Here is a 126,974-nt window from a genome sequence, read left to right as displayed (position 1 = left end):
CAAGAGAAGAACACAGCTTCTGCAGCCTTCTTTCTTTTCCCCGCGTTGGAAGAAAGGATTGGAGGAAGAGGAGGCGGACAAGGCTCTCTTCTTTTTCCTTCTGTTGGCGGCTGAACCAGGGAGTTGGGAGAGGGTGGCGGCAGCAAGGAGAAGGGGATTCAATTGCTTAGGGCGCCGGCCCCTAGTCCTCCTTATAAAGGGATTGGAGCTCCTAACTTTTAGGAGTTCCAATGACAACTTGCCTAAGAAGGGGGGGCGCCGGCCCTAGCTTCTTCATGTCGCCCTAGCCAAGTGAGAGGGGCTGATGTCCCTCTTACTTGGTTAACCTAATCCTCTTCCAAAGAGGATTAGGTGCCTCTCTCATGGTTTAATCCCAATCCAATTAGGATTAGCCAAATTTGGTTCAATCTACGCTAGTCCTAATCCAATTAGGACTTGAATGAATCATGACTCAATTGAACTCTTCAATCCTAATCCTATTAGGAGTCATGTTGATTCATTAGATTAATAATTAATTTAGACTTAAAGAATCCTAATCTAATTAGGATGTATTTAATTTTAGTCCTAATCCAATTAGGACTCTTATTTGAATCCGAAGTCCTAATCCAATTAGGATTTCTAGGAATCCTACTCCAAATAGGAATCCAATTTTAATTCAAAATTCCTAATCTCATTAGGATTGTAGGAATCCTATTCTAAGTAGGAATTCCAGTCCTACTCCAACTAGGATTCCCAGCCCTAATCCATTAGGACTCTAGGAATCCTACCCGAAGTAGGATTTGTGTTTAAGTCTAATTAATTAATTCCCTTTGTTCACTTCTTCAACTTCTATCAATCAAATTGATTTCTTTGTGATTCCTAATCACGATTTCAACCATCGGATCGGTCAATACTTCTAGTGTGTGTGACCCCATAGGTTCTATTCTGACTGGTAGTGAGATATATTGTGATCTCTATCACTATATCATTGAAAACTCCTTTCAATGGGTTGGAACGATTCCAACTCAACTCATTAGGGTTTATCGATCATCAAGATAATCCCTATGAGTCCCACCATCCACCAGTGACACCTAGCAGCATGTAGTGGCTACCCAGCAGAATGGAATGATGAACCTCTAGGTGCAGTTAACATGTGATACAGTCCTACTATCGTGGATCCCTTCAGGACGGAGGTCATGGACAACTCGTCAAACCCCATCGTCTGTCATATGTCAAGATTTATTCGACTTGAGTTCGATAGTGGAAAACTCTTTCTCCACTTTACTGCCCTGGCCAAGGTCTTAGAACTCAGTCTAACAAATCACATAGGATCACTCCTCTTCTATCAAGGTCGATAGATTCCTTATAGGTGCATACCCTACTCCTACAGTGAACCTACTGCAGCCAATCTACACTGCATGGACCCATATGGCTAGAGACCATGTATGTGTGCAGTCAAACTACAATAACCTCACTGTGAGTAGCCGAAGCACCGCAGGTCAAAGGACCAGTCACACTACTGCAACATCAAGTAAGTCACTGACGAGTGGATAGACATCCAAGTGACTTCTTGTCTTGGTCACGCTCAGTACCCTTGTTCTCTAACAAGCACCTGCACTATCACTTCAGTGTCCCTACACTGTGGACTCAAGTCTCGTCTATCCAGAAGGAAAGTGATCTGTGCACTGATCGGATCGATCACCGTCCTCGTGATGATCCATTGATCAGGAGCATTTAGAAATTAATCACCAATGATACATGGCTCAAATTCTCAACTCTTGAGAATATGTATCATCATCTTATTAATTTCTTGGACGATTCATAGACACATAAACAATATGAATGAAAAGATGCCTTTTATTTATTCAATAATAAATAGTCAAGTACAAAATTATGTCCCTAGAATCAACAATGTGTCAGCCAAATTGGCTTCTAGGGCATAATCTAACAGCTCCGTCCCCAGACAAAGGCACCCTGCTCAGGGCTAATGAGCCTCAGTAAGATACACTTCAATTTGGCTATTAATATCTCAGTCTTGGCCTTATACAGGGTGGTGCAAAGACTGATAAGTTGGTAGTGGCACGGCTCCACAAAGGGATCCATCCATAATCCATCACCACATGCATCCATGTATTAATCAATATGCAGATCTGAATATTTAATTAATTACGGCCATCATCTAATCTACTGATTATGCAACACATATCTAATAGCTCGTAATCTCATCAATCGCAGCAATAGAATCATCAAATGCAAAAATCAGCAAGTTCAAAAATCAGTATGCAGAAAAATCAGCAAGCTAAAAAATCGCATTCAGAAAAAATCAGCAAGCATAATCTTTAAATATTCAGGTCTAATATGGTTTTAATCTTTAATCTTAATCTTAATCTACATAACCAAGCTCTGATATACTGGGAAAACAAGTGCATGCCGCAGAAAATAAAACCACAGTGGAAGACGCATCACGGTTCGTTCATCTCATAACGTATTTACAAATTGTTCGTAGATAGATAAGATAAAAACTTTAGAGGAAAAAATCAATCTTTACTTTGTGCGGGTAGATGTTCACCGCAAATATGACATGGTTATCTTGAAAGGCTCGCTTAAGCCGTACACTGTCTAACCTTTACGGGTATCCACACGAGAAGAGAACCGATCCAAGTATCTAGATCTCATTGGGGTGCTACTCTCTTGTAAGAGATTGCTTTTGATGGCTAATCCTCTCTCTTCAATCAACTCTTTGATTGCTTTGAGATCAAGAAGGTTGAAGACGGAAGAAGAAAGCTACCCCTAGAGGAGGGAAGGAGGCTGCATGCCCAAAAGGATGGGAGAAGGAGGTTCGGCCGTGAGCAACCAAAAAAAAAAGAGCAAGGCCGCCCCCTCTTCCCTTTTTCTCTTTGTCCTATGGTCCAACTCTCCCCAATAGCCCTAGCCCCTTTGATCTCTATCTCACGCACACCCTAAAAATCAAAATAAGTAGGGGCCATGCTACCCTCTTCTTTTGGGCGTGAATCCTCCGCCAGGAGGATTTGGATTAATTGAACAAAAGAGTCCTTATCCAATAAGAACTCTTAATTCTTATATATTAGATCAAGAATCAATTAGGACTCTTTATAATTTTCAGTCCTAATCTAATTAGAACTCTAGGAGTCCTACTCCAAGTATCAATTAGGACTCTTATAATTTTGTACTTGATCTTTACTTTATTTTTAGGGTCTTTTAAAACAAATACACCTCCCACTATTTTCTCGAATCTTCACACTCCTCGGGTAGAGAAAAGGAAACCCTTCATGACTAGGATTTCAAGTGGGTATTGCGAATCCATCGATTTACATGCCACGTCACCTAACAGTTATTAGCGACACATAAAATGATGAGTGTACAACTATTTTACAATGCTTCTCAGCAAGTTGCAGCGATATCCAGTCTCTAAGTCATGAAGGCCTCACCTAACAGTTATTGGCCCCATTCCTTAGTTAAGTCGACCCACCGTATAATCGTAGAAGTAAAGCCGTCATTGGGTCTCTCACCTAACAGTTATTGGGTCCAACCCCATCTTACCCCGCAACATCTCATGCTAATAAGGTGGTCCTGCCCCCGATGCAACTGACCACTATGACCAGTCGAGACAAGTCAACATCGGAAAGACGTTAGCAGCTCTCTTTTATCATTTTAATTATTTACATCTCAATACAAATAATGATTTATCCGCTAAAATAAACATAAACAGTAACTGGTGATGATCATGGATCTAGGACGAGGGTTATAGTACAAGCATATGCACATCAATTGGTTAGATCGTCTTCAACTCTTGATTCGATCTGAGCATCATTGATCCAATCACGATCAACTCCTTGATCTATCGCCAATCAACTGCTCATCCTTATCCGTGCAAATTATGCTTGTGGAAGTATGCATCGATCAACCATTGACGTGCAAACACATCACAGATTACAACCCATAAAACTATGCTAATTAAAACAATAGTTACGTTCCCTTTTTAATGAGACTCGCAGGTCTCTAAATACATCAATATAAGATGCACGTAGACATCTGAATACTGAATTACATGTCATCACATAACATCATAGAATATCGCAGAACATTTCAACACAAAGGGATCCATCCATGATCATCACCACATGCATCTCATGCATTAATCAATATGAAGACCTGAATATTTAATTAATTATGCATCATCTGGTCTGCTGATTATGCAAGACATGATTCTAATAACTCATAGTCTCATCAACGCAGCAATAGAATCATCAAGATGCAAAAATCAGCAAGTTAAAAAATCAGCATGCAGAAAATCAGCAAGCTAAAAATCTGCATGCAGAAAAAATCAGCAAACATAATCTTTAAATATTCAGATCTAACATGGTTTTAATCTTTAATCTTCATCTAAATCTTAATCTATATAACCATGGCTCTGATACCACTGTTGGAAAACTATGCATGCCGCAGAAAATTAAAACCATAGCAGAAGATGCATGTACGATTCGTTCATCTCATGAACGTATTTACAAACCGTTCGTAGATAGATTAAGATTAAAACTTTAGAGGGGAAAGATCATATCTTCACTTTGTGCGGATAGATATTCACCGCAATTTGAGGATCGTGGTTATCTTGAAGGCTCACTTGAAGCTGTACACGTGTCTGGCCTCTATGGGTATGCACACGAGGAAGAGAACCGATCCAAGCATCTAGATCTCACCAAAGTGCTAGCTCCTTGCAGAGATTGCTTTTGATTGCTGAAATACTCTCTCTTTCAATCAACTGTTTGATTACTTTGAGAGGAAGAAGAAGGTTGAAGAGCGAAGAAAGGCCACACGCTAGAGGAGGAAGGGAGGCCGCACGCCCAAAGATTGGGAGAAGGAGGTTCAACCGTGAGCAACCAAAAAAAAAGAGTGCAAGGCCGCCGGCCCCCTCTTCCTTTTCTCTTTGTTTCTACGGTCCAGATCTCTCCCCAATAGCCCTAGCCCCTTGATCTCTATCTCATGCATGCCCCAAGAAAATCAAATTAAGTAGGGGCGTGCGTACCTCTTCTTTTGGGTGTGAATCCTCCTCCAAGAGGATTTGGATTATTTGAACACAAAGAGTCCTTATCCAATAAGGACTCTTAATTCTTATCCATTAGATCAAGAATCAATTAGGACTCTAAAAGTCGTACTCCAAGTAGGACTCCTAAAATTCAGTCCTAGTCTAATTAGAACTCTAGGAGTCTTACTCCAAGTAGGACTCTTATAATTTTCAGTCCTAATCTAATTAGGATACTAGAAGTTCTACTCCAAGTAGGACTCTTGAACCTTATCTAATAAGATCAAGCCCAACTTAATTAAGTCCAACTGATTCAATCAAATTGCAATCCAATTGCAATTATTCCTTCTTCAACTTACTAACTCTTAGTGGGTTAAACCAATTATCAATCAAATTGATAATCATAATCTATTGTGATTCCAAATCACAAATCCAACCATCGGATCAGTCAATACCTCTAATGTGTGTGACACCCATAGGTTTTATTCTGTCTGGTAGTGAGAATTGTAACAACCCAGGACCTCACCCAAAATGGCTAGCTGGAAGGTATTGTTTGGGTTCCTTGATCCTGTATAAGTACCCAATCTACCCAGCGAATAACCGATGCGGGACTAAACACACGCCCGCACGGGTCCTCACATGCTCCCCCCGTCAAGCCTTGACGTCCTCGTCAGGCTAAGGGTTCAAATCCATTCAAATTTATCACAAACACACGATCTGTCCGTAGTCAACCCTAATGATCCGTGCTGCAGTGTTCCCTAGTCCACATAAGTTATGGGCCGGGTCCGCTTGATACCATTTATAACAACCCAGGACCTCACCCAACAATGGCTAGCCAGAAGTTATTATTTGAGTTTCTTGATCCTGTATAAGTATCCAAGATCTACCCAGCGAATAACCGATGTGGGACTAAACACACGCTGTACGGGTCCTCACATATGTGAGGACCCGGCCCATAACTTATGTGACTAGGGAACACTGCAGCACGGATCCATTAGGGTTGACCACGGACAGATCGTGGTGTTTGTGATTAAATTTGAATGGATTTGAACCCTTAGCCTGACGAGGACGTCAAGCTTGAACGGGGGGACATGTGAGGACCCGTGCGGGCGTGTGTTTAGTCCCACATCGGTTATTCGCTGGGTATGATCTTGGGTACTTATACAGGATCAAGGAACCCAAACAATACCTTCCAGCTAGCCATTTTGGGTGAGGTCCTGGGTTGTTACAATGGTTCAGAGCGGACTCGGCCCATAAGCTATGTGACTAGGGGACACTGCAGCACAGATCCATTAGGCTGACCACGGGCCAATCGTGGTGTTTGTGATTAGATTTGAATAGATATTGAACCCTTAGCCTGACGATAACGTCAGGGCTTGAACAGGGAGAGTATGTGAGGAATCCGTACGGACGTGTGTTTAGTCCCACATCGGTTATTCGCTGGGTAGATCTTGGATACTTATACAGAATCAAGGAACTCAAATAATAACTTCCGGCTAGCCATTTTGGGTGAGATCCTGGGTTGTTTACAGATATATTGTAATCCCTATTACAATATCATTGAAAACTCCTTTCAATGGATTGGAACAATTCCAACTCATCTCATCAGGGATCATTGACTATCAAAATAATCTATGGAGTCTCACCATCCACCAGTGACACCTAGCAGCATATAGTGGCAACCCAGCAGAAAAAATAGATGAACCTTTAGGTGCAGTTATCCGTATGATACAATCCTTCTATCGTGGATCCCTACAAGATGGGGTCATAGAAAACTCGTCAAATCCCATCAAAACTGTCATATGTTAAAATTTATTCGATTTTAGTTCAAGAGTGAAAAACTCCTTTTTCACTGTACATGCTGCCCTGACTGAAGTTTTTCGAACTCAGTCTCATAAATCACATAAGACCACTTCCTTACTTGACTAAGATCGATAGATTCCATGTAGATGCACATTCTACTCCTACAGTGAACCTACTGCAGCCAATCTGCATCACAAAATCCATATGGCTAGAGACCCATAATATAGTGCAGTCAAACTACAGTAACGTCACTGGTGAATAGCCGAAGCAACCACAGATCAAAGGATCAGTCATACTCTACAACATCAGTAAGTCATAGACGAGTAGATAGACATCCAAGTGACTTCTTGCTTTAGTCACGCTCAGTATCCTTGTTCTCTAACAAAAACCTGCACATCACTCCAGTGTCGCTACAACAGTGGACTCGAGACTCATTCATCCAAAAAGAAAAGCGATCTGTACCCTCATCTCATCGGATTAATCACCATCCTCGTGATGATCCATCAATAAGGAGCATTTAGGAATTAACACCAATGACACATGACCAAATTCTCAACTCTTGAAAATATGTATCATTATCTTATTAATTCCTTAGACGATTTATTGATACATACACAACATGAATAAAAAAATGTCGAATATTATTAAATAATAACAAAGTCAAGTACAAAACTATACCCCAGAATAAATAATGTGTCAGTCAGATTGGCTTTTTAGGGCATACATCTAACATCAAATTCTATTTCCTGCTTCTGGTAATTGTTGCCTGATGGAAGAACTTGGTATTTCTGTCCTCCTCTCTGATCCATTGTATCCTGAACTTCTGCTTTCATAGGACATCATGTTGCGTGAGAAGAGAATCATGTAGGGATAACTGCCTCCTAAGCTCCCCTAACTCCGCCCCAAACAAACCCCCCTCTACTCCTCATGGGCTTGTAGTTCTGCTATGGCCGCCTTCGCCTCCTTCACCCTGTCAAATATATCCCCACCTCCTCCCTATTCAACCGTTGTAGCCACCGCTTGGTTAATTCCAACTTTGGGACACCTTGTACATCGCGTCCCCCAGCACTGGCACCGTCCATGCCTCCTGAACCACCTCCCATGATCTGGGATATGATAACCAGAACTTTTCGAAATAAAAAGAACAATGAAAAGGGATCTAGATTGAGGTGCACACCAGTATCGGGCAGTGGCCTGAAGCAATCTGGGGGAGGTGGATCACCTGGTAATTCGAGAAACTCTGGATCCAACCTGTTGTAGCAAACACTCTGTCAAGTCTCTCCCATACTCTGGCCTGGCCCTATCAGTTGTTGCACTATGCCTACAAAACCAAGGTAAATCAGCCCGTTCCCAGCAATAAAGTTTTGGAACTCCTTCAGCTCCCTCTTATTGGTGAAAGGCTTTCCTCCCATCTCCTGCGGCCCATCTATAACATTAAAGTCATCGGCCACCATCAGCAGTTGCCCATGCTGAGCCAGCTTCATTACTTCATTCCACATCACCCTCCTTTTCTTGAACTCCGTGCTAGCATATATCGCCGCGAACACCCATGGCACCCCAGTGCCCTCTTAGATCACCATAACTACCTGCTAATTGCAAACATTGAGCACATCTAGATTGTAAGCTTCTCTCCTCTACGCCACCAAAATACCACCAGACAACCCTTTGATTCCACTGCATAAGAAACCCACCTCCTCGGGGGACATCTCCTGGCCTGAATCAAACTCCATTCGAACAACCGAGTCTCAAATAAAATGCAGACCTCCAGATCATGAAGCTCTACCAATCTCCGAAAAGCCGAGGCGATAGGTGGTTTGCCGGCCCCACGGCGATTCCACATAAGTATCTTCATACTACCGTATCGGCCCTCCTCCCGATCTGCTTTAGGATCTGCTTGTGCTGGGAGCATGGCAGCAATAACTTCTCCCCTTCCACTGTAGCGTCCACCACAGGCCCTCCCGTGCCAGCCGACCCTTGAACCGTGCCAAACGCCCCCCCATCCTTCTTAAGCGGGTGCCATACTCCCGGTTTTCCTCCACGGCTCTCAACAGTGTCGGCCTTCCCCGTTCCCGTGCCATCCGCCTTCCTTCATTTGAGCCCCATCTCCTCCGCCGCCGGCAATAGCCGCAGGCCCACCATTGACGACGAACGCGTCGCCTTGGCCGTGCTCACGCCGGCCACCCGTGGGGGCTTTTTCAATGTCATCATACAGGTGGACCAAAATAGATTTCCCAAGATTTATCGTAAGGCTTGACACCAATTTAAACCCAATTACATTAAACTTAAGAGCCCTCAGATTAGTCTTTCCATCCTCACAAAAAAAACAAGGCCACGGTGCAAATTTAGAGATTCTTGATAATCTCTTAGATTGCCCGCTCCTCAGAAAATTAGATTCCATAGCTCTTCTGAAGTATTTGCTTAGAACATCAATCACCAGAAAGAAGAGACAAGGGGAGTGGGTCCCCCTACCTCAGCTCCTCTTGCACTAAATCCAGCCTCCATTTGGTTTCGAACAGCAAGCAATCTTGCCAGAAGATAGGTAGGATCAAACCCTCTCCCTCCATTTTGCACGAAAGCCTCTCCATTCAGGCAACTCCAAAAAGAACTCACAGCTGTCTAATCCAAAGCCCCGCACCCTGTTACCTTAAAGCCCTTATACCTCTTTCTATCACACGCATACATAGAAACTCGTGTCTCTCTCTTTATAGGAAACTATGTTAATCTCTCTCTCACACGCACACAAATACATAGAAACAAACTGTAATCTCTCTCTCATTACCCCATAAGTTCTGAATTTGAAAATTTTTAAGTTTGATAACGTTCTAAACCTATTAATATACAAATTCTCATTTGTTTTTCTCCTATTTGAATGGTTGTTGAGTTCATATATGTAACACCCAGCCTAACTAATAAAAAGCAGCGCCTAATCCACTTGAATGGTTCATGTGTAAGAGTTGCAGTATGAGATGAATGAAAAAAAGATAGAGCTTGTTCGACTTAGAGTAGGAGACAAATTCCTTCATTTCGATTTCCTACGAAAGCTAGAAAACCTAGCTTTTATTGACTTTTTTAAGACTCCTATATCTCCTTTTACCTCATTGCTAATAGGTTTTACTGATCACCGCTGCTAGACAACTGTCGGCTCCTTGCCCCTTCTCCTCTTGATTTCTAACGATCTTTGCTTAACTAGAAATTTTAGTTAAACACTCGCTAGAGTCTTAGGTTCTAAGAGAGATTGTCAAAATTATTTAAATCTATAGTTTAGTTTCGCTAACTAGGTAAGTAATGATATACTTTTCTAGATTTTTTATTTATCAAATAAATTGTTAATCAATTCATATGTAATTTAGAAATTTAATGAGATGATGTTTCAAATGAAAAATAGATATGTAATTCATAGTAATTTTTTTCGGACTATTGTTATATTATTATTAATCTTATATCGTATATGGATATTTTGATTGGATTATGATATATATTATTTTGTAAAAAAGCCTTGATATGGATCAGATTTGAACTTTTAACCTAATTATGTACTGGACACTTCCAATTGAGGATTATGCATTGACCATTTGACTATTATTAAGGTCATTGATGTTGCTTTTGGCCCTACCACAGGATATAAATATTGTATTACGACCCACTCCACAAGGTATAAGTGCGATTCTATTTTTGCCTAGCCATGAGAATAAGTTATGGCTATAGTTAAAAGCTACTGAGTTAAATGTTATTTATTTCGAATTGGATTTACGATACATAGATGAATATTTAAAAGATATGGATTTTAATGTATTTGTATATTGAAAAAAAATTGGTTATATCTTTACATTGATTCGTGGTAATTTGTATTTTATTATTGTATCTTGTGCTATTAAATAAATTATCTAGTTAGGATATTCAGTACTTACTGGGCTGTCAAGCTCATTATCCTTTCTTTTTTTTCAGATTTTGAGAACTAAGATGACACGGGGTTATGATCGGAGAGTGGCTAGAGGCCAACTTTGACATCTTTAGTTTAGCTCAAGATTTGACTAAAGTTTAATGTAAGACTTTTTAAATATTATTGGTTTTCTAAAATATTAAAATTTAATTTTATTTATTTATTCCACTATTTGTTTATGATATTACAATAAGATACCTTAAATGCTTACGAGGAAGATTCTCTATGAGTATGCAGCAATGCCGCGATGCCTAGCTCGGATCTTGGGTTGGGGCCATAACAATATATGTGGACATTGCGAAAAATAAAAAATGGTGGGGAAACAAATACCATATTTTTCAATACTCAAACCCTAACTTGACCTACTTCTTCAATAGGTAGGGTTGAATAAATGTAGACCACGGTGATCTAGGGGAACCAATCCTACAGCATCCCCTTTACATGTTTTAAGATGTCTATTAGATGACTAGGTATTATTGTGTATCTATATTTTAGATTATTTTTTCTCAAAAATAATCATTAACTTTTTGGGGATATTTTTCTGATAGATGTAAGTACAGTTCAATTTTAGACGTGACTGGAATGAGTGCACTACAATGAACCTCAAGCAACTTTCAATTCAATACTATTTGAGCTATTATAATTCTTAGGTCTCTCATTCATCAATCTCTTTATTCACTTTCCCTCGTGTAAGACCTATATGTAAATTCTGATCTACGCATAAATTTAGTTTCCTTTATTCGCATTACCTGTTGCGTATCTTTGTGTAGTGTCCCCTCTAAGCACCAAGTTGCAACAGACTGCGCTTTCATGAATCTTTGAATCTATCCTACGATTCATTAATCTGATTTATAATTGATTTTCAGTTAGTAATATATACAATCTGCCCTTGTAACTTCTTGTTTATCTTTGCTTCCCCTCAGGAATGGAGGCCAAAACTGATGGGTGGGAAGAAAACTTGGGACCTTCACAACCTTGGAAATATATGATACATCCTTTTATAATAACCTCACGGTAGAAAGTAACACTGAAGATACTCCTCATCTATCAGTTGGTCTGCCATTAGAAAGAAGAACCTTAAACATCCGGTAAACAGAGTCCAAACAAGAATTTCCTCATAAAAGTCCGAACAAGAAAGATACTAAACAATCAATCTCTTAACCAGCAACTCCATTCATATCCAGATAAAGAAATCCCACAATTGTCCATCTAGCACTCTAAAACCTAAACTTTGAGAACTAAGAAAAAAAGGGGAAAACGCATCATCTTACGTTAACATCTCCCTAGTCTCTCTGCTTAAAAGAAATAGTAATGCCAAATAATCTTTAATCACAAAAAAGGGTTCTACATTTCGCATGCATTGCATAAGATCTAGTGTGAAAATATTCCCAAACCTCTTACTTTCCCTTGCATCGTGTGGGTTTGCAAGGCAGTGCATATCAAATAGGGATCATCATACCTCAAAACTGGCAAACTTTTGCAGAACATTAAAATGGTTGAGGTATAGCGTCACCTATGGACTGACACTTTTTTGTTTTTTTCTTTTTAACTAATAAGACCAGACTTCTTTACAGGCAGAGGGACAAGGCAACATAAATCTGGGAGGTTTATACGGTCTATCATGACATCTGTTGGAAAGATTTTCTCCGAGTGCAATTCTGCACTAAAAAAGGGAAGATGAATCCATTTACATTGACAAGAAATACGCTCAGAGAATTGTGGTTACCTAGATTTCAGTGCAGACTCATTTGATGAGTAATCAATCTCCTGAATTATATATATGGATAAGATGAACAATTACCAAAATATCACATTTTACCATTATATTTGCTCATAATTGCACCTCAACTTCTATAACATCAAAATCATATGAAAGAAAAAAAAAAATGTTAAAAATGTGTATCAACTCTGTTTCAGTTGTGTAGCCCATGCATACATCACTTCTTCAACCTGGCATTCAGACCTCTAGGTAGTACTCTTTCTACTTGGTTGAGTTAAGAAGGGTTTGAAGGTCAGTAAGAGCCCCACAAATCCAACAATATTCAAGACGAAAAAAACCATATGATCACCTACAAAGAATGGACCAATTAGATATCTAGAAAAATGAGTTCAATTCACAGAAATCAGCATAATGAACTTTAAAGATTTTACTCCAAATAGTTCAAGTTATTGAACCTTTGGTTCAAGAAGTCAAATTCAGATGATGAGATCCCATTTATCTTTTATCTCTTCTAAAGCAATCCCCCAGATTTGTATATGGACCTCCTTGATGGGCAAGTTGCTGACCATATATTGTATAAAATTAACATGTTTAATATTAGACTTATGTATTTGCATGTGTTAAATGATAAACAAGCTGATAAAGTGAAGATCTGAATCCAGAACATAACTCAGATGTAGCCGAAATGAGTCCATTAGAAGTAGATAATTTTATCACGTTCTGATACAAAGTGATGAGAGCACAAAAGTGCAATCGTCATACCATCTTAATTAGTATTATAGTTAATCATTAATGATAAAATTAACTAATTAACGTTGTATTTGTGTTTGAGTGCAAGTAATCCGAGAGACCCAATAACATTAGGTTTGAGCTCAGCTCATCGCAGTGTGCCAGCCAGCAACAGCCCAAACCGCGCGGGCCCAATCCTACCATGACCTAGTCAAGCACATTTGCCCCGAGCGATTTCCCACATTGTGCTAACCATCCCACGGTTCATCATCAGCATCACATCTTCAACACGTAGCGATGTCCCAGCATCCGCGCCGTCCATCGGATCACCATCATCTTCAGCCTTCAACCCCAACGCCTCAAGCCACGTCATAGTGCCAGCCCATCCGCATCCCAGCAGCTGGATTACCGGCTCCCTCTGTTGGCAAGCCATCGTCCGGATCCGCCTTCCAAATCACCGGAAGAAGGAAATAGGAAGCACCCAGCAGCTCTTCCGTGATCTCCTTACGCGATCAAAATCCCAGCGGCCAGCCCCTCTTCCGTGATCCCAGCAACGCCCGACTCACAGTCGTCCGCACGTCCTCATCTTCCGTGATCAACGCCACAGCATCCCGTGGCATCTTCCATTTCAGCGCGTCCCCACCGCTCTTGATTCTCCTCCCGGAATCCCGCGTCCGTCCGTGATCCCAGCGCCTCGCAGTTGCTGCTAGCGCGTCCTCACCGCGCCTCACAGCCATCCGCGCCTTCCGCATCAGGCGTCCGGCGATCCCGCATCCGTGGTCCAAAGAAGAAAGTCCTCCAGATGAGCGATCTGCCCAGCAACCGCGTTCTACACGCGGTGAAAATGCCCAGATCGCCTTCCATATTCACCGCTCTCCAAGGGCTATAAGAAGGGGGGGGAGAAACAGAGAGGGAGGAGGGGAGCGCTCGGTTGTGGGCCAAAGAAACAGAGGAAGGGAAGCTCTGTTCCAAAGAAAAAAAAGAGAGAGTTTTGAGTTTGTGCTCTGTTTTCAAACAAAGCACGTTGTTGTTCTTCTTTTTCTTTTTATTTTTTTTGTTTTATTTAATTAAGAGCAGTGTTATTTTAATGTCATGTCCAATCTGGTGACTGAAATGAACAACTTAAGTAAAAAGTTTGATGCTTTCACTGTTTTCACTAGCTCGATTCATATAAAGAGTTAAATCCCATCATGAAAGTGGAATACGAATCACATGACTTTATATCTTGTGTAACAGTTCTGAGCATTTAGTGGAATGTTGTCTTAGTTTACTCAACATTAAGGCTGAGCAGGCAAATGCTCTAAACTTATATAGTGCCTTCAAGAAGCCCACTCCCAATTCATTCAGCCCAGTCTACCATCCTGATAATAGGTTCCACCCAAATTTCTCATACAAGCAAAATGAACCTATTCAGCATCAAGGTGGTCCACCAGGTTTTCATAGAAACTTTCCCGATAGGTCCATCACAAATGAACCAACCTTTAGTTCCATCTGTACCTCCTTACAATACCCCTATCCCACAAAATCTTCACATTAGAAACCATGATGGCTAACATGATGAAACAACAACAAGACTTTTATCCAACAGCAACAACAGACCAACATGGCTCAAACCCAGACTAACCAATTCCATGCGCAAGCATTGCAAAACTTGAGGTTAGTCTAAGCCAAATAGCAAACTCTCTAGGGATAGGAAGAAAGGTGAACTACCTAGTCAGCCAGTGCCTAACCCTAGTAGGCAACAGAATCAAGAGCCAAGAGGCCAGTTTCAGATTGATTCTAATGGAAACCTTACCCATGAAGTCAGGCAATTACCACTTTACGGTCTGGCAAGAAAGTGGACAACAAAGTCAACTTCCTGTACAAGAAAAAGAAGAAAAGCATGAACCGAACCCCACTCAGAAAAAGGCACAAGAACAGGGAACACAAGGAATAGAGGAGAAACCAATAGAGACATACACACCCAAGGCTCCCTTTCCTAGTAGACTACAAGACTCAAAGAAAAAATCTCAGTACGATAAATCATGGAAGTCTTTAAAAATGTCCAAATAAATTTACCCTTCCTAGATGCCATTAGACAGATCCCCTCCTATACAAATTCTTAAAAGACCTAACCACGGTGAAAAAGAAAACCAGTATTCCTAGGCAAGCTGTGATCGGTGAAAAAAAACCAGTATTCCTAGACAAGCTGTGATGGCGGCACAAGCCTCATCTCTTATTCAACAACAGATTGCCCCAAAATACAAGGACCCTGGTTGCCCCACTGTTGAAATTAAAATAGGAGAAACCATCATTCGGAGAGCTCTCCTAGATTTAGGAGCTAGCGTTGAACCTGTTATCCTATTCTGTTTACACAGAGTTGGGTTTGGGGAAATTAAACCCACAAACATCACTCTTTCAATTAACATATAGGACTGTGAAGTATCCTAAGGGAATTGTAGAGGATGTAATTGTAAAGGTAAATGAGTTTTACTATCCTGTGGATTTTGTAGTTCTCGAAACTGAACCAGTGAAAAATCTAGGTAGTCACATCTCGGTAATCCTTGGCAGACCATTTTTGGCCACTTCAAATGCTGTGATCAGTTGCCGAAATGGGATAATGACCTTAGCATTTGGAATCTTGACCGTCCAACTCAATGTCTTTCACAGTAGTAATCAACCATCTGAGATGGATGATTTAGAAGAAATTCACATGATTGAGAATATAAACAGCAAATCCTTCGAGGAATCAAGTTATTCTAATCCACTAGAAAGATGTTTGGCCCAATTCAGTCAAGATTGTGAGGAGGAAAAGTCGAATCAGGAGGTTAATGCATTGTTAGATTCCATTCCTGTAATGGATACTAGCAGATGGGCTTACTAAATTTGAATCATTACCTATACCTGAATCCCAGCTAGTACCTTCAAGTGTCAAACCTCCCCAGCTTGAACTTAAAGAATCTGCCTGAAAACTTAAAATATGCATTTTCTCGGGGACACAACATCTTACCTGTGATTATTGCATCAAATTTAACTAAAGAACAGGAGAGAAGTTGTTTAAATATCCTTCAGAAAAATCAAGAAGCAATCAGCTGGTCTATAGCTGATATTAAGGGAATTAGTCCTTCTGTGGTCCAACCTAAAATTCATCTATAAGAGGATGCAAAAACCTCTAAAGAACCACAAAGACGACTTAACCCAGTCATGAAGGATGTGGTTCGAGCTGAAATCATTAAACTCTTAGATGCAGGGATTATATATCCTATTTCTGACAGCCAATGGGTTGAGCCCAATTCAAGTCGTACCAAAGAAATCTGGAATCACTGTGATTAAGAATGACCACAATGAATTAGTCCCAACTCGAATCCAAACTGGATGACGAGTATGCATCGACTACAGAAAACTGAACGTCATGACTAGAAAAGACCACTTCCCACTACCCTTCATTGACCAAATGTTAGAACGTCTAGCTGGCCACTCTCATTACTGTTTTCTTGATGGTTATTCTGGATATAACCAAGTTCCAATTGCACGTGAGGATCAAGAGAAAACCACATTCACCTGTCCTTATGGCACTTTTGCCTATCGTCGCATGCCTTTTGGGTTATGCAATGCACCGGCTACATTCCAGCGGTGTATGATGAGCATTTTCTCCGACATGGTGGAGAAATTTTTAGAAGTTTTTATGGATGACTTTTTTGTATTCGGATCTAATTTTAATGAATGTCTCCATCACTTGACCCTTGTTGTAGAACGATGTAAAGAGAAAAATTTAGTTCTTAACTAGAAAAAATATCATTTTATGGTCCAATCAGGTATTATTTTGGGACACATTGTGTCACAAAGGGGAATCCGAGGTGGATAAAGCCAAAGCAGAATTAATTGCCAAGTTACCACCTCCCAAAACTGTTAGGAAAGTCGAATCCTTTTTAAGGCATGTGGGTTTTTACCGCCGCTTTATCAAGGATTTCAGTAAATTGTTGAAACCCTTATGCGATCTGTTGGCGAAAGATGCTACTTTTAATTTTTTCGCCAATTTGTATAACTGCTTTCGAAGACTAAAATCTGAACTAACCTCAGCACCCATCATAAGGTCCCCAGATTGGAATCTGCCATTTGAAATCATATGTGATGCATCTGATTATGCAATAGGTGCCGTCCTAGGTCAGCCAATGGGGAAGCTTCCCCATGTGATTCATTATGCGAGCAAAACTCTGAATGACGCCCAACTCAACTATTCTACCACTGAAAAAGAGTTGTTGGCTGTTGTCTTTGCTCTTGACAAATTTCGTCCCTATCTAATAGGATCCAAGGTCCTTATTTATTCTGATCATGCCGCCCTTAAGTACCTTCTCACAAAGAAGGATGCCAAGGCAAGACTCATTCGTTGGATCCTATTGCTTCAAGAATTTGATCTTGAAATACGAGATAAAAAGGGATCTGAAAATATTGTAGCTGACCACTTGTCCAGATTAATTGTTGAATCATCTAGAGAATCCATGCCTGTGTCCGAGACCTTCCCTAATGAACAATTAATGATGATTTCCCATATCAATGTTCCATGGTATGCTGATGTAGTCAACTATCTAGTTACTGAACGAATACCCAGTTCATGGACCAAACAAGAGAAATTCTGCTTCCTAGCTCGTGTAAAATAGTATTTTGGGATGAACCATACTTGTTCAAATACTGTCCTGATCAAATCATCAGACGATGCATCCCTAAACACGATCAAAGGAATGTCCTTTGCTTTGTCATGACTATGCTTGTGGTGGTCATTTTAGTGGGAAGAAAACTGCTGCAAAAAGTTTTGCAGTGCGGATTTTATTGGCCCACACTTTTTCGAGATGCGCATGACTATTGTAAATCTTACGATCGATGTCAATGATTAGAAAAACTTTCGAGAAAGAATGAGATGCCCCTGAACCCTATCTTAATTATAGAAATCTTCGATGTTTGGGGTATTGATTTTATTGGGTCCTTTTCCTATGTCGTTTGGGCATCAGTACATTCTTGTGGGCAGTTGACTATGTATCAAAATGGATTGAGGCAATCGCGTGTAAGACCAATGATCACAAAGTGGTGATCAAGTTTCTTAAAGAATCTATCTTTGCTCGTTTTGGCACCCCTCGTGCTATCATTAGTGATGGGGGGAAAACATTTTTGTAATAAAATCTTTAAAGCCCTTATGAGAAAGTACAACATTAATCACAAGGTCAGTACACCATATCATTCACAAACAAGTGGACAAGTCGAAATTTCCAATCGGGAGATCAAGACCATCTTTGAAAAAACTGTTCATACATCTCGGAAGGATTGGTCTCTTAGGCTAACAGATGCACTGTGGGCATATCGGACGGCTTACAAAACACCAATTGGAATGTCTCCATATAGAACTGTCTATGGCAAGGCCTGCCATTTACCTGTCGAGTTAGAACGCAAGGCCTATTGGGCGATTAAAAATTTAAATTTCAATCTTGACAAAACGGGAGAACATAGGAAGCTTCAACTCGATGAGCTTGAAGAAATTAGAAACGATGCTTACGAGTGTACCAAGAAGTACAAAGATCGCATGAAAATCATGCATGATAAAATGATCATTCGTAAGGAATTTCACCAAGGACAAAAAGTCCTTCTATATGATTCTCGATTACATCTATTCCCTGAAAACTTAAATCTCGCTGGACTGGCCCATACATAGTAGAGAAAGTGCATCTGCATGATGCAGTAGTAATATGCAATACCAAGGATGGTAGGTCCTTTCAAGTCAATGGACATCGTTTAAAACCATACCTTGAGTATCTGAGTCCAGAAGTTGAAAAAACACTTCTGACCGACCCTGTCTATATGAATGAATTAGAATTGTCTGGCTGAAGACATAAAACTTAGCGCTCTTGGAAGGCAAACCCAACATGTAAATATTATAAATAAATTAATTAATTAATTTAAAAAAACAATAAATTACTAACATGCAGGTTTGGGGGATTTTGCCCCAATTTTCAATTTACCCACCCATATCAGGTAACTTCTTCTCTGTCCTTTTACTGCTTTAAATTGTCTTTAACATTGAGGACAATGTTAGATTTAGGTTTGGAGGTATTTTTAAGCATTTGGAATTTTTTTTAAAAAAAAGTTTTTAGTTAAAATTTTTGAAATTAGAAAAAAAAATTACAACACACAAGGTATATAAAATCTAAGAGCCCAATGACTAGTCGAAAGTAGTGCAAAGTGAGTTCTTTTTATTAAGTTCCTTTTAGTGAGTTGTAAGCTAATTAGTGCTTTGAATTTCACAATACATCTGGCCTGCATTTTCTAAGGTATAGGTTCGACATTGTGTTGAAAATATGGGAGCAACCTCGAATCCTGATGAACCATCTTTTTCTGATCCAAAAAAAAAAATGGTGGATTTAGTCAGGTACATCGAAAAGGGCTACCTATTATCAAAAGTCAGCGGGCTTGTGATGAGGAACCCGAGTATAGGTCCGTAGGAGACTCTTGATGCCCGACACCTCCAACCAACTGGTGTGAGAATTGTCGACTAATTGCTCGCTACATGGAGGAATCATCACAGGAGTAAAAGTGCACAATATATACATTATCATGTTTTTTAAAAAAAATAAATAAATAAATTCTGTATATTGACCTTAAGAAAGACAATAGTGTGAAAGCCATCGTTGCAAAAATTCGAATAAACTGGAATATTACAGATAAAGCCCATGAGGTATTAAAGTAAACATCCACAACTCTCGAAATTCTGCAGATAAGATGATTTTGGAATCAGCAATTAGGTCTTGTCCGACCAATTCTTGGAAACTACTAGCATTAGCGATATTTTGGAGATCCAAAACCTTAGCTTGTGCATGGTCCAGACTTCACTGAGCACTCAAGTATAAATAAGTCTGACAACTTCCTAACAGAAAACTTAATGACTTTAACTTAAATTGCATACTAACCTAGAATTTGGGCTACTTAGTAATTAAAACCTTGTGTGCTTTTGAAATTCTTATCAGTTATATACTTGAAATTAGACTTTCATTTCAAAAAAAAAAAAGGGATTGAAGTTTGTGGGTAACTTCACTGCAAACCCTCACGAGATAACACTCGTCTACTAGGGTAACCTAGGGGTTTAACGGCTTGTCGCACGTGCTAAGTGCAATCGTGGTGCTCTACGAAAGTGAGTATTTATTTTAGTTCATATATATAATAATAATTAATACTAAATAATATAATAATAATAATAAAACTTTTGCAATCTTATTTTCTCATTTTCGCACTAAATTGCTAGAGACTAGCAATAAGCTGGTTGGGGGGTGTGATGAGAGCACAAAAGTGCAATCGTCATACCATCTTAATTAGTATTATAGTTAATCATTAATGATAAATTAACTAATTAACGTTGTATTTGTATTTGAGTGCAAGTAATCCAAGAGACCCAATAACATTGGGTTTGAGCTCAGCTCATTCCCAGTGTGCCAGCCAGCAACAGCCCAAACCGCACGGGCCCAATCCTACTATGACCTGGTCAAGCACATTTGCCCCCGAGCGATTTCCCACATTGTGCTAGCCATCCCACGGTTCATCAGCATCACATCTTCAACACGTAGCGATGTCCCAGCATCCGCGCCGTCCATCAGATCACCATCATCTTCAGCCTTCAATCCCAACGCCTCAAGCCACGTCATAGTGCCAGCCCATCCGCATCCCAGCAGCTGGATTACCGGCTCCCTCCGTTGGCAAGCCATCGTCCGGATCCGCCTCCCAAATCACCGGAAGAAGGAAATAGGAAGCACTCAGCAGCTCTTCTGTGATCTCCTTACGCGATCAAAATCCTAGAGGCCAGCCCCTCTTCCGTGATCCCAGCAACGCCCGACTCACAGCCGTCCGCACGTCCTCATCTTCTGTGATCAACGCCACAGCATCCCGTGGCATCTTCCATTTCAGCGCGTCCCCGCCGCTCTTGATTCTCCTCCCGGAATCCCGCGTTCGTCCGTGATCCCAGCGCCTCACAGTAGCTGCCAACGCGTCCTCACCGCGCCTCACAGCCATCCGCGCCTTCCGCATCAGGCGTCCGGCGATCCCGCATCCATGGTCCAAAGAAGAAAGTCCTCCAGATGAGCGATCCGCCCAGCAACCACATTCTACACGCGGTGAAAATGCCCAGATCGCCTTCCATATTCACCGCTCTCCAAGGGCTATAAGAAGGGGGGAAGAAACAGAGAGGGAGGAGGGGAGCGCTCGGTTGTGGGCCAAAGAAACAGGGGAAGGGAAGCTCTATTCCAAAGAAAAAAAAAAAGAGAGTTTTGAGTTTGTGCTCTGTTTTCAAACAGAGCACCTTGTTGTTCTTTTTTTTCTTTTTATTTTTTTTGTTTTATTTTAATTAAAAGCAGTGTTGTTTTTAATTTTAATTAAGAGTTTTATTTGTAACTCTTTCTGTTACAATTTTACTGGAGAGTTTTATTTTAAGAGCTTTAGATTTGCAATTTTAATTTATGTTTTTCACATTCTATAATTTTTCTTTTCATGCAATATATGAAATTCTCTCTCATGCAATCTAGGTTCCAGGCTTTAATCTTCTTAATCACTATTTTCATCCATGCCAAAGTTTTCCTTTGAATAGTTAAGTATTTCATGAAATTTATAAATGCTCTTTCGATTTCTAAGTACTTGTCTTTTCTTTATTTTAAAAATAATGAAGATTTTCTGGTAGACCAGAAAATCAGTCAACATCCCCGACGAAATGTTTTTCTTCTATCATTCAAAAATCGATTTCAAATCCGAGTGAACGTTTTAATTTTTATGCAACTCCAATCGCCTTCCTGTGGATCGACCTCTTACGATCACTATTCTTCGAGTAGAACAGGTAAGAGTAAAATTAATTTAAACTTTGTTTGTCGGTTCTAACAACGATCTGTCTAGCATATTTTTAGGTAGACAGGAATTGGACAACACAAAGTCAGAAGTTAAAATTACTTTCTGATTTACATTTAGCTTCAATAACGCAATTGCTATGGTACCAAAGTTCTGGTAAAATAGGATCAGTTTTTGATGTTAGCATACATCCTAATATAAAAATACAGGGGACTCAAATCAAATTTGAGATGATTATGTATCGCATAGATAAATTGGTACTTCTATGTATCTACTTGCATAGATCCTTAACATTGTGAACTGGGTGTTCGGCACAGGTGCCTTGCATCTTAAGGTGTCCCTAAGTGCCTGACGTGGAAACCTCCAACAACGTTAGCACTGGAACATGATATATTATATATGACCTCACTCACTCTTTCTTTTTGTATTTAATCTTTATGCATAAATATGTCTCTTTATACATACGAATCCACTCCCTCCATTTTGAACTAAAGCCTCCCCATTCAAGCAGCTCCCACCTGATCCCTAATGCAATATTGTTTCGAAACCAACTAATGATCTTCTTTTGTTGTTAGCAGATATGAGCTCCACTCTCATTGACGAAAATTCATCTTTTTCTCTCTGTGAATGTTGACTAATTCTCCCCACCCCACTGTGGCATGCCCCCACCCCCTTTGGCTTCTTTCTGTATACCGTTCTCTCACACACATACATAGAAACTGCTCGTGTGCATGTGCATGTTTGCATGTGTGCATGTGTGCATGTGTGCTTGTCTATGTGCACATACATGAATTTATGTATGTCTGTATGTATGAATATAGATAATGGAAATACCTAAACAATATCCTTTTGACGAAATGCTACCTAATCATTGTAAGAACAGCCTAACAAAAGATAAGACACCCCAAACATGAGGGAATGGGCTTTGAAAGATCGGATCTAGTTCACAAATAGCTGTGGTAACTTTATATTAAGAACACTGACAATTGAAGTGTCCCTAACCATGTCATGCCACATTGCACCATCTCCAACTGTCCAAAATTGCCGACAGTTGGTGATCCTTGCTAAAGTTCGGAGCAAGCATAAGAAATTGGCACCCATATTCTATTGTAGCATGACCCTGCAAGTGCTGCAAGGATCACGTGAGCTTTACCAATGATGTCTTCTTATTGTAGAAAACTAATCTTCTGCAGTTTCTTGTGTTGGCTTTTGTTTTATTTTTCAATTAATAACATTTTTCATGTTGCCACTGAATTTTAAAAGATGGCAAAGTGAAGATATTAAGGATGGAGTGGTAGGACTTTCATAGAAATAGGGTGTTGCACCCACAATAACCTTGCTTCTACATCTGCACCTGCTTTCTGAACCTTCCACCAAAACACTATCTTTAAGTGAAATCAGTAATAATTTAGCAATAAATGCACCATTCATTGGTTAGCTTTTCCTTGGAATTATTTATTCATTTCTTAATTATGATGACAAAATAAGTAATTCTTCATTACTTAATAGTACTAAGAAATGAAATGTTTTCTCTTTTTTGTTTTTTCTTGAGATTTATTCTCCCTTGTGCTTGCACTTAAGCTACCTTAGAAATATATTTTGGAATATATTTTGGTGTCATCACATCGGAACTTCATATGATTTGTTTTAGTGGATTAGGAACATTTCCAATTAAGATGTGCAAATATTTGAATTGAATTTGACTGAATTTAGGCTAATTTGATAATTTTCTCTGATTTAATATATGCAAAATAAAACTAAGTATGAACTAGAAGGTAGTTGACATGATTAAAAAGGCTCTTTACAAGCAATAATTTGCTGCTTAGATGCCAGGAGGTTTATTTGTGATGTTTGGCATGTTTGCTGTACTTGATTTCTTTGGGACTTTATATGACAACATCAAAGCTAATTAATAAAGCCTTACTATTAGTATATCATAATATAAGCTCTGCAACATACTTAGAACCATCAACGAACCAACAGGACACCATAGGCATCTAGAGGAACTCCACCGTGCAAATCTAGAACCCATCAATATCCGCTTTAACAGTTAAACTTCTATGTATAATTTCTTGAAATAGAGCAGGTTTATGCATTGTCGTGCACATTCAAGGCAAGAGTAAGTAATACCTGGTAAGAAGGAAGCTTTTTGACGGCTTTGTGCCCAGGAAAATCTGCAGATACACGCAACACGATTTTTTTTAAAAAAAAAGAAAAAGATAATTGGTGTTCAAGCACAACATTAGTACGGACAACTAAGAAAATTTAGGAACATTAACTGAAATTAAAAGATAAATCTTCAGATTATGTGGTTGACAAGCCGTTTAAATATGGGATCATCCAGATGTCCTGATCAATGGAGTTTCTAATGACTTCCAGGAGACTATTTGAAGCCTACCGGTTTTTCTCTATCATCTAATGTAAACTGATTAAACAAATGATAGTTGAAGTCACTTCTAACTTGTCAAGCTGAGGTGCAGCTTATGATGCTGTCTATAATTTGCACATTTTAAAAAACCTAGTAAGAGCAATCAAATGTTGCCACGAACAAGTTTCTTTTGTCACTTGCTGAAACATTCTGATTTTCAAGTAAAGTCTTTCAAATTATAATCATATGAGTCAGCAATTATCTATCACCATAGTCATGCAAGCGTTTGATATTGTTGAGTAAAGCAATTTACTGCATCTAGCTAAACAACCATACAACTTCATAACATGGATTGGATTTGTTCAGTACATAAAAACAAAACATAAAACAATTATTACATCATCTGGATTTATCTTGAAGAAAACAAAAATGTCCTGACAATTTAAAGATCCATTTTCAGCTCATCATTTATTAATTATATTTGAATTTTTTATGTTTAAAATTATGGTTCAAGTCAAGAATTATTAGTTGCAGACTATTTAAATAAAATAGAAATGCTTCAACTCATGATGCTGTATTTGTAAAGTAACATTGCATATACCTTTTCTTTTAAAAGAAAAAGTGAACAGTCACTCTGTTTTCATTTATGAAATGCAAACAAGAAAACATGAATGGTTCCCATTCAAGGGGAAAAGCTAACCAGAATAAGAAAATTCATAAGACCAAAGGTCACTCCCTTGTGATCTCCATTTTTTACTTGTCATCAACATCTAAATCCTCCTCAATTCACCACAAATCACCAAAAGCAGTTGAATCCTGTCTTATCCCCACATGCACCTGCTCAAGATTGCATTCACTTGCCCACCAAAATGTATACTTCCTGGTAACAGAATTCAGCTATTAGATATATCCTCGGTGAGAGAATACAACCAGATGCAGTCAGTGTTAGAGAGCTAGAACCCATTACATTAGGACTCAATAATTGCTGTTACTCAATTATAGTTTTATTTCTGGGTGTGCACCTTCTGAGCACCCTTAGTCCAATGTGTTTATGTGAATCCTTTCTTTGACTTTGGTATTCATTAAAAGAGACAGAAAACTAGGCCATGGCCTTCATGGCAATTTTTGAGCTCCCACCACCATAGTATGGCCCTTGATGCCGTGTTGTGGTGCTTACTCCCTCTTGGTCCCTAGCATGCTTTGCAGGCCTAAACCTACTACAGACTCAATGTGACTAAGCAGTAGCATGTGACCAAAAGGGGATAGGCCTTTTTGGTTAACTGGGTTTGTGAAGGTTATGGTAGTTGAGTCGGATTCAAAGAGTTCAGCATTTACATATAGAATGAGAATAAATTTAGAACTTTCTTGCCCTAGCCATGCTGGAAAAGGTAAAGAGATGAAGAGAAGGATAAAGAGAGTATGGAGGAAAAAAAAGGATAGGTTGATTAGGAAAAATTCATGGATGCTTAATAGGTTGTTTTGGCCTAAAAAAGGTAGGGAATATGTGTAAGAAGCTAGGGTTCATGTTGGTATACAGATGGGAAGTGATTTGGGTGCAAAATAGGGTCAAAAAGATCAAGTTTTGAGGGTTTTACGTGAGCTGGAAAAATAAAAACGGGAATAAAAATTTTGTTTGTTTTGTGAATTTGAAGGATAATTGGCGAATGGGTGGCTACAGGTTTGTTGCTTTTGGTTGCTAGGGTCTAGCGGGCATGCAATCAGATGCGAATTTGAGCTTTTAGGGTTCTGTAATTAAAGAAAAAGAAGCAGAAAATAGATAGATTTTCTAGGAATCACACCTAGAATCTCGTAGGCCACCAAGGATTAGAATTGCATCACATAACTCAAGAAGAAAGCATAATTGCTTAAAAATAAATTTTTGATTACCTTCATAATAAGAGATTACGCCCTTATTTATATAGTTCTAATACTCCTACTAGGACTTGGACTCCAAATAATAAATATGCAACTTAGACTAATAAGACCCCATTAAAGACTATAAAATTGCCTCAAAACATAAATAGACCTAAAATACAACCCATGAGCCCTACGACAAGCCCATGTCCAGAAAATCTGAAATATTACAAAACTACACCTCACTCTAAAAACTTACGAAAATGTTTATAAAACTGAACTAGCATTATAGTACTGCTGAAAACATAAAATTAAGATTCTATAATGACTAATTTATCCTAAGCAAGGTCCTAACAGGGTCCCGAATCATATAACACATTCCAAATCAAGGATTAGGCATTAGAACCAGCCTTAGGACACTTTTATAGGTCTTTAGTGGTTGCTGCCAACGTCCTCCATCAAAGAGAAGAGAGAAACAGGCAGCACTGAACCGCTAGTGCTGCAACATCTTTTTTCCTTACTTTTACTCCTCCCTTTTGATTTTTTGGTGATTAGTCTCTAATCTCTACCTTTCTCTCTTCCTCTCTTATGGGCACTGGATTCATCCATTTTGAACTACTAGTTTCCCACCATTGGCCTGCTTTCACCACCAGCATACTTTCATTGGCCAAAGGAAAAAAAGCAAAGAGAAAAGTAGAAAGCAAGAAGGGAGAAGGGAGGAGGAAGAAGAAAGTAAGCACAAGCTTCGCAACTCCACACCTAGGGCTGCCAAAAGAACAAGCTATCATGATGAGAAGCTCACTCATATTTGGCTTGCTCGAGTGGCAAGCAACCTGAATGGGAGCCAAGGACTAAGCTAGAAATATAAGCAACCCAAACACAAGCTATGAAGAGCTCATTTGTGTTCACTCAATATGTTTTGAAACATAAATTTGCTAATTGTCAACAAATTTTAGTATTTATTTGTTCAGTAAATAATTCTCGCAAGAGGAACAAAATGGCCTATATGCCTTGGTAGAGCATGTACCTTAGCAATAAGATTGTGATTTAACAGCTTGGATCAGTTAGCCTTATAAAATCTTCCCAAGGTAATCCTTTCTCTCCAAACTCCAAAAGAAGTGTCTCAATGGCGCAACCCACTACCTGTATCCCTCCATTGCCCTGAAGCCCCCAATCTTCTAAGGTTCCCAAGTCCCAACTTCATCTCCTTCCCTTTCCTCTTCTCCAAAGGTGAAAAACAATGTTGGAAAAGAGTGGCACTCCCAATCTCCTCTCCTCTCCTTGTATGTTCTTCCTCTACAGCATGCAGTAAAAAGGGTAATGAAACTGGTCATTCATTTTATCTTCATTTTCCACAACGGAGTATCAGGGTGTCAGTGACAATGACAATAGGTTCAAGATATAAAACAAAAATGATTGAAATCCACCCTCAATCTCAAGATTTTTTATGAACTTAATCTAAACCAAGGTACATCGTCTCGATACCGAGCCCTATATTGGTGCCACCCTATCATTGTACCGATACAGTATGGTATAGTGTCGGTATGCCCCCCGTATTGTGTATTGGTACCGAACCGGTATAGTACGGTATACCCTGTACAATATGGCGTATCATGATTTGAATTGTCAATATATGATCTAGGTCTCTTCACCCATGCCATTTTCTATACATCATGCCCTGCTCTCTCATTGTTGAGTGCTTACGCCCTTCCCTTAACAATTAATACCTCCTCTCTCATTGTTGAGTGCCTTAACCATTAATGAACCCAACCAAACCATGCTCAAGTGAGCTTGAATGGAGATGAACCATGCTTAAGCTTAGCCATTCTTAACTCTTGATAAGCTTGAGCTAGCCCTGTATAATTTCAACTAGGACTTTGCAACAAGTCCAACAGTCAAGTATGTCTGTATCCAAGAGTGCCAACTGCCAATAAATATCCTTTTACATACCTTTTGTGGTACAGTAAATATGTTTAGCTCACTGAATCAGTTACTATCAAATTAAAAAACTATAGAAAGAAGAAAGGGAAATTCTATAGACATAAAAAGGTGAAGAATACTGGATGTAAATTGACAGGATTTTTGAAAAAGAAACTGCATGCTATGCTGGAAAACATTGATTTTCATATTCAGAAGTTGCACTATGACTAGCAAAAAGCACAAGCTGTACTAGTAGTCAGAATCATATTATCAATGTTGGGAACCCGCCCATGCCGCTGATATTTCAAAAATTTTCAGATGGCAGCGGAATCGGCATGCACGGGTTCGACGTTCATCGCATGAACGCTTGTTTCGAGACCTTTCGTAATTAGGTAAGAATTAAAACTTTTAGAACTAATAGGAAGATCAAATCTTCACCTTGCGCGGGTAGATGATCACCGCGAATCTGAATTCGTGGTTTTGGAAGAGGGTTCGTTTGAAGCCGTTCAAACGTCCGGCCTCTACGGGTATCCACACGAAGTAGAGAACCGATCAAAGCTTTCTTGTCTTCCCGGGGTGCTAGCTCCCTTGCAAAGACTCCTTTGATGGCTGATCTCTTCTCTTTCTTTCAACTCTTGAAAGTGCTTGAGAGGAGGAAGAAGAAGAAGGAACTCAAGGAAGAAGAACACAGCTTCTGCAGCCTTCTTTCTTTTCCCTGCGTTGGAAGAAGGATTGGAGGAAGAGGAAGACGCCAACGCTTGGACCTTGCTCTTCCTTTGCTTGCGGCTGAACCAAGAGAGGAGAGGGGAGGGTGGCGGCAGCAAGAGGAGGATGAAAAGCTCTCTTAGGGCGCCGGCCTCTAGTCCTCTTTAAAAAGGGATTGGAGCTCCTAACTTTTAGGAGTTCCAATGACAACCTACCAAATAAGAAGGGGGCGCCGGCCCTAGCTCCTCTCTTCTTGTCGCCCCAAGCATTTGGAGAGGGGCTGATGCCCCTCTTAGTTGGTTAACCTAATCCTCTTCCAAAGAGGATTAGGTGCCTCTCTCATGGTTTCATCCTAATCTAATTAGGATTGGCCAAATTGGGTTCAATCTATGCTAGTCCTAATCCAATTAGGACTTGAATGAACCATGACTCAATTGAACTCTTCAATCCTAATCCAATTAGGAGTCATGTTGATTCATTAGATTAATAATTAATTTAGACTTAAGGAATCCTAATCCAATTAGGATTTGTTTAATTTTAGTCCTAATCTAATTAGGACTCTATTTGAATCCGAAGTCCTAATCCTATTAGGATTTCTAGGAATCCTACTCCAAGTAGGAATCCAATTTTAATTCAAAACTCCTAATCTCATTAGGATTGAGGAATCCTATTCCAAGTAGGAATCCCAGTCCTAATCCAATTAGAACTCTAGGTATCCTATCCGAAGTAGGATTCTTGTTTCAAGTCCAATTAATTAATTCCCTTTGTTCTTCTTCAACTTCTTATCAATCAAATTGATTTCTTGTGATTCCTAATCACGATTTCAACCATCGGATCGGTCAATACTTCTAGTGTGTGTGACCCCATAGGTTCTATTCTGACTGGTAGTGAGATATATTGTGATCTCTATCACTATATCATTGAAAACTCCTTTCAATGGGTTGGAACGATTCCAACTCAACTCATTGGGGTTTATCGATCATCAAGATAATCCCTATGAGTCCCACCATCCACCAGTGACACCTAGCAGCATGTAGTGGCTACCCAGCAGAATGGAATGATGAACCTCTAGGTGCAGTTAACATGTGATATAGTCCTACTATCGTGGATCCCTACAGGACGGAGGTCATGGACAACTCGTCAAACCCCATCGTCTGTCATATGTCAAGATTTATTCGACTCGAGTTCGATAGTGAAAAACTCTTTCTCCACTGTGCATACTGCCCCGGCCGAGATCTTACGAACTCAGTCTTATAAATCACATAGGATCTCTCCTTATCTATCAAGGTCGATAGATTCCATATAGGTGCATACCCTACTCCTACAGTGAACTTACTGCAGCCAATCTACACTGCATGGACCCATATGGCTAGAGACCATGTATGTGTGCAGTCAAACTACAATAACCTCACTGTGAGTAGCCGAAGCACCGCAGGTCAAAGGACCAGTCACACTACTGCAACATCAAGCAAGTCACTGACGAGTGGATAGACATCCAAGTGACTTCTTGTATTGGTCACGCTCAGTACCCTTGTTCTCTAACAAGCACCTGCACTATCACTTCAGTGTCCCTACACTGTGGACTCAAGTCTCGTCCATCCAGAAGGAGAGTGATCTGTGCACTGATCGGATCGATCACCGTCCTTGTGATGATCCTTTGATCAGTAGCATTTAGAAATTAATCACCAATGATACATGGCTCAAATTCTCAACTCTTGAGAATATGTATCATCATCTTATTAATTTCTTGGACGATTCATAGACACATAAACAATATGAATGAAAAAGATGCCTTTTATTTATTCAATAATAAATAGTCAAGTACAAAATTATGTCCCTAGAATCAACAATGTGTCAGCCAAATTGGCTTCTAGGGCATACATCTAACAATCTCCCACTTGCACTAAAGCCAATTGGTCATATATCTTAGGCCCATCTTCTCAAGGTGGGCTTCAGTCTTTTGCTGACTCAGCTGCTTAGTGAAAGGGTCTGCCACGTTATCCGCGGAGTCTACTCTCTGTACCTCTATATATTTCTTCTCCACATAGTCGCGTATGAGGTGAAAGCGCTGCTCTATATGCTTAGACTTCTGATGAGACCTTGGCTCCTTAGCAAGGGCTATGGCGCCATTGTTATCGCAGTAGAGTGTTATGGCATCTGATGTCATCACATCCAGCTCTGCAATGAATTTCTTGAACCAGAAGCCTTCCTTAGCAGCTTCAGAGGCGGCGATGTATTCGGCTTCCATAGTCGAATCAGCAATGATCGGTTGTTTAGAACTCTTCCAATTCACCGTACCACCATTGCACAAGAACACGTATCCAGATGTTGACTTCCTGTCATCGACATCAGTCATGAAGTCTGAATCTGTGTACCCTTCTACCTTTAACTCTGATGATCCTCCAAAAACCAAGAATAAATCTTTAGTTCTTCTCAAGTACTTAAGAATATTCTTCACAGCTGTCCAGTGTTCTTCACCTGGATTCGACTGATATCTGCTTGTGACACTCACAGCAAGAGCTATATCAGGTCGTGTACATAGCATGGCATACATGAGGCTTCCTATTGCCGATGCATAAGGAATCTTGCTCATGCGTTGAATTTCCTCAGATGTGTTGGGGCACATCTTCTTGGAGAGATGAATTCCATGCCTTAGGGGTAAGAGACCCCTCTTGGAGTTTTCCATGCTGAACCTCTTCAGCACCTCCTCTATGTACATTTTCTGTGACAGGCCAAGCATCCTTTTAGATCTATCTCTATAGACCTTTATTCCCAAAATATAGGATGCTTCCCCAAGGTCTTTCATGGAGAATTCTTTTGACAACCAGACCTTGACCGAGGTTAGCATGGGAATATCATTCCCAATCAGGAGAATGTCATCTACGTACAGTACGAGAAAAACGACAGCACTCCCACTAACCTTTTTATAAACACATGGTTCCTCCTCGTTTTTGATGAAATCAAACGTTTTGATTGCATCATCGAAACGAGTGTTCCAACTCCGAGAGGCTTGCTTTAGTCCATAGATGGACCTTTGCAGCTTGCAGACCATGTGATCTCCATCACTGGAAGTGAAACCCAAAGGCTGTTTCATATAGATATCTTCATCAAGATATCCATTCAGGAAAGCAGTTTTCACATCCATCTGCCAGATTTCATAATCATGAAATGCTGCAATGGCAAGCAATGTTCGGATGGATTTTAGCATGGCTACAGGTGAAAAGGTCTCCTGATAGTCAATGCCTTCGCGCTGACTATACCCTTTCGCCACAAGCCTTGCCTTATAGGTCTCTACCTCTCCATCCGAACCTATCTTCCTTTTGTAGATCCATTTGCATCCAATAGGTACAATACCTTCTGGTGGATCTACTAAGGTCCAGACTTGGTTGGAATGCATGGAGTCTATCTCTGACTTCATAGCTTCCAGCCATTTCTCGGAATCGATATCAGATATCGCCTCGTTGTAGGTTTTGGGATCCTGTATGTGATCCCTATCCCCCACTAGGAACATTTTCTCTGTATCCTCTTCTAGTATACCTAAGTATCTATCGGGAGGATGGGAGACCCTACTAGATCTACGCGGTGGTTGAGGGACATCGTGTACTGGCTCCTTATGAATAGGTTCTATAGGATCCATGACTCGTTGCTTTTCAGAGACTTTCTCTTCAAGCTCAATTTTCCTCCCACTGCCTCTATCAAGGATAAACTGATTTTCCAAGAAGATGGCATGACGGCTCACAAACACATTGTGATCCTCTGAGACGTAAAAATTGTATCCTAATGACTCTTTAGGATATCCTATAAAACGAGCACTTATGGTCCTAGCCTCTAACTTGTTCGCCTGTAGTCGCTTGACGTGGGCCGGACATCCCCAAATCTTGAGATGACCCAGACTTGGTTTCTTACCATGCCATATCTCATACGGTGTGGTAGGAACGGATTTAGAGGGAACTCTATTCAATAAATAAATCGCTGTGAGTAAGGCATCTCCCCAAAGGAACATAGGTAAATCAGTGAAGCTCATCATGGACCTGACCATATCCAATAGGGTCCGATTTCTCCTCTCTGACACCCCGTTGAGTTGAGGTGTACCCGGAGGTGTCCATTGTGAGACTATGCCGTTTTCTTTGAGATAGTCCCGGAATTCCCCACTAAGGTATTCTCCTCCCCGATCTGATCGAAGAGCCTTAAGAGGTTTTCCAGTTTGTTTTTCTACTTCATTTTTGAACTCTTTGAACTTTTCAAAGGATTCAGACTTGTGTCTCATAAGATACACATACCCATACCGTGAATAATCATCGGTAAAGGTAATGAAGTAAGAATAACGTCCCCTGGCTAGCACATCGAATGGGCCACATACATCTGTATGTACTAGGGTAAGTATTTCAGTGGTCCTCTCCCCATGTCCTACAAAGGGTAGTCTGGCCATCTTTCCTTGAAGACAGGACTCGCAAACTGGATATGACTCGGAAGTCAATGAGCCTAAGAGCCCATCTTTATCCATTTTGTTCATTCTATCTTCTCCAATATGGCCAAGTCTGAGGTGCCACAAATATCTTTGGTTTATCTCATCTCTGGATCTTTTGGATCCTTTGGCACTCACATCTTGCTCGGTAACATTCACAGATACATCCATATGTAAATGATAGAGACTGTCAATCATGAAACCACGTGCGACTATTTTATTTCTTAAATAAATAGAACAGCAGTCTTTGTCAAATGTAAAAACATGACCTTCCTGTGCTAGACATGAAACAGAAATCAAATTTCTGCTAGCAACAGGTACATAATAACAGTCTCTAAGTATTAAACTAAATCCAGACGGTAGTCGCAGATGGTAGGTGCCCACAGCCACAGCAGCAACTTTTGCCCCGTTGCCAACCCGAAGGGTTACCGCACCTTCTGCCAGCCTTCTACTTTCCTTTAGACCCTGCATGGTAGTGCACAAATGAGCACTAGAACCAGAATCTATAACCCAACTGGAAGTAGAAGAAACCGTTAGATTAGTTTCAATTATGAGCAAGTCTATACCTTCTGAAGGTGTGTCACCTTTCTTGTTCTTCGGGCTCTCGAGGTATGAAGGACAGTTTCTCTTCCAGTGGCCTTCGACATTGCAGTGGAAACATTTTCCTTTGTCGTTAGCCTTTTTCTTTTGAACTTCCTTCTTTGGCTTCTTGTCTTTCTTCTGCTTCTTTGTAGGTTTCCTTTTCTTCCAAGTAGACTTTCTCTTGGAACCAGAAGTCAACTCAGCAGCGAGGACATTGCCCCTTGAACCTTTCAAGGCTCCCTCAGCAGTTACCAACATGTTGATTAGTTCAGTCTTAGTGCATTCAATCTTATTCATGTGGTAGTTTACTATAAACTGACCAAATGAATCAGGAAGTGACTGTAGGATCAAATCCACTTGCAATTCCTTGTGCATGTCCATACCGAGCTTCTCAAGCTCCTCTAGGTCCTTGATCATGGTCAGACCGTGATCATGAACAGACTGCCCTTCGCGCATCTTCGCTTTGAAAAGCCTCTTGGACACTTCAAAACGAGCTGTGCGACTCTGCTCACCATACAACTCTTGTAAGTGTGCCAGTATGTCCCTAGCAGTCTTTATATTTTCATGCTGGCATTGGAGTTCATTAGACATAGATGCCATCATATAGCATTTTACTCTAATGTCATCGTCCAACCACTTTTTTATGCATCTCACGCTGAACATCAGTGGGACGTGCTGGTAATGTGGGGATATCTGAATCGAGTATATAACCTATCTTCTCACAGTCCAAAACTATTTTGAGATTTCTAAGCCAGTCCTTGTAATTGGTTCCGGTCAGTCGGTTGGTCTCAAGAATACGGGTCAAAGGGTTTGAACCCGACATTGTATCTGCAGAGAGTAAAGATTCTAGTTAGACTTTTGTACTTGATCCTAATCTGTCCTAAGGTCTTTTAGAACAAATGTGACTCCCACTATTTTCTCGAATTCCTCACACTCCCCTGGTAGGAAAACGGAAATCCCACACGACTAGGGTTTCTAGTGGGTACTGCGGTCCCACCAATTTACATGCCACCTCACCTAACAGTTATTGGTGACACATAGATGGATGAGTGTACAACTCTTGTACAATGCTTCTCAAGCATGTTGCAGTGCAACTTGGTCTCTAAGCCATGAAGACCTCACCTAACAGTTATTGGTCCCATTTCTTAGTTAAGTCAGACCCACTGTATAACCGTAGGAATAAAGTCGTCATTGGGTCCTCACCTAACAGTTATTGGTGCCCAACCCCACCTTTACCCTACAACATCTCATGTCTATAGAGAGGTCCAGCCCCCCAATGCAACTTGACCACTGTATCCAGCCGAAACAAGTCAACATCAGAAAGGCCTTAGCAGCTCTACTACAGTGGAAGACCTATTGACTTAATATTGGTTAATCAGGTCTTAGTGTTTGCAACTTGAGCCTTTCATAAGAGGTAATCGAACAATTGGCCAGGTAAGCAGGTGGGAGGCTCCCCTTACTCAGAGAGTAAGGTCCTAATTAAGTAACCACCTTTCATGCTTTCCTAGACACCAATTAGATCAATTAATCTAATATGACTTGCTCATGTCGGTTCACTCTCGACTTGATTGAGGAGGTTTTGATTTAGGTCTCAATTGGGTTTGCTACATCACATGTAGACCTATCTACCCGACTCTCATTCACATCACATGCAAACGGCGCATTGCAGGCAGTTATAATCGCGGCAATAATTAAAGCTAAACTTTAACTAGGTGATGATCATGGATTCTAATTAGGTCGTATTACAAGCACATGCACATCAATTGATCAAGTGGTCTTCAACTCTTGAATTGGTTCCAAGCCTCCTTGATTCGATCCTTGATCAACCCTTGATCCCATCGCCATCAACCGCTTGGATCACCTTTCATCTCATGCCTTTGCTTCAACTTGATCGTTGATGTACATCACATCACAGAAATACAACCAGATGTAAAATAAAAATAAAAATAATTTACATCTCCTTTTAGGAGGCACGCATGCCTCTCAAAACATCAAATAAGATGCATGCAAGCATCTGAAAAATTACATGACATCGCAGATCACATCGCAGGTCATTACATTTGATACCAAAAGGGGTTGAATCCTATGATCATCACCGTATGCTACAATTATAATTTTCAGATCTGAAACTTAACTGATTATATCATGACATAGGTCGCTGATCATGCTAATCATGATTCTAAACTTTGTAATCCCATTAACAATGCAATTAGAATCATCTTTTTATCACATAAAAATCAGCATGTAAAAATCTGCACCCCTGAAAAAATCTGCATGCAGAATTTTTCAGCATGCATGATCAATCAATTTTCAGATCTAATAAGCCTTTAGTTATTTAATTCTTACCTTAATCTACGAAGCCTAGGCTCTGATACCACTGTTGGGAACCCGCCCATGCCGCTGATATTTCAAAAATTTTCAGATGGCAGCGGAATCGGCATGCACGGGTTCGACGTTCATCGCATGAACGCTTGTTTCGAGACCTTTCGTAATTAGGTAAGAATTAAAACTTTTAGAACTAATAGGAAGATCAAATCTTCACCTTGCGCGGGTAGATGATCACCGCGAATCTGAATTCGTGGTTTTGGAAGAGGGTTCGTTTGAAGCCGTTCAAACGTCCGGCCTCTACGGGTATCCACACGAAGTAGAGAACCGATCAAAGCTTTCTTGTCTTCCCGGGGTGCTAGCTCCCTTGCAAAGACTCCTTTGATGGCTGATCTCTTCTCTTTCTTTCAACTCTTGAAAGTGCTTGAGAGGAGGAAGAAGAAGAAGGAACTCAAGGAAGAAGAACACAGCTTCTGCAGCCTTCTTTCTTTTCCCTGCGTTGGAAGAAGGATTGGAGGAAGAGGAAGACGCCAACGCTTGGACCTTGCTCTTCCTTTGCTTGCGGCTGAACCAAGAGAGGAGAGGGGAGGGTGGCGGCAGCAAGAGGAGGATGAAAAGCTCTCTTAGGGCGCCGGCCTCTAGTCCTCTTTAAAAAGGGATTGGAGCTCCTAACTTTTAGGAGTTCCAATGACAACCTACCAAATAAGAAGGGGGCGCCGGCCCTAGCTCCTCTCTTCTTGTCGCCCCAAGCATTTGGAGAGGGGCTGATGCCCCTCTTAGTTGGTTAACCTAATCCTCTTCCAAAGAGGATTAGGTGCCTCTCTCATGGTTTCATCCTAATCTAATTAGGATTGGCCAAATTGGGTTCAATCTATGCTAGTCCTAATCCAATTAGGACTTGAATGAACCATGACTCAATTGAACTCTTCAATCCTAATCCAATTAGGAGTCATGTTGATTCATTAGATTAATAATTAATTTAGACTTAAGGAATCCTAATCCAATTAGGATTTGTTTAATTTTAGTCCTAATCTAATTAGGACTCTATTTGAATCCGAAGTCCTAATCCTATTAGGATTTCTAGGAATCCTACTCCAAGTAGGAATCCAATTTTAATTCAAAACTCCTAATCTCATTAGGATTGAGGAATCCTATTCCAAGTAGGAATCCCAGTCCTAATCCAATTAGAACTCTAGGTATCCTACCCGAAGTAGGATTCTTGTTTCAAGTCCAATTAATTAATTCCCTTTGTTCTTCTTCAACTTCTTATCAATCAAATTGATTTCTTATGATTCCTAATCACGATTTCAACCATCGGATCGGTCAATACTTCTAGTGTGTGTGACCCCATAGGTTCTATTCTGACTGGTAGTGAGATATATTGTGATCTCTATCACTATATCATTGAAAACTCCTTTCAATGGGTTGGAACGATTCCAACTCAACTCATTGGGGTTTATCGATCATCAAGATAATCCCTATGAGTCCCACCATCCACCAGTGACACCTAGTAGCATGTAGTGGCTACCCAGCAGAATGGAATGATGAACCTCTAGGTGCAGTTAACATGTGATATAGTCCTACTATCGTGGATCCCTACAGGACGGAGGTCATGGACAACTCGTCAAACCCCATCGTCTGTCATATGTCAAGATTTATTCGACTCGAGTTCGATAGTGAAAAACTCTTTCTCCACTGTGCATACTGCCCCGGCCGAGGTCTTACGAACTCAGTCTTATAAATCACATAGGATCTCTCCTTATCTATCAAGGTCGATAGATTCCATATAGGTGCATACCCTACTCCTACAGTGAACTTACTGCAGCCAATCTACACTGCATGGACCCATATGGCTAGAGACCATGTATGTGTGCAGTCAAACTACAATAACCTCACTGTGAGTAGCCGAAGCACCGCAGGTCAAAGGACCAGTCACACTACTGCAACATCAAGCAAGTCACTGACGAGTGGATAGACATCCAAGTGACTTCTTGTATTGGTCACGCTCAGTACCCTTGTTCTCTAACAAGCACCTGCACTATCACTTCAGTGTCCCTACACTGTGGACTCAAGTCTCGTCCATCCAGAAGGAGAGTGATCTGTGCACTGATCGGATCGATCACCGTCCTTGTGATGATCCTTTGATCAGGAGCATTTAGAAATTAATCACCAATGATACATGGCTCAAATTCTCAACTCTTGAGAATATGTATCATCTTATTAATTTCTTGGACGATTCATAGACACATAAACAATATGAATGAAAAAGATGCCTTTTATTTATTCAATAATAAATAGTCAAGTACAAAATTATGTCCCTAGAATCAACAATGTGTCAGCCAAATTGGCTTCTAGGGCATACATCTAACAATCAAGTATTAGCATTAATATAGAACGGAAGACACTGTGAATACTTACAGAGCTCCTCCACCTGCAGGTGCAGCTGCTTTAAAAAGAGACATTGCAGTTACAGACATACCATTTGCAGCACCTCTTTGCTGTTGAGACTGCAACCATGTACGTATAAGGTTAAATAAAAAATGGTTATGTATAACAATTATTCTTAATAAAGCTTATTTTCTTAGAAGTTATAGGAGAATAAGAACAAAAATGCATCATAGTTACATTTAGAGGAATAGGGAACTTACCACAGCATTGTTCTGTAGAATGTTGAACCCAGTGATTATTGTTACCTGATTTCATTTAAATTAATACACATAAGAAGAGCATTTCAAAAAAAATGACATGAAGTAATATTAAAGAAGTAACCTACATGGAAAAGCAAACAGATACAAATTTATTTTGATTATTTGTAAATAACATTAAGAATGCAATGTCAACTGTTAATCCACAAACATTTGATGAGGTTCTTTAACAGCATCATGTTGTTTTAGGCATGTACTGAATTAGGTCAATAATACCAGTAATTGCCCGATTAATTTGATTATATTCCAAGCAATTTTTGCGGAGATCCAATACCAGTGCATCATAAAAACAACAGGATTTTCTGCTTGAGAAACAGCTTAGAAAACAAAATGCATTGACACAAAATTAAGTTGATTATAGAGTTATGCATGCTCATTAGTTTCATTTAGGAAAACTCCCTCTCCCTCCCACTCCTTCTCATGAGAACTTGAGTTAAATCTTTGTTGGTCAGCCAATCATGCTTTAACAGAATTGTAGCATATACAAGCCTTGTAACAATCTAGGAACTCACCCAAAAAGACTAGCCAGAAAATATTTCTTGATTCCTTGGCCCTATTTATGTAGCCAAGATCTGGCTAGTGTATAGCCGATATGAGTTACATGGATCCCACATTCCATCCATTTAAGCAATGGTATCCTTGCTAAACAAATGATCCAAATCCAATCACAAATACCATAATTGAACCATGGTCAGCTCCAAATAGGCCCATGCTGCAATGTTCCCTAGTCCACATAGGCTACATACCAGGTCTGCTTTGATACTATTTATAATGACCTAAGACCTCCCCCGAGAAGCTAGTTGGAAGGTATTATTACCCAAGATCTACCTATTGCATAACTGATGTGAGACTAAACACATGTTTGCATGAGTCCTCACAAGCCCTTGCCTACAACTATAGGTATGGGCCATGCCATCCCAACTATACATTAAACCTTATAACAAGGCAAAGATCAATTGGTATGAGTTCCACTGAGGACTAAGAATGAGAGAAGCTTGATATTGTTGTTTCCTAGTTCTTCATAAAAAGGCAAAGATCAATTGATACACTCATATAAAAGGATTGAGCATATGATAGAAGCCTAGCGTGGCTGTTAAGAAAAAGGAATTTCTCATGTCCAATTCATCGAAAGCATTATTAATGAGGAAAAAAAATAGATCTTGACAAAAGACGGTAGACAAAGTTTAATGGCTCACCATTTACAAGCAATGACTTGAAGTTTTTTTTAAAAAAAATGGCAGGATAATAGACCAAACTGGATTACCATATGACTTGAATTGTTTGATAAACTTAGTTCGTAGTCACAGGCAAATGCTGTAAATAAATGGTGGCAGGTGCAGGGTGGAGCTAACTGCAACTATGGGTGGGGGAGGATTTCCAAAAAAAATACATTAGTTCTTTCTGCAACCTAGGTAAATAAATTCTGACATGGCAGATTTAACAACACCTACTCTTAAAGGATAGAGACAATTCGGCCGATCAGGACGGTTTGATCTTTAAAATCCCCCGAGCACCCTCCCTCCTATTCTCTCCCCCCCCCAACTTCCACCATGATCGGAGCTTCAAAGCCCCATAGGTACCCAATGTCAAAGGCTCCACCAGTACCTGATGTCAAGGCCACCATGATTGATCGACACCAATGCCAATGCTAACAATCTCGAACAATGCCGACTCTGACTCCAATGCACTTGATCACCGTCAATGTCCTATACGCCTCTCTTTCTCCCACCCTCTCCCTCCTCTCCACATCTCTCTTTCTTCCTTTCATCTTGCCTCCCCACCCTCGGTCTCATCCTAGTGTTAGGGTTAGGGTTTTCTCTCCCTTTCCCTCTATCTCTCTTTCTTCCACTCCTCCCTTCCCCCTCTCTATGGGCCCCTCTCTCTCACTTTCTCCCTCCTCTCTTTTTCTCTCTCTCCTCTCTCTCTCTCCCTCTACCAGCTTTGGTATGTCGGATGGTATAGTACATACCAATACCACACCAAGCTAGTTGCTAGCTAGTACAACCCCAAATACCAGTGCAACAAATTTTACCTACTCTCAACTCCAACAACTCTTGTAAATAGACAACACAAGTTAAAATAACATGAGACTATTGCACATCAGCTTTGTTATTCTAGTAGTGAGTGAGAGATGACAAGCAAAACAATAAAGGGAAACTCAATAAGATCTGTAATATCATAATACCACTAGTGAGTTGTTTCTTCCCATAAAAGTAGTGAGTGTTACAAGCCAGTGAGATATTATCTCTATACTTCTTATCAAGGATGGTCGAACTATCCCGAACTAGGCGATTTGGTGTGTATTGAACCAAACCATCCAGGAACTTGAATTGGGTTGAACTATTTGGTTCTACCTAGTTTCAAGCTATTTCAGATTGTAATGGACTAAACTAGGAGATTAGGTTATTTAAAATTTGAGTCACGACTCCTCTCGATCCTTCTTCCTTTCTCCCGATCTTGCTTGTGTATGCCTTCTTTCCCGTTCTCCCGATCCTCCTCTCCCCTCTGCCCTCTTCCTTCTCTCCCTCTCTCGATCCTCCTCTCCCCACTCTATCAATCATCCTCGTCTCTCGTGAATCATGAACCCTTGCTAGAATTAGGATTTCATCACTGTCGCTGCCACTATCGCCAACCAAGGTTGGTAGAACCAGTACCCGGACCCATGCCAGTTGCCCAATAGTATGATATGGTACATTACCATGCCGCGTCCACTTGTGGCATACGACAAAGGGGAGCCTGAGAGGGAAGGGGAGAGGGAGAAGAAAAGAGAGGAAAAGAGAGAGGGAGGAAGGAAAAGGGAAAAGAAGGGAGGGAGAGAGCTTTCAAGCCCTCAATCCTCCATCTATGTCATAATGAAAGAGAGGAAAAGAGAGAGAGGGAGGGAGAGGGAGAGGTTGAGGGAGAGGAAGGGATGGAGAGAGGTCAAGAGACAGAGAGGGAGAGAGCTTTCGAAACCCCTCTCCTCCAGTGCGGCATAACAAGCGTGGAGCCTTTATTTTGGTTTCGAAACAGAGGCTCCACCCCTATTATGCCACCCGGCGGCCTCTCCCTCTCTCCCTCCCTCTCTCCCTCTCCCTCTCCCTCTCCCTCTCCCTCCCTCTCTTTTTCTCTCTTTTATTACGCCATATTCAGAGAAAAGGAGGCTCGAAAGCCCTCTTCCTCTTCCTCCCTCGACCTCCCTCCCTCTTCCTCTCTCTCCCTCCTTTCCTCCCTCTCCCTCTCCCTCTCCCTCTCCCTCTCCCTCCCTCCTTTCCTCCCTCTCCCTCTCCCTCTCCCTCCCTCTTTCTCTCTTTACCTCTCTTTCCTTCTCCCTCTCCTCCTCCCTCGCTCGTGTCTCGAACTATGGGGTGAAACCATACCGGTCCGCTTTTGGTATGACTCATGCCCGGAATCGGACGGTTTGAGGTGGTACAACGAACCATGCCACCAACGATGATGATGACCACGAACCTACCAAAACGACAACAATGTTGGATACACACTATCCCTCCATCCGTCCCTCTCTCCCCACCCCGTTCTCTCTCCTCCCTCTCCACACTCTCCCTCCCCCCCTTTGGATTCCATTGTGCCTTGAGTCAATATGGTACATATTGGAACTATATCAAACTAGTAGCCAGCGGTATGACCTTGTTACTGGTTCGGCGAAGCTTATTTGATATTTTTTTCTGAGACTAGCAATGCATTTCTATTGTTATAAGGTGCACTTTATATTTCTCCAACAAGGCATTTAGGTGCCATTTGGCATCATTTTCATTTTTTCAGAAATAAAAAAATAGAATTTTCATTTTTATTCTTTCCTAAATTTTTAAACATATAAATATTGATGCAGGAGCATGAGCCCAAGCATGGATGCATGCGTGGAGATGTGATCCTCATCCTTGGGCATATCTAGTTATATTGGGTCCTAGTGTTTCGACGCCCAATTACATTGAGTCCTAGTCATGTTGAAGAGTCCTAATTTATTTGGAGTCTTTATAATGGGTCCATGTGCCGTGTGAAAGAGTCCTAGCTGATTTGGATTCTTAGTCATGTCTCAATTAAAGAGTCCAAGTTAATTAAGAGTCTTGAGTTAAGGAGTTTGGGTCTAACATTGGACATGTCCAATGTTACATTGAGTCCTTTTGTTTGAGGCGTGTCAAGTTCCCTTGAGTTAGTGTCCAACGCCTAAATCACATTGAGTCCAAGGCGTTGAAGAGTCCTTGTGTGTATGTGGAGTCTAGTCATTTGTCCTCATGATGTTTCGGAAGAGTCCTAGCCGACTTGGACTCTCATTCCATGCGCCATGAAGAGTCCAAGTCGAGTGGGAGTCTTGTTAGTTAATTTAGTCAATTGTTTAAATTAAAAAAGTCCATGTCAAGTAGGAGTCCTAATTCAAATAGAAGTCCTAGTTAAAGAATGAATCCTTGTTAAAGAAGAAGTCTACCAATTTCAGATTGTTAGAGTCCAACTTATCCCAACCTCTTACTCTATATAAAGAAGAGGTTGAAGAATAAAATGCAGAAATTAGAGTTCTGCAAAAAATTTGAGAGCCTCTCTCGTGAAAAAAGTGAGACGCTTCCCTTTTCTTTTTCTTGGTGAGACACCAAGCCTTGGTAGAAGTTAGTGAAGGTGAGACTCTCTTATCCAAATCCATATTTATCTTTCCTTTATCCATGTTTTCAGTAAATATCCCTTCTTTTCTTCACGCAATGCCCATCCTCATTTGAGAGTCCTTGTGGAAGGACTCCCCCCAATCCTCATGCCATAACCCATTCCTCATGCCATATCCTTCCTTAATTAAAAGTCCTAGTAAGAGGACTCCTCCCTTCATTCTCACGCCCTCCTAGCCCTATCCTTATTCTCACGTCAATAACTCCTCCCCTTCTCACGCCAACAACCCATTCTTATCTCGCCACCAACCTAGTCCCATTGAAAGTCCTCATCCCTATCTCACGCCATCCATATCCCACGCCCCAACCCAATCATTCTTTGGGTCCCAAACCCAATCAAACTTGGGGTCACAACCTAATTCCATCCGCCCCTAATCCAATCAAGCACAATCCCCATTTTCGATCACCATTCATTGAACCCAATTGAACCAATTAGCCATCGATCATCTTCCTTTACCCATCCACAAGAAACCCTAGCCGCCATTGAAAGAGAAAAAAAGAGAGAAATCAGCTGTCATCCCAATCTTCAGCAACCTACCTACCCCCTCTACGTCAATTGGTATCAGAGCGAAGATTCTGCATCATCATGAGTATGAGAAGCAGCCGCCCCTACAACATCGATCGACAACGAGATGAGATAGAGATGATAGCTGAAGTTCTCCATCAAATGGTTGCCTTGAATCAAAAGATGGATGCTTTTTGTGTGGAGGCACAACGACGACGTCGCCCTACCTATACTCAAGTTGGGCGATGCTCTCCAAAACGCAGCAACAAGGGCATTTCTTTTCCTCGAGGTATTCTCTTTTTCTCAATATCTGAAATCTCTGCAAATAGGATACAAATCCGGAGCGAGGAGCAGCAAGGACCAGGAAAAAGAAAGAGTCCTATGCCACAAAGAGGAAGCAAATCCGATTGTTACAAGTGCGGTGGTCGAGGGCACTTTGCTGATGTTTGCCCCACCAAAGACCAGCGCTTTGCATTAGCGTGCAAAGAAGACGAGATCGCGAAGACATCTGAAGTTCCCCCTAAACCCACTGAGATCAAAGAAGAGGAAGGCAACGAGGAAGAAGCACCTGCGGTGGAACCAGAATGTTCAGATCTACCCGTTTGTGTCGATCGCAGGGTCCTTTCGGGTTGCAAGCAAGGCGAAGAAGTTGGATCTGAAATTCCAAAGGTAATCCTATCTGATTTCAAGTCGATTTTGGAGGACTTTTCTGATGCAACACCTGAGGATCTACCCAAGGAACTTCCACTAATGCGCGACATTCAGCATGCCATAGATCTCGTTTCGAGATCTAGTATATCCAACCTCCTAGTTATCCCTTCTTCCCCACCCTTGTCTTCCCCAAGACCTTCTTCTCCATCGCTGCCCCTTCATCTACGCCACCAAAAGTGGTTTCAGATCTCGTCCGCTGCAACAATGTGCTTTCGAAGTCCGCTTGTGCCCCAAAAATTGGTATCAATCATGAAGTTGAGACATGTTCGCATCGATTGCTAAGGAAGATGGTTCTGAAAATTCAGAAGAGATGACATCGGATTTCAAGAAGGATAATCTGATAGCTAATGGAAGCCACGAAGAGCACAAGCAGTGCCAAACCGATCCGCGCGCAGTGCCACACCGAGCACCCGCGTGCAAGGTCACAACCAAGCGCAGCAGCCACGGTAGCCGCATGCAGCACCATCTCCCGGCGTTCACCTGGACGTGCATCCCGTGCGCACCGGACCGCGTCCCGTGCGCACCGGACCACGTCCCGTGCGCACCGGACCCGCGTCCGTGCATGTCCATCCAGTTGGCGGCCTGCCGGCACGCCAGCCTAGAGCACCAATTCCACCAGGGCTCTTCCGGCGCGCATCAGCCTGCATCCGTGTGCGCACTAGATGGCGGATCCCATCCGAGCCAAGATTCCTCAAATCAGCCCCAACTCGACGGAGTCGAGTTCTTCTCAGCAGGAGAAATTGATGCAAGAGCATGAGCCCAAGCATGGAGGCGTGCATGGAGATGGGTCCTCATCCTTGGGCATGTCTAGTTACATTGAGTCCTAGTCGTGTTGAAGAGTTCTAATTTATTTGGAGTCTTTGTAATGGGTCCATGTGTCGTGTGAGAGTTCTAGCCAATTTGGACTCTTAGTCATGTGTCAAATAAAAGGTCCAAGTTGATTAGGAGTCTTGAGTTAAGGAGTTTGGGTCTAACATTGGGCGTGTCCAATGTTACATTAAGTCCTTTTGTTTGGGGCGTGTTAAGTCCCCTTGAGTTAGTGTCCAATGCCTAAATCATATTGAGTCCAAGGTGTTGAAGAGTCCTTGTGTGTGTGTGTGGAGTCTAGTCATTTAGTCCTCATGACGTTTAGGAAGAGTCCTAGCCAACTTGGACTCTTATTCCATGCACCATGAAGAGTCCAAATTGAGTGGGAGTCTTATCTTGTTAGTTGATTTAGTCAATTGTTTAAATTAAAAGAGTCCATGTCAACTAGGAGTCCTAGTTCAAGTAGAAGTCCTAGTTGAAGAATGAGTCCTTGTTAAAGGAGTCCACAAATTCAGATTGTTAGAGTCCAACTTATCCCAACCTCTTACTCTATATAAAGGAAAGGTTGAAGAATAAAATGCAGAGATTAGAGTTTTGCAAAATCATTTGAGAGCCTCTCTCGTGAAGAAAGTGACATGCTTCCCTTTTCTTTTTCTTGGTGAGATGCCAAGCCTTGGTAGGAGTTGGTGAAGGTGAGACTCCTCCTTTACGCCATCCCTTGGATTTGTGTGAGGGTGAGACTCTCTTATCCAAATCCATATTTATTTTCTATTCCTCCACGTTTTCAGCAATATCCCTTCTTTTCCTCACGCAATACCCATCCTTATTTGAAAGTCCTTGTGGAAGGACTCCTCCCAATCCTAATGCCACAACCCATTCCTCCCGCCATATCCTTCCTTAATTAAGAGTTCTAGCAAGAGGACTCCTCCCTTCATTCTCACGCCCTCCTAGCCCTATCCTTGTTCTCAAGTCAACAACTCCTCCCCTTCTTATACCAACAACCCATTCTTATCACGCCACCAACCTAGAGTCCTAATCCCATTGAAAATCCTCATCCCTATCTCATGCCATCCATATCCCACGTCCCAACCCAATCACTCTTTGGGTCCCAAACCAACTAAGCCCAAACCCAAATAAACTTTGGGTCACAACCTAATTCCATCCGCCCCTAATCTAATCAAGCACAATCCCCAATTTCGGCCACCATTCATTGAACCCAATTGAACCAATTAGCCATCCATCATCTTCTTCCTTTTCCCATCCACAAGAAATCCTAGCCGCCATTGAAAGAGAACAAAAAAAGGAGAGAATCAGCCGCCATCCCAAATCTTCAGCAACCTACCCACCCCTGTCTGCGTCAAATATGTTTGGTATAGTCAATTATTTTTAAAAACATAAATATAGTGATAGTGGATGAGGTGATGGTAGCAATGATGGATCCAATGGAGGCATTGATTATAGGAGTGATGGGGGTGGCGACAATATGGTGGAGGTGGCGATGCTCGCGGTGGTCGGTGGAGGTGGCGATGCTGGCGGTGGTGGTAGTAGTGGTGGTAGGAACACCAATAATATGGTGGAGATGATGATGATGACAGCGGTGGTATGGTGAAGGCTATGGTGGTGGCGTTGATGATGGCAAGTGTTGGCTATTCCGTGAGGCGGTAATAATGGTGACAGTGGTATGGTGGCAATGAAAATGGTAATGGCAAGATGTTAGCAATATAATGAAGGTGATGACAGTGTAGTGAAAGTAGCGATGGTGGTGGCGGTGACAACGGCAATAGCGGAATAAGTATGCAGATAATTCTAATGGGTCATATCTTACATGACCAATCACATTTAAATTCCTAATGGGACCAATGGCTACCATTGAAGTTCTAGATAAAAGGGAAAAACCAATGAAGATCATGTAGTGTTGAACAGAAATAATTAAGATAGGAAAGAGACATTCATGCAAATCAATTCAAGAGTTGGACTGAATTTTATCGGATTCCTAAGTGGGAGTAGGATTGGTACATTAAGGTTAGCAGGGCCAACCTGGTTTTCTCAGGAAGATTGAGAAGATAACCATGAAGATTTCCTGCAGTAATAACTATTATAGCATACACATGATGTAACTGTTAGATGTATGCCCTAGAAGCCAATCTGGCGGACACATTATTAATTCTGGAATATAAATTTGTACTTGACTTTATTATTATTGAATAATAAAAGGGCATCTTTTCATTCATATTGTTTATGTGTCTATAAATCGTCCAAGAAATTAATAAGATGATGATACATATTCTCAAGAGTTGAGAATTTGAGCCATGTATCATTGGTGATTAATTTCTAAATGCTCCTGATCAATGGATCATCACGAGGACGGTGATCGATCCGATCAGTGCACAGATCACTTTCCTTATGGATGGACGAGACTCGAGTCCACAGTGTAGGGACACTAAAGTGATAGTGCAGGTGCTTGTTAGAGAACAAAGGTACTGAGCGTGACCAAGACAAGAAGTCACTTGGATGTCTATCCACTCGTCAGTGACTTACTTGATGTTGCAGTAGTGTGACTGGTCCTTTGACCTGCGGTGCTTCGGCTACTCACAGTGAGGTTATTGTAGTTTGACTGCACATATACATGGTCTCTAGTCATATGGGTCCTTCTAGTGTAGATTGGCCGTAGTAGGTTCACTGTAGGAGTAGGATATGCACCTACATGGAATCTATCGACCTTAATAGATGAGGAGTGATCCTATGTGATTTATTAGACTGAGTTCTAAGATCTTGGCAAGGGTAGTATATACAGTGGAGAAAGAATTTTTCACTCTCGAACTCAAGTCGAATAAATCTAGATATATGACAGACGACGGAGTTTGACGAGTTATCCATGACCTCTGGTCTGTAGGGATCCACGATAGAAGGACTGTATCATACGATAACTACACCTAGAGGTTCATCATTCTATTCTGCTGGGTAGCCACTACATACTGCTAGGTGTCACTGGTAGATGGTGACTCACAAGGATCATCTTGATGGTCGATAATCCCTGGTGAGTTGAGTTGGAATTGTTTCAACCCATTGAAAGGAGTTTTCAATAATATTGTGATAGAGATCGCAATATATCTCACTACCAGTTAGAATAGAACCTATGGGGTCACACACATTAGAAGTATTGATCGATCCGATGGTTGAATTATGATTAAGAATCACATATGATCAATTAGATTGATAAATGGATAACCCGTTAAGAGTTAGTAGTTAGAAGAAGAAAAATTGCAATCAGATTGCAATTTAATTTAATTAATTGGATTTCATTAATTGGACTTGATTACGAGTCCTACTTGGAGTAGGATAATTGGAGTCCTAATTGGATTAGAATTTCAAATTAAATTAGAGTCCTACTTGGAGTAGGATTTCTAAAGTCCTAATTGCCTTAGGGCTGAAATTTAATAAGTCCTAATTAGATTAGGATTTTCTTAAGTCCTAATTAATTTTAATTTTTAATCTAATTAATTAAAAGACTCCTAATTGGATTAGGATTGAAGAGTTCAATAGAGTCTTGGTTCAATTAAATTCCAATTAGATTAGGATTTAAATAAAAAGGAAGATTGAGTTCATCTAATCCTTTTTAGAAAAGGATTGGGTCCCTATCTATGTGGCTAAACCCACCCCACTTAATATGATTAAGTGGGGCGTGGGATTAGAGAGGAGAAAAGGAGTACGCCCCTCCCCTTGCTTGCGTGAAAAGAAAAGGAGGGGCGTACGCCCCTCCTCTCTTTGCAAAAGAGTGATAAGGATGAGCTCCTAAAATGTAGGAGCTCATCCTTATCCATTTAGGCTTCAAAAGGAGGAGGGATTTCGGCCCCTCCTCTCATGCTTTCTTTAAGCATTTCGGCAGCACCCCTCCTCCTCTCATTCCTCCTTCCAGCCGCAAGAGAAAAGGGAGAAAAAGAAAGGGTGGCGTGGCCTTCTTCTTCCTCTTCCTTGGATCCAGCGCAGGAGAAAAAGAAAAGGCTGAAAAGAGCCTTGTTTCTTCTTCCTTTGATCCATCATTCTTCTTCCTCCTCACTTAGGCATTCAAGAGTTGAATGATAGGGAGGATATCAGCCATCTAAAGCCTTCTCTGCAAGGGAGCTAGCACCCCGGGGAGATCCAAAGGCTTTGATCGACTCACTACTTCATGTGGATACCCGTAGAGGCCGGACGCGTGTGCGGCTTCCACTGAACCTTCATTAAATACCACGTGAATCAGATTTGCGGAGACCATCTACCCGCACAAGGTGAAGATCTGATCTTCTTAATCATGATTTTAAAATAATTTAATAAGAATTTAATCCTAATCTATCTATAAATGGTTTTAAAATACGTTCATACGATGAACGGGATATGCACATGTCCTTCCGCTGCGCATCTGAAAAATTTTTGAATTTTCAGCGGCATGTGACAGATCCTAACAGTAACATTATGCCAACAGAGAAGTTAAGAAAAATATAAATCTTAGAGAGTTATTTCCTAATTCTCATGTAAATAGTGCAAAGCTCGGTCAGAAGCCTAGGCAATGTTTTCCAATATCTGCTTTCCACAGAGGATGAATTGGCAAATGAAGTGGAAAAATCCCTAAATATGTAAAAGTGACACTGACTATGTCATTATGGACATGGTCAGCCTTTAACATAAGCCTCTAAATAGTTTTATCTGAGCCCATTCTAGGAAATGTTCAAAAATGTCCCCATTTGGGATCGATTTTCTTTTAGCACGAAAAAGAGACAAAAAGATGTCATACTATTTCTATTTCTATTTCTGAAATCTATTTGCACTATTTCTTAAACAAGAAAACTTCTCTTTGCCCTTTTAGGAAAAAGGAACTCAAGTTTTACAAGAAAAACCTCCCCATCTCCTTGATACCCTTTCCACAAGTACTGTCACCACCAAAACCCATAGTCACCACCAAGGTTCGCCGGACCGACCATACCGACGTACCGGTGGGCACCGGTACCGAACCAAAGATGCGCGCGCAGACGTGACCGCACGTGGACGTCAAAAAAAATGAAGCGAAAAAAAGAAAAAACAACGCGTCCGCACGTTAAATGGCCCACGCGGGATGCCAACTTGCGTAGGCGCGCTGCCCCGCGCGGGGAACCGCGCGCAGGCGCGGCTCCCTGCTGGGAAACCAGCCACGGGCGCCATTCCCAGTGTGGTGAATCGCACGTGGGCACGCGATTCTCCACTCGCGCGATTCCCAAAAAAAAAAACTACGCGGGTGCGCGCAGACACGTAAATGCCAGAGTGGCATTAACTCTGTGGCATTAAATGGGCAACCCGCATGGGCGCGCTGCCCCACGCGCAGGTGCCGCGCATGGGGAAAATGCGCTTGGGCCGGTGTGAACCGGCCCAGTTCGCATCGGGACAAGTACGAAACCAATCGGTTCCGTACATGTTCCGATTTTATATGTTGTACCATACCGGTGCCTGTCGGCACCGCTTCAGTTCCTAATACCATGGTCACCACCATCGCCTCCACCACCGTCACTGTCACTGCTGACTCTGCCGACACCACCAGCACCACGGTCACAAACACGACGTGCCACAGCTGGCTATGCCACCAGCACTATCATCACCACCAAAGGTTGGAAGATGGAGCTGTTTTTGTTTTTCGTTTTCTGTTTTACAAAAAAAAAATAGTTTACTATGCCAAAGATGTTTTCATTTTTCAAAATTTAGGAAAAAAAACTTAGAAACAAAAACTTTGCTTTTATTTTTAAAAATAAGAAAAGTAACTGTGATGCCAAGGACAACCTAAATCTTTGTTTGCAGAAATATTAATGACAATACACATTTCTGCCTACTCTTTCTTATCAGCCCCTTAATGACTTCATCCACAGACAAGTCTAAGTTTATGCAGAAACATTTCATCATTCGTACAATGCCTTCACTTTCATACTGATATTTACATATTAGAGGAGAATATAGTCAATGCACGGAATCATGATCATACAAGACAAATATTGTTGAACCATATATATGTAAATGTCTACACTTTATATCAAAGAACATAATCCACTTGGGTCAGCAATAGCTTGCACTCCGTATAGCAAAAACTAGCAAACTTAACCGAGCATATATCGGCATTTAAGTTATGTTGCAAGTGTCATGATTGATCATAATATTCAGCTTTCCTCCTTATGCCAAGAGGAAAAGATATTGCATTGAATTTGTACTTACAGAAAAAACATTTTTCAGCAAGGACGCACAATTCACAATCAAGGAACGTGTAAATCCAGATAGCTTAGCCATAAATGGATAGCTGGCAAGCAATGGTATAGATAAAACCTGCATACCAAAGCATGTAATATTATCAAAAGAATTTAAACATCGCATATGAAATTGAAGTATCAAAATAAATGACAGTAAATGCATACCGCTGCCACACGAGTTGAAGTGATATGTCCTAAACATTTCACAAAACGTGGATAAAGTAGCAGTTGATAAACAAGCAGACTAAAACCTAATGACAAGTAATAGATCAGAAATTGAATGTTCAATATGATCAAATTTGAGAAAATGTGAAAAGACATGAGATAGTATGATATAACTATAGGCAACCTAGAAAGTTTGCAACATGCCCTCTAATTCAATCATAACAAGTGACAGACAGGCATAAGCCCCTGTTACTGATTGGATCAGTAACTTGCTGAAAAACTGCTTTACTTTTTAAATGGTAAAAAAGCATAAGGAAATGTTTGTCAAAAAAGCATTAGGAAACAATTGTAAAGACTAGCTCTGATCTAGGGATTAGCCTCACCAGTTAGTTTTCTCTGCATCAAATATTATGTTGGTTAGCAAGGGAAGGCTCCTCATTTGACCTTGCTAAGAAAGAAGCCAGACAGAGATTTCCACTAGTCCAGCTGCCTATTCGCTATTACTTAGGCCAGCTGACATTGCATGTTTGCTTCTACATCTATTTTTTTTTAGAAGAATATAAATTGACCTAAACCAACTTACTGTACTGCAATTAAGTAACTCCAGAAACTGGTTACTATAAGAGACCCTTAAATGCATATAAAGCAAGTGGCATGCAAACAAATTATACAAGCAACTGCCAACATAAAAATTGCTTTCAATTGCCCATGTTTTATGAGGCTATATATTAATATTCAATTCCTTAGGGAAAACCCTTTGGGCACTGCTAACTCACACAAGAAGATCTCCAGACCCACATGTGAGGTGTGGATGGCAGGAGGAACTTTTCATGTGACTGAACAGGCAACCCTAACACTACTCATTTTTTGATCATTCTGAATCACTTCTTTTATCAGGTACCTGCATATTTACCTGTGATTGCAAGCACCTCACCAACATCTTGAGATGAAAAGCTCAATCCTCCATACCTTTTACTGCTCACAGCCCATAGGGAGAATATCTGAAAACAGAATTGGTGCTAAACAAAACTCTAGAGATAAAAATGAGGAAGTAAATTAAATAAGCAAATTAACCTATTCTAAGAGGAAACAAAGGCAAGCCAGCATCACCAAGCAAATTATTAGCAGATTGAAACCCCGAAGGAAAATTCTAGCGGTTACTCATGAGCAAGTATAACTCTATTATGTATAGTTTTGTAGTATTAACATAAGCATGCCAGGTAAGTTGTGGCATGAAGGCATGTGGCAAGAAGATAAGACGGTGACATCATAGCGAAGATCTAAAATATAAGAAGGCACATAAAAGCTACTACCTCTGAATAGGCCATGTCTTGAAGAGAGAAAACACAATAAACAATGATTGATGATATCAGCGGCCAATTTTTTAGTAAGTTCTTATTAGAAGCCAATTCTATTCCTTCAGTTTCTTCACTGTTTCTTTTCAGATCAGAGCCAATTAAGGAAGCTTCAAGAGATTCAACTGTACCATCTCCCAAACTATTTCCCTTGTGCATATGCAGAGTTTCCTACAAAATCAATTAAGATTTAGAAGATAAATATTGGTTAAAATGAAGCCATCCGCTTTTGCAGTCAATTTTGAACCAGTTATTTATGACCTGCAATTAAAATTACTCAAGGAAGAAAAAGTGTTGGATAATCTTAGAATGTAAATGAGAAAATGACTACTGAAACAAGAGATAATTGAATCTTGAAGATTTGAAATTCCTGGGTACTATTCAAAACAGAATTGCAAAGTGAACCAAACTTATGTATGCAAGAAAATAGCCACATAAATCAAACATGAAGAAAGTTCCCATTACTCTCCAACATATGGTCTGCCGAACCAGACCGAACTACACGGTTCATGCCGTACCGAGCCGAACCGGCCCAAGACCAATCGATTTGGCGATGGAATTTGGAACCAGCCCCGAACCGCTCAAAACCATTCCAAGCAGAACAGACAAAAATATTTAGGAAGGGCACTGACAGCTTTGGTGTCTCAGCAGCTATCATAAGTAAGAAAAGTATGAATACAGTTATGTTATATATCAACGATAACTATTACCTGACGTTAGATGGTTACTAATATGATACTAGTATAAATTCGGGTACGTAGGACATCCTCCCAAAGATATGATCGAGAGTTGCTTAGATGAAGCCACCACGCTATCCAGTCAACTCAGTCAGGAGGGTGACATCCATCCCCCAATATAACCAGGTAGAGAGAGGCACAAAGAAAAAGCAAGCAGCTGCTCAGTGCAGCAAAAAAGAAAAAGAAAAGGCATGCTCCATATGATAGGGACCACGGTGTACGATCTGGTAGATCCTGCGAGGAACAATTGCATATAAAAGTTGGGCTTTTTGAGGTTATTCAGAAGGATACAATTCAGCTCTAGATGACCTCGCACGTGGAGTAAAATTCATAGATGTATCAAATTTCGAGTCGTATACTAAATCATTTTATCTGCAGCCACATGCAGCCTATGATATATATAAATACGGATATGGATATGGTCCAACGCATCGTCTTCCGGTGACTACTATCTTACGCAACTTAGAGCATCTTACGGATCAGATTTTAATGTTGGCATATTTGGATGGACCCCTCCACAGTCATATTATCAATCAGAAGACACTTCGCAAAGCCAGAGCTTCAGCCAGAGACCCTAGACTGGTTATAACCTAGAGCGGGTTCTTCATGGGATAAGCGTACAGGACTACAATGCTACTTGGTTAGGTGGGTTGATGTGCCTCCTGATTATGCTAATGATCCAAATATCTATGAGGGACATTGGCACTCGATAAGATTTTAGATATTGATATGTATGCAGCATTTTAAATATATATAATTGATTGTATTATTTTATTTTTTTATCTCACTAATTGATTTTAGGATATTTTATGTTGCTTCTTTTAGCATGCAATATCTCAATAATCATTTTATACCTTGCATCACTCTAAAATATCTAGAGGCATCATTTAGGATGTATCGGGATCATAGAAAAATCAAAAAATATCAAAAAATATCAAATTATAGTTAAAATCATTGAAAAATCAAAAAAAAAAGATTACCAATAATTCAAACTTAAAAAAATATTGAAAAAAGAATTGGCATGCCGGTTCAGAAATGGCACGCCTCTGCATACTGTGTGTCAGTATGGTCTAGTTTCATGACTAGTATGGGTCCCGGTACCGGTTCGACAAACCTTGCTCCAACATAAAAATTCTATTCAAGTCCAAAATTGTTAAGCGCTCTAGAGGAAAAATGTAGGATTTTGGTAGATCTAAATGAGATAATTTAAGCAATCATAAAGATTTGGCAATAGTTGGAAGGTTATTTCCTAAAAGACAAGAAAAAGCATGCAGAAGTTGAAGTCAATTGCGTAGAGAATGTTCAGATTATCTTTCAATATAATGCTTTGATATGGTTAGCTTTTAGCTATATTTATGTGGATATTTAAGCATTTACAACTCCATAGAGTGCCAAAACTTCCTAGAATCTAGGATAAGGACATGACTAAGAATAGCATTCCGTTGAACATCAAAAATGGTGTGTCCTGCTTACTTCAACATGAATTATTGAAACATTGTATATGGAATTTTAGATTATCTTTTATACTATAGGAGAATCCAGTTGGAGTACTACCACAGAGTGCTGAAAAGAATGATACAAACCATTCGAACACTTTTAACTAAATTCAAATATTTTTATTCTCTCTCTTTGATATAATATCAACGCTTCCATATAACATAGCATTGACTAGTTAATCACAGAGCATATTTTGGGTCACAAAGTAGGGAAGCCAAACAAGCAACTTAAGCAAGGTTAACATGTCTACAAATAGTAAGATTAGGAATGGCCCTATGAGAATTAGTAGGTAGTCCCATGTTTGGTGTAACAACCCAGGACCTCATTCAAAAAAACTAGTTGGAAGGTATTTTTTTAGATTCTTTAGTCCTGTATAAGTACCCAAGATCTTCCCGCCAAATAATCGATGTGGGACTAAACACATGCCCACATGGATCCTTACATACTCCCTTCATTTAAGCCCTAACGTCCTCGTCAGGCTAAGGGTCCAAATCCATTTAAATCTAATCACGAGCACCACGATCGGCCCATGGTCAGCATTAATGAGTCTGTGCTGCAGTGTTCCTTAATCCACATGGGTTATAGGTTGGGTCCGCTTTGATACCATTTGTAACAACCCAGCACTTCATCCAAAAAGGCTAGCCGAAAGGTATTTTTTTAGATTCCTTAGTCCTGTACAAGTACTCAAGATCTCTCCGGTGAATAACCGATGTAGAACTAAACACGCTCGCACGGATCCTCACATAGGGCCCGAAAAAAAAAAATCTGACACATGATGCACATACACCACCAGCATTGCACTTGAGATTATTCATATAAACTAGATTACATACTAAAATCCTTATATGCTAGCCATAAGAAAGAAAACTTACTGGAAGCCAAAAACAGGCTATAAATGCGCCAACTGCAAAGAGTGATATGCAAAGACATGGCAGAAAGTATGGAAATCTGCAATTAATTGCGGCAATGTTTTTTAGCCAAAGAATGAATAATTTGGGTAAGAAAATTGAATTATGGACATAATTTACCTCCCAAATAAAGAATCTTCAGAAAATATATTTGGATATTTCTCTGCAGGCTGGCATAATATGCATCCACAAACACTATATTAAGACGCCGCATCATATTTTTTTAAAAAAAAGTACAGCAGAAAATATGAAAAGAGTTTTTATATTACCAAAATTGATTTTCAGTGTTGATTACATTAGCTTATAATATAAACCCTTTTTTTTATTTAAAAGAAGAACATCTAAAATTGATAGCATGAACTCATAAGATGGCATATCATTTGCATGAAGCTACCAGAGAACATATTAGGATAAACGGAAAGATAAATATAGACAACAATAAGTTGGAGAAAAAGACGACAGAGCAAAAGGCATGTTCAGAAAGTTGTAATTCAAGTATTAGGTACACATCAAGTTTGTTCATGATAATCACAAGACAATACAACTTATACAATCAAAACTATGAGAAGCCTCTAAATCTTCTTGTCTACTATGAAGGCTAGTATCTTCATATTATAAACATACTGGAGCTGTACTGTCAAAAATAGTTTTGTTAACATGTGCTTCTTGCTAATGAAAGTATGACCTATAGACATCTCATTCCTCCAATTTTTTCGTATCATATGGAAATTGTTCCAGTGTAACTGATCCTATTTTATTCAGTCATTTCCTTGAATTATTTTGCATTTTGACCCCTGTTCGCCCTCCAGAGTCTTGTACATTTATAGAGAATAATGTTGAATGTATCTCAAGTCTTCTGTTATGGTTCTAATCAAGGTCCGCCGTACCGGTACCGGTCGGCGTACCGGTGGCCGGCCGGACCGGTACGGTACCGGTCCGGTCCAGTCCGTACCGGCCGGTACCGGTGGTTTCAAAAACCACAGCGCGCGGCGCTGTGGTTCTAAAAAAAAAAAAATCGTACCGGCGCACCGGTACGGGCCCGAACCGGCCGGTACGCACCCGTACCGGCCGGTTCGGATAAAAAACCGGGAAATACTGGTTTTTTATCCGTTCCGGTACCGGTCTAGGACCGGACCGGTACGTACCGGCCGGTACGGGCCGGTACGGCATTCCATGGTTCTAATATTGGTTTTCCGGAGTTTGATTTTACTCCAACAGAGAAAAATCAGTAGCCTGTCATACATATTATCATTAACTCAAGGAAAACTTATATTCTTCTGAGGAAAGATGGATCTTACTTAACACAAGGAGAAGTTAAACCTGACCTCCCAAGCACTCCTGAAATCCTATAAAACAGAAAATGTGTGATATCATGATCCATTTTAAAGAAATATATTCATTTTTTTCCTTATTTTTGTCTGGTATTAATAATTTCATTTGGTACAACATTAGAAGTTTTCAGATTCCTTATGATACAATTACTTAATACATCGGAATGTCTATATGTATCATTCTGCTAGGAGGATAGAGTGCTGCATCATATTGTCAGTCAGGAATTTGCTGGGGCTCATTATATATGAGATTCTTATCAGACATTATCCATTTTGCTGCATGGTTAACTACCTTCTCCTTGATTACTATCCCCTCATCACGATGAAACCATTTCTCCATTCTTGACAATTTCTGGGCATTAGTTATTGTTCTCTTCTGTTGGTCAACATCAGCCATCGAGCTTCACATAAGCACTAACACTGACTGACCTGTGATCCTACAGATTGGTGATCTCTTATTTGCTGAAAATCTCGTCTCCCTAAAAGAAAGAAAAGGAATGTTTGATTTTTCATCAATATTGACATCAAGTATTGCATGAATCCAATACTTCTCAAAATGTTATTAGGCTTTGACCGACATGGGAATAATATTGTTCTGTCCCAAGGTACGCGGTATCGACTGTACCGACGTACCGGTGGGCACCGATACGGTACCGAACCAAACCGAGCCGAACCGATACTGTACCGATGGGGCTAAAAATCAAAAAAAAATTGGAGCCGGTATGGACTGATCAGTTCGGGCCGGTACCGAGTCGGTTTGGGCCGGTACCGGTCGGTATGGGCCGGTACCGGTCGGTACGGGCCGGTACGGTTCGGTACCGAAATATGTAGCTGTACCGTACCGGTAGAGTCCGGTACCGGTATGTACCGGCCGGTACCAACCCGTACCGGCCCGTACCGACCGGTACGGCAAACCATGTTCTGTCCTATTCCCCCCTTTATGTGGTAGCAATATTTAGCCTCCTACTAATTTGTCTTTTCGAAGTGTATAAGCATAATAAAACAGATTGCTATTTTATTTGTTGCTTACGTCCTATTACTTTAGCTGTTCCTCATGTCTAATTCGTTAAGCAACTTATGGATATTTTTGCAAAATGCATTATTCCACATTTAGTATCTAGAATTCTCAACAATTAAATTCATCATCAATATATGGGATAATGACTTTTATGTTCTACATGCTTGTTTTCACATGTACTACGTACTATTATAGCCTCATATATGTAGACACCCTACTTTTGGCACTCTACCAAGAAAAAAGAAGTGTTCATATGTGTGATGGCTATTAATCTGGTGTCACTAACCCTCAAAGGCCAACTGCATCACCCATACGCATCCAACATGCATGCATAGCTCACATGCTTTGAACAAAATAAGTCCCTGATTTTTGGAAATTCTTCACATTTTTCTATGAGCCTAAACGAGATCAAAATTATACTTTTTGGAAAGGGCATTAAATCAAAAAACCAGCATATTCTACAACACTCAATTTGGATTAAATTCAAATTTAGTCAATGTTATACCTGTTGGAAAGGGCATCAACTCAGGAATGAAGCTTCTACTGAAAGTTATAACGATTTACTGAGCATTGCACAGAGCAAAATGCTTGGATGTAGAACCATGCCATCCCAAGGTCTGATTCTCCAGCTGCCAGCACAGCTGTCCCAACATTCTAATGGCAAAATCTTGCCATCCAAATATATTTTGCAAAGAAACATTATTTGCAAAGACACATTGTAACTAAGTTATCTTATCTCATCTCCACTTTGATTGACCTTTTTAAATGGATTTTGAGCTTATCTACCCACTGAGATCCCTACTATCAGTACCAAGGTCCGCCGTATCGGTACCGGTGGCGGCCCGGACCGGTACGAAATCGGGTGGCGTACCGGTGGCGTACCGGTCCGTACCGGTCCCGAACCGGTTCCGTACTGGCCCCGTACCGGTTCTTCAACAATAAACTACCGGTACCAGATTTCACGCTGATCCGGTACCGGTCCCAGTCCGGACCGGTACGTATCAGCCCATACCGGCCGGTACGGACCGGTACGGCAGACCATGATCAGTACCCCTTTAGTCCGCCACTCTAGGCATTACATCCACATCCAAGAAATATCTAAGAGTGAGTAAGCAATGGAAAGGATCTGGTGATGGCTCCGATGCCTACAGAAGCTAAAAGGGAACTCCAGCAAGGTCCTCCCCCAAGTGTAGGCAATGGTGGCAATCATACGTTGAGGGGCTGCTTCATTCTTCTCCATGACTCCACCCTCTCTCTTCTTTTTCTCCTATAATGTTCTCACTTTTGAATTCATGCATGCGCTCTGGTTAATCTCTGCATAACACCTCTGCATAACACGGCAATCATTTTCTACATATTGTTTTTGTTTCGGACGTTTTAATAGGGAAAGAAATAGTGACTTCCATTTCCTTCCCTGCCAATCTTCCTAGTATGTGTCGCTTATGTTAGTATCAGTCTTTTTTATCCATTCACTGAATGATTTACTCCATTATGTAGACTAATCCCTCTCTTTCTTTTGCAGTCATCCCTGCGAAAACACCTAGGATTGGTGTACGTTGTCCCAGAAATTTTGGACCCACGTACTATCACATTTCTCTTGAAGCAAGTCAAGGCATCTCGACAGCCAACTGTCTGATGGTGATCATCGAGCTTTGCTGTAGTAGGATGCAATGGCGGAGCCCATTTTAATATTATACATAGCAGCAACCCCCCACAAAAGTCTAGAGAGTAGTGCAAACTTGGTCCGATAGTATGATCTTAACATCTTATCCATGAGAAGGAAAGATCTCTATATGTGAGATATTTTTCCAAATTATGGATCTGTTTGTGAGATACATACTCTACCTTTGATATCTAAAACTCTTTGTAGTTGATTCACCATCAGTTTATGGGATGATAAAAACATTTTGAGTTCCACATACTTGTCTCCATGTGTATTACCTATAATCATGGCCTTCAGGATCAGCCAAACCATCTCAAACTGCCCAATTCAGGACATACTAACTCGAACTTGGTGGAACCGAGCAAAACCACCCAGTTCCACTTGTTTGAAGCGGTTTGGCCTTCTTCTTTCTTCCCTTTGCCTTCTTTCATTCCTTACTTTGTTCCTTTTTATTCTCTCTTCTTTTCTTTATTTCCTTTTTCTTCTTCTTTCTTTCTTTTTCTTCCTTCCTTCTTTTTTCTTCTTCCTTCCTTCCTTTCTTTCTCTTTTCTTCTTCTTCCCTTCCTTTCTTCTTTCCTTTCCTTATTCTTTCCTTCCTTTCTTTCTTTTCTTTTCCTATTCTTTCCTTTTCTTTCTTTCCTTCTTCTTCTTTGCTACCTGAATTTGGTGTTAAGCAGTATACAAAACAATCAGCATATGAGGAAAACATAAATAAGAAAAGATACTGTATTTCTAAGTACCACTATTTATAGAAGAAGGAAAAAAACTGAAAAGATCATAGAGGGCCTACATGGCATGAATTACTAAAACCTAAAATATATAAAAATACGCCTAGCCCTTAATGTTTTTTCTCTATTTTCTAAAATTCATCAATAGATGCATGAGATGTTTTCCAAAGACGAAACTAGATATTAAATCCATATAAACACCAAATGAATCTCAAAATAAAATACTAAGATCATTATTATTCAAGATTACATAAATTAAATTAAAAAAATAAAGATGACAATATACCAAAAGGCATAATTTAAAATCTTGTAATTCTTCATCCAGGTCTTATCATTTAGATGAAATTAGCCTTACATATTAGGTTCACATCCTGGAACCAAGATCTTTTCTCATAAGATCCTCCTTCCTTCCATTCTTTCTTTTCTTTTTCTCTTCTTCCCCTCCTTTTTTCCTTTTAAACATCTATAAAACTTTAATGATCCTCAAAAACAAAAAAAAGTTTAAAAAACAAAAAATTAGAAAATGTTGTACCAGTACTAAACCGGTGAGTGTCAATATGGTATTATTTGATAGTACCAGTAAGGTACCCAATACCTAGTACAACCTAGTACCGAAATTACAGACCTTAATGACCTTGCTTGGCCTTCAAGCAGTATCCACAAGAAGGAAAGAGCTTTGTATGTATACAACATTTTTTTGACGTACAATTACATGCTGCATTCCATCCAATTTAGCATACCATCAAGTAGTTCATGGGATCCTAGGCAATGGACGTAGCATATCATCCTGGTGACTGATAGGCAACATGATTAGCATGAAGTAACCAAACAAGTCTTCAATCCCACTACTCCATACGACAATACCAGTTTTCAAAGTTCAATATTAGACATTTTAGCATGTCTTGAGGCACAACATTAAACTCAAATAATTAAAAACACTTTCAAAACATATTGTAGTTCATAGATAAAAAATAACATAAGCGACAACAAGTCATTGTTATTTTAACTCAAGTTGTAGAAATTGTCAAGCTACTCAATCATCAATCTTGCTTGAGGGTGGAGCTTAGACCTAGAGTTTTGAATAAAAAACCATTTTTCCTTATGATCACAATTCTGATATATTTGAATCCCTTTTAAACTTCTAAGTGTAGTTCATCAAAAGAACAGAACACTTTAGTCACACACACAACAAAGAAGTATTTTGCTTAAAGGTGTTACAAGAAATAGAAACTGTGAAGGACCAGATGATATTGCTGTAGGGGGAAGAGCTATTTGAGTTGTCAAGAAATTATCAAATTTTTGCTGCTTTTGGGCTACCAGCAGATTCAGTTGCTAATCCCAAACTCAACACTCAAGAGTCAAGAGTATATATTATATTTTTGATCAAAGGCAAAGCATCTAGAAGAGCCATTTGATGTATATACAACTTAAGTACCTTTAACTCTGGGTTTATTATTAAGGCTTTCTTAGGTGAGTTTGCTAGGATTTGAGTACATAAAGTTGAGATATAATTACAAGCACACATACATATGTACATGTCCACAAACACAAATATGCCAACTATATATATGTTTACACTTTACATATACATAGTGTCTATAGTCTATAACGTATGCACATACATATCTATGAATGATAGTGTAGACAAGGATGCCTGGGCTCGTCGACATCTATATATTGTGCAGGCAATAGCCTAAGTGTCCAAGGCAACAAACATTAGCAATAGTGCAAATCAGTTTCTCAAGTTTCAGCTGAAATATTTTTGACGTCCCTCAATCTACCCAAGGATGCCAATTAACTCGCTTTCTAATTGCTAAAACCAGGAAACAGGAGCAACACTTGCTTTCCTGTATTCGTTTGCATGTTTGGCATGAATGTTGTAAAAATTTCACAAAATTATACTGGATTCTCTATATATAATACATGTAAAAACAATTCATAACTTAGTTTCCTCTCAATTCTAATGTTTATATATAATTTCAAATCATGGAACAATAATATCAATTCAAATTATTTCACCGAGTTGTTAAATCCCTTTAGTTTAGGATTACTCTTAACAGTATTTAACCTTCATACCCCTTTCGTCACCAAAGCGACATCAAACATAATGATGCAAACTGCAATTATACATATCCAACAACGTGCTTGTACAAGTTATCCATGGAAAAGATTAAAATGTATCATTACCTGTGCAAGGAAACCTCCAATTGCTGGACCAACAATCAAACCTATGCCCCGTGACGTACTAACCTAAAATTCAATTACATTTCGGAAAGTAAGTGAAACGGAACCCGAATAAAAAAGCCTAAGGAGAAAATGTATAAGAGCATACAAGTGATAATCCCAAAGCTTGATGTTCTTTTCGGCAGACTTCTGAAGCATAAGCCTTCAAGTGCACAAGCTTAGAATGAGATAAACAACTATACAAAACAAAACCAACATCTTCAACAATTTGAATTAACCTACTTGACCATCCATATGCATTTTAAAGAGTACCTTTACTGGGCCAAGTAATCCGCATAAAAATCCAAGAAGTGATCTTGTGGTAATCGCCATCACATAGCTAGTACTGAGCCCAAAAAGTGTATTAAACACAATTCTGACACAGTCAATGTAACAAGGTCAACATCAGGAAATGGAAAAGCCATATACATCAAACAAAGAACAGACCAAACTTCAACAAATTAAAATTGTTTAGCGAACAGGACAAAAAATGCTTACACCGAAACAATACTAATCACTATAACTGGTTTTCTCCCATATCGGTCAGCAACCATTCCCCAAAATACAGATGTCAAAGCTCTCCCAAACATAAATGCAGATCCTTCAAATAAATAAAAAAAAGAAGATCTTTTTTTAGAATAAAATCAAGGGGGACATAGGGACTCTTCTTTGATCATTTAAGAGAAACATATTGCATATGCAACATAAAGTGTAACAAATGCAGCATGTAAAAAACTCACCCACAAAGCCTGCATAAAATCCAATATCTTCTTCTCTTTTGGCAATATGCAAGTCTCTTATCTGCGCCAGTTGTCATTAAACATCCAGCATTTAATGAGTTATGGTATCTAAAAAAGAATTTTCTAGGACTAATTCATCTTCCATTCAATGTACAGGCCACCACTGCCATGATCCCACCAAACTAATACCGGCTTGCTTCCATATATTCCATAGCTATCAGCCAATATACAGTTATTACAATCACCACTCACATCACCAGTCAAGCACCACACAATTGTTCCCATTTATCCCACTACTCCACTATGACAATTAACACCATCTTGCAATCCCACCCATCAGCCCATCTTTCCGTGTCATTATGGTGGTCATTGAAATGTGAATGGGAAAATGGTAGCACCAACAATTGGTTAATTTTTGTGGCACCAAGGTGATGATGGTGAAAGTTACCATGTGGTAAACAAGGAGAGATAGGAACTAAGGATATCATGGTGCCAATCGTAATGGCAATCACCTTTGAGGGTGGAAAGGTTGTGCTGAAGTTGTTGAGGGAGAATATGATGTCTAGTTCTTTTCTTTTGAGGGGATAGCTATACTTGGGAAGAATAATTGGCAAAGTATATGTGTGCTTTCTTGTTTTTCTTGTTAAAGAAACTAGGAGGAAAATTGCCTTGCTTAATATATCATACTTTTTAGATGAAATGAATGGTCCTTCCATGAAGAGGCTATGCAAATTAATTGATTAACTACCATAGTGACAAATAAATATGCCGAGAAAAAGAATCATTATAATAAACCAGGCATTCAGTTAATGCTCTTGCCACAAAGCTTCACCTTCGAGATTTCGTGGTAGGTCCTTAGTTTTCTTAGCCAAGAATGAGAAATGTAATCCCAAACAATTGCAAAATTTGAGAAGAGAAAGATTGCTAAATTTTATAGATTATTATCCGATCCTTGTTGATTAAGGTCAAGGTGCATATCAATTTTTTGCTTTCTTCCCTCTAAAGATCAGGAAATCTTGACTATATCAGTTTAGTATTTTAAGATTATATGAAACACATTAGCATGGCTAATAAAAGAAAAATAAAAAATTTGGATGGTGGTATACATACCATGAAATAAAGGAAGGGAAACAATGATGATATTGGTAGGGCTGAAAGAGGCAATCACAAAATTAAAATACGACGAGTTAAGGGATATGTTGAGAGAAAAATAAATATGAGAAAACTGTTGAAAACAAAATTTAATGTGGATAAACTAATCAAGAAGAGATGCATGCAAGCAAGCAAAAGAAAGTACAAAAAAATTGAATGATCTGCAACAGATATTTCCATTACAAGGTGCACGAATGTACACAGGTTAACAGGCGACCCTTGTACTGCTCATGTTATAAGTAAAATATTTTCCTGTCTTAACTTAAGCATGTATTTATACATATACAGGTACAAGTGTGTGTACGTGTGCACATATATGTGTGCATGTGTGTGCATGTTTCTTAAATTAGTGCTTGCCTGCCAAATGCTAACTGCAGGCATGTCAACCTATCAAAAGTGTACCACCAACTTTCATCACTCTTCTCATTTTTGGACATGCATGCATGATTCATCATTCTTCTTCCATATTTTGAGTTAACTATACACATGTCTGTTTCAGCTATATCTGCCTTTTAACATATAAAAACAACTAACATATTACAGTTGATCTTTTGTAAATTCATGTTTATATTGGTAATATACCTTCACAATCATGCTCAGTTATCTTCCTTCCCATATCAATTGACTTGTCTTCATTAACCTAAACTTTCTTAACTAAGATGGAATCTTCTTATTTAAGTTTTCTTCTTGATCCTTTTTCTCTGCCCCTATCATAGACAATTCAATTTATAATATCAATGGGACTTTCATCTTTGAGATTTTCTTTAGGCAACTAGATGTTGACGTGTCTGTTGAAAGGCCATTCATAGTCCATATTATATTCTCAGTTTAGGTTTGTTTGTTCCAGCTTTCAAGTTCTCTAGAATCTAATTAACATATTTATGATCACCATTTATAAAGAGGTTTACATATTAGTATTTCTTGAATAGCAAACTCCTTAAGGTTGTTAATTTTTCAATTTGTAGTTATCCAATCGCATTAGAAGCCACAGAAATATCACAATTGTACCGGTCTTCCTGAATGGCAAATGGTTACAACTAATTTTACTTCTCACTTGCACACTAAGGCTTGGGATCTTATTCCTTTATTGGTGATCAATATCCTTATCTCATTCATGTGCATCTACAAAAGCAAGGATACCTCAAAGTATCAGTCAAATGTAATGAGACTTGATTGATATCCTTGTCTTTTTCCAAGAGCCTGTAAGAGATATGCTGCTCTAGTTGCAAGGACTACCATCAATCGACCGTGCGGTAGTTATTGCTCTTGTTCACAAACTGCCATTTTATGAGTTTTATGCGAAATCACTTCATTAGATCTTTTGGAAAATTAGGAGGACATCAGTAATCAGGATAATTTTCAATTTTGGTTTATTATTCTTACTTGTTTTGATCACATAAGGTACATCAGGAATCAGGATAATTTTCACTTTTGGTTTTCTACTCTTACTTGGTTTGATCACATACAATACATGCAGTTCAACAAATCAAGAGTAGCTCAAATGGATCAATAGAGTATAAATGCAACTTGATTGAAGCTATTGCCTTCTTCCTAGAGAACCTATGTCAAGGTTTTAAATTTCGTGGGACAAAGCTATCCCAGTTTTTCCATGGAACGGAATGCACCTATTGACTTAAAAGGTTTGATTTTGATGATACAAAATGTTTGAGTAAAAAGTTTACTAATTACCTATTTGGAGTGTCCTAGAATGCTCATAGAAAACCAAAAACATATCAATCCAAAACTCTTAATGTAGAAGAATGAAACTCAAGTTTATGAAGCTCTAAATTAAGAGGAGTCGACCCCAGAAACACTACTAGCTGACTCATCAATGTCGACAAGCAAAAATAGAAAACTTCAATTTCGGGCAGTTTTAAGAGTCGACCTCAGAAAAACACAAGTCAACCCCAGCATATCAACAAAGACTGCCATGCATTCACGAGTCGGCCCTTAGATCAATCAAGTCGACCTCAAAACAGACTCAGAAGAAAGACAAAAATCAGTCAAACTCAGCATGTTAGCGAGTCGACCCTTAAAGATCACGAGCCGACTCCTGTTAAATACAAGTCGACCCCAGAAGCTAACAAGTCGACCCCAAAATGGCCACAGACAGAAGACAGAAAGAAGCCAAAATCAATATATTAGCGAGTTAACCCTAGAGGACAACGAGTCGATCCCTAGTCATAGATGAGTTGACCCCAAAGAGTAGAAGAGTCAAACCCACAATGGCCACAGGTGAAAGATAGAGCACAACAGAAACAAGAGCTATCTCGAGTCGAATCCTGAAAATCACAAGTCGACCTCTGAAGAAGTCGAGTCGACCCGTCTGCATCTGACAACATTAACAGCTAGCTTTTCTATAAAATCAAAATGGTTGTTTCACCTCCCAACAGCTCTTTCGGCCTGTCTAACAGCTATAAACGTCTTCCAACCACTTTTTGAAGTTATAAATGTATAAGAATACCTAAGGAAGACAATGAGTGAAAAAGAAGTGATAAGGAGAAGAAAAGAGTTGATAATAGAAAAGAAAAGAAAGAGAGAGAAAAACAAGAAATATGCAAGTGCTTTAAGTGCGAGCTTAAAGATCATATCTTCCACTATCAAAGAGAGTTGGTGCAGAGCATTCAAGTCCATTCAGGCCAAGCAACTGCTTCCAAGTTCTCCATCAATTCGCTGTCAAATTTCTATTAGGGATCTTTAGTTTATTTTTATTTACAAATTCTTATACTCCGTTGTAACAAATTTTAAGGGTTGAAACTTAGAAAAAAGATCCATCCAAATCTTAAATTGGACTGTATCAAGCCAAGAAAGGCATCTACTTATCTGGTTTCAAAGGGTAATGGCTTCAAATTCCAAAAAGCCCAAATGATAAAAAGTTTCATTGATATCCCACTTTCCGCCTTCTCTGTTCAAACTTCAAATAATGGATCAATTCTAGGTTACCCACCCCTTTGATGAACTTATATCAGCTCATTACTCATTGCACATGAATTCTCAATCGTATAACATGTAAACAAAATGTAGAAATATTATTCAAAAATAAGAAGGAAAACACCTTCATGATCATATCACAAGCTAAATACGCAAAGAGGGTCCTTCAAAGTTTTAGCAAATGTTCTGGCGCCATGCTTGTAAAAGAACAACTAATATACAGGCCATATGACAAATGAAAGAGCTTAAAGATGTTAGAAGAGAAGAAACTAGATTCCAGAAAATTCTTTTACCAGAGCACAGTGTGACGACCCATATATAAAAGAATTCTTTATAAGGTATTCCCAGATGGACCTCATTCCTCCGGTCCTGCTTGCAACCCGGGCAGTTCTCATAGTACACCTTCTTCAACAATGGGTTCGTGTTCGCCGCCATAGCTATCAGGAATCCGAGAAAATAAATAAATAAATAAAGCGTCTCTGGCTCTGCTCAACCAAACAAGCCTCTTTCCAGCCCCAGAGGAATCAGGAGATCAAAAGGTCCGCTGGATTAAAGAAGAATCCACTACTATCAAGAAGTCAAAAAGTATAGCATCAGATTCCGGTTCTTTTATCTTCTCACTCTTCTATTCCAAATTATTGTTTAATGGAAAAGGGAAAAAGAAAGGCTAACTCTCGCCTATTTAGACTTTACATACCGATATGCATCAGCTCATGCGTCACGATGGTTGAGGAAAGTGGTCCAGGCCTCCCGATCGATGAGAATAACAGACGGTCAAAAAGCCACAAATAGCCCTCCTTGTTCCTCTCCATAAACAGCGGCGAAAAAATATGGAGGAGAATCCAAATCGAAGAAGTAGAGAACAGCGAAATCAAAAAGGGGAAGAGGAGCAAACATAACGGGGAGGTGATCGTATCCCAAGCAGGCATGAACGCCCGGGCTTCAAACGTGTCCGCTTTTCTCGACACTGTTCATCTCTATTCATAGAGACATCGAACCAGATCCGACAAAGTAGTGTCCCTGTTTCTGGGCACTTTTCATATCTATTCATAGGTGCATCGAACCAGATCCGACAAAGTATACCGCAGAGCCGGAGACTACGGGAGTTGGATGCCGTGCCGTTGATTTATTTGACTGTCTTCGGTTCGGCTATAACTCCGTTACGAGAAAATCCTGCGGTCTGGTTATGGCCGCTATTTCTGGCTGACCAAGAGAAATTGGTGCATCGTGAAAGGGGCTTGGAGTGAAAAGGTGGGGCGGCGCTAGTGGGGCGAGAGATGGCGCATGGGAGCGGGGTGGAGGCGGTGGCGACGACCGATCATGGCAACAGGATGGAGGAGGACCGGCGGGCGACGGCAGATGGCAGCAAGGCGACGGTGGATGGGCGAGAGAAGGGGACGGAGACAGTGAAGGCAGATGGAGAGGGTGGTCGAACAACAGCAATGGTGAAGCCCCTGTGGTCGGAGTGTTGGGAACTCTAGGGCTCGTTTGGTTCGCGGGAAGCATTTTCCTTCCTAGGAATATGATTTCTGGAAAACAAATTCCTAGGAAAAGAATGCCTAAGAAAGTACTTTTGGCATGTTTGGTTGACCATGGAAAAGTGACAAATTTCCAAGGTGCTTATGTTTGGTTGGCCATCCACTTTCCTAAGAAAGTTATATATAATTCCTATTATGCCCTTAATAAAAATTAGATTTTTAATGCCTCTTTAATGCTTCTTTAATGCTGAAGGGACTTTTTGGGAAAAAGTAAAAATGGAGTGATTCCCGCCTCATGGGAAAGTAACTTTCCCATGTTTCTCATGGGAAAGACTTTCCCATGAAATGTGGGAATCACATTCCCATGGGAATATAACTTTCCCTTCTCTCTCCTTTGAAAACTCCAACCAAACAAGAGGCATCTCATTACTTTCCCGTTTCCCCCCTTCTTTTCCCGCGAACCAAACGAGCCCCTAGTGGTCGCATGCATATATTTTTAAAAATTTTACAACGGAAGCATAAATTAAACTATTTAATTTCTATGTATGCTAGAGATCATATCTCTACAACAAAAATAGATTCAGGACTTTAAACATTTATCCTAAACAAGTATGCATGATTTTATGTCTATCATGTAGTCATGTAGAATTTCAGCAACCTAGTTGATTTCTAATCCTAATTTCTAATGAGAACAGATCTCATACCTTTTTGCTTTGAGAACTTTGATGATGCCTTGATCACCTTGTATAGCCGCACATGCATCCGGCCTCTATGGATAGTCCATGCGAAGCTCTAGGAAGATCTATAACTGCAGGAGTGCTAGCACGTGTAGAGGTGCTACAGTGTAGAGATGCTACAGTGGCTGAACTTTTCTCTCTTGAAATACTCAACTTTTGATTCTTCTTTGAGAGGATGAAGGATGGAGATGAAGGAGAAGAAGGAGGAGAGAGGGCGGCTGGCTCTCAGAATTTTTTCAGAATTTAGAGCCCTTTCTAAAGACCATCTCATGCAAACCCTAGGTGTGGAGGTCTTTTTATAGCCAAAAGACCCCCCACGCCTCACACCTCTTTTGGCCAACGAATTTGGCTAATAAAATTTTCAAAAAATTCTGGTGAATCGACAGCTAAGAGGTGAACAAATTCTCTTTTAATCTTGTGCCATGAATCCCTAAAAATCATGGGGTTATTGCACCCCAAACTTTAGCCGTATGCCACCCTGCTTGATGCGCCATGCAGTCCCTACAAATTAGGAATTTAATTCCTATCTTTTTAAGAAGATTTGAGGCGCCATATTTTTCTGAAAAATAACCCCACTCCTCCTCTTTTCTCATGCCAAAAATTGGCCAAAAATAAAGAGGATAGGCATCACTACTTTTAGGGATAAGAATGAGGTGTATTTCTTCTCCAAGAAAGAAAGCTAGGGTCCTAAAATTTAGGGATTCTTCTTCTTATCAATTTCTGAATTTTTGAACTTAGAATCCTTATCAAATAAGGACTTTTAATAGGCTTGGGTCAAGCTCAATCCAATTGGGTCAAGTTCGATTAATTGGGTCGAGCCTAATTAGCTCGGATCGAATCTAATCCAATTAGGTCAAACCCTGATATAGCCCAAATTGAATTTTATTCAATTTGGCTTAACCTAAGCTCAATCATTCAATCAACTGAGTTCATTAGCAATGTAATTGCTAATTAATCCTTCAATAATTCAATACTTATTTTACTGCAACTTTTGCTTAGGGTAATTTATCAATCGAATTAACCGATGTACCCTTGAACGATTCTTAATCGTCGATCAGCCATTTGATCAACCTAGAAACTTCTATGCATGTGACCCCATAGGTTCGAACCTAAGCCGGTAGCACAAGAACGACTTCCTATACTAATTGAAGTGACCATCTAGCAATAGTACCCGACGTCCGGATAGGCCGAATAATTGCAAAGCAATATTCTGGAACCCTTGAACTATGGTTACCGTATAATTCATCCCTATGACTCCTAATGCCTGGATGACATCAGAGTTCTGTCAACTCTGTAATAGTACATCCACTCTTAAGATTCAACCTTAGAAATTCTGTGACTCCTCACAAGGATTACCTTGGCCAAGGTTTTGCTAAATTGAACACAAGGGAATTATCTCCTATCATCAGGAGGGGTCAATTCCATCTTGACTCGCACACCGACTTCGCAAATACTTGACTGCACTCAGTAATCTTCCGTCCCTAAATTAGAAACTCAGATAGTCTCGTACTAAAGTACAGTGAGTTGCTTGCTAGTCACCGTGGTGATCTCAGGTCAGAGGGATACATATATCCATATCCACTCGGAACATCTCTTGACAGCAAAGTATTCCGGAATTAGTCACGTTTAGTGAAGTATACTCCTATACTTCACCTATGTGGCATATCAGTATCTATACACTCCTTGGTTAAGAGGACAACCAACGATATGGCACACAACGATCTATTCTTGATAATGCTATTGTCCTAGTAATAGCACATCGTTTGGTCGCGAACAAGTTTAAGGACTCATAAACAAATCCTCCTTTATCTTTTAAAGAGTTCTAAGAAATTCATCACATTACAAGAGTTCAAGAAGATGTACAAAATATATGCGATGAATAATGCCAAATAATCTTTTATTAATTCATTAATTCATATACAATTCAATCATCAACAGGCTGACGATTGACTTTTAGGACACAATTCCCAGCAATTTCCACTTAGACTAAAGCCAATCGGTATAGTATCGTATACCCATCTTCAACTTATGATCATTGAACTCTTTGATGCCGAGGACTTTAGTAAATAGGTTGGCCAGATTTTCCTTCGAGGTACTCTGCCTCGCACACTGAGTCAGCCACAGTATGCTGCTTGAAACTTTTTCAGCAGACAGCACCACCTTTCAAGGTAAATATATAATCCGACACGCTCTTGCTATCATCTCGATCTGACTGAAAACTGGAATTAGTGTATTCCACTAGTTTCAAGTTAGTATCACCATAGACAAGCCACTGATCCTTAGTATTTTTCAAATACTTAAGAATGATTTTTACAACCTTTCAATGGTTGCTAACTGGATTAGACTGGTATCTACTCACTACCCCTAGTGAATATGCCACATCTGGTCTAGTGCATGTCATGGCGTACATTATAAATCCCACTGCCGAAGCATATGGAATTCTATCCATACTCTCTCTTTCTTGAGGAGTTGTCGGACAATCCTTCTTAGAGAGGTTAATTTCATGGCCCATCAGAAGATAGCCTTTTTTGGAATTAATCATGTTGAATCTTTTCAGCACAGTATCATGTACGTGGATTGGGACAATCCAAGCAATCTTTTAGATCTATCTCTATAGATCTTCATCCCTAGGATGTAAGATGCTTCTTCCAAATCCTTCATGGCAAATTAAAATGAAAGATAAACTTTTATTCCCTGTAATGCAGAGATGTCATTCCTAATTAAGAGAATATCATCCACATACAAAATAAAAAATACAATCACTGAACCATTTGCCCATTTATAAATGCAAGGTTCTTCTTCATTCTTAATGAAGCCATACGTTCTGATCATTTTAACAAAACATATGTTCCAACTTCGAGAAGTTTGCTTTAATCCATAAATGGATCTCTAAAGCTTGCACACTTTAGATACATCTATAGATGTAAAACCTTCAGGTTGTATCATATACACCTCTTCTTCTAAATCTCCATTTAGAATTGCAGTTTTTTACATTCATCTGCTAGATCTCATAATCTAAATGTGCTGCCATCGCAAGCATAATCTGAATGAACTTGAGCATTGCCACAGGAGAAAACGTCTCGTCATAGTCAATACCATAACATTGACGATATCCCTTTGCAACCAGACGAATTTTGTAGGTTTCCACCTTTTCGTCTGCACCTCTTTTCCTTTTTGAAAATTCACTTACACCCTATGGGTTTTATTCCTTCGGGTCGGTCAACTAATTACTGAGATACGCCCCGTGCGATGCGACATTCGTAGCAGAATTCGCACGGGACGTTGTCATCGCATGAACGCGCCTCGGATCGTAGAATTCAAAAAATTTTCTGGATCTAAATCCAGAAGACCTTTGAACTCATTAGGGAGGGTAGATTAGGATCTGAGAAAAATTGATTAAGATTCATAAAACTGAAACAAAAATCAGAAGTTATAAATTTAAAGATCTCATCTTCAAAAATTCTGCAGGTGTAGAACACCATAGCCTGATGATCTTTTTAGGTTCCTGGTTAAGCCGCACATGTGTCCGGCCTCTACAGGTATCCACATGAGGATCTAATCATCTAAGATAGGATTTTACCGGAGTGCTAGCTCCTTGCAAAGACCTTTCATGACTATCATAATATTGGAAGATAAAAATCTGCAGCATACCTCTTTGAAGAAGAACGCTTTCTTCTTCAACCTTGTTCGCAATTAAGGGAGAGATGGAGGTAGCTTTAATCGTGGATCTTGCTTGCTTTGATGCCGTGGAAGAAGAGGATGCAGAGGACCCTCTTGCTACCGTGGGAAGAAGGAAGAAGGGGGCTTGGCGTGAGGAAGAACTCCTTCTTCCTTGCTGCCATGTGGAGTGCTCTTCCCTTGCTTCTTCTTCTTTTCTTTCCAACACCTTGGAGGAAGAAGAAGGGCCTTCACCTTGCTACCGTGAGAGAGAAGAAGGACTCCTCTTACTGCCGTGGAGAAGGAGGAGAGGAAGAGGGTGGAGGCGTGGGGAGGAATTTCATGAAGAAGGCTCTCACACGCCTCCTATTTATAGATGAGGGCCTTAGGGTTTTTCAATTCCTAATCACATTAGAACTTGATTAATCTGCAATTCCTAATCACATTAGGACTTGATTAATCCCTAATTCCTAATCACATTAGGACTTAGGCTAACTCCTAATCACATTAGGAGAATTAATTGGGAGCATGCATCCTACGACGCCATGTGGATTTTAAAGTCCGCATAGTGTGAATACGACTTAAGTCATATTCATCCTACGATAATATGTGGATTTTAAAATCCGCACAAACTCTAGTTTAATCAAATTAACCCAATCATGAACTCAAATCAATTTGGATCGAACCTAATTCGATTTGGCTCATTAAATCAGCCCAATTGCAATCAATTCCACTTAATTCTTCTTCCATTAACTCACTAACACTTAGTGGGTTAATTCAATCACCAATCATAGAAATAATTGATATCTATTGTGATTCTAAATCATAATTATGATAGTCTGACTAATTAAATCCTCTATGTGTGTGACTCCGTAGGTTCTATTCTGACTAGTAGTGAGACATATTGAGATCTCCATCTCAATATCACTGAAACTCCTTTTAGTGGACTAAAACAATTTCAGTTCTACTCTTAGGGTTCACTGATCACCAAGTGAATGCCTTCGAGTCTCACAATCCACTAGTGACACCTAGCAGTATGTGGTGGCAACCCAGCAGAATCTCTCGGTGCAGTTAGCATATGATACAGTTCCTCTATCATGGATCCCGATATAATGGAGGTTATGGATAACTCATCAAACCCCATCATTTGTCATATATTAAAATTATTCAACTTACAGTTCGAGATATGGAAAACTCTTTTTCCAAAATACCTAGCCAGGTATCGAACCCAGTCTCATAAATCACATAGGATCACTCCTAATTTATCAAGGTTGATAGATCCCATCTAGATGCAACCCTATTCCAAATGAACCTACTGCAGCCAATCTGCACTACAAGGATCCGAAGGGCTAGGGCCCAAGTTCACATGCTCGTTAAACTACAGCAACCTTATAGTGAATAGTTAAGGCATCGCAGATCAAATGATCAGTCATACAACTGCAGCATAAGCAGTCACTGACGAGTGGATGACATCCATATGACTACTTTCTTTGGTCACGCTCAGTATCTTGTTCTCTAACAAGTACTCGCACAATCACTCCAGTGTCTCTACACCGTGGACTCGAGACTCGTCCATCTGACTAAGTGATCTATGCACTAATCTTAACGGATCGATCACCATCCCTCATGATGGATCCATCGATCATGAGCATTTAGAAATTAATCCCTAATGACACGTACCTCAAATTCTCAACTTCTTGAGAATATGTGTCATCATCTATTAATTTCTTGGACGATTCATGGACACATACAAACATGAATGAAAAACAAATTGCCCAATCTTTTTTATTGATAAGAGTCAAATTATAAATTTGTGCCCCAAATTACAAATATACGTCAGCCACATTGGCTTCTAGGGCATACTTCTAACAATCTCTCACTTGTACTAAAGCCAATCAGACATGTAGTTAAGTCCCATTTTCTCAAGATGGACTTCTAATTTCTTCTGACTCAGCTGCTTAGTGAAGGGGTCCGCCATGTTGTCAGTGTAGTCTAATCTCTGCACCTCTACATACTTCTTTTCGAGGTAGTCGCGAATTAGATGAAATCGCCGCTCTATGTGCTTGGACTTCTGGTGAGACCTCGGCTCCTTAGCCAGTGCTATAGCACCGTTGTTGTCGCAGAAAAGGGTTATAGCATCTAATGACATGACTTCTAGCTCTTCGACAAACTTTTTGTACCAGAACGCTTCCTTTGTAACATCCGATGTGGCAATATACTCTGCTTCCATGGTAGAATTTGCAATAATCGGTTGCTTGAAACTCTTCCAATTTACTGATCCTCCATTGTATAAGAATACATATCCTGATGTAGACTTTCTATCATCAAGGTCAGTCATGAAGTCTGAATCAGTATATCCTTCTACCTTTAACTCTATGCCTCCCCCAAAGACTAAAAACATATCCTTAGTCCTTCTCAAGTACTTAAAGATATTTTTTACAGCTATCTATTACTCCTCGTCTGGATTCGACTGATATCTACTCGTGACACTCAGAGCATGTGCTATATCAGGTCGAGTACATAGCATGGCATACATGAGGCTCCTTATTGCCGATGCATAAGGGATCCTGCTCATGCGCTGAATCTCTTCAGATGTTTTGGGGCACATCTTCTTGGAGAGATTTATCCCATGCCTTAGGGGTAACAATCTTCTCTTAGAGTTTTCCATGCTGAACCTCTTCAGCACTTCCTCTATGTACAATTTTTGTGACAGGCCTAGCATCCTCTTAGATCTATCTCTATAGACCTTAATCCCCAAAATATAGGATGCTTCCCCTAGGTCTTTCATGGAGAACTCTTTAAACAACCATAACTTGACCGATGTGAGCATGGGAATATCATTCCCAATCAGGAGTATCTCATCCATGTACAATACGAGGAATACTATAGCCCTCCCACTGACCTTTTTACACACACATGGTTCCTCTTCGTTCTTGATGAAATCAAATGATTTGATCACATCATTGAAACGAGTATTCCAACTCCAAGATGCTTGCTTGAGTTCATAAATGGATTTTTGCAGCTTGCAGACCTTGTGATCACAATCACTGGAAGTGAAACCCTGAGGCTGCTTCATATAGATATCTTCCTCAAGATATCCATTAAGGAATGCAGTTTTCGCATCAATCTGCCATATCTCATAATCATGATAAGCTGCAATGGCAAGCAACATTCGAATGGACTTCAGCATGGCTACCGGTAAAAAGGTATCCTGATAGTCAATACCTTTGCGCTGACTATAACCTTTTGCCACTAACTTTGCCTTATAGGTCTCTACCTTGCCATCCAAACCTATTTTTCTTTTGTAGATCCATTTACACCCAATAGGTACTATACCTTCAAGTGGATCTACTAAGGTCCATACTTGGTTGGAATGCATGGAGTCTATCTCTGACTTCATCGCATCCATCCATTTTTCGGAGTCGATGTCTAACATCACTTCATTGTAGATCTTGGGATCATCACTATGATCTCTTTCTTCCATGAGGAACTCTTTCTATATTTTCTCTGTAAGCATATCTAAGTATCTTTCAGGAGGATGGGAGATCCTACTGGATTTACGAAGTAGACGAGGTTCTTCATGTATTGGTTCAATGTGATAGGTTCACTGGGCTCAATTGCTCATTGCTCATTGCTCTTCAGAGACTTTCTCTTCGAGCTCAATTTTCTTCTATTGCCTCTATCAAGGATAAACTGTTTTTCCAAGAAGATGGCATGCCGGCTCACAAATACTTTGTGATCCTCTGGGATGTAAAAATTATATTCTAACGACTCTTTAGGATATCCAATGAAACGAGCACCAATTGTCCTAGCCTCTAACTCGTCTGCCTGTTGTCGCTTAACTTGGGCTGGACATCCCCAAATCTTGAGATAACCAAGACTCGGTTTCTTACCATGCCATATCTCATACGGTGTGGTATGAACGGACTTAGAGGAAACTCTATTCAATATGTAGATAGCTGTAAGTAGGGCATCTCCCCACAAGAATAAGGATAAGTCAGTAAAGCTCATCATGGATCTGACCATATCCAATAGGATATGATTCCTCCTTTCTGACACTCCGTTGAGTTGAAGTGTACCAGGAGGTGTCCATTATGAAACTATACCATTTTATTTGAGATAATCGCGAAACTCTCCACTAAGGTATTCATCTCCTCGATCTGATCGAAGAACTTTAATGAGTTTTCCTGTTTGTTTTTCTACCTCATATCTGAATTCTTTGAACCTTTCAAATGCTTCAGATTTATATCTCATAACATAGATATAACCATACAGTGAGTAATCACCGGTAAAAGTAATAAAGTAGAAAAATTGATCCCTAGCTTGCCCATCGAATGGGCCACACACATCAGTGTGTACTAGGGCAAGTATCTCGGTGGACCTCTCCTTGTGTCCTACAAAGGGTAATTTGGCCATCTTTTCTTGAAGACAGGATTCACAAATCGGATAAGACTCAAAAGTCAATGAGCTCAAAAGCCCATGTTTCTCCAATTTGTTAATTATGTCTTCTCTTATATGACCAAGTCTGAGGTGCCACAAATACTTTTGATTTATCTTATCTCTTGATCTTTTAGATCCTATGGTACTCACTGTATGCTCAGATACGTTCACAGATACATCCATATGTAAGTGATAGAGACCGTCAATCATAAAACTACGTCCAAATAGTTTATTTCGCAAATAAATGGAAATATAGTCTTTATTGAAATTGAATTCATAATATTTCTGTACTAGACAAGATACAAAAATCAGATTTTTGTTAGCACTAGGTACAAAATAACAATCTCGAAGTATCAAACTAAATTCTGACGGTAAATGCAAAGAGAATGCACCAACAGCAACAGCAGCAACTCTTGCTCCATTGCCAACCCGTAGAGCTACCGCATCTTCCGTAAGCCTTCTACTTTCCTTTAGATCCTGCATGGTAGTGCACAAGTGAACACTAGAACTAGAGTCTATATCAAACTAAATTCTGACGGTAAATGCAAAGAGAATGCACCAACAACAACAGCAGCAACTCTTGCTCCATTGCCAACCCGTAGAGCTACCGCATCTTCCGTAAGCCTTCTACTTTCCTTTAGATCCTGTATGGTAGTGCACAAGTGAACACTAGAACTAGAGTCTATAACCCAACTGGAAATAGAATAAACCGTTAGATTAGTTTCAATAATGAGCATATTAGACATACCTTCAGAAGGTGTGTCACCCTTCTTGCTCTTTATGCTTCCCATGTAGATAGGACAGTTCCTCTTCCAATGGCCATCTTCATTGCAATGAAAATATTTTTCTTTGGGTTCTGCCTTCTTCTTAGGAACTTCCTTCTTCGGCTTTTTCTTGGTCTTTGCTTTTTCGCAGGCTTCTTCTTCTTCCTAGTAGACTTTCTCTTGGAAGTAGAAGCTAGCTCAGCAGTGAGAACTGTGCCCCTTGAACTTTTCAAGACTCCATCAGTTGTCACCAACATATTCAACAATTCAAGCTTGGTGCATTCAGTTTTATTCATATGGTAGTTTACAATAAACTGCCCATATGAAGATGGCAACGATTGTAGGATCAAATCCATTTGCAAATCCTTGTGCATGGTCATGCCAAGCTTCTCAAGCTCCTCAAGATCCTTGATCATGGTCAAACCATGTTCATGGACAGACTGCCCATCGTGCATCTTAGCTTTGAAGAGCCGCTTGGACACTTCAAACCTCGCTGCTCGACTCTGTTCACCATATAAGTCTTGTAGGTGATCAAGTATGTCCTTAGCAGTCTTCATGATCTCATGCTGGCATTGCAATTCATTGGACATGGATGCCAAAATGTAGCACTTAACCTTATTGTCGTCATCCAACCATTTTGCATGCGTCTCACGCTGCTCATTGGTTGCACGGGCTGGTAACACCGGGAGTACATAAGCATCTTTTCGCAACTCAAGACGATCTTTAAGTTGCGAAGCTAATCTTTGTAGTTTGGTCCGGTCCACCTATTGTTATCTAGGATTCGAGCTATTGGGTTGGAAGCCATTGGCATCTGCAGAGAGTAAAGATTCGAATTAGAAATTTGTATTTGACATTAATTTATTTTAGAAACTTTTAAAACAAAATTGGATTAAATCCTTCCACTATTTCTAGGATCTCTCACACTCTCCTGGTAAAGATACGGAAACTTGCAACTTAGGATTTCGAGTGGGGTGTTACGGTCTCACCAATCTACATGTCACCTCACCTAACAGTTATTGGAGACAGATAGATGATGAGTGTACAACTCTTGTACAATGCTTCGTAAGCAAATTGAGCTAACCTGGTCTCCAAATCATAAGGACCTTATCTAACAGTTATTGGACCCATTCCTTGGTTAAGTCAGACCCACTGTATATCCCGCAGAAATAAAGCTGTGATTGGATCCTCACTTAACAGTTATTGGAGCCCAACCCCATCTTTACTCCACAACATCTCATATCAATAGAGAGGTCCAATCGTCCGATGCAACTAGCCCACTGTATCCAGCTGAGACTAATCAACGCCGGAAAGATCTTAGCAACTCTACTATGGTGGAAGACCAATCGACTTAATATTGGATAATCAGATCATAGTGATTCCAACTTTGAGCTTTTCATATAAGGTAATCGATCAATTGGCCAGGTAAGCAGGTGGGAGGCTCCCCTTACTTAGAGAGTAAGGTCCTAATTAAGCAACCACCTTTGAGCTTTTCTAAACACCAATTAGATCAATTAATCAAATATGGCTAGCTCAATGTATCGTTCACTTTCGATTGATTCAGGAAGGTTTTAGGTCTCTTGGGATTTACATCTAATGCAACCATCTACCCCATACTATATGTCATTTGATTTACATATTATGTAAATGTCACATTGGTTTATGTTTACATCCTATGTAATTATGAAACTCTTTCATATATTATGTGATTACATCTTATGTAAATGACATAGTTATTTCAGTTTACATCTTATGTAAATGTTCTATTGTTTAAGAATTTTATTTACATCTCATGCAAATAAATTTTGTTTAACTAATACATACATCTCATGCATACATTGAATTAAACAAAATTTTAAACAAGTATAAATATTATGATTACCACATGCATCTCATGTATAATTTTTCAGATCTGAAACTTTAAACCTATTATGCTATTCTCTAGATTTCAGATCATGCATTACTTGATTTCAAACATTGTAATCTTATTGCAATTCTAAAAACAAGATACAAGATCAAAGGAAAATAAAAATCTGTATGCTGAAAATTTCAGCAACATGAAATTTCAGCACGCAGAAAATCCAGCAAGCATAATCCTCTTAAAAATCAGATTAATAATGTGGTAATCAATCCTTAAATCCTAATCATGCTCCCTAGAATCATGGCTTTCATACCACTGCTGAGATACGCCCCGTGCGATGTGACATTCGCAGTGAAATTCGTACGGAACGTCGTTCATCGCATGAACGTGCCTCGGATCGTACAATTCAAAAATTTTTCTGGATCCAAATCCAGAAGATCTTTGAACTCATTAGGGAGGGTAGATTAGGATCTGAGAAAGATTGATTAAGATTCATAAAACTGAAATAAAAATCAGAAGTGATAAATTTGAAGATTTCATCTTCAAAAATTCTGTAGGTGCAGAATAACGCAGCCTGATGATCTTTCTAGGTTCCTGGTTAAGCCGCATATATGTCCGGCCTTTACAAGTATCCACATGAGGATCTAATCATCTGAGATAGGATCTTACCGGAGTGCTAGCTTCTTGCAAAGACCTCTCATGATTATCATAATTTTAGAAGATAAAAATCTGCAGCATACCTCTTTGAAGAAGAATGCTTTCTCCTTCAACCTAGCTCGCAATTAAGGGAGAGATGGAGGTAGCTTTAATCAGGAATCTTCCTTGCTTTGATGCCGTGGAAGAAGAGGATGCAGAGGACCCTCTTGCTGCCATGGGAAGAAGGAAGAAGGGGGCTTGGCATTAGGAAGAATTCCTTCTTCCTTGCTGCCGTGTGGAGTGCTCTTTCCTTGCTTCTTCTTTTCTTTCCAACGCCTTGAAGGAAGAAGAAGGACCTTCACCTTGCTGCCGTAAGAGAGAGAAGATCTCCTCTTGCTGTCGTGGAGAAGAAGGAGACGAAGAGGGTGGAGGCATGGGGAGGAATTTCATGAAGAAGGCTCTCACACGCCTCCTATTTATAGATGAGGGCCCTAGGGTTTTCCAATTCCTAATCACATTAGAACTTGATTAATCTCCAATTCTTAATCACATTAGGACTTGATTAATCCTCAATTCCTAATCACATTAGGACTTAGGCTAACTCCTAACCCTATTAGGAGAATTAATTGGGAGCATGCATCCTACGATGCCATGTGGATTTTAAAGTCCGCATAGTGTGAGCACGACTTAAATCATATTCATCCTACAACGACATGTGGACTTTAAAATCCGTACAAATTCTGGTTTAATCAAATTGACCCAATCATGAACCCAAATTAATTTGGGTCGAGCCCAAATTGCAATCCAATTGCAATCAATTCTGCTTAATTCTTCTTCCATTAACTCACTAACACTTAGTGGGTTAATTCAATCACTAATCATAGAAATAATTGATATCTATTGTGATTCTAAATCACAATTATGATAGTCTGACTAATTAAATCCTCTATGTGTGTGACCCCGTAGATTCTATTCTGACTGGTAATGAGACATATTGAGATCTCCATCTTTTTTTTGTGGATAAAGGTAAGTGTGTATATATCCAAATTGAAGAAATGACGTACAAATGCACAGGGGCATATCCCAAAATTCAAAGGCTAGGAGGGCATACCCCTCTAGCCACAACAACTAACTACAAAGCTTGTAAGAACAAAATGACGAGAGTGTCAAAAGATATCATCAGAGAATCCTCACGAACTGTGAAGCCATCTATTAGCAGGAGATGGAATCACACCCCGTGTGAGATTAATCCGAGTCACAATACAAAAAGTAATCTCTCTCAGAAGAACACATGACTGGGCACCACATCTCGACCAGCTCGTCCCAACGGAGCGAAGGCCTCCTCAGTGCGAAATCCTGACATGAATACAAACAATTTGGTGGGTAGCTCGTCGAACCTAGATTCTTGACTCCCGGGGTCAATCAGTCAATCGGTAGTCCTCCAATTGCTTATCGAAAGCCCGTTTCTAAGAAATAGCTTATGCCACTCGTATTGCCCCGGATTGACAAAAGAGGCTTTGATTTGAGATTATTGTGTAAACATTAAAGGAATCACACCCCGTGTGAGATTAATCCGAGTCATAATACAAAAAGTAATCTCTCTTAGAAGAACACACTCTGTGTAGGGCCATCACCATGCAAACGAGCATTACGTTCCCTCCAAATGTAGTAGACCGCAGCTGCCACCATAAGCTTTGCAGTTCGACCCAAGAGTGAACGACCATCCATGTGAGAAAGCCAAGAGATCGTATCCATCTCCATCTCAATATCACTGAAACTCCTTTCAGTGGACTAAAACAATTTGAGTTCTACTCTTAGGGTTCACTAATCACCAAGTGAATGCCTTCGAGTCTCACAATCCACTAATGACACCTAGCAGTATGTGATGTCAACTCAGTAGAATGGAATATTTGAACCTCTTGGTGCAGTTAGCGTATTGACACGAACGAAGGGATTACAAAGCGAATCCCAACAACGTGCGGCTCGGTCTATCGAAGATAACCGATCAGCCTTCCTGGCATGGGTACCTAGTCTTTATGACTTAGGTCACGCCTAACAACAATAATGCAGCGAAACACAACACCAGAAAATACCACGAAGGAGAAGAAGAAATGTAGGGGAAGAGAACTTTATTGAATAACCACTCAACTGATTACAATAAGCTCTCTTGGCCTCTCCAGCTCTACCGGATCCCAATCCCTCCCCTTTGAGGGTCCTCTTATAGAGGAACAACCTCTAGTTACAAGTCCCTCACGAACTCAACTTCCCATGCACAAGATAAGGATGAATTCTAGATAAGATAGGAAAACCCCGATTCCCGCAGGATTCTGCGCAATCAGATAAAACAGCCAAGTTCGTGCCTCAAACGAACTCCGATTACCATGAAACTAGATTCGTTGGATTCAGGACGAAGAATCCTTCCAGATGGCACCTTTTCCACTTTGAACGGACTTCTGTAGAGTTCCCAAAATGCCCCTCAAAGTGAAAGCGCGTGGAAACAGCGTTTCAGCCACGTCTTCTAACCATACACGTTTTCAGTTATAAAAACGTGTTAAAACGTGTCCCTTGCCTTCTGGAGACTTATGCCACGTTCCTCCATCAGAGGCACACATTTCCATGCATCCCAATTTCTCGGATTCAGTCCATGCTTCGAGATAAGCCCACAATGCTGAATCAGTCTCGTTGCAGCAGCTTTCCTCCTAATGATGAACCAGCATGTATTCTCAACAATACACGCCTTGGAGCACGTGCCCACGGCCCCATGCTCTTGGGTATTCCACCTACATCTTGCACACGTTTCCCTAGGTGATCCTAGGGTCCAGATTTGGTCTCCAAGTTGCCCAAATCTCTAGAGAGCACCGTCAGACCTCGAACCCGTCCAGCGACCTGATCTGGTTTATACCTTGATCCACGTCCGGTCCAGCCTCGATTCGAGGAGCCGTGACACCCTCCCCCACCTAAGCCGAAGTCGCCCCTGACGAGGCTAGGCGGTACTCGTTGATGATGTCTTCGAACTGCCATAGTTCGTCACCATATTCCCAGCTTGCTTCTGAATCTGATAGTCCTTTCCATCGGACTAAGTATTGCACACGGTTATCCTTTTTTCTGTCCGCCTTGATTTCAGAAACCTTCTTGGTGTAATGAACTCGTACGGCCACTGGAGCTCGCCCGCTTCGAGCCCGAGAAGGGTCAGTTGTGTCCTCTTTGAATGGTTTCAACAAGGACACGTGGAACACCGGGTGCACTTTCAGCTTGGAAGGCAGCGACAATCGGTATGCTGTCTCTCCAATTCGATGTGTGATGATGAAGGGACCTTCATACCTCCTCACAAGTGCTTTGTGGTAGCCCGACTTCAATTTCATGTGATGATAAAGCTTCACCAATACCCGATCACCAACCTGAAATTCAGCTGCCCGCCGCTTTATGTCAGCCCACTTCTTCATTCGTTTGGTCGCCTTCCACAAGGAGACCTGAACCAAATCTGTATCCTCCTTCAGATCCCTCACGAACCTGTAGGCGGTCGGACTACGTCCCATGTAGTCTGCTGCGATACTTCCCGGAGTGTCTAGTTGCTGCCCTGTAATCACCTCGAATGGTGATTTACCTGTCGACTCCGATCGCTGTAAGTTGTAGCTGAATTGGGCTTGGTCCAAGAGTCGCACCCAATCCCGCTGGTTGGCACTCACATAGTGCCTCAAATACATCTCCAATAATGCATTGGTTCGCTCTGTTTGGCCATCGGTCTGAGGGTGGAAGGCCGTGGACATCTTCAGCTCCGTTCCGAGTATCCGAAATAACTCCATTCAGAACCTCCCCGTGAAGCGAGCATCACGATCAGAAACGATACTCCGCGGTATCCCCCAATATTTCACCACATATGTAAAGAACAACCGCGCCACGTCCTCCGCATGGCAAGTAGTAGGTGCTGCAATGAAGACTCCGTACTTCGAGAAGCGATCCACCACTACCATGATAGAGCTGTTCCCATCCGCCAGAGGTAGCCCGATGATAAAGTCCATGGAGACACTCTCCCACGGACGCTCTGGTATAGGTAATGGCTCCAACAACCCCGCAGGCCGTCGATGTTCAATCTTGTCTTGTTGGCATAGTAGACAAGTGCGAACATACTCCTCGATGTCATCCCGCATCTTCGGCCAATAGTAGTTATGTTCTATGAGAGCTTGGGTCCGATGCACCCCCTGGTGTCCCGCCCACATAGAATCATGGTGTTCTCGCAACACCTCGCGCCTCAGCCCTCCACCTGAAGGCACATAGACACGTCGCCCTCGTGTCAAAATCAGCCCTCCTTCGGTCCAGAAACGGCGCGCCTTGCCGTCTTTGATGAGTTCACCCATGGAAGTGGCCCATTGATCCTTCTCCATCTCGGTCTTGACCCTCTTCATTAGGTTACTTGCTGGTCCGGAAAAGGAAGAGACTGCAGCCAGCTGTGCCTTTCTACTCAAAGCATCAGGGACTGAATTAGTTCGGCCCGGCTTGTACTCGATGTCGAAATCGAATTCAGCCAGAAACTGCTGCCATCTCGCCTGCTTGGGGGTGAGTTTTGGTTGGGTCTGAAAGTAGCTTGTGGCCACGTTATCCGTGCGCACCACAAACTTAGATCCGAGGAGGTAATGACGCCAGGTTCGAAGACAGTGCACAATTGCAGTCATCTCCTTTTCATGAACCGTATACCTACGCTCGGTGTCGTTCAACTTCCGACTCTCGTAGGCCACTGGGTGCCCTTCCTGCATGAGCACCCCTCCAATGGCAAAATCTGATGCGTCGGTGTGGACTTCAAAAAAAATAGAAAAGTCCGGTAGCACGAGGACCGGCTCCGCCGTGACCGCCTGCTTGAGACGATCAAATGCCTCCTGACATTGGTTTGACCACCGCCATGGACGATCCTTCTTTAACAAATCCGTCAGTGGGGCACATAACTTCGAATATCCGGTGATGAACCTCCTATAGTAATTTGCCAAGCCAAGAAAAGAGCGTAAGTGTGTAACACGTGTAGGTACCTCCCACTCGGCTATGGCTGAAATTTTTGAGGGATCCATCATGAGCCTTCCATCCCCAATGATGTGCCCGAGGAACGGCACCCTCTGCTGCGCAAACACACACTTCTCCTTCTTCACAAAGAGTTGGTGCTGCCGTAGGGTAGAGAAGACTTGCCTCAGGTGTGCCACATGCTCATCCAATGCCCGGCTGTATACAACAATGTCATCCAAGTATACTACCACGAATTTATCGATGAAGTCGTGGAGTACACGCTGCATCAAAGCACAGAAAGTTGCTGGTGCGTTGGTGAGGCCGAAAGGCATGACAAGGTACTCGAAGCTCCCGTACCTTGTCACACATGCAGTCTTCTCAATGTCCTTCTCCGCCACACGAACCTGATAGTACCCGCTGCGAAGATCCAACTTGGAAATCCATCGTGCCTTGCCAAGTTGATCGAACAAATCATCAATCCGAGGGATGGGGTACTTGTTCTTCACCGTGAGCTTGTTGAGGGCCCTGTAGTCGATGCAGAGTCTCAAAAAACCATCGTGCTTCTTCTGAAAAAGTACCGGTGCTCCATACGGACTCTTCGAAGGTCGAATGAACCCGCTGTCCACCAATTCCGTTAGCTGCCTCCTCAGCTCCTGGAGTTCAGGTGGGGCCATCCTATATGGTGCTTGAGCTGGTGGACGTGCTCCATGCACCAAATCAATCCGATGATCGATTTCTCTTTCTGGCGGCAATTGCTTGGGTAACTCGGGGGGCATCACATCCCCGAATTCAGTGAGAACACCCTCGATGGGCACTGGAATCTCCTCTCCTTCCAATAGTTCTTCCTCCTAAAAGGACGCAATATATGTTGGAAGTCCCCTTCTCAGCCCCTTAGCAAGTTGCATCGCCGATAGGACTCGCTGCGGAGTCCCTTTAACTCGCTTCCCTGGAACTACGCAAGCTCCACTCGGATTCAGGACCACCACCACATCTGAATCCGGCTTTATCATGGCTTGTAGCTGGGTAAGCAAAGACATGCCGATGACCACCTCGTAGTCGTCGATCGGGGCGACCACCGCTGTCACTCGTCCGGTCCATGCGCCGAATTGGATCTCAACATCCTTCGACGTTCCGCTGGTAGCCACTTCTGCGGAATTGACCACCTTGAACGTGTGTTCATCATGTTCAATCTTCAGATTTAACCTCTTTGCCGTAGCTAGGTCCACGAAGAAGTCAGTGGCACCCGTATCAATGAGTGCCTGGAAGATGTGACCACCAATGCAGATAGGTGCATAGAGCAGACCTCGTGGCCCCTTGGCCTTCAGGGCATTAAGACTGAGTGAGCCCATCCTTTGGTCGGTCTCTTGCTCCTCCTCCACCGCCATAGATGCTATCTTGCCCCTCAATGGACAGTCCTTCACCTTGTGCGGTCCATTGCAAATATAGCATGAGATGGTGCTGGTACCTTGCGCCACCCCTTTGCCCTTCGCTTGGGAAGCCCCTCCACTCGAGGAGCTCGGATTCGAGCCCTTTGTACCTCCTTTGTGACCTGATTTCGCTCCCCCACCTTTGCCCTGTTTCGATGCTTGGGCTTTGGGAGCTGTGGGTTGAGTCTTGAACTCGATGAGAGCCTCCGCTTGAGCTATCGCCTCGTTCAAACTCTGGACTCCTCTTCGCTGCAACTCCATCTTTGCCCACGGTTTGAGCCCGTCAAGAAAAGTGAAGAGAGAGTCCTCGTTTCTGAGGTCTGGTACCTCCAACAACAATTCGCTGAACTCTCGCACATACTCACGCACATCGCCCTTTTGCGTGAGCCGCCGTAGTCGTGCTCGAGCATCATCCTTAGCGAACGCGGGGAAGAATTGCTTTCGAAGTTCAGTTTGGAACTGTACCCAAGTGGTGATTGGAACAGCCCCTCGCTTCACATCGTCGGCCCGACGTCGCCACCAAAGCATCGCCACATCCCTCAAGAACATGGCCGCCGTGCTCACCTTCATGGCTTCCTCCCTCACGCCGGTAACCTGCAAGTATTGCTCCACGGCGAAAAGAAAGTTATCCACCTCCTTCGCGGACCGTCGTCCGCAGAACTCTTGTGGCTTGGGAACATCAAGCTTGTGCAGGGGGCGCGTAGCCTCTCTTGCGACCTCCATTGTCAATGGAGAAGAGGATACGCCTGTGGTGGTACTCTCCTTTAAAAGGCCAACCACCTGATTTTGGAGAGCCTTCACCATGATCTCCAACTCCTCGTTACGCTGCAGCACTTCCTTATAGCGCCGCTCCATATCGAAGGAAATCTGGTTCAGCTGAGCGGCGATCTCACCTCGGAGGGTTGCGTCCCTGCCCTCAAGGTCCTCCATCCGTCCTTCAACCTCAGCTATTTGGGCCTCGCACCTCCGTAATCGATTGTCGGCGGAGATAACCGGAGATGCAATACGTAACCCATACAGAGATTCATCAACTGGATGCGCTCCACCCATCGCCGTGCCTCCTCCTGAGGCTGGATTGGGATCCATGGTCGAGGATGATGCGTCCGCCATTCCCACCATGGAAGTTACCGTAGAGGTCGTCTCCTTCATTTCTGGTATGGCTCTGATACCAAGTGACACGAACGAAGGGATTACAAAGCGAATCCCAACAACGTGCGGCTCGGTCTATCGAAGATAACCGATCAGCCTTCCTGGTGTGGGTACCTAGTCTCTATGACTTAGGTCACGCCTAACAACAATAATGCAGCGAAACACAACACCAGAAAATACCACGAAGGAGAAGAAGAAATGTAGGGGAAGAGAACTTTATTGAATAACCACTCAACTGATTACAATAAGCTCTCTTGGCCTCTCCAGCTCTACCGGATCCCAATCCCTCCCCTTTGAGGGTCCTCTTATAGAGGAACAACCTCTAGTTACAAGTCCCTCACGAACTCAACTTCCCATGCACAAGATAAGGATGAATTCTAGATAAGATAGGAAAACCCCGATTCCCGCAGGATTCTGCGCAATCAGATAAAACAGCCAAGTTCGTGCCTCAAACGAACTCCGATTACCATGAAACTAGATTCGTTGGATTCAGGACGAAGAATCCTTCCAGATGGCACCTTTTCCACTTTGAACGGACTTCTGTAGAGTTCCCAAAATGCCCCTCAAAGTGAAAGCGCGTGGAAACAGCGTTTCAGCCACGTCTTCTAACCATACACGTTTTTAGTTATAAAAACGTGTTAAAACGTGTTCCTTGCCTTCTGGAGACTTATGCCACGTTCCTCCATCAGTGGCACACATTTCCATGCATCCCAATTTCCCGGATTCAGTCCATGCTTCGAGATAAGCCCACAACGCTGAATCAGTCTCGTTGCAGCAGCTTTCCTCCTAATGATGAACCAGCATGTATTCTCAACAATACACGCCTTGGAGCACGTGCCCACGGCCCCATGCTCTTGGGTATTCCACCTACATCTTGCACACGTTTCCCTAGGTGATCCTAGGGTCCAGATTTGGTCTCCAAGTTGCCCAAATCTCTAGAGAGCACCGTCAGACCTCGAACCCGTCCAGCGACCTGATCTGGTTTATACCTTGATCCACGTCCGGTCCAGCCTCGATTCGAGGAGCCGTGACACCAGAAAGTGCGTGGAAACAGCGTTTCAGCCACGTCTTCTAACCATACACGTTTTCAGTTATAAAAACGTGTTAAAACGTGTCCCTTGCCTTCTGGAGACTTATGCCACGTTCCTCCATCAGTGGCACACATTTCCATGCATCCCAATTTTCCGGATTCAGTCCATGCTTCGAGATAAGCCCACAACGCTGAATCAGTCTCGTTGCAGCAGCTTTCCTCCTAATGATGAACCAGCATGTATTCTCAACAATACACGCCTTGGAGCACGTGCCCACGGCCCCATGCTCTTGGGTATTCCACCTACATCTTGCACACGTTTCCCTAGGTGATCCTAGGGTCCAGATTTGGTCTCCAAGTTGTCCAAATCTCTAGAGAGCATCGTCAGACCTCGAACCCGTCCAGCGACCTGATCTGGTTTATACCTTGATCCACGTCCGGTCCAGCCTCGATTCGAGGAGCCGTGACACCAGAAAGCACGTGGAAACAGCGTTTCGAGCGCATCCAGTTGATGAATCTCTGTATGGGTTACGTATTGCATCTCCAGTTATCTCCGCCGACAATCGATTACGGAGGTGCGAGGCCCAAATAGCTGAGGTTGAAGGACGGATGGAGGACCTTGAGGGTAGGGACGCAACCCTCCGAGGTGAGATCGCCGCTCAGCTGAACCAGATTTCCTTCGATATGGAGCGGCGCTATAAGGAAGTGCTGCGGCGTAACGAGGAGTTGGAGATCATGGTGAAGGCTCTCCAAAATCAGGTGGTTGGCCTTTTAAAGGAGAGTACCACCACAGGCGTATCCTCTTCTCCATTGACAATGGAGGTCGCAAGAGAGGCTACGCGCCCCCTGCACAAGCTTGATGTTCCCAAGCCACAAGAGTTCTGCGGACGACGGTCCGCGAAGGAGGTGGATAACTTTCTTTTTGCCGTGGAGCAATACTTGCAGGTTACCGGCGTGAGGGAGGAAGCCATGAAGGTGAGCACGGCGGCCATGTTCTTGAGGGATGTGGCGATGCTTTGGTGGCGACGTCGGGCCGACGATGTGAAGCGAGGGGCTGTTCCAATCACCACTTGGGTACAGTTCCAAACTGAACTTCGAAAGCAATTCTTCCCCGCGTTCGCTAAGGATGATGCTCGAGCACGACTACGGCGGCTCACGCAAAAGGGCGATGTGCGTGAGTATGTGCGAGAGTTCAGCGAATTGTTGTTGGAGGTACCAGACCTCAGCAACGAGGACTCTCTCTTCACTTTTCTTGACGGGCTCAAACCGTGGGCAAAGATGGAGTTGCAGCGAAGAGGAGTCCAGAGTTTGAACGAGGCGATAGCTCAACCGGAGGCTCTCATCGAGTTCAAGACTCAACCCACAGCTCCCAAAGCCCAAGCATCGAAACAGGGCAAAGGTGGGGGAGCGAAATCAGGTCACAAAGGAGGTACAAAGGGCTCGAATCCGAGCTCCTCGAGTGGAGGGGCTTCCCAAGCGAAGGGCAAAGGGGTGGCGCAAGGTACCAGCACCATCTCATGCTATATTTGCAATGGACCGCACAAGGTGAAGGACTGTCCATTGAGGGGCAAGATAGCATCTATGGCGGTGGAGGAGAAGCAAGAGACCGACCAAAGGATGGGCTCACTCAGTCTCAATGCCCTGAAGGCCAAGGGGCCACGAGGTCTGCTCTATGTACCTATCTGCATTGGTGGTCACATCTTCCAGGCACTCATTGATACGGGTGCCACTGACTTCTTCGTGGACCTAGCTACGGCAAAGAGGTTAAATCTGAAGATTGAACATGATGAACACACGTTCAAGACGGTCAATTCCGCAGAAGTGGCTACCAGCGGAACGTCGAAGGATGTTGAGATCCAATTCGGCGCATGGACCGGACGGGTGACAGCGGTGGTCGCCCCGATCGACGACTACGAGGTGGTCATCGGCATGTCTTTGCTTACCCAGCTACAAGCCATGATAAAGCCGGATTCAGATGTGGTGGTGGTCCTGAATCCGAGTGGAGCTTGCGTAGTTCCAGGGAAGCGAGTTAAAGGGACTCCGCAGCGAGTCCTATCGGCGATGCAACTTGCTAAGGGGCTGAGAAGGGGACTTCCAACATATATTGCGTCCCTTCAGGAGGAAGAACTACTGGAAGGAGAGGAGATTCCAGCGCCCATCGAGGGTGTTCTCACTGAATTCGGGGATGTGATGCCCCCCGAGTTACCCAAGCAATTGCCGCCAGAAAGAGAAATCGATCATCGGATTGATTTGGTGCATGGAGCACGTCCTCCAGCTCAAGCACCATATAGGATGGCCCCACCTGAACTCCAGGAGCTGAGGAGGCAGCTAACGGAGTTGGTGGACAGCGGGTTCATTCGACCTTCGAAGAGTCCGTATGGAGCACCGGTACTTTTTCAGAAGAAGCACGATGGTTCGTTGAGACTCTGCATCGACTACAGGGCCCTCAACAAGCTCACGGTGAAGAACAAGTACCCCATTCCTCGGATTGATGATTTGTTCGATCAACTTGGCAAGGCACGATGGATTTCCAAGTTGGATCTTCGCAACGGGTACTATCAGGTTCGCGTGGCGGAGGAGGACATTGAGAAGACTGCATGTGTGACAAGGTACGGGAGCTTCGAGTACCTTGTCATGCCTTTCGGCCTCACCAACGCACCAGCAACTTTCTGTGCTTTGATGCAGCGTGTACTCCACGACTTCATCGATAAATTCGTAGTATACTTGGATGACATTGTTGTATACAGCCGGACATTGGATGAGCATGTGGCACACCTGAGGCAAGTCTTCTCTACCCTACGGCAGCACCAACTCTTTGTGAAGAAGGAGAAGTGTGTGTTTGCGCAGCAGAGGGTGCCGTTCCTCGGGCACATCATTGGGGATGGAAGGCTCATGATGGATCCCTCAAAAATTTCAGCCATAGCCGAGTGGGAGGTACCTACACGTGTTACACACTTACGCTCTTTTCTTGGCTTGGCAAATTACTATAGGAGGTTCATCACCGGATATTCGAAGTTATGCGCCCCACTGACGGATTTGTTAAAGAAGGATCGACCATGGCGGTGGTCAAACCAATGTCAGGAGGCATTTGATCGTCTCAAGCAGGCGGTCACGGCGGAGCCGGTCCTCGTGCTACCGGACTTTTCTATTTCTTTTGAAGTCCACACCGACGCATCAGATTTTGCCATTGGAGGGGTGCTCATGCAGGAAGGGCACCCAGTGGCCTACGAGAGTCGGAAGTTGAACGACACCGAGCGCAGGTATACGGTTCATGAAAAGGAGATGACTGCAATTGTGCACTGTCTTCGAACCTGGCGTCATTACCTCCTCGGATCTAAGTTTGTGGTGCGCACGGATAACGTGGCCACAAGCTACTTTCAGTATGATACAATCCCTGTATCATGGATTCCGATATGACAGAGGTTAAAGATAACTCGTCAAACCCCATTATCTGTCATATGTTAAATTTATTCGACTTCGAGTTCGAGATATGGAAAACTCTTTTTTCAAAATACCTAGCCAAGAATTTATCGAACTTAGTCTCATAAATCACATAGGATCACTCCAAATCTATAAAGGTCGATAAATCCCAGCTAGATGCAACTCTATTCCAAAATGAACCTACCGCAGCCAATCTGCACTAGAAGGATCCGAATGGCTAGGGCCCAAGTTCACATGCTCGTCAAACTACAGCAACCTCATAGTGAATAGCTGAGGCATCGCAAGTCAAATGATCAGTCATACAACTACTGCATAAGCAGTCACTGACGAGTGGATAGACATCTATGTGACTACTTTCTTTGGTCACGCTCAGTATCTTATTCTCTAACAAGTACTCGCACAATCACTCCAGTGTCTCTATACCGTGGACTCGAGACTCGTCCATCTAACTAAGTGATCTGTGCACTAATCTCAGCGAATCGATCACCGTCCCTCGTGATGGATCCATCGATTGGGAGCATTTAGAAATTAATCCCTAACGACATGTGCCTCAAATTCTCAACTCCTTGAGAATATGTGTCATCATCTATTAATTTTTTAGATGATTCATGGACACATACAAAGATGAATGAAAAATAAATTGCCCAATGTTATTTATTAATAAAAGTCAAATTACAAATTTGTGCCCCAGATTACAAATATGCGTCAGCCACATTGGCTTCTAGGGCACATTTCTAACACTAATGTCCACACATCATTGACCTTCACGGACCCCATTTCGAATTGCATGGCTCCAAGCCATTTATCAGAGTCATGCCTCTGCATTGCATCCATATAGGTGACCGGATCCTCATCGTTTTTATAAAGTTCGATAGGATCCCCATCCCGGACCAAGAAATCGTAGTATCTTTGACGTGGTACTCTTCTTGATCGCCTTAATGGGGTATCTATAATGGGTTCTGGGTTTGATCTAATCAACTCATATTCTAAACGTTCAGTGGTTGGTGTCGGTTCTTCTACATGTTGAATTTTCTTAAGTTCAACATTTGAACTATTACTTCCTTCTTCAAGGAATTTCTTCTCTAAGAAGACTGCTCTATTGCTGACAAACAACTTTTGTTCTTCAGTAAGATAGAAGTAATACGCCTTAGTCTCTTTAGGATAACTGACAAAGAAACATTTGTCAGACCTAGCTTCAAGTTTATCTGCTTTCAAATGTTTGACATAGGCCGGACACCCCCAAACCCTAAAGTGAGTGAGCACCGGTTTACGTCCTGTCCATATCTCATGTGGTGTTTTATTCACAGACTTACTAAGAATCTTATTAAGAATATAACATGCTGACTTGAGTGCATATCCCCAGAAGGATATCGGTAGACTTGCATAGCCCATCATGGATCGAACCATGTCTAATAGAGTTTGATTTCTCCTTTCTGACACACCATTATACTATGGTGTACTAGGAGGAGTCCACTGGGAGAGGATCCCATTCTTTCCTAGATAAGTCATAAACTCACTGATGAGGTATTCACCTCCTCGATCTAATCGAAGAGTTTTAATACTCTTTCCAATTTGTTTCCCCACTTCATTACGGAATAGTTTGAACATTTCAAACGATTCTGACTTATGTTTCATATGATAGACGTACCCATACCTAGATAGATCGTCTGTAAACATAATGAAATATGAGTATCCACCTCTAGCTTTTGTGCTCATTGGCCCACATACATCAGTATGTACAAGGGTCAATAAATCACTGGCTCGTTCACCTTTTTCGGTAGAAGGTGATTTGGTCATCTTTCCAAGAAGACATGACTCACAGGTTATCAATGATTCACAATTATTAATATTGAGGATTCCCTCTTTACTTAATCTGTTCATCCAATTCTTGTTAATATGACCTAGCCTATGATGTAGGCCTGTTAACGAGCCGAGCCGAGCCCGAGCTTGGGGAGGCTCGGGCTCGGCTCGTTTTACAGAAACTGGGCTCGGGCTCGGGCTCGGTACCGAGCTCTGTATTGGGCTCGAGCTCGAGCTTGCTTGGCAAAGCAAAAGCTCGGACTTGAGCTTGTGAAGCTCGTTTCAATTATGAGCCCAAGTTCGAGCCCGAGCCTGAGCTCGGCTTGAGCTCGGGCTTCTTTTACATCCTATTATAGCTAGGCTACTGAGATGAGTGGGGAGGAAACTTTACATCCTACCATAGCTAGGCTGGACCTACAGTGGCGACGGAGATATGGCATCACACGTAGGCCTGTAGATGGTGATGATTACAGTTTGATCTGGGGAAAAGTGATGGTTCATTCAAACTAAAAAAATTTAGAATGACATTAATGTCAAGGTAAGATACCCAACTGGCATGGCGAGAATTCAGCTTTTTTTGGCCCTTCAAGAATCTCAAAGCTTCATGGTCGGAATAGAGCACAAATTCGACACCAATAAGATAATGTTCCCAATGCCGCAAGGATTGAACAATTGCATATTGCTCCTTGTCATAGGTTGAATATTTCAGCTTTGCATTACTGAATTTCTCACTGAAATAAGCAACAGATCTTCCCCCTTGCAAGAGAACAGCTCCTATGCCAACTTTGGAAGCATCACACTCCACTTGGAATGGCTTAGAGAAATCTGGTAGTGCTAGGACCGGTGCTTCAACAAGTTTGGTGATGCGAACCCACAAGGATTAGATCCTTAGAACCCACGAACAAGATGGCATTCTAACCCCAAGAAAGCTAAAACCAGATTTGGATGATCCACTAGAACCCTTGAATATGAAGAAATAAGGATCCAAAGTGCTGAAACGCCACAAAGTTGATCAATCCTTGATAAGTTTAGGCAGTTCAATGAAGAACATAAGAAAAAGCTTCTCTCAAATCTGAAATTCAAAACAAACTCATTGTCCTATTCTTTACATGACCTCAAATATAAATACTAGTCTTGGAACACCCCTCCAAGCATGGAAAACACAAAGCATTAATTAACTACCTTGGAACACCCCTCCAAACATGGGAAACATAAAGCATAAATTAACTACCTTGGAACATCCCCCCAAGCATGAAAACACAAAGCATTAATTAACTACCTTGGAACGCCCTGTCACGGCACCTCGAATCGGGGCTGGACCGGACACGGATCAAGGTATAAACCAGATCGGGTCACTGGACGGGTTCGAGGTCTGACCGTGCTTTCTAGAGATTTTTTTTTTTTGGGATAAAGGTAAGTGTGTATATATCCAAATTGAGGAAATGACGTACAAATGCACAGGGGCATACCCCATAAATCAAAGGTTAGGAGGGCATACCCCTCTAGCCACAACAACTAACTACAAAGCTTATAAGAACAAAATGACGAGAGTGTCAAAAGATATCATCAGAGAATCCCCACGAATTGTGAAGCCATCTATTAGCAGGAGATGGAATCACACCCCGTGTGAGATTAATCTGAGTCACAATACAAAAAGTAATCTCTCTCAGAAGAACACACTCATGTGTAGGGCCATCGCCATGCAAACGAGCATTACGTTCCCTCCAAATATAGTAGACCACAGCTGCCACCATAAGCTTTGCAGTTCGACCCAAGAGTGAACGACCAACCATGTGAGAAAGCCAAGAGATCGTATCCATCCATCGACGCGAGGCCCACGGAATATTACACTTAGCACAAAGAACGGATCAGATGCGCTGAGAGAATGGGCACTCAAAAAATAAATGATCCACATCCTCATGTCCACCCCCACACAAAACACATTGGGCGACCTAAATAATGCCAAAGCATATAAGCAAGCAGCTTGAGTATACAAGGTATCCCGGATGGCTAACCAAAGAATAAAGGACATCCTTGGAATAGCTTTCTAGAGATTTGCGCAACTTGGAGACCAAATCTGGGCCCTAGGATCACCTAGGGAAACGTGTGCAAGATCTAGAAGGAATACTCAAGCGCATGCGGCCGGGGGCACATGTTCCAAGGCGTGTATTGGCAAGAATACATGCTTGTTCATCATTAGGAGGAAAGCTGCTGCAACGAGTCTAATTCAGTGTTGAGGGCTTATCTCGAAGCATGGGCTGAATTCGGAAAATTGGGATGTATAGAAATGTGTGCCACTGATGGGGGTATGTGGCATAAGTCTCCAGAAGGCAAGGGACAGGTTTTAACACGTTTTCATAATCGAAAGATGGACAGTTAGAAAACGTGGCTGTAACGCTGTTTCCACGCATTCTCACGTTGAGGGGCATTTTGGAAACTCTACAGAAGTCCGTTCAAAGTGGAAAAGGTTCCATCTAGAAGAATTTTTCGTGCTGAATCCAATGAATCCAGTTTCATTGTAATCCAAGTTCGGTTGGGGTACGAACTTGGCCGTTTCATCTGATTGCGCAGAATCTTGCGGGAATGGGGGTTTTTCTATCTTATTTAGGATTCATTCTTATCTTGTACATGGGAAGTTGAGTTCATGAGGAACTTGTAATTGGAGGTTGCTCCTCTATAAGAGGACCCTCAAAGGGGAGGGATTGGTGTCGGGTAGAGCTCGAGAGACCAGAGAGACCAGAAGAGCTTATTGTAATCAGTTGAGTGGTTATTCAATAAAGTTCTCTTCCCCTGTATTTCTCTCTCTCCTTCGTGGTATTTTCTGGTATTGTGCTTCGCTGCATTATTGTTGTTAGGCGTGACCTAAGTCATAGAGACTAGGTTCCCACGCCAGGAAGGCTGATCGGTTATCTTTGGTAGACCGAGCCGCACGTTGTTGGGATCCGCTCTGAAATTTCTTCGTACGTGATACTTGGTATCAGAGCCATACAAGAAATGAAGGAGACGACCTCTACGGTAACTTCCATGATGGGAATGGCGCACGCATCTTCGTGGATCCCAATCCAGCCTCAGGAGGAGGTACGGCGATGGGTGGAGCACATCCAGTTGATGATTCCCTGCATGGGTTACATATTGCATCTCCGGTTATCTCCGCCGTCAATCGATTACGGAGGTGCGAGGCCCAAATAGCTGAGGTTGAAGGGCGGATGGAGGACCTTGAGGGTAGGTACACAACCCTCCGAGGTGAGATTGCCGCTCAGCTGAACCCGATTTCCTTTGATATGGAGTGGCGCTATAAGGAAGTGCTGCGGCATAAAGAGGAGTTGGAGATCATGGTGAAGGCTCTCCAAAATCAGGTGTTGACCTTTTAAAGGAGAGTACCACCACAGGTGTATCCTCTTCTCCATTGACAATGGAGGTCGCAAGAGAGGCTACGCGCCCCCTGCACAAGCTTGATGTTCCCAAGCCACAGGAGTTCTGCGGACGACGGTCCACAAAGGAGGTGGATAACTTTCTTTTCGCCATGGAACAATACCTGCCGGTTACAGGCATGAGGGAGGAAGCCATGAAGGTAAGCACGGCGGCCATATTCTTGAGGGACGTGGCGATGCTTTGGTGGCGACGTCGGGCTGACGATGTGAAGCGAGGGGCTGTTCCAATCACCACTTGGGCACAGTTCCAAACTGAACTTCAAAAGCAATTCTTCCCCATGTTCGCTAAGGATGATGCTATAGCACGACTACGACGATTCATGCAAAAGGGTGATGTGCGTGAGTATGTGCAAGATTCAGCGAATTATTGTTGGAGGTACTAGACCTCAGCAATGAAGACTCTCTCTTCACCTTCCTTGACGGGCTCAAACCGTGGGCCAAGATGGAACTGCAGCGAAGAGGAGTCCAGAGTTTGAACGAGGCGATAGCTCAAGCGGAGGCTCTCATCGAGTTCTAGACTCAACCTACAGCTCCCAAAGTCCAAGCATCGAAATAGGGTAAAGGTGGGGGAGCAAAATCAGGTCACAAGAAAGGTGCAAAAGGTTCGAAGCCGGGCTCCTCGAGTGGAGGGGCTTCCCAAGCAAAGGGCAAAGGGGTGGCGCAAGGTACCAGCACTATCTCATGCTATATTTGCAATGGACAGCACAAGGTGAAGGACTGTCCATTGAGGGGCAAGATAGCATCTATGGCGGTGGAGGAGAAGCAAGAGACCGACCAAAGGATGGGCTCACTCGGACTCAATGCCCTGAAGGCCAAGGGGCCACGAGGCCTGCTCTATGTACCTAGCATTGGTGGTCACATGTTCCAGGCACTCATTGATACGGGTGCCACTAACTTCTTTGTGAGCTTAGCTCCAGCGAAGAGGCTCAATCTGAAGATTGAACCTGATGAACACACATTCAAGGCGGTCAACTACACAGAGGTAGCTACAAGCGGAACGTCGAAGGATGTCGAGATCCAATTCGGCACTTGGACCGAACGGGTGACAGTGGTGGTTGCCCCGATCGACAACTACGAGGTGGCCATTGGTATGTCTTTGCTTACCCAGTTACAAGCCATGGTAAAGCCGGATTCAGATGTGTGGTCTTGAATTAGAGTGAAGCTTGCGTAGTTCCAGGGAAGCGAATTAAAGAGCCTCCGCAGCGAGTCCTATCGGCGATGCAACTTGCTAAGGGGTTGAGAAGAGGACTTCCAACATATATTGCGTCCCTTCAGGAGGAAGACCTACTGGAAGGAGAGGAGATTCCAGCACCCATCAAAGGTGTTCTCACTGAATTCGAGGATGTGATGCCCCTCGAGTTACCCAAGCGATTGCCGCCAAAAAGAGAAATCGATCATCAGATTGATTTGGTGCATGGAGCATGTCCACCAGCTCAAGCACCATATAGAATGGCCCCACCTAAACTCCAGTAGTTGAGGAGGTAGCTAACGGAGTTGGTGGACAATGGGTTCATTCGACCTTCGAAGAGTCCGTATGGGGCACCGGTACTTTTTCAGAAGAAGCACGATGGTTCGTTGTGACTCTACATCGACTACAGGGCCCTCAACAAGCTCATGGTGAAGAACAAGTACCCCATTCCATCGATTGATGATTTGTTCGATCAACTTAGTAAGGCACGATGGATTTCCAAGTTGGATCTTTGCAGCGGGTACTATCAGGTCTGCGTGGCGGAGGAGGACATTGAGAAGACTGCATGTGTGACAAGGTATGGGAGCTTCGAGTACCTTGTCATGCCTTTTGGCCTCACCAACGCACCAGCAACTTTCTGTGCTTTCATGCAGCATGTACTCGACGACTTCATTGATAAATTCATGGTGGTATACTTGGATGACATTGTTGTGTACAGCCGGATGTTGGATGAGCATGTGGCGCACCTGAGGCAAGTCTTCTCCACCTTACGGCACCACCAACTCTTTCTAAAAAGGGAGAAGTGTGTGTTTGCGCAGCGAAGGGTGCCGTTCCTCGGGCACATCATTGGGGATGGAAGGCTCATGATGGATCCCTCGAAAATTTCAGCCATAACCGAGTGGGAGGTACCTACACGAGTTACACACGCTCTTTTTTTGGCTTGGCAAATCACTATAGGAGGTTCATCACCGGATATTCGAAGTTATGCGCCCCACTAACGGATTTGTTAAAGAAGGATCGACCATGGTGGTGGTCAAACCAATGTGAGGAGGCATTTGATCGTCTCAAGCAGGCGGTCATGGTGGAGCTGGTCCTCGTGCTACTGGACTTTTCCACTTCTTTTGAAGTCCACACCGACGCATCGGATTTTGCCGTTGGAGGGGTGCTCATGCAGGAAGGGTACCCAGTGGCCTACAAGAGTCGGAAGTTGAACGACATCGAGCGCAGGTATATAGTTCATGAAAAGGAGATGACAGCGATTGTGCACTGTCTTCGAACCTGGCATCATTACCTACTCGGATCTAAGTTTGTGGTGCGCACGGATAACGTGGCTATAGGCTACTTTCAGACCCAGCCAAAGCTCACCCCCAGGCAGGCGAGATGGCAGCAATTTCTCGCTGAATTCGATTTCGAAATCGAGAACAAGCCGGGCCGAACTAATTCGATTCCTGATGCCTTGAGTAGGAAGGTACAGTTGGCTGCTATTCTTCATTTTCCGGACCAGTAAGTAAACTAACGGAGAGGGTCAAAATCGAGATGGAGAAGGATCCATGGGCCACTTCCATGGGTGAACTCATCAAAGACGGCAAGGCGTGCCGTTTCTGGACCAAAGGAGGGCTGATTTTGACACCAGGGCGACGTGTCTATGTGCCTTCAGGTGGAGAGCTGAGGCGCGAGGTGTTGCGAGAACACCATGATTCTATGTGGGCGGGACACCAGGGGGTGCATCGGACCCAAGCTCTCATGGAACATAACTACTATTGGCCGATGATGCGGGATGACATCGAGGAGTATGTTCGCACTTGTCTGCAATGCCAACAAGACAAGGTCGAACATCGACAGCCTGCGGGGTTGTTGGAACCATTACCTATACCAGAGCATTTGTGGGAGAGTGTCTCCATGGACTTCATCATCAGACTACCTCCAGTGGATAGGAACAGTTCTATCATGGTCGTGGTGGATCGCATCTTCAAGTACGGAGTCTTCATTCCAGCACCTACTACTTGCCATGCGGAGGACGTGGCGTAGTTGTTCTTCACATATGTGGTGAAATATTGGGGGATACTACAGGGTATCGTTTCTGATCGCGATGCTCGCTTCACAGGAAGGTTCTGGACGGAGTTATTTCGATACTCGGAATAGAGCTAAAGATGTCCACGGCCTTCCACCCTCAGACCGATGGCCAAATAGAGCGAACCAATGCATTATTGGAGATGTATTTGAGGCACTATGTGAGTGCCAACCAGTGGGATTGGGTGCGACTCTTGGACCAAGCCAAATTCGGCTACAACTTACAGCGATCAGAGTCGACGGGTAAATCACTCTTTGAGATGATTACAGGGCTACAACCAGACACTCCGGGAAGTATCGCAGCGGACTACATGGGACATAAGTCAAAAGAGGGTTATGAATGCCATGAGTTCCCCCAAAGCCTGCTGCTGGAACTCCTTCTTTATCTTTTCCCCTCATGTGTCAACGAGCAAGTTGGGTACTCTCCCTTAACATGGTAGGACTCTGTTGTAGGTCTTGACGCTGGCTGATTAAAAAGGCATCCTCATCGCAGCAAAGCCCGTGTTTCTTAGTTTAGTCAAAAACGAGACTTTCACAGGTCCGATGGGTCTTTCTACTATACGTACATAGGGCAGTTACCTTCAAATGCGTTAATTTGCCTTTTTAGACTTTCTTTGTCAACAAGAGCCCTGCCTTGGTCTTCAATCCCCTTGAGCTGGCACAATTGCTTCAACAGAAATATCTGAAGAATCAGTCCATTTGGGAGGTTGAAGTTAACCCCACTTTTCTTCTAGGGTTTTGAGAAGTATCCTATCAGTTAGAGAGCTGGCTCATGGATGCATTAGACATCAAATAGGGGATGGAAAGGGCACTAAGCTGTCCGACTGCCTACAGGTTCGTGAGGGATCTGAAGGAGGATACAGATTTGGTTCAGGTCTCCTTGTTGAAGGCGACCAAACGGATGAAGAAGTGGGCTGACATAAAGTGGCGGGCAGCTGAATTTTCGGTTGGTGATCGGGTATTGGTGAAGCTTTACCATCACATGAAATTGAAGTCAGGCTACCACAAAGCACTCGTGAGGAGGTATGAAGGTCCCTTCATCATCACACATCGAATTGAAGAGACAGGGTACCGATTGTCGCTGCCTTCCAAATTGAAAGTGCACCCAGTGTTCCACGTGTCCCTGTTGAAACTGTTCAAAGAGGACACAACTGACCCTTCTTGGGCTCAAAGCGGGCGAGCTCCAGTGGCCGTACGAGTTCATTACACCAAGAAGGTTTCTGAAATCAAGGCGGATAGGAAAAAGGGTAACCGTGTGCAATACTTAGTCTGATGGAAAGGACTATCAGATTCAGAAGCAAGCAGGGAGTATGGTGACGAACTATGGCAGTTCGAGGACAACATCAATGAGTACCGCCTAGCCTCGTCAGGGGCGACTTCGGCTTAGGTGGGAGAGGGTGTCACGGCACCTCAAATCGGGGCTGGACCGGACGCGGATCAAGGTATAAACCAGATCGAGTCGTTGGACGGGTTCGAGGTCTGACCGTGCTTTCTAGAGATTTGGGCAACCTGGAGACCAAATCTGGGCCCTAGGATCACCAAAGGAAATGTGTGCAAGATCTAGGAGGAATACCTAAGAGCATGGGGCCGGGGGCACATCCTCCAAGGCGTGTATTGGCAAGAAATACATGCTCGTTCATCATTAGGAGGAAAGCTGCTGCAACGAGTCTGATTTAGTGTTGAGGGCTTATCTCGAAGTATGGGCTGAATGCGGGAAATTGGGATGCATAGAAATATGTGCCACTGATGGGGGTACGTGGCAGAAGTCTCCAGAAGGCAAGGGACATGTTTTAACATGTTTTCATAACCAAAAGATGGATGGTTGGAAAACGTGGCTGTAACGCTGTTTCCACGCGTTCTCACGTTGAGGGGCATTTGGGGACCTCTACAGAAGTCCGTTCAAAGTGGAAAAGGTATCATCTAGAAGATATTACGTCCTAAATCCAACGAATCCAGTTTCGCTGTAATTCGAGTTCGGTTGGGGCACGAAATTGGCCGTTTCATCTGATTGCGCAAAATCCTGCGGGAATGGAGGTTTTCCTATCTTATCTAGGATTCATCCTTATCTTGTACATGGGAAGTTGAGTTTGTGAGGAACTTGTAATTGAGGTTGCTCCTCTATAAGAGGACCCTCAAAGGGGAGGGATTGGTATCGGGTAGAGCTCGAGAGACCAGGAGAGCTTACTATAATGAGTTGAGTGGTTATTCAATAAAGTTCTCTTCCCCTGTATTTCTCTCTCTCCTTTGTGGTATTTTCTGGTGTTGTGCTTCGCTACATTATTGTTGTTAGGCGTGACCTAAGTCATAGAGACTAGGTTCCCACCCCAGAAAGGCTGATCGATTATCTTCGGTAGACCGAGCTATTTATAGTTTCAGTGGAGTGGCCTAGCTAATAGAGGCACTGTGAGTCCTCATCATGAGGAGGCGTGGCTCTGAGCTAGATGGCATGCAGCTTAGACTGGCTGGTGGCATGTAGTACTACCCATTCTTGACAACGGTAGTATTGTATAGTACGGCCACGCAGATGGACGTAGGCACGCACATGGGTGCGGTCGTTGGCGAGAACGAGCTCATTAAAAGGTCGCATCATGTGTTTGACAAGGTCGGCTTGGCGAGTGCTGGGAGTAGCTCGGCTTTCTGGGTTCCGAGGCGTGCTCGATGGAGCACCCCGAGCTCGAGGGTCGGGGCGTACAATTGAGGTAGGCGACCCGAGCTTAGTCGGGGCAGGTCGGTGAATATTGAAGGCATCTCGAACTTGGTCGGAGGAGTCGGCAAATTATCTGAAGTTGGTGGAGCCTTCGGCGAAGTCCCGAAGGCGAGCTGACTCTAGATTGAACTGTGGATTTGACTGGTTGGTGTTGATGTTTATTTGGCTGAAGCAGGGCGGCCTTTAGTTGTGGGCTGGACGATCCATTTTTTCCCCTATCAGGGTGTAAATGGATTTTTTAAAAGGAAAAGGGGCGCACACGGAAAGGTGGAGACCTACAAAGGTCGTCTGATTGCCAAGTGATATCGTCAACGTTATGGTATTGACTATAACGATACATTTTCGCTTGTGGCAATGCCCAAATCCATTCAGATTATGCTTGCGATTGCAGCACATTTTGATTGTGAAATCTGGCAGATGGATGAGAAAACCGCTTTCTTGAAAAGAGATTTGGAAGAAGAGGTATATATGATACAACCTGAAGGCTTTACATCCACAGAGGAATCAAAAGTGTGCAAGCTTCAGAGATCTATATATGGATTAAAGCAAGCTTCTCAGAGTTGGAACATACGTTTTGATAAAGTGATCAGAACGTATGGCTTCATTAGGAATGAAGAAGAACCTTGCATATATAAATGGGCTAATGGTTCAGTGATTGTATTTTTTGTTTTGTATGTGGATGACATTCTCTTATCCGGGAATGACATCCCTGCATTACAAGGAATAAAAGTTTGGCTATATCACAATTCTCCATGAAGAATTTGGAAGAAGTATCCCACATCCTAGGGATGAAGATCTATAGAGATAGATCTATAAGGTTAATTGGGTTGTCCCAATCCACGTACATATGTCACGGCACCTCGAATCGGGGCTGGATCAGACACGGATCAAGGTATAAACCAGATCTGCTCGCTGGACAGGTTCGAGGTCTGACCGTGCTCTCTGAAGATTTGGGCAACTTGGAGACCAAATCTGGACCCTAGGATCACCTAGGAAAATGTGCGCAAGATCTAGGAGGAATACCCAAGAGCATGGGGCCGTGGGCACGTGGCGTCTATTGTTGAGAATACATGCTAGTTCATCACAGGAGGAAAGCTGCTGCAACGAGACTGATTCAGCATTGTGGGCTTATCTCGAAGCATGGACTGAATTCGAGAAATTGAGATGCATGGAAATATGTGCCACTGATGGAGGAACGTGGCATAAGTCTCCAGAAGGCAAGGGACATGTTTTAACATGTTTTTATAACTGAAAACGTGTATGGTTAGAAGACGTGGCTGTAACGCTGTTTCCATGCGCTTTTACTTTGAGGGGCATTTTGGGAACTCTACAGAAGTCCGTTCAAAGTGAGAAAGGGGGCATCTGGAGGGGTTTTTTGTCCCGAATCCAACGAATCTAGTTTCATGGTAATCCGAGTTCGTTTGGGGCATGAACTGGGCCGTTTTATCTGATTGCGCAGAATCCTGCGGAAATGGGGGTTATCCTATCTTACCTAGGATTGATCCTTATCTTATACATGGGAAGTTGAGTTCGTGAGGGACTTGAAATTGGAGGTTGCTCCTCTATAAGAGGACCCTCAAAGGGGAGGGATTGGTATCGGATAGAGATCGAGAGACCAGAGAGACCAGGAGAGCTCATTATAAACAATTGAGTGGTTATTCAATAAAGTTCTCTTCCCCTACATTTCTCTCTCTCCTTCATGGTATTTTCTGGTGTTGTACTTCGCTGCATTATTGTTGTTAGGCATGACCTAAGTCATAGAGACTAGGTTCCCACGCCTGGAAGGCTGATCGGTTATCTTCGGTAAACCGAGCCGCACGTTGTTGGGATCCGCTTTGAAATCCCTTCGTACGTGACAGCCCCTCCAAGCATGGGAAACACAAAGCAACTAATGAGAAGTTTCAAATAATGAAAAGTCTTCATAAATTCGTGCAGGCCACTAAATGAAGATAAAAACATGTTGAGCTCAAATTAATAAAGTCCAGGTTCAAATGAATTAGCCCATGTATGAAATTCAACAAGACTTCTTCATTTATGGCAGATTTGGCCCAAGTATCATCAACAGCTCCCATCTTTTCTACTTGAATGACATTGATGACTTCTTGTGAATTGCTCAAGCCTAGCTTTATATTTGTAGATCCACTCGAAGCTTGCCTAGCCCATTTGTTTAGAGCAAGCCCAATCAGAGCTTCTCTAAGTCTTTTAGCTTGGGACCTTGTAATAGGCCCACTTGGAATGTGCAAAGGATCACTTGATATACTTGACTCAGCTTGTTCCTTTTGATGAGTCGCATCATTCCCCCTTTACTTAAAAGGATTCGTCCCCAAATCGTGACTACATCAAAGGGAGAAAGATCAGCAACATTGAATGTAGCACTAATGTTATACTCACCTGGAAGATCTATCTTTTAAGCATTGTCATTGATCTTCTCAAGAACTTGAAATGGACCATCCCCTCTTGGATTCAGTTTGCACTTCCTTTGTGCTGGAAACCTCTCCTTTCTCATATGCACCCACACCCAATCACCTGGCTCAAAAACAACCTGCTTTAATCCTTTGTTAGCCTTAGATGCATATTGCTTATTTTTCTTCTCAATGTGCTATTTAACACGTTCATGAAGTTCCTTCACCATTTTAGCTTTCTTCTTCCCATCAAGGCTAACTCTTGCATCGATAGGCAAAGGTAGCAAATCCAAAGGAGTTAGTGGATTAAAACCATAAACTATCTCAAAATGTGAATATGCAGTAGATGAATGTACAATTCTATTATATGCAAACTCAATGAAAGGCAAGCAATCTTTCCAACTCTTCAAATTCTTTTGAATAACAGTTCGAAGCAATTGAGTTAAGTTCAATTAACGACCTCAATTTGACCGTCAGTCTGTGGATGATAAGCTGTAGAAAATAACAACTTAGTACCAAGCTTTCCCCACTGGACCTTCCAAAAGTAACTAAGAAACTTTACATCCCTATCAGAAACAATACTTTTAGGGACACCATGAAGTCTCACAATTTTCTTGAAGAACAAATCAGCAATATGAGTGGCATCATCAGTTTTATGATAAGGAATAAAATGAGCCATTTTAGAAAACCTATCAACTACCACAAAAATTGAATCCTTACCTTTCTTTGATCTAGACAGCCCCAGAATGAAGTCCATTGAGATATCTACCATGGTTCACTAGGTACAGGCAAAGGCGTATAAAACCCATGTGGTAAGACCTTGGATTTAGCCTTCTTACAGGTGATACATCTATCACAGATTCGTTCTACATCACGTCGCATCCTAGGCTAAAAGAAATGTTCAAGCAAGACTGCTAAGGTCTTTTTGACACCAAAGTGCCCCAATAACCCTCCCCCACGTGATTCTTTGACAAGCAATTCACGCATATAGTATTGTGGCACACACAACTTATTTTTCTTGAACAAACACCCATCAACTCTATAAAATTTACCAAATGCTCCCTTTTCACAAGGAACAAACACATCAGAGTCATGATCATTGGCATACAATTCTTTGACATACTCAAAACCAAGCAACCTTGCATTTAGAGAAGTAAGAAGAACATACCTTCGGGATAAGGCGTCTGCAACTATATTCTCCTTACCTTGCTTGTATTTGATGACGTATCGAAAGATTTCAATAAATTCCAGCCATCGAGCATGCCTTTTGTTCAACTTTCCTTGACCCTTAAGATGCTTCAAAGATTCATGATCTGTGTGAATGACAAATTCTTTGGACCAAAGATAGTGTTGCCAAGTCTCTAACACCCTCACAAGTGCATAAAGCTCCTTGTCATATGTTGGATAGTTCAAGGCTGCCCTGTTTGACTTTTCACTGAAATAAGCAATAGGCTGCATCTCCTGCATCAAGACAGCTCCTATACCAACTTCCGAGGCATCACACTCAATTTCAAAAATTTTATCAAAGTTAGGTAAGGCTACTACAGATGCAGAATATAACCTGTCTTTAATAACATTAAATGCACACTCCTGTTCATTGCCCCATTTAAAACGAACAGATTTTTTAATGACTTCAGTGAGAGGTGCGGCAAGTGTGCTAAAATCCTTGACAAAAGGCCTATAAAAACTAGCTAAACCATGAAAACTTCTTACCTCGGTTATGCTTTTAGGTGTTGGCCACTCTTTAATTGCCCTTATCTTCTCGTCATCAACCTCTATTCCTTATGCACTCGCAACAAAACCAAGAAAAATAACCTTGTTCATGGAGAAACTACACTTTTTATGGTTAGCATACAGTTTTTCTTTCCTTAGCACATACACAACGTAAATGACGCATATGTTCATCAAAATCTCTACTGTACACTAAAATGTCATCAAAGTATACCATAACAAACTTCCCAGTGAATGCACGCAAAACATGATTCATTAACCTCATAAAAGTGCTCAGTGCATTAGTGAGTTCAAATGGCATTACTAACCATTCATAAAGTCCATGCTTAGTTTTGAATGCAGTTTTCCACTCATCTCCTTCCCTCATCCTAATTTGATGATATGCAGACTTCAAATCGATTTTAGTGAACATACTAGATCCATGCAGCTCATCTAGCATATCATCTAACCTAGGAATAGGATGGTGATACTTTACCATTATGTTGTTCACAGCTCTGCAATCAATGCACATCCTCCATGAACCATCTTTTTTAGGAACAAGAAGTACAGGAACTGTGCAAGGACTCAAACTCTCTCTAACATATCCCTTTAACATGATCTCTTCCACTTGCCTCTGAAGTTACTTTGTCTCCTCCGGATTACTTCTATAGGCTGGATGGTTCGAAATGGCACCTCCAGGAATGAGATCAATCTGATGTTCTATGCCCCTAATGGGAGGTAACCCACTAGGAACATCCTTAGGAAACACATCCTCAAATTCCTGCAAAAAAGAAACAACAACACTAGGAAGAGAAGGGTTAAGGTCATTAGCAACAAAACAAGCCTCTTTGTACACAAGTACAAACAAAGGCTGTTTAGCAAGATAAGCAACTTTCACATCACTCTCTTTTGCATAAAAACTCACCTTTTCCTTTTCTTTTCTCTCCTCTTTCTTTTTCTTTTCTTTCCTCTCTTTCTTTTTCTTTTCTCTCTTGTGGCCTTTCCTTTTTTTGCGCCACTTCGTTCTTTTCTTTTTGAATTTCTTTTTTTTAATTCTTAGTCTTACTAGCATTTTCACTCCTTTCTTTTTGAACTCTCTACCTTACTTTCTCTCTTCGACTTCAATTGGTCTTCATAGACCTGTTTTGGAGTTAATGGTACAAGAGTAACCTTTTGGATATCTTTTACAAATGAGTACCTATTCTTAAACCCATCATGTATCACCTTTCTATCAAATTGCCAAGGTCTCCCCAAAAATATATGACCAGCATGCATAGGGACTACATCACACAACACTTTATCACGATATCTACCAATTGAAAAAGCAATCAAAACTTGCTTGTTAACCTTAACTTCCCCACATTCATTCAACCACTGCAACTTGTAAGGTCTAGGCCGTTTAATGGTAGACAAGTGTAATTTCTCAACTAATGTGGTGCTTGCAATGTTTGTGCAACTTCCCCTATCTATAATCATACTGCATACCTTACTGTTTATATGACAACGAGTATGGAACATGTTCTCCCTTTACACCATGTCATGTCCTTTAACTTGGGAATTCAAGGCACATTTGGCCACAAGTGACTGTCCCTCCACTGGATATTCAACCCCATCATCACTAGCATCCTTCAGCACGTCCCCATTGTCATACATGTGCATGGTCCTCTTGTTTGGACATTGTGAAGCAATAGGTCATGTTCCCAAGCACTTGAAACGTTTTATATCTCTATTTCTAGAGGGTCGGGAGGCAGATTTACCTTTGTTTTTGGTGGAAGCATCACTTGTACCCTTGAGTGTTTCCGTAGGAACAACTTTGTCATCCTTCTTCCAATTCGACTTCCAAGATGAACCAGGACCTGAAGTATACTTTGCTGCCCCCTTGCATTTTAATTGCCTTTCCACCTTCATTGCCATATGCACTATATCTTCTAACTCCACATAGTGCTGAAGCTCCACTACATTGGCTATATCTCTATTTAACCCAGCCAGAAACCGAGGCATCGTAGCTTCGCTATCTTCTTCAACATTAGCCCTTATCATAGCAACCTCCATTTCTTTATGATAATCCTCCACACTTTTTGAACCTTGTGTAAAGCTCTGTAATTTTTGATAAAAGTTCCTGTAATAATGACTAGGTATAAACCTTTTCCTCATTAGGGCCTTCATTTCCCTCCAAGTTTCTATAGGTCTCTCATGATTCCTCCTCCAATTTGACACCAATTGATCCCACCATATGATTGCATAATTAGTAAACTCACCTTCTTTTCTTCTAAGTAGTTATGACAATCAAAAAAAATCAATTCCACCTTTTTCCCCCACTCCAAATAAGCTTCAGGGTCATTTCTACCTTGGAAAGAAGGTATCTTCATTTTGATGCTCCCAAGGTCCCTATCTACCTCATCTCTGCCCTTAGGGCCATTTCTTCTATAACCCCTTCCATGCCTAGCTCCTCTAGGCCGTTTTCTACCCATTTTACAATCAGACTCATAATCTTCTTCATTCCCACTTCCTGCTTCATATTCATTATCAAATTCATCCACAGGCATAGGTCCTCGCCTTGCAGGTTTTCTAGGATTAGGATTTTTATTCGGCTGCCCTCCTTGTAAATTTGCAATCACAATGTCTTGCCTATCCATCCTGTCCCTGAATTCACCGAAAACCACATGTAAATGTTCAAACTGTTGTTGCATGGCGTTTATCATCAATGCTATATTTTGTGTATCTCCCTGGTTAGATGTGGTTTCATCCCCATGAGATATTGTTAAAGCTGCAAGAAAATATTAGCGATAATAAACCTTACACACTCCCTCACGTAGTTACCCTCAAAAGATATCTCTCCACTCTTAGCTTTCTCTTGTAGCTCTTTAAGGAATTGATCAACTCAAACAAAGATTTACTCAACCTTGCAAAATTCAATTCAACACTTTACTTTAAGGGACAAAATCAAAAACTTTAATCTGGAAGCAATCGATCCCCAAAGGAACAATCAAATTCAATATCACTAGTGCTTGTGATTACAATGGCAAATTCCTTTCTTTTTTTTTTTTTTTTTTTGAATCTGGATATATATACTTTTTTTTTTTTGCCAGATGCTCAGGAATTCAACTGAGAAAATAGAAATTGGAGCTGATGGATAAAGATAGAAACAAGATGAATCACTTAATGTTTAAGAAGAAGACAAAAGAATATGATGAACAGATGAAAAAAAAGGATAGTAACCTGATTTTAGGGCCAAAGCTCTGATACCAAATGATGCGAACCCACAAGGATTAGATCCTTAGAACCCACGAACAAGATGGTATTCTAACCCCAAGAAAGCTAAAACCAGATTTGGATGATCCACTAGAACCCTTGAATATGAAGAAACAAGGACCCAAAGTGCTGAAACGCCACAAGGTTGATTAATCCTTGATAAGGCAGTTCAATGAAGAACATAAGAGAAAGCTTCTCTCAAATTTGAAATTCAGAACAAACTCATTGTCCAATTCTTTACATGACCTCAAATATAAATACTAGTCTTGGAACACCCCTCCAAGCATGGGAAACACAAAAAATTAATTAACTACCTTGGAACACCCCTCCAAGCATGGAAAACCTAAACCATAAATAAAATACCTTGGAACATCCCTCTAAGCATGGGAAACACAAAGCATTAATTAATAACCTTGGAACGCCCCTCCAAGCATTGGAAACATAAAGCAACTAATGAGAAGTTTCAGATGATGAAAAGTCTTCATAAATTCGTTCAGCCCATTAAATGAAGATAAAAACAACATGTTGAGCTCAAATTAATAAAGTCCAATTCAAATAAATCAGCCTATGTATGAAATTCTACAAGACTTCTTCATTTATGGTTGATTTGGCCAAGTATCATCAATAGCTCCCATCTTTTCTACTTGAATGACATTGATGACTTCTTGTGAATTGCTCAAGCCCAGTTTTATATTTGTAGATCCACTCGAAGCTTGCCTAGCCCATATGTTTAGAACAAGCCCAATCAGAGCTTCTCTAAGTCTTTTAGCTTGGGATCTTGTAATAGGCCCACTTGGAATGTGCAAAGGATCACTTGATATACTTGACTTAGCTTGTTCTTTTTGATGAGTCGCATCATTTGGACTTCAACTCTTGGAAACTTCTTTCAGCCTCACTGGTCCATTGAAATTCCTTCTTCTTTAGAACATCCATCATTGGAGCAGCTATCATGGCACCTTGAATTGGGGCTGGACCGGACACGGATCAAGGTATAAACCAGATCGGGTCGCTGGACGGGTTCGAGGTCTGACCGTACTTTCTAGAGATTTGGGCAACTTGGAGATCAAATTTGGGCCCTAGGATCACCTAGGGAAACATGTGCAAGATCTAGGAGGAATACCCAGGAGCATGGGGCCCGAGGGCATGTGCTCCAAGGTGTGTATTGGCAAGAATACATGCTGGTTCATCATTAGGAGAAAAGCTGCTGCAACGAGTCTGATTCAGTGTTGAGGGATCCATCATGAGCCTTCCATCCCCAATGATGTGCCCGAGGAACGGCACCCTCTGCTGCTACGCAAACACACACTTCTCCCTTTTTACAAAGAGCTGGTGCTGCCGTAAATCGAGAGGGTCTCACTGGAAGGATTTTTCGTTCCGAATCCAATGAATCTAGTTTCGTTGTAATCCGAGTTTGGTTGGGGCACGAAATTGGCCGTTTCATCTGATTGCATAGAATCATATGGGAATGGGGGTTTTTCTATCTTATCTAGGATTCATCCTTATCTTGTACATGAAAAGTTGAGTTCATGAGGGACTTGTAATTGGAGGTTGCTCCTCTACAAGAGGACCCTCAAAGGGGAGGGATTGGTATCGGGTAGAGCTCGAGAGACCAGAGAGACCAGGAGAGCTTATTGTAATCAGTTGAGTGGTTATTCAATAAAGTTCTCTCCCCCTGTATTTCTCTCTCTCCTTCGTGGTATTTTCTGGTGTTGTGCTTCTCTGCATTATTTTTTGTTAGGCGTGACCTAAGTCATAGAGACTAGGTTCCCACGCCGGGGAAGGCTGATCGGTTATCTTCGATAGAACGAGCCGCACGTTGTTGGGATCCACTTTGAAATCCCCTCGTACGTGACACTTGGTATCAGAGCCATACCAGAAATGAAGGAGACGACCTCTACGGTAACTTCCATGGTGGGAATGGCGGACGCATCTTCCTCGACCGTGAATCCCAATCCTGCCTCAGGAGGAGGTTCGGCGATGGGTGGAGCACATCCAGTTGATGATTCCCTGCATGGGTCATGTATTGCATCTCCGGTTATCTCCACCGACAATCGATTACGGAGGTGCGAGGCCCAAATAGCTGAGGTTGAAGGGCGGATGGAGGACCTTGAGGGTAGGGACGCAACCCTCCAAGGTGAGATTGCCGCTCAGCTGAACCAGATTCCTTCGATATGGAGCGGCGCTATAAGGAAGTGCTGCGGCGTAACGAGAAGTTGGAGATCACGGTGAAGGCTCTCCAAAATTAGGTGGTTGACCTTTTAAAGGAGAGTACCACCATAGGCCCTCTTCTCCATTGACAATGGAGGTCGCAAGAGAGGCTACGCGCCCCCTACACAAGCTTGATGTTCCCAAGCCACAGGAGTTCTGCGGACGACGGTCCGCGAAGGAGGTGGATAACATTCTTTTCACCGTGGAACAATACCTGTAGGTTACCGGCGTGAGGGAGGAAGCCATGAAGGTGAGCACGACAGCCATGTTTTTGAGGACGTGGCGATGCTTTGGTGGCGACGTCGGGCTGATGATGTGAAGCGAGGGGCTGTTCCAATCACCTCTTGGGCACAGTTCCAAACTGAACTTCGAAAGCAATTCTTCCCCGCGTTCGCTAAGGATGTTGCTCGAGCACGACTACGGTGACTCACGCAAAAGGGTGATGTGCGAGAGTTCAGCGAATTATTGTTGGAGGTACCAGACCTCAGCAACGAAGACTCTCTCTTCACCTTCCTTGACGGGCTCAAACCGTGGGCCAAGATGGAACTGCAGCGAAGAGAAGTCCAGAGTTTGAACGAGGCGATAGCTCAAGCGGAGGCTCTCATTGAGTTCAAGACTCAACCTACAGCTCCCAAAGCCCAAGCCTCGAAACAGGGCAAAGGTGGGGGAGCGAAATCAGGTCACACGGGAGGTGCAAAAGGTTCGAATCCGGGCTCCTCAAGTGGAGTGGCTTTCCCAAGCAAAGGGCAAAGGGGTGGCGCAAGGTACCAGCACTATCTCATGCTATATTTGCAATGAACCACACAAGGTGAAGGACTGTCCATTGAGAGGCAAGATAGCATCTATGGTGGTGGAGGAGAAGCAAGAGACCGACCAAAGGATGGGCTCACTCAGTCTCAACGCCTTGAAGGCCAAGGGGCCACGAGGCTTGCTCTATGCACCTATCAGTATTGGTGGTCACATCTTCCGGCACTCATTGATACGGTTGCCACTGACTTCTTCGTGAGCTTAGCTATAGCGAAGAGGCTCAATCTGAAGATTGAACCTGGTGAACACACATTCAAGATGGTCAACTCCGCAGAGGTAGCTACAAGCGGAACATCGAAGGATGTCGAGATCCAATTCGGAGCATGGACCGGATGGGTGACAGTGGTGGTTGCCCCGATCGACGACTACGAGGTGGTCATTGGTATGGTCTTTGCTTACCCAGCTACAAGCCATGGTAAAGCCGGATTCAGATGTGGTGGTGGTCTTGGAATTCGAGTGGAGCTTGCGTAGTTCCCGGAAAGCTAATTAAAGGGACTCTGCAGCGAGTCTTATCGGCGATGCAACTTGCTAAGGGCTGAGAAGGGGACTTCCAACATATATTGCGTCCCTTCAGGAGGAAGACCTACCGGAAGGAGACGAGATTCCAGCACCCATCAAGGGTGTTCTCACTGAATTCAAGGATGTGATTGCCCCTCGAGTTACCCAAGCGATTGCCGCCAAAAAGAGAAATCGATCATCGGATTGATTTGGTGCATGGAGCATGTCCACTAGCTCAAGCACCATATAGAATGGTCCCACTTGAACTCCAGGGGCTGAGGAGGTAGCTAACGGAGTTGGTGGACAGCAGATTCATCGACCTTCGAAAAGTCCATATGGAGCACCGGTACTTTTTCAGAAGAAGCATGATGGTTCGTTGAGACTCTGCATTGACTACAGGGCCCTCAACAAACTCACGGTGAAGAACAAGTACCCCACTCCACGGATTGATGATTTGTTCGATCAACCTAGTAAGGCACGATGGATTTCCCAAGTTGGATCTTCGCAGCGGGTACTATCAAGTCCGTGTGGCGGAGGAGGACATTGAGAAGACTGCATGTGTGATAAGGTACGGGAGCTTCAAGTACCTTGTCATGCCTTTTGGCCCTCACCAACGTACAGCAACTTTCTGTGCTTTGATGCCAGCATGTACTCCACGACTTCATTGACAAATTCGTGGTAGTATACTTGGATGACATTGTTGTGTACAGCCGCATGTTGGATGAGCATGTGGCGCACCTGGAGGCAAGTCTTGTCCACCTTACGGCAGCACTAGCTCTTTGTAAAAAGGGAGAAGTGTGTGTTTGCGTAGCAGCGGAGGGTGCTGTTCCTCGGGCACATCATTGGGCGATGGAAGGCTCATGATGGATCCCTCGAAAATTTCAGCCATAGCCAGTGTGGTCTCTCGAGCTCTACCCGAGCTTTGGCTGGGCAAATTACTATAGGAGGTTCATCACCAGATATTCGAATTTATGCGCCCCACCGACGGATTTGTTAAAGAAGGATCGACCATGGCGGTGGTCAAAACCAATGTTAGGAGGCATTTGATCGTCTCAAGCAGCGCGGTCATGGTGGAGCCGGTCCTCATGCTACCGGACTTTTTCACTTCTTTTGAAGTCCACACCGACGTATCGGATTTTGCCATTGGAGGGGTGCTCATGCAGGAAGGGCACCCAGTGGCTAACGAGAGTCGGAAGTTGAACGACACAAGCCGCAGGTGATAAGAGCAAACTTCGGACCGTCCTGAAAACAGGTAGAGAAAGAGAAACTTGACCCTATCCGCGACCTGCCGGTAGAACCAAAGTTATCAAAAGAAGCGTGACCCTAACCGCGACCTGCCGGTAGAACCAACACTATCAAGTTCTAATCCAAGAACAAAGGCGAAGCTCTCACATAAGAGAAACTCTCAAATTTCATTCATGCGTCCCCCCCTCTCAAGTACAATCAGGTGCTATTTTAAGGCTGAAAAGGCTTCAAAGAGAAGCAACTCCTAGGAAATTACATAGCACTACTTGTTATGCATTTACCAAGGCTGCGTTTACCAAGGCTTGGAAAAATGCATGTTACACCTACTCCTAGAAAAGTAACCAGAACTCAGGAAAAAGATCCCAAAGTAATTATAGTGACTTTGGGAACTACAAGAAAGTCTGAATGTGACTTGGGGAATACAAAATATCATCTGAAAAAACACCCCAAAAATATGCACGAAAATCCAAATACAATAGGAAAGTTGGCCTTCCCATGAATGCTTCTTGTCATGTGATTTGGACTTTCCAAATTGTTGTCTTCCGGTTGGACTCAAAGCATCTTCACCCAATTGTATAAAAGTGACCCAATTAGGTGCAGCCTCTATCTCACGTTGGTCTTCTTTTCCTTTGATTTTTATGATCAGGCTTTCCAAAGCTTGTTTCATCCTCTTAGTCTTGGCCCTCGTCATAGGACCTTTAATTGCATGCAAAGGATCTTTAGATGGGCTGGTTGCGTCTCTATCATTCCCTCCCTCTTCAAAGGATTCGTCCTCGAATCAGATTCATCACCTACATCAAACATAAGATAGATCAGCCACATTAAAGGTAGCACTTACATTACCATATTCACTTGGCAAGTCCAGCTTGTAGGCATTGTCATTGACCTTCTCTAGAACTTGGAAGGGTCCATCTCCTCTTGTTTGCAGCTTAGAATTTCTTTGAGTGGGAAACCTCTCCTTCCTCATATGAACCCAAACCCAATCTTCCGGTTCGAAAATAACTTTAATACGCCCCTTATTTGCTTGCTTTGCATATTGCTCATTCTTCCTCTCAATGTTGGCTCGAACTTTTGCATGCAACTCCCTAATAGCATCCGCCTTTTTCTTACCATCCAAATTGGTACACTCAATAGTAGGCAAAGGTAAGATGTCCAAAGGAGTCAAAGGATTAAAGCCATACACAACTTCAAAAGGAGAATAAGAAGTAGTAGAATGAACAGTTCTATTATAAGCAAACTCAACATGTGGCAAGCATTTCTCCCAATTGTTCAAATTCTTTTGAATGATAGCACGCAATAAGGTAGTAAAGTGTTCTATTTACTACTTCAGTTTGTCCATCCGTTTGAGGATGTGCAACAGTAGAAAATAAGAGTTTTGTTTCTAGTTTATGTTGGGAAACCCGCCCATGCCGCTGATATTTCCAAAAATAAAATCAGATGGCAGCGGAAGAGGCATGTGCGGGATCGACGTTTCATCGCATGAACGTTGTTTCATGAACCGTTCGTAGATAGGTAAGGATTAAAAACTTTTAAACTAATTTGAAGATCAGATCTTCACCTTGTGCGGGTAGATGATCACCGGCAAATCTGAGTTCGTGGTTTTAGGAAGAGGGTTCGTTTGAAGCCGTTCAAGACGTCCGGCCTCTACGGGTATCCACACGAAGCAGAGGACCAATCAAAGCTTTCTTGTCTCTCCGGGGTGCTAGCTCCCTTGCAAAGACTTCTTTTGATGGCTGATTTCCTCTCTATCAATCAACCCTTGATTGTGCTTGAGAGGAGGAAGAAGAAGAAGGCAACTGGATGAAGAACCAAAGCCCTTGCCAGCCTACTCCCTTTTCCTTGCGTTGGAAGGAGGAAGAGAAGAGGAGGGGGCCGCCAATGGCTTTTTCCTTTTCTTCCTTTGCTTGCGGCTTGAACAAGGAGAGGAGAGAGGGTGGCCACGGCACAAAGAGGGAGAGGGTTCAATCAATTAGAGCGTCACACCCCTCTGCCTCTTCTATAGCCTCCTAGGGCTCCTACAAGTTAGGAGCCCTTGATGTATACCAAGAGGGGCGCCGGCCCCTCTTGTTGCCGCACCAAGGGATCAAAGGAGGAGGGGTGTGAAGCCCCTCCTTCATGGTTGCCCTAATCCTTATTAAGTAAGGATGGGGATGCCCTAATGTTGGTCAAGCCCTAATCCAATTAGGCTTAGCCCAAGGGTGAACCAATTTGGATCCAATCTAGGTAAGTCCTAATCCAATTAGAACTTAAATCAATTTTGACTCAATTGAACTCTTCAATCCTAATCCAATTAGGGGTCTTATTGATTCATTAGATTAATAATTAATTGTGACTTAAGAAACCCTAATTCCAAATTAGGACATATTTAATTTTAGTCCTAATCCAATTAGGACTCTATTTGAATCCGAAGTCCTAATCTGATTAGGACTCTAGGAATTCTTACTCAAGTAGGAATCCGATTTTAATTTAAAACTCCTAATCTCATTAGGATTGTAGGAATCCTATTCCAAGTAAGAATCTCAGTCCCTACTCCAACTAGGATTTTCCAGTCCTAATCCAATTAGGACTCTAGGAATCATACTCGAAGTAGGACTCTTGTTTCAAGTCCAATTAATTAATTCCCTTTGTTCCTTCTTCAACTGAATATCAATCGAATTGATTACTTGTGATTCCTAATCACGATCCAACCATCGGATCGGTCAATACTTCTAGTGTGTGTGACCCCATAGGTTCTACTCTGACTGGTAGTGAGATATAATGATCTCTATCATAATATCATTGAAAACTCCTTTCAATGGATTGGAACGATTTTAACTCTACTCATTAGGGTTTATCGATCATCGAGATAATCCCTGTGAGTCCCACCATCCACCAGTGACACTTAGCAGCATGTAGTGGCTACCCAGTAGAATAGAATGATGAACCTCTAGGTGCAGTTATCATGTGATACAGTCCTACTATCGTGGATCCCTACAGGACGGAGGTCATGGATAACTCGTCAAACCCCATCGTCTGTCATATGTGAAGATTTATTCGACTTAAGTTCGAGAGTGGAAAACTCCTTTCCCCACTGTGCATACTGCCCCGGCCGAGGTCTTACGAACTCAGTCTTATAAATCACATAGGATCTCTCCTTATCTATTAAGGTCGATAGATTCCTTATAGGTGCATACCCTACTCCTACAGTGAACTTACTGCAGCCAATCTACACTGCATGGACCCATATGTCTAGAGACCATGTATGTGTGCAGTCAAACTACAATAACCTCACTGTGAGTAGCCGAAGTACCGCAGGTCAAAGGACCAATCACACTACTGCAACATCAAGCAAGTCACTGACGAGTGGATAGACATCCAAGTGACTTCTTGTATTGGTCACGCTCAGTACCCTTGTTCTTAACAAGCACCTGCACTATTACTTCAGTATCGCTACACTGTGGACTCGAGTCTTGTCCATCCATAAGAAAAGTAATCTGTGCACTGATCTGATCGGATCGATCACCGTCCTCGTGATGATCCATCGATTAGGAGCGTTTAGAAATTAATCACTAATGATACATGGCTCAAATTCTCAACTCTTGAGAATATGCATCATCATCTTATTAATTCCTTGGACGATTCATAGACACAATAATAATATGAATGAAAAAGATGCCTTTCATTTATTCAATAATAATAAAGTCAAGTACAAATTATGTCCTAGAATTAATAATGTGTCAGCCAAAATTGGCTTCTAGGGCATACATCTAACAGTTTATTCCACAAAGTTTTCCAAAAATGACTTAGGAACTTCACATCCCTATCACTTACTATTGTTCTAGGCAATCCATGCAAGCACATTATTTCTTTAAAGAACAGATCAGCAATATGTGTTGCATCATTGGTTTTAGAGCATGCAATGAAATGTGCCATTTTACTAAACCTATCAACAACGACAAATATACTATCTTTGCCACCTTGAGATCGAGGTAATCCTAACACAAAATCCATTGAAATATCAGTCCAAGGTTGATTAGACACAGGCAAAGGTGTATAGAAGCCATGGGGCATGACTTTAGATTTAGCTTGTTTACATGTTATGCACTTATCACAGACAGATTGCACATCATGCTTCATGTTAGACCAATAAAAATGCTCATGCAATATTCTAAAGTCCTTTTTATCCCAAAATGTCCCATCAATCCACCACCATGACTTTCTCTAACTAGCATTTCACGCAAGGAGCAAACAGGCACACACAACTTATTTTTCTTAACAAGAACCATCATGCCTATAATAGCCCCCAAAAGCATGTTTAGAACAAGAATCCCATACTTGGCCAAAGTCAGAATCATTAGCATATAAGTCCTTTATAAACTCAAAACCAAGTAATTTAGTTTGCAAAGAAGTAAGCAATGCATACCTTCTGGACAATCCGTCAGCCACTATGTTTTCCTTACCATTCTTATACTTGATTACATAAGGAAACATCTCAATGAATTCCAACCACTTGGCATGTCTTTTTTGAAGCTTACCTTGAGATCTTAGAAACTTCAAGCTTTGATGGTCAGAATGAATTATGAATTTCCTTGACCACAAATAGTGTTGCCAAGTTTGCAAAACTCTCACAAAAGCATACAACTCTTTGTCATACGTGGAATAATTCAATGATGCCCCATTAAGCTTTTCACTAAAGTAAGCAATTGGTTTAGAGTCCTGCATTAGCACGGCCCTATACCACACCAAATGCATCACATTCAATTTCAAAAGCTTTATCAAAATTAGGCAAACAAAGCAAAGGTGCATTGGTCAATTTTTCTTTTAATGAATTAAAAGCTTCCTCATGCACGTCATTCCACTTAAACACAACATTCTTTTTAACAAGTTCATTCAAAGGTGCAGCAATAGAACTAAAGTTCTTTACAAACCTTCTATAAAAACTTGCTAAACCATGAAAACTTCTTACCTCATTTGCATTCTTAGGTGTAGGCCATTCTCTAATTGCCCTTACCTTCTCCTCATCCACACTTATTCCTTTCGAGCTAACAACAAAACCCAAAAACACAACAGATTCATGGCAGAATGAACACTTTTTAAGATTAGCATATAATTTGTTTTCTCTCAAAACATTTAAGAACAACATGCAAATGATTAACATGTTCATCTAAGGTTTGCTATAAATCAAAATATCATCAAAATACACTACAACAAATTTCCCAATGAAGAACGCAAAACATGGTTCATTAACCTCATGAAGGTGCTGGGTGCATTAGATAAGCCAAATGGCATCACCATCCACTCATATAAACCATTATTTTGTTTTCAAGCTGTTTTCCATTCATCACCTTCTTTCATGCGAATTTGATAGTATCCACTCTTCAAATCTATTTTAGAAAACACACACGAACCATGCAATTCATCAAGCATATCATCCAATCTAGGGATAGGATATCGATACTTTACAGTGATTTTATTTATGGCTCGGCAGTCCGTACACATGCGCCACGTCCCATCTTTCTTCGGAACCAAGATCACAGGAGCAGAACATGGGCTAAGACTCTCCTTCACAATCCTTTTTGTGGCAACTCATCTACTTGCTTTTGAATTTCTTTTGCTTCCTCTGGACTTGTTCTGTAGGCTAGTCTATTTGGGATTGAAGAACCTGGAATTAAGTCAATCTGACGCTCAATACCTCTTGTAGGAGGTAATCCATGGGAAATTTCTTCTGGAAAAATATCACCAAATTCCTGTAACAAGAAGCAACCATACTAGGCAAAGAAGAATTGAGTTCGTTAGTGAAATAAACATCCTTGTGTATGAGCACAAGTAGCTGCTCTTTTGCTAACAAGGCACTCTCAACCTCTCTTTTGCTTGCAATGCACTCACTCTCTTTTTTTTCTCTTCTTTGGATTCTAATTTTTCTTTTCTTTTCTTCTGCTCACTCTCATTTTTCTTATCTTTCCTCTCTTTTTCTTGAATGCTCAATTGCTCCTCTCTCAACTTACACTCTCTTGTAATTCTGATTTGATCAGCATAGGCCTCGGGTTTGGTTGGAGAGGTGCTAAAACAATGGTGTGATTGTTCATAACAAGAGTGTATCTATTTTTGTACCCATCATGAATAAACCCTTCTATCAATTACCACGGACTCCCAAGAAGTAGATGTCCAGCATGCATATGCCACATCACAAAGAACTTCATCCTTGTATTTACCAATGGAAAATGAAATCATCACTTGCTTAGTCACCCTTATGTCTCACAATCATTCAGCCACTGAAGTCTATATGGATTAGGGTGCTTTAATGTGGGCAAACTCAATTTTTCAACCAACAAGGTGCTAGCAACATTAGTACAACTTTCACTATCAATGATTAAGCTGCATACCTTGTCGTTTATATGGCATCTTGTATGAAATATATGCTCACGTTGCTCCTCATTACCACCCGCCTTAGGTTGCATGTTGAGAGCACGCCTAGTAACAAGCACATCTCCAACAACAGGTTCAGCAACTTCAACATCACTACAATCCTGCAATGGTGGCATGTCATCATCACTTGAGCTCACACTCTCTCTGTCTCCATTATCCAGTAGCATCATGGCTCTTTTATTTGGACATTGAGAAGCAATATGTCCAACTCCTTGACACCTGAAACATTTGATATCACGAGATCTAGAGGATAAATTAGTTTCCATTTTACCTTTAGGTGCAGCAATCGAATTTTTGGCCTTTGCATCTTCCTTTGGCTTTGACACAGATTTGTTGTTTTGCCAATTCGATCTCCATGAAGGACTAGTAGTAAATTTGGAAGTACTCTTAGCTTTCAATTGCCTTTCCACTAGAATAGCTTTGTGCAGCAAATCCTCCATCTCTATATAATGTTGCAATTCTAACCACATCAGCTATCTCCTTCTTTAAACCTCCAATGAATCTAGCCATAGTTGCCTCTCGGTCTTCTTCAACATTGGCTCTAATCATGGCTATTTTCCATCTCCTTATAGTAATCTTCCACACTCATGGAGCCTTGAGTTAGACTTTGCAATTTTCTGTGCAAATCTCTATAGTAGTGGCTAGGTACAAACCTTTTTCTCATGACAGCCTTCATCTCATCCCATGTACCAATAGGCCTCTCCCCATTTCTACATCTACTAGTCACAATTTGATCCCACTAAATACTAGCATAATCTTGGAACTCAACAATGGCTAGTTTAATCCTCTTCTCCTCGAATAATTATGACATTCAAACACATGTTCAAGCCTTTCTCTCCCACTCTAAATATAATTCAGGATCATTTTTACCTTGGAATGCAGGGATTGTCATCTTAATACTTCCCAAATGACTGTCTTTTCTTGATTCATCTCTTTGCCTCCTTCCATTACTTTTTCCATCCGAATACTCCTCTTTTTCTCCTTCTTCAAACATCCGCCCCCTCAAAGGTTTGAGTCTGCTTGGTGATTCCAAATCATTCATTCGTGCACCAAGCTTAGTATTGATCAGCAATGGCTTTCATCCATAACTTCATATCAACATCTGGTTGTTCACTACCTTCACTACTCATCTTTGTATGCTGCAATCAAGAAATTAGTATAAAACAGAATAGGTCCTCACACACTCCTCTCTCTGGTGGACACTCTTTTATGGCTTTTTCTTGATGATGATCTCACGCCTCTTGCCTTTTACCACTCAGCTTCACCTTATGAGCTCTTAAAATAAGAACCTTTTGGATGTTTCTACACAACAGGAAAACAGTAAGGAGTCGATGATGACCTTAGGGAACAAGAACTCGCAAGGTGCAATTTAATTGGAACCAACAAGGGGTTCAAGGAAGGTTTGAATTGAGAACAATTCAATGGAAGCATTAAAAAACCAACAAGGAAATTAGAAGCAAATCTGCCCCGAATTTTTCTTTTTTTTTTTCTTCTTTTTTCTTTTCTTCTTCTCCTTTCTTCCTTTCTTCTTTCTTTTCTTTCTTTCTTCCTTTTTTTTTTTGAAATAGCAGAACAGAAAAGAACAGAGGAAGATGACACAAAATCGATTAAAGGAAGATGTCACCAAGGATATAGAGATAAACAACAGCGGAACACTTTTTTTTTTTTTGAATTAAACAAGATAAACACACAAGGATAGATAACACCTGATTTCAGGAGCCGGGCTCTGATACAAATGATAAGAGCACACTTTGGACCGTCCTGGAAACAGGTAGAGAAAGAGGAACTTGACCCTATCCGCAACCTGCCGGTAGAACCAAAAGTTATCAAAAGAAGCGTGACCTAACCCGACCTACCGGTAGAACCAACACTATCAGTTCTAATCCAAGAACAAAGACGAAGCTCTCACATAAGAGAAACTCTCAAATTTCATTCATGCATCCCCCCCCTCTCAGGTACAATCAGGTGCTATTTTAAGGCTGAAAAGGCTTCAAAGTGAAGCAACTCCTAGGAAGTTACAATAGCACTACTTGTCATGCATTTACCAAGGCTGCGTTTACCAAGGCTTGGAAAAATGCATGTTACACCCTACTCCTAGAAAAGTAACCAGAACTTAGGAAAAAATCCCAAAGTAATTATAGTGACTTTGGGAACTACAAGAAAGTCTGAAAGTTGGGCCTTCCCATGATGCTTCTTGTCATGTGATTTGGACTTTCCAAAGTGTTGTCTTCAGGTTGGACTCAAAGCATCTTCACCCAATTATATGAAAGTGACCTAATTAGGTGCAGCCTCTATCTCACGTTGGTCTTCTTTTCCTTTGATTTTTATGATCAGGCTTTCCAAAGCTTGTTTCATCCTCTTAGTCTTGGCCCTAGTCATAGGACCTTTAATTCCATGCAAAGGATCTTTAGATGGGCTGGTTGCGTTTCTATCAGCAGGTATACAGTTCATGAAAAGGAGATGACAGCGATTGTGCACTGTCTTCGAACCTGGCGTCATTACCTACTCGGATCAAAGTTTGTGGTGCGCACTGATAATGTGGCCATAAGCTACTTTCGGACCCAGCCAAAGCTCACCCCCAAGCAGGCGAGAATGGCAGCAATTTCTCGCTGAATTCGATTTCGACATCGAGTACAGGCCGGGCCAAACTAATTCGGTCCCGGAGAGCGGGGGTTGTTGGAAACCATTACCCTATACCAGAGCGTCCGTGGGAGAGTGTCTCCATTGACTTCATCATCGGACTACCTCCGATGGATGGGAACAGCTTTATCATGGTCGTGGTGGATCGCTCTCGAAGTATGGAGTCTTCATTCCAGCACCTTCTAGCTTGCCATGCGGAGGATGTGGCGCGGTTGTTCTTCACATATGTGGTGAATGTTAGATGGTATGCCCTAGAGAAGCCAATTTGGCTGACACATTGTTGATTCTAGGGACATAATTTTGTACTTGACTATTTATTATTGAATAAATAAAAGGCATCTTTTCATTCATATTGTTTATGTGTCTATGAATCGTCCAAGAAATTAATAAGATGATGATACATATTCTCAAGAGTTGAGAATTTGAGCCATGTATCATTGGTGATTAATTTCTAAATGCTCCTGATCAATGGATCATCACGAGGACGGTGATCGATCCGATCAGTGCACAGATCACTTTCCTTCTGGATGGACGAGACTTGAGTCCACAGTGTAGGGACACTGAAGTGATAGTGCAGGTGCTTGTTAGAGAACAAGGGTACTGAGCGTGACCAAGACAAGAAGTCACTTGGATGTCTATCCACTCGTCAGTGACTTGCT

The 126,974-nt window shown here is 41.8% G+C and overlaps 1 protein-coding gene across 10 annotated transcripts; it reads right to left on the bottom strand.

Annotated features, from left to right (window-relative positions):
• Positions 1-11,278: 11,278 nt before the first annotated feature.
• Positions 11,279-69,831, bottom strand: LOC103695484 (probable peptide/nitrate transporter At3g43790). Of its 10 annotated transcripts, none has more exons than XR_005509711.1 (19): positions 69,043-69,830; positions 68,639-68,912; positions 65,373-65,413; positions 64,263-64,323; positions 64,021-64,123; positions 63,796-63,898; positions 63,632-63,685; positions 63,487-63,549; positions 56,680-56,729; positions 56,524-56,599; positions 53,376-53,588; positions 52,976-53,063; positions 52,063-52,148; positions 51,866-51,973; positions 38,927-38,971; positions 38,697-38,785; positions 24,190-24,233; positions 12,939-13,044; positions 11,279-12,832 (listed from the first exon to the last, which is right to left on the bottom strand). XR_005509711.1 is itself a non-coding variant. In XM_039121898.1 (18 exons), the coding sequence occupies exons 2-18, from the start codon at positions 68,778-68,780 to the stop codon at positions 12,729-12,731; spliced, it is 1,440 nt and encodes a 479-aa protein (XP_038977826.1). In that variant the 5' UTR covers positions 68,781-68,912; positions 69,043-69,829; the 3' UTR covers positions 11,279-12,728. The 10 variants fall into 10 exon arrangements, 8 of the variants coding, with proteins under 8 accessions (XP_038977826.1, XP_008775046.1, XP_038977824.1 ...); XR_005509712.1 differs by lacking the exon at positions 12,939-13,044 and adding an exon at positions 25,128-25,307 and having other exon boundaries at positions 12,741-12,832; positions 69,043-69,831; XM_039121898.1 differs by lacking the exon at positions 12,939-13,044 and having other exon boundaries at positions 63,796-63,868; positions 69,043-69,829.
• Positions 69,832-126,974: the final 57,143 nt, after the last annotated feature.

Source organism: Phoenix dactylifera, unplaced genomic scaffold (assembly GCF_009389715.1).
Source record: "Phoenix dactylifera cultivar Barhee BC4 unplaced genomic scaffold, palm_55x_up_171113_PBpolish2nd_filt_p 001268F, whole genome shotgun sequence".
In the NCBI taxonomy this organism is placed as follows: domain Eukaryota; kingdom Viridiplantae; phylum Streptophyta; class Magnoliopsida; order Arecales; family Arecaceae; genus Phoenix; species Phoenix dactylifera.
Note: the sequence above shows the minus strand (reverse complement) of the source record. Positions and strands in the feature narration are given on the sequence as shown.

Coding starts and splice junctions, on each gene's coding strand:
- LOC103695484 (XM_008776824.4), bottom strand. CDS start 68,780: ATGGCGGCGAACACGAACCCATTGTTGAAGAAGGTGTACTATGAGAAC. Junction 38,786..38,926: donor TTCTACAGAACAATGCTGTG/GTAAGTTCCCTA, acceptor ACATGGTTGCAG/TCTCAACAGCAAAGAGGTGC. Junction 24,234..38,696: donor CCTGCAGGTGGAGGAGCTCT/GTAAGTATTCAC, acceptor GTGTATCTGCAG/ATTTTCCTGGGCACAAAGCC.